Raw genomic sequence first — 115,055 nt, forward strand, 5'->3', positions numbered from 1 at the left:
ATAATTAAAGCTATCAGCACAAATAAAGTATAAAATGGAGAGCACATAATATGCTGGGATTTGTACCTTTTAAAAATCAAATATAAATTAAAATACATTCCACTGTCTGTTCTTTAAAGAATTTTGTTTTTGCAGATTTTCTTTGCAAATAAAGTTTTTAAAGTGTCTAATGTTCTACTATAGCAAATGCTGCCAAGACAGGAGCAGTCTTAAGGAGTCTTAGGAAGAGAGAGGAGTGTTGTCCATTGATACACAAAATATATCAGATTTTGGTTTAGGAACATACAAGCCCTCTGGCAAGTCAGAAGTACTAAGCCACCAATTAGTGGTTGATCTAGGACCTGAAGTTATTCAAAATACTACATTTCAATTTTTTTTTTCCATTGTGAGTTCCATCTTTTCAGGTTCCACACCTTCATGTGAATTATTTGATCAGTTCCTAGGTCTGAAAGTTTAATTTCCTTGAAATAACTTTAGAATTTTTTTTTTTCAGTTTAGGGAGTTCAGAGGATGCATCTGCCTGGTGTTACACAGACCATGATGAGGAAGCAATGCCATTGTTCAGGGCTGACTGAGGCTTCAAGGCAGAGTTAATTGTTCTGGTGCTAAGGAGGAGTTTTCATGCTCTGCCGGGAGCATTCCGCATAATTCATGACCGAATGTGATCAGTAAAAAAGCTGCTCTGAAGTGTTCACAAAACTTGGCTCGTTTTTCATGGCTTCATTGTCATTCTGCATTCTGACAGAATGCAGAAGCACCGCGTTTTATTCTTTGGAATATTTTTAGGTTTAAGTGTGGTTTAAATCCATCTGGCACCTAAACCCCATGGCAGGTCCTCAGTCACTTTCTCACCAACAGGATGGGGGAGAGAATCAGAAGGGTTTTTCCCTGTGGTCAGTTGGGGTCAGCTGTCCTGGCTGTGTCCCCTCCCAGCTTCTTGCACACCCCCAGCCTACTCACTGGTGGGGTGGTACAAGAAACACAAAAGGCCTTGGTTCTGTGCATATGCTGTTCAGCAATAAGAAAAATATATCATTAACCTTGTGTTTAGCACAAATTCCAAACCCAACCCAATATCAGCCACGGTGACGAAAGTTAACTCTACCCCAGCTAAACCCAGCACATTCCTGGCTTTATTTCCTGACATTTACATCGTGCTGAGGTCCCATACTGCTTGGTATGACCTCATTAATCACCAGCTCCTTTCCATTGTTTGATACAATTCACAGATAGCATTCCCTTAGTCTGAGGACCACCTCAGCAAAATGTCCATTGAGTTTATTTAGTCCATGACTTTGGGCTCCATCTGTTCTGGGGGTCACTTGGGACAGGGGAGATGATTTGTTGCATGGAGTAACTGGGCACCAAAGCCAGCTCAGGTCAAGTCACTGCTGCACTGAAACTGCTTCTTGTAAGGCTTCTCCTCCACTGGTTTGGGTGGTTACTGCCATGGTAATTCCTATGAGATGCAACTCAAATCATGGCTTACAGCAACAATTTAAAAGTATATCCATTACAAGCACTCTCTCATCCTTTTGGATCAGGTTTTATGGTTTAACATTGCAGTGTTATACTCATTTTCTTGTTCCTACCCTGCCTAGCAGCCAGAGGTTCCTGCTGTGGTCCACCATTAACCTCCATGGGCTGCAGAGAGACAGCATGCCTCACCATGGTCTTCACCAAAATGAGGTGCTGGGGAACCTCTTGCTTCCCCTTCTCCATCATGGGATACCACCCACAGGAGAGTCCTCCACAAACCTTTTCAGTGTGGGCCTTCGTCACAGGCTGCAACCATTCATGACCTGCCCCAGGCTGAGTCTCTTCCAAAGGGTGCAGTCTTTCAGAAACAGTGTGCAGAAGGATGGGTCCCTCACAGGTCACAAGTCCTTCCAGCAAACCTGCTCCAGGGTAGACCCCTGTCTCCCTGCATCCACAGGTCCTGCCAGGAACATGCTCCAGCATGAGCCTATTGCAGGGTCACAGCTGCTTTCAGTCATCCAGCTACTCCACCGTGGGGTCCTCCATGGACTGCAGGTGGATGGATACTTCATCCTGCATGGACCAGTCCTTCTGCTCAAGTTCACACTGGTGTTCAGCCTGTTCACACTGGGTTCAGAGCAGCACAGAAAACTGCAGCAACGCCCTGGCCAGCTGCCAGCCCCGGCACTTGGCCGTGGCTGTTTTCAAAATGCTCTCAGGCACAACACAGGCATGTGGTCAGCAGCAGAGCACTGGGGCAGGCAGCAAAGGCAACAAGTGGCCATTAATGAGAACTAGACTCTAATGTTGAGTCAGGCAAACAAGCCCCCTGGCAAGCACAGGAGCCTACTCGTTACTAGCTAAATGGCATTAGCTATAAATTTGATCAAGTGCATTGGAGTCAAATCTGTTGTTATCTTGAACCCTTTGTGCTTCATATTGGCCACCAAAAAGGACTGTTATGAAATAACCCCAGCTGTCAGCTAAGCCCCATGCAGCTATTCACTCACTTGCCTGCCAGTGGGGTTGGAAAAGTGAGAAAACTTATGGGTTGCAATAAAAACAGTTTAATAGGGAAAGCAAAAGCCACACACACAAGCAGAATAAAACCAAAGGAATTAATTCAGTGCATCCCATGGGCAGACAGGTGTTCAGCCATCTCTAGGAGAGAAGGTCTCATCACACATAATGGTGACATGGGAAGACAAACAAAATTGTTCCAAATGTCTCTCTCTTCCTCTTTCTTCCTCTCATTTTATATGCTGTTGTTCCAGCTGTGTCTCCTCCCAACCTCCTGTGCACCCCCAGTCTCCTCACCAGCATGGCAATGTCAAAACCAAAAAAGGCCTTGGCTCTGTGCAAGCTCTGCTCAGCAATAACAAAAGCAGCTCTCTTTTATCAGCCTTGTGTTCAGTACAAATCTAACACATAGTCCCACACCAACCACCGTGAAGAAAATTAACTCTATTCCAGCCAAAATTACATGATGACAAAAGACTTCTTTTTTCTTTTCTTTTCTTTTCTTTTCTTTTCTTTTCTTTTCTTTTCTTTTCTTTTCTTTTCTTTTCTTTTCTTTTCTTTTCTTTTCTTTTCTTTTCTTTTCTTTTCTTTTCTTTTCTTTTCTTTTCTTTTCTTTTCTTTTCTTTTCTTTTTTCTTTTCTTTTCTTTTCTTTTCTTTTTTTTCTTTTCTTTTTCTTTTTCTTTTTCTTTTTCCTTTCATTTTTTTTAATTAATGCTTTTTCATCAGGAACATAAGCCAGAGTAAGACTAATTTAGGATAGGAGGGTAATTTGGGAGAAAGGTATAAGGATAAGCAAGGCTTGTTTGGCTACACAGCTGCTAGGTGCAGAGTGACAGATGTAAATGAGTATGATGGAGTTCATCTGGACACTGTGTGTCCTTATCATCTTCTACATTCTCTGCCTGCTGACATCTTAATTCTTTTCTAATTGCATTGTATTTCAGAATTCTCTTGCATTCCCAGTGCTTTCTTCTCCATTTTCAAGTGAGTTGACGCCATACCAAGCAGACCCCCAGTTGCAGCTAAGGTGTGAATTATTTCACCTATTATTACTGAGTAATTGGGGACTTTTTTAATGGTAATATTCTGAGATACTCTGATCAAATCTCCAAATTTCAGGCACACATTTTAATGAGCTACTACTAGCTAGTTAGTCTATTACAAGCTAAGAATCAAGCACTAATCAAATATATGGGTCTTTGGGTTTCTTCAGAGGGTTGATACCTATTTTTAGACATCTTTCCATTCATCCATTTCCTTCAAATAGTTGCAGACTGTGGCACACAATCCAGTATGATAAAATACTCTATTTTTGATTCTAATTCTTTTTTTTTTAGGTGTCTGGGTATAAGGTGAACAAAGATTTATTTAATTTTTCTGTTTTAAGCAAGCAGTGTAATGTCTCTAAGTGAGAATAAAATGATATGTTTCACAAATAGGCCTTCTCAGTACAGGGAAGGAAAGCTCCAAGGAAGGATATGCTTCAAATGATGCCTCAGTCATTAGCAAAGTAAAATAGTCACTAACTGGTCTCTTGACATGGATCATATACATTCTTCTCTTATGAAATAAAATTACAGCTTGAGGAAAACAGGAATAGGAGAAACTGGTGAGGTTTTTATCTGTTCATTCATTGTTTAAGTAGATTACAAATAGTTATCCCTGAAGTAAGCCTGCAGATATCCCAGCCATAAGCCTCTTTGCTTGTTTCCAGGTCAATATAGAAAAGATTTGTCTTATTTCTTTGTTTTAAGCCAATATAGTCCTTACTGGTGTCAGAGTTATAATATTCTTGTTGAAGTCTCCTTCTTTGTACTTTCATAGGTAAAAGACAGCTGTAGCTTCTGTATTTAGTAACCAAATGGATTTTACATTTAGCCAGGAAAGCCATCCTGACTTGAATCAGCAACAGTGTGGTCAGCAGGAGCAGGGCAGGGATTGTCCCTCATACTAGGGACTGATGAGACCACACCTCAAATCCTGTGTCCAGTTTTGGGCTCCTCACTACAAGAACATTGAGGTGCTGGAGCACGTCCTGAGAAGGGCATTGGAGCTTGAGAAAGGTCTGGAACAGCAGTCCTATGAGGAGCAGCTGAGGGAGCTGGGGTTGTTTTAGCCTGGAGAAAAGGGAGTTACAACTGCCTGAAAGGAGATTGTATCAAGGTGGGGGTCAGCATCTTCTCCCAGGCAGCAAGTGACTGGACAAATTGGCCTCAAGTTGCCTAGAGGGGTTCAGGTTGGATATTAGGAATAAAAGTTTGACTGTGGTTAAGCATTGACATGGGCTGCCCAGGGAACTGGTAGAGTCACTGTCCCTGGGAGTGTTCCAACAGTGAGAAATGGCACTTTGTGCTGTTTTGGTGGCCATGGTGGTGTTTGGGCAAAGGTCAGACTTGATCTTGGAGGTATTTTCCAGTACTAATGATTCTGTGATTATTTATCATTGTTTTTCAGAGCCTAAACCTGAGATGTTTAGAATATACGTCTCCAAATAACTTTCAGTGTGTCAACAGTATTCTTCACTTTCAATGTTTTGAACTGCTTCAACTTCTCAAAACCTGAAAGGTTAAGATTTATGCATCCTAACTAAAAAAAGCCCAAACTTTAGCCATTTGGAATCTGATAATTTTATGATGTGTGGATTTTGAAGCAATCTTTGCTGTAGTTCAGAATAAGGGAAAAGATATCTCTCTTCATTTTCTTTTTTCCCTTAGGTACACAACCTTGCATTGGGATTGTTGTTCTCTAATATGATGTAGCAAGACAGGATCATGTTGTTTAACCTTTTGTTCTGTACATGTTCCAAAATTTAAAGATATTTTAATATTGAACCACTTTTAGTTTCCAGAGAGCTCTAAATAGCCCTTTGAGAGCTTTCATCAGATTTTATCCTAAGCCTTCTTTCCTATCCAGTGGCTGTAAATTCTGGTTTGGCAAATGATATTGATGATAACCTGAATATGATGTGGTGAGGTTGGTAAAACCTATGTGTCTCCATCTATATTCCCTTTTCTTTCTCTCCTTTTTTTTTTTTTCCTTTTTTTCTTCTTAATTGGTTTCCCCCATCCCTATTCATAGGGGAACCATGGATTCTCTCCTGTCTCACCATCTGTTTAAACTACAGCTAAGGTGATGGGTAAAGGAAGACAATGAGCAACACAGCCATTGGGGCAGTAATTCTGGCATGAGTTGTTTCCTTCCTCTTGTACCTGGTGAGGAAATGGCTAAGTGAAGCATTTGAAAGATGTCAATGTATTACTAATATCATAACTTTTGAGTGTTAAGTTATGACCTGGGCTAAGGCAGAGCTGACTCTTTCCAGTGGTGACCAGTGTAGGTGCAAGAGGCAATAACAGATGGTCCTCTCAACTTGAGCCAAAGCTTTTTCTGTGAGGCTGACCAAGGATAGGCACAGTTTGTCCGTGGTCTGTGGAGTTCCTGTTCTTGGCTGTTGTTGTGGTTTGAAAGCAAAACGAATGAGAGGCTCCATGTCAGAGATATAATTTAATAAGCAGAAAGGTAAAAAGGTAAAAATAAAATAAAATAAATACAATTACACAAAGGATCACTGACAGAGTCAGAATACAACCTGAGCAGGATGTGGAAGCAGTCCAGGTTAGTAGTTAGCAGTTCAGGAAGCTCTTCCTGAAGCAGTGATCCCATAGAAAGGTCTGGTAACTCTGCTCCTCTGGGAATCCAGTGGGTCAGGGCTGCTTGTACCGTCCCACATACCAGATTATATCCAGGTGAGAATGCTTGGCTCCTCCCCCTGGGCAGACATCTCACAATGGGATGAGGAGTTGTGAAGTGGGTCCTTGATGGCCCATTAAACAGAGATAACCCCTGGAGGGAGTTACCTGTGAGTCATGGGCCAGGCGTTGATGGGCCATTAGCAGAAGACACCCCAAAGGCAGGAGCTTGGGAAAACACTGCCCCACTTGGTTTCAACAGTTCATGAAGATGGTGATAGAATAAATACTTTGTGTACATCCTACACTGCAACCCAGGACAGCTGTATTCACAAGTCACCTGGACGTGGTCCTAGGCAGAGGGGTAGAATCCTGTAGGTGACACAGCTTGAGCAGTTGCCTTCCAGTCTCTGGGACTGTGCTGTCATTTGGTGAAAGTCCAGCAGTAAGAATCACAAACAGAAAATTTGTGACACAGAGGTGACACATGGAAAACAAAAGCTGTTTCCTCTAATACTGCTCATTCTGTTAATAAAGTAGATTTTTCCAGCTATAATGTTTTGATTTTTTAATTTTACATTCCAGTCTACTGAGTGGTCAAAATAAATATAGTCTCCATTTTGACATCACTTTTTCTCCCTTTATTTCATTATTATCAGGTACACATTTAGTCTTTTGATGAAAGGACTGCAGCTCAATATCATACTAGGAGGAAAAAACCTACCCAAATATGCATAACTCATTTCTGAAGCAACCTAGAGATCTCCTTTCATAACTGTATAAATGATGCAGGAGCAAAAAAAAAGCTGTTTTATCCAGGTGGTTCTCTTGCTTTCATGTTCTTCCTCAGAAAGTGATCAAAATACATCTTGTTGTCAATAATTTTGAAAGATGCGAAGGATACATGTTAGACTTTATAATTAACTCTGCTGTTATCATTAGTGCCTTAGAATAAGATCTTGGCTCAAGCTAGAAATTTCATTTGATAGTGTAACTTTCATTCTGCATGGAGATATTTTTGGGAAATTGTGAACATGCTCATTCCAGCCCATGACAATTATACTAATATAATAAGGACAAATGTCTCAGTATCTGAAAAGTATCTGAGTACTATTAAAGATGCATAATACTTGACTAACTTTGAATTAAAAGCATTAATACACTAAACTTAGCAGTGTAAATAGCAACTTAGAAAGCACACTAAACTTGTAGCAATGTTCTGTACTAAAATTCATTATCAAAATTTAATTCTGGTTAAATACTACAAAATACCATCCCAACAAGGAAGTTTTTGTGAACTTCATTCTAGATTGTTTCCTAAAGACATTTTTATTTCTGCAAAAAGACCCAGACTGTAAGATCAGATAGTTTGTGTCTCTCCATTGCTGCATGTTTGCTGTCCCAGCACGTCACTGTCATCTCAACAAGGCAATTGTCCTGCAAGTGCACAGAGGTCTCTGTTCCTCATGTTTATTCACCATGCTGAGTGTGAGGCCACTGAATACCCCTTTGCATATGAGCTCTTCAGACAGGCACTTCAACATGCTGATTTCTGAAAGCAGGTCTGTGTGGCTTCCTCATAAAGATGCCTCGTAGCCTCTTCCTTGCTCATACACACGTTCTGGAGGTGACCCTGCTGAAGCCTCATTTTTTGATTATGTGTTGTTACCTTTCATTCATGTCACCCCAGACCTTTGCCTGTGGAACCTGTCCACCACTCCTTCACAGGGCTACTGGAAACTCTTTCTCTCCCCATATCATTCCTGATTCCAGTCCCTTCCTACCAAGTCAGCTGGCAAATAGATCTCTGCCCCAATTAATGAGGTGCATCCCATCTCTTCTAAGTTGTCAACCTCAGGGAAGGCCCCGTGGTCACAAAAACCAAAGCTCAGTTGCCAGTGCTGGTTCTACAACCAACAACCAGCAGTATCAGTGCCCTCCTTCCTCACACCCTTTCACCCAGGAGGAAGGAAAACATCACTTGGACTTTTCTACTCACAGAACCTCTAGTAGACAAACTAATGCTTTAGAATAGCATAAATGTAATTGTCTGATTGCTTGCTAGTTTTCTCACAACAAATATTTTGAAAAGCTTTATCCTGTTTGTAATCTTGGTGCTGGCGTGTACTATTGGGTAGGGCTGCTGTGTAACACTGATTAATTTTCCAGCAAGAGTAAATACAATTTTGGTGGTTTCAAAGGTAAAATTAGCAAGTAGATCAAAGTGAGAGGATCGTGAAGTAGTCATTCAATCTAAGCACCCCTGTGCTGTGATCTGCTGACAATATGGAATTTCATTATGACTGTTATTGACTAGTACTGTTCTTAGGTACTGAGTAAACTGATCATCAATACAGTGCTTTTTATATTATAAACTTTCTTTGAAAGAGTTACCAGGAGTTTCTGCTTGCACAGGTCCCTTGCAGTGGGCACCTCTGTATCTCACCCTTCTGTTTGTTACTCTTTTGCAAGGTTTTACTACTCAGACGTATATATATGTAAGTCCAGAGAGGCAGCTTCTAAACTTCATTTTGTGCCATTCAGTTAACTGTTATTCCTCCATAAATCTGTGAAAAGCTGAAAAAAGAGTAAAGAAATTTGTATTACTAATGCAATATTTAGCAACCAGTATTAATACCAGGCAGAGTTCAGCTGCCTGCTTTGGTATTCACAAGAACCTTGGGAGGAGACAATCAATCAAATAGTGTTTAGTGAGAAACTGGGGTTCTGACATGAAAATACATTAGTATCTGGAAAGTATTGTAATATTCTATTCTTCCTCTGTGAGTAGCTTGTGTAATCTGTTTTCTGCTCTGTGGCTAACACAACACAATTATGAAGTCAATTATTCATAAAATTTTTGTTTATACAAAAAATTGAAAAGGAATGCTGATGTGAAACCAGTGTATTACTGAAAACTATTTCCATTTATGCTCTTCTTCAGGAACCAAGCATTCTGTATTAATTGTTGAAAGTTAACGTTCTGAGAAGTTTTCCTTTATTGTGAAACACATTATGTTGCTGCAAATTCTTAATTAGTATATTGGCTATTCATCATTATAAATAGATAAGATCTTAAGATTAGCCTTTTATTCTGACTATTAAAAGCCTGCCATTACTGCATGTGATTACGAGATCTGGTTCAGTTTATCTTCTGTGATGTTTTGTTTAGGCTTCTAGAGGAGAAAAAAGAAATTTCCTGCTGCACTTGAAAGTAAATTACAGGCTTTCATTTTTTGCATTGAATTAAAGCCTGCTACATTATTTGATCTAGACAATAAAGCATATGTAGCTGAACAAAACTTTGCAAACTCTGGTCGCTTAAAAAAAAGTAAATTAGTTCAGTGTGAAGTAGTCGAGGAACAAAATAAACGTTAGTCTGACACATTTTAACAATCTCTTTTGATAAGTAATAGAGAAAGTTATACTCTTAAATCACTCTGTCTTCATTTTTCAAGTCTAGAAAACAGAAGGATTGCAACTGAGAATTTGGGTATATTAAAAAAATCTTTAGGAAATGTAACAGTCAACATGAAACTGCACAGAATCTATAGGAAAGGAATAATTTTCAGTATAGTAGCTTTGCCTAAGTTCTGCCCATTATGCTGAGGAAATATAACCTTGTTGCATTCAGCAGCTGGGTCCCGACAGTATCTTTTCCCACTTGGAGGGGTTAATTAGTCTTCTTTCAGAATGCGGCCTGTTTAGCTTACATTCACATCATGCAACAAGCGCTGGCTATACAAAGCAATACCATTAACAGATGGGTGTGTCCAACTGCTTAATTAGGCAGAATAAAAAGGAGCTTGTCAAACATTCATCTGTTGTTTGTCATACACCTGACAGTCCAATTAGGCAAGGATGATGTCTTTTCTGCTGTAATATTCACTTCCTTTACTTAGATCGAGTGTCAGTGAAAAAATGGCAGAGTATTCATTTAGATTATTGTTGTGGCTTTAATCCAACAGCCAAACCCCTGCTCACTCTCTCCCACCAGCAGGGCTGGGGAGAGAATCAGAAGGGTAAAAGCTGAAGAGCTCAGGGGTTGAGATAAAAACAGTTTAAAAGGGAAAGCAGAAGCCGCACACACAAGCAGAGTAAAACATGGAATTAATTCAGTGCTTCCCATGGGCAGGCAGGTGTTCAGCCAGCTCCAGGAGAGCAGGGCTCCATCACATGTAACAGTGACTTGGGAAGACAAACACCATGGATTCAAATGTCTCTCCCTTTCTCCTTCTTCCTCTCACTTTATGCACTGAGCTGGTGCCACATGGTCTGGAACATCCCTTTGGTCAGCTGGGGTCACCTGTCCTGGCTGTGTCTCCTCCCAGGCACCCCCAGTCCCCTCACCAGTGTGGCAGCACTAAAAGCAGAAAAGGCCTTGGCTCTGTGTAAGCCCTGATCAGCAATAACAAAAACATCTCTGTGTTATCAACCCTGAGTTCAGCACAAATCCAAAACACAGCCCCCTGCCAACCACTGTGAAGAATGTTAATTTTACCCTAGCCAAAGCCAGCAGTGTGTTCTCAAGGCAATGTAAAGGAATTACACTGACTGCATCATTGACATGATGCTAGAAAAACTTCCAGTAAATAGAAAGATGCTTAAGGGTGACTGTCAAACAATATTGTATGGGACCTAGAGGGAAAAATCTGCACAGTGTACTGAACAATAATAAAATTTTGCATTTAGGATAGAGACTTAAACCAGAACAATGGAAGCAGTCCTTGCTGAACACCAGGTGCTCACCAAAACCACTTTATCACTCTAGTCCTCAGCTGGACAGGGGAGATAAAATGTAACTAAAAGCTCATTGATGGAGATAACAGCAGGGAAAGATCACTCACCAATTATCACAACAGGCAAAACAGATTCGGCTTGAGGAAAATTATTTTTATTTATTGCCGATCAGATCTGGGTAGAATAGTAAGAAATAAATGTAAATCATCAAAACACCTTCCCCTCACCCCCCACTTTCTCCCAGGCTTAACTTTATTCCTGAGTCTTTACCGCCTCCCAGCAGCACAGAGGAATTGGGAATGGGGATTGCCATTAGTTCTCCACACATGGTTTCTGTGGCTGTTTCCTTCTGGGGGTGAACTCCTCATAATCTTCCTCAACTTCTCTGTAGAAGAAGATTATCCTCCTTGCATTTCTCTGTGGGTCATTCCCATGGGCTGGACTTGTTACAACCTGCTCCAGCATGGTCCCTTACATGGGGTGCAGCCCTTCAGGACCAGGCTGCCCCAGCAGGGCTTTTCCCTGGAGTCACAAGTCCTGCCAGCAAACCTGCTCCAATCTCAGCTCAGGCATCTTCTCCTGCTCTTCCAGTGACATGCCTGCAGGTTCTCTAATGTATTCTCACTCCTTTCTTCTATGGCTGCAATTTTCTTCTGCCCAATATCTTTTTCCCCCTTCTTAGATCTGTTACCTCAGAGGCACTACCACTGTCACTGGTGGACTCAGTGCTCAGCTTTGGTCAGCAGTAGTTCCATACCCATGTAGTGCCTCTTGCTTGCTATGCCCAAACCACACCAGACAAATAAAATAACACCTCTCTCTCCTTCCTCACTTGTTCTTTCTGAGCAGCCTGTAACCACTGATGGCTGCACTCCAGCCATGGGGTTCATCTCACCAACTTTGAGAAATGACAGCTAGGTTGTAATTTTCTAGCAGCATGGGGGCTTCCAGCTCTTTCATATTTATCGTGTGGACATCTGTTTTAATTGTTAGGATTTTAATATATAAATGTAATCTGAAGTTCTATTTCTTCTTTTACTTTTGTATGCTGGTTGTTGTTGGGTGTGGGTCCTGAACTGCATCCACTGCTTAAAAGTAGAGGGCTCAGTTAACATGAAACTCTGAGAGTCTGTTGATTAATGTGAAATTAGTTTGATCAACAATTTATCAGTCTTTCTGAATATTGAGGAAGAAGAATTTAAATCAATCAGGTGTGCCATAGGCACGGTTTCTTGGAGTTTAAACCAAGAATAGTCTCAATTGGCAAGGTCCTGGCCCTATCACTTAACCTCATACCATAATTATATACTTGTTTCCTGCTTTGCAGTGGCTGCATTTGAATGCAAAGTGAACTAGAATTAGTTGGAGCTGCAGAAACCCAGCCTTAAATCAGCTTAAACTGCTGTGGAATCCAGCCTTTAGAGGAAAGTTTGCTGTTGACAGCTGATTCTATTGTCAAGCAAGGAGAACACTGAATTTATTTTTTTTTACAGTAATTAATTCCTCCTGCTATCTAGTGGTATGCCCTTCAGTTTTTGGGTTTTTTTTTTTTTTATTATGGTTTTGTCTCAAAAAAAATTGTAGAGTTTTTAGAGAAGCTTGTTATTTGGTGGTGGTGGTAGGGATTAAAGTCCAGTTTCTTCACTATCAGCATCTGAGTCTCATGAGTTAAACTGAAAAAAAACCTAATCACTTGCATAGGTCATTCTAAGTATCTATAGATTTTTAAAATATATGTATATATATATATATAAAAATCTCTTTTATTATATGCGATAAAGCTACTAATTTTTAGTGACAGTGGTTCTCAAATTGTCAAAGAGTTCTGTAGCTAATACAGATTAATAGAGACTGAGGGCAGTAAAATTTCTCACAGAACATTTGGGTTACAGACTAGTAATTTGTGTTCGTTCACTGTGATTCTTCACAAACACATACAGTCTTCTGTTTTGAAGGTACCAGGTGAAGAAGAACGTGCCTCATCTGTTTAACATTTTCACTGGTTAATCATCCACTGCTGAAAAGAAATTTAAGAAGAAAGGGAAATAAAAGGCTGATTCACAATTTTGAATTAATTTTGGTTTGTCAACAGCCAATTGTAGTGTCATTTTGGGTGTGCAAAACTGAGAAATCTGCAGCTCATGATCTATGTTTCATATGAAGGCATGTCATTCTTGGTTGTCTTTCTGATAAGTTTTCTTTGTCAGGCATTTTCCTTGATTCTTGAACCTTTTCTTAATTCTACCCAAACTTTGTTGTTCCCTTTAAACATCAGGGCCATGATCGTAGGCACTTGTCTTCCATTTATGTATTTCTAAATGGTTTTAGTGTCAAAAACGTTTCTTACTAAATGCTTTAATGCTTTCTACTGAAGAAGGTTATTTGAGTGATTTTTTCACTGGGACTCATTAGATGCTTTTCAAAATTTGGTTTTTGAGCAGAGGCCTTCACTCTGTGGCCTGCTTCAACTTTGAACGTGTAGAGATTTTGGTGTAATTAGTAAGACAGAGAAAAAATGGTTTTGAATGCTGACCACTTATTTGCAAACTGAGAGAAGATATGATGCTAATTTTTCTGAGTTATTCCTAAAGTGACAAAGCTCAGATAAGTGACACGTTTCTTCATATGCAAGCAAAGGATATTTCAAGTATAAGTAAGATAAAAATAACATAAAACTCCATTTATACAAACTCATGTGCTAGTAGGGGGGAAAAAATCTTTGGGCTCATAACAAGACTTGTATTAGCTAATTTTAAAATATTAGTAGAAATAAGGGACAAATTAGTGTGTTAATGCGGGTGGCAAAATAAAAAAACATTTGTGCACTAACTTTCTGATTTTATATTTTAATTTTATTCAGAGATCACAATGCAGACATCAGAGACTGGGGCGGATACAGGTTCGACTGTGACTTTACAGACATCTGTGGCTGGCCAGGCAGCAGTGCCCACACAGGTAGTACAGCAGGTACCAGTTCAGCAACAGGTATGTGGCTGTTAATTTTGAAAAGATTTTAAAAAATATATATTCCTAATAATAGTTCTTTGCAACATAACGAAGAGCTTGGTTTTGTGCAAGACTGCTAAAGGAACTTTTGCTCTGCTCTTATCAATTTTAGTTTGCTGGAATTAAAATAACCAGAGAAAAGCAAGCTATTTTCAGGATCTGTTCCTTAACTAGAGCACCTGACAAGCTCTGGTAGTACTCGTGCATGATTCTAGCTGTTATTTATTATATAATTCATGCAGTAGCTCACAGAAGTTTGCTTTATGTTACTGAATATTTACATTTTTTCCTTTTAATAATGCATATGTTTCTCAAATTTTTGACTATATAATTTCTTCATCTGTTTGGATGTCCAAGTAAGTGCAATACAAATGTAAATGTGAAAAGCACTGTTCTTTGCACCTATGGGCTTGACTGCCTGCAGATTATATACACAATGTCATTGAAGTTTTTGTGGTATGACAAACAATAACTCATAATGTAAATTTGCCAAGGAGGGAAGATAATTTGTGTAGCACCCAGCATAGTGCACTGTTCTGTTACATGAGGTGGTTACTCCTATGCAGCGCCCGTGAGCTTTAGAAGAAATAGAAGCAGAGGAAAATGGGGAGCTAAAAAGGAAAAGTATGGAGGTGGAAAATGGCTTTCACTCAGTGTGAAAGCCATAATGGCTGTCCAGGACTTTTCCAAGAAAACACAGAAATTAGCTGTTCATGTGATGGGTATTCTGGATGACATCTGATGTTTTTCACCAAAATCTAACTTCCCATTTTCCAAATCAGTAATATGAGAATGAGACATTTTTATTAAATAGTGCTATTCATTTCTGTGCTGGTGGAGCACTTCTCTCTAAATTAAACTCTTCTGCATTTGTTGAGTTCTTATATTTCAGTGCATTTTTATATATGTGTTTCACAGTCTCATACATTTCACTAATACTTTTTTTCTGTTGTGTAGACTCTGTTTGTAGTGCCTCATAGTTCCATTACTGTAGTATGATGCTTGAACTTTGTTAAACTTTGTAGGAGAGTTGTCTATAACTCTTTTGTAAGATTTGTGAGTGAAATACTTTTTTTCCTTTGTCAAATACAATCTGGATAATTTGTTGGATTTATATCTTCTTTCATGATGACAGATGTTTAATTCGTGTAGTTTATATTACTTATTCTTTGCTATTCCTGTATTTCACTTTTACAGATACAAGATAGCAGATGTTTAATACATGTAGTTTATACCACTTGCTCTGTACTATTCCTGTATTTCACTTTTTCAGATATAAGATGGGAGTTTGGTAGTGCTACATGGTTTCTTGTTTATATACAGTGGTGTAATATTACATACTGATTTTATGAAGTCCTGGTCTGTGTGAAGGACTGAAAACTGGTGACCTATATAAAATATAAAATCAAAAAGTTAGTGCCATATAGGATACTTCAGAGCAGTTCTAGTATTTGTATTGATTGAACTGTAAAGTCAGGTTCTATGCATTTGTGTTCCGCTCTTAGAGTAAAATGACGAATGAGCAGGACTTTGGTATTTGTAAACTTTGTTTGTACAAAGTTTCTACCTTTTTGAAACTTTCTAAGATAGAATTGACTCCTTGTTTGTTGGCTGGAGCCACCTGCTGTGGAGGGGCCTCAGGCCCAGCAGTTGAAGTCTCTGCATTGGGATTTTGTGACTGCCAGAGAGTCTCATGAATAGTCAGACTGGGAATTTTCCTTAGTGTATTTTCCCACATAAATAATGTGTTAATCTTTGTCACCAACTGTCTATATCTTTTCTAAAGTAATGCTAGTCATCCATTAATAATGTCACACTTGTGTCAAAACGTAGAAGCCAAGGATCAGACTGGTTTTTTTCCTTCTTTGATTATACCTTAATAAGAACAGCAAACAGTATTTTTTTGTTGCCCTGAGTGTGTAAAACTGTTCCTGATCATGTCTACATGCATCTATTTATACTGCTACCTCTCAGTATCACCTTGTATTGAGTACACTAGCATTATGTTGGATTGTTTTTCCCTTTGGACATAGTAAATTATACTTTTCTGACTGACTCTTAACACTGACTGTATAATCAGCATATGTTTGAGAAAAGAAATCTGAAGGATCAGGGATGGAAGATCCAACAAGAATGTTGGGATATCCAGTGCAGAGAGTATTGCAGTAATATAAACACATATGTATGGGAGATATGTGTAGGGAGAGATGATTAGATTATGGAAGTAGTGAGGAGGAAGGGAAGAGGGAAGCTGTGAATATGGTGTGCCAGCAGGAAATGTGATGAAGAATGTAGGTGGGATAGGTAATTTGAATTTCAGAGTTAAAAAAAAAAAAAAAAAAAAAAAAAAAGAAAAAAAAAAGGAATAGCAAATATAAAAACAATCACTGCATTGAGGAAATTGCAGGTATAATCTGTCCTGAGGAATTACCTGTGTATAGATTGCATTGGCCTAAAGTTAATATTGTCTCTATGTACCTTTAGTAGGAATTCTTTAGGCCAATTTGCCTAAAGAAAATTAGGAGAAAGCCATTATAATGGCTATTTTAATAAAGACATTCTTTTGATGGCAGGGGGAGGACTTACTATTTCTACACAGTCAAAGTTACCAATGTTGAAAGCTGGAAAGAATATTTTAGGCAAGAGTATATAAAATATAGTTTCTTTTTTTCTATAGTATATAATGGACATGCTTAATGATTTAGCTGTATCTAAATTACCTGTGAATATTCAAATTTTTATTATATTATCTTGTGAAAATACATTGCTAAAAACAATGGGACACTTCTGGGATTTTGTTAAATTCAAGGATATTGTAACATGAGTATACAAAACAATTTGATATAAGCTGAAACTTCCATATTATGATTTGCAGTAATTTATTAGTGCTTTCTAGTGGGTAATGCCATTTTAGATGAATTTGTTTTCAATTAATATTAAAGCAATGTATAGTATTTCATTTTTCTAGAGAAATGTCTGATTCCCATGTTTCTATTCCTGTATGTACACCATATTTAAATGACATTGCCTGAATGCATTAATTTGGGGTTGATTTCACGACATCGTATTTCTTTTATGCACACAAAATGTACTCTTTTTTTCAAACTGAAATGTTTCTGCCCTGAAGAAGCACAAGCTGAGTAAGTGGAAGGACAGACTAAGAGCCTTTTCTCTTCACCTGTGTTAGTACTCAGGCATCCTGTCTTTTGAACAACCAAGAGTAACTTTTAATATTTTCAGCTAAAACAAATCCCTGGTATTAATATGCAGCTCATAAAAGTCTCCTGTAATGCTCTGAGATAGGAACAATAAAGATACCATTTATGAAAACCTGGATTTTTCCTCTTGCAAAAGTGGCTCCAGTGGCAGCTGGTTTCATGCAGCACAGCAGAAGTCACTGTTGAGATGGGATAGAGGGGAATAAGAAGCAAAAAGTAAAAAACAGTAAGACCAAAAATGTGTGAGTGTAATTAAATTCTGTTTAAATGGCCTGAGGAATTCTCTTAGTCTTCTGTTTTCTTGAATACAGGGTTAATTTTTCATTAATATAGCATTGCTTTTTCAACAGGCAGTCTTCAGCTCAGTGCAGTGAGCTTCTAATGATGCAAAATTAAACTCACTTTTGAGTTTGTGCCATGCAATATGGAAGAATTGGAGAAATAAAACTAAAAATAAGCTATTTTATAAAAAATATATCCATGCATCTGAAGCTGGGCAAAGCATTTCTTCGTTGCCACTGAATTTGGTGGCCATCACATTCACAAGGCATTTTATCATTCATTAACTGGAGATGCAGACTTGTGCTAATCAAAATTGCTCCTAATGCAAAATCATGTTTAGCATATGAAACACATAATCATGAGCTGACATTAGCCATTATATAAATATGAATGTGCTTAGAATATTACAGCATGTGCTATTTATATGTTACTTGCCAAAAGTAATCCATACTAATGAAGGAAAAAATTATTTTTATCTCCAAGGACAGAAAATGTTGCACATCCAAGCTGTTTGCAAAGACACAGTGGATAATTATATGTTCTTTTTAAAATGGAATTTGAAACTCCTGATATATATATATATATTACTCTGTTGTTCTAGTCTTTGCTCAGTACTACTTTGAACAGAAGCACTTTTTATTAGAAATCAAAGTTCACTCTTACATTTTGATTCATGCCTCAGTGTAATTTCAACATTTCAGTATGCTTTTATGCACTTTATTTTTGTTGACAAACTTTCATAGATAAAACATAACATAGTCCCTCATTTGTTCCTCTGAGGTAGTATAATTAAGAATACAAATTTTTTTCCTTTTTTTTTTTTCTTCTTCACCTAGTAAATATAGTTATACATGTATAATGGAATGAGTTTTCATTCACCTCTTGCTGTCCTGCAACATTTCAGCTGCTTGCTTCTAATCCTATTCCAGTTTTTTATTTCAGGTTAGAGTCACTGAAGCAGGAGGACTGAAAGCTCTGTTGGACCTTATTTAAGTCAAAAATTGCTATACAAGTTTGTTAATTTTCTTTTTTTCAGCCAGACAATAATGAAAATTACACTTCCTAGTTCACCAGTCCACCCTAGAATATAGTTTTTGAACTTGCATACTGCTGCTCTTTAATAAATACTTTATTATGTTTTCTGTTTTGATCCCAGTTCAATTAATTATTGGAGTATTTTTTAATTCAGGAATTTAGGTTTAGGTCTCTGGAAAACACTGGGAGAATGGTCAACAATTTCTGCTCTGCCCCCAAAACTACAAGACTTAGCTGATACCACTTCTTTAACAGCTTAATAAAAGGTGAAAGGATAATGATAAAACAGAAGTGAAGGAAAAAACCTCTTCTCACTCATATTTTCCACAATTTTTGTTGGTTTTTGTTTCCTCAAAACCAGCTTCTCTCAAATAATTTTGTACTCATAGAGAGTAAATACACACATCTCATTTCTTTCTGTTGAAGATAAAAAAAAAATAAAAAAAATTCAACAGCACTAGATTTAATTCTCATTAAAGCATTAAAAGTGAAATAAAACAGGAAATAAAATTAGTGTTGGAAATATCACATAACAAAGATTTTCATCGTGGTGGAGGTTTCATATACAAGGCCATCCTAAAGGCTCCTTACTTATTTTATTTGTCATAGCTTGACAAGAAAAATATTTGCCTCTAACCTTCCCTACCCTAAAGTTCTTAGTACATTACAATACCTTGTAGTGACTACAACTTCCTTTGACAGGATAATGAATTTAACTGTAGCAGTACTGAGTTTCAGAGAAGCTGAAGCAAAGTAAGTTTTTTTGTAAAGTCTTTAAATTACTCTATTGGAAAAAAAAATTTCAATGGCCCTCATTTTATTGAACTTAAGTGTTAAAGGAAAAACATTTTGATTTTCAGAAGTAGGTACAATGTTTTAATAGCACTGTAGCATATCCATTCTTAAATGTTGCTATAAAAAATAAGTTACTTTTTATGCACAAACAGTCCTGAAATTTCTAGTAATACTACATATTAGGCTAGTAAAGAACCTACATAAAAATTGCTGAAAAATTAAAATTAAGCAATGATAATCTTAACTTTAACAGATTTTGGTATTTTGTTCCATGGTAAATTATTATATTTTTGTTGTTCTTTACTCCATATTAAAAGAGAAACATTTTGGATTTTTTCAGTTTCCTGTCCAGGAGACAGCAAACATTGATGTGCTGTGTACACACTTTGTCCCTGCAACATCCTCTCAGTTCTGATGGAAAGGTCTTGCACTGTGGTGAATCTGATGTTTCTGAAATGGGTAGCAGCTTGTATTCAAGAATATTGGGGGGGATATAATGCCTTGCATAGAAGGGGAACATGACCTCTCTGTTTAAATGCTGTGTTTGTACACAATGTAGAGTTCCATTTTATTCAGTATATGCAGGTTACAGGAAGAAAATCATGCCTCCTTTATTAACAGCAAAATAGTGTGGGTTATTTTAAATAGGAACTAAGCCATATATTCATTGTGTGTGAATGGGGAACAAAGTGCATTTTGGGAGCAGTTGGATGACAACGTGGAATTGATAGTGACAACAGCATCATTTCCACAGTGTTTCTCCCCAGCTGTGCTACTGAGAGAGAAAATGGGGCAGATCCATTCCATGTCAGGTGACAAGCTACTGGTTTTAAGAACAAAGCCTCTTTTCAAGATGTTTTCTGACAGCATAGGTCAAGTACATCAGTTTGGTGTTCTGTAATAGACTGATCAACAATAACTCCCCTTCTCCCATTGATTGGAGATCATAGAATTGATTCACCCAAAAGGAAGAAATGTGCCTAGAGTTAAATTTAAAAAATATCACAGTAAGTTGCATATATGTTTCACAATAAAGAGCATAAGTATTTTGGCCAATTATTTGTGAGTGTGTCATTTTGTCATAGTTTGGCTGAACTGAATATTGAGAGGTACAAATTAATAACAAGCTTACAGGTCTTTCTTACAGTGGATTTGGATCAAGCCCATTCCATGAAATTATGATTTCAATTAATTTAAGTTATGAAGTCAAAAGCGATGGGAATAGAAGTAATTTAATTTTGGAAGATGTTTGCACAATAGAGCTATTTATATTTTTTTAATTCAAAGAATTTTCTAAGGTCTTAGTAATATGCATAGTTTTGGTTAGAGTTTTTTGTGTTTACTTTGAGAACTGAACCTTTCTGTTAAATAACTAAATATTGTTAGGAGAAGAAATGTACACAGTTGCCTTCCCTTAATAATTAAGCAAACGTCTTCAAAGCATACTTTTTGAAGTTGAGAAATTGTATGTCAGGTGTATTTCTCAATGTGTGTAATGATTCATGTGGAAAATCAGAAAACTTTGGATTTTAATAGATACATTAGCCATCATGTTCTGTCTCATTGCTGTTAATGGACAGAAGCATCTGATTTTTCATCATGGTAGTATAGCTGCCTTCTAAACTTTGGCTGTTTTGTCTCTTTTTCAGAATTTTGGTTTTAATGTCAATCTAAGGGAAAGTTTATGTGAAAATCTATATTTTTGTTTCAAAGTCGAGAGTCCATATGATGAAAAAGTAGGGAATGAGCTTGTTTGTAGAACTTTTTAAAACACAACACAGGTGAAAGTATTAGATTAGGATATTTTTAAAGAGCTCTTAGAGAGGGGTTATTAAATGCATGAAACCCAGACTGATCTGGGATTATGGTGTTTGCAGTCCTAAGAACCAACTGGATTAGATTGAAGGAGCCTTATAACAATAAATATGAAAACAATTCTTGTCACATAATGTTAAATCTATTTACTAAATAAGTGCATTGATACTTCAGTGATTCAATTTCTTGGGTAAAATTGTGTCAATCTGTGAAGTCTCTGCATGTCCTTTAACATGTTTAGATTCTGGACTGCTCTTGGGCTAAAATATGGTTTCTCTGAAAGATGGAAGGTGTAAAAGGTGAAATTCTTCATCTTTACTGTGGCAGAAGACAAAAAATTGAGACTGGAGAGAAAACTCACATAACCTGAAACATTCCTATGATAGTATATGAATCAAAGTAATTGATGAGTAACTGACCTTAGCAATACATGAAGATAATCCATGCCTTACTGCCTCTTGCTGTTTAGTTCAGTGAAGTAAAACCAGACAGTGTTGGAGTTTTAATAGCTGATAATATTCTGGGAAAGAGGTTACTCAGACTGGGGGTTTTGACCACAATTGTACACCTCAAAAAAAAATCTTGTATCAGTGTAATTTAACTCCAGTTAAACGACAGCTAAAGCATCTTAATGAGAACATTTATTTCTAAACTTAGTGCAACATATTTGAGCTATGATTTTAAGGCTTGTACTATTTAGGAGTTAAATGAAATAATAAAAAATAAAAATATATCATTATAATCAGTGTAATGAAATAATACTTTCTTCTGTAGTAAATATAATTCTTCAGTTTGGTGCAAAGCAAAGTTACACTTCATCTCATCTTTGTGCTGTCCAGTTAGTTCTGTCTTTGGCACTGAAGATATTTATGCTTCATGAATGTGCATCTTCAGTGTTAGGGCTCCATTTACCAAACTTACAGCACAAATATTGTGGAGGAAGAGTAATTTTCTTTGCTAGTGCTGTGATATACCTTTAGTAATTTTGAAAACAGGAATACCCCAAATTGCTTAGAAACCACTAAGTGCACTGGAGCATTGGTACTTCTTTATGATATGCCAAACTTCTGGTTTTCTTGTTTTCAGGTACAGCAAGTACAGACTGTGCAACAGGTACAGCATGTCTACCCAGCCCAGGTGCAGTATGTGGAGGGAAGTGACACAGTCTACACTAACGGAGCTATGTAAGTTGGAAAATGGTCAGAATTTTAATGTTAATTAAAATGTGATTTTAAATGCATATTTTCAGTTAGATTCTATCAACTACCATGTATTAAATTGGAAAGAAAAAATAGTTATTTGCAGTTCTTCTAGTGTCAAAATAGTTTTTTGGCTAAAGATGTGAATTCGCACTATTTGTTTTTATTGAGGTGGAAGTTTTGTGCAAGTAGAATTCTTGTGATTGTTTTAGTTGCACCCTGTATGGCATAGTGTTGTTCGAAGAAGTATCTTCTAGTTCATGGGTATTTTCTGTCTGAAAGACATGTTGTGTAGCTTCTGTCCTCGGGACAAAAGGCAAGGCCTTCTGTCTTCTTGGTTGCAATCCTAGTGGCAAAAGATAGAAAGGTGCAGCAGCTGTAGTTACTATCTAAAGGAGGTAGTAATGTCATTCCATTCCTGGGTTTCATAAAATGAGATCAGTTTGGGGTTTTTTCCAAAGGAATGAGGAAAAGCAGAGGAAGGAAATCAGCAGTCTCATTTTGCTGTTTCTTTACTATCTTTTTTCACATGATTGTGCCTATCCTGCTTTCCTGGGCAAGCTTTTTATCATCAAGTTTTTTTGTTCAATAGACAAGCTAAGAAAGACTTAAAAAAAAAAAAAAATCTAGATTTGATCTGACCTGTGGACATTACCTAGTCTAATAGCAGGCTTGGAGCAACACCACCTTTGAAATTGGCTTGAACTTTAAAGTAAACTGTGTTGCTTGGAAAGCAGCTTCTCAACGTCATTTTTTCATTTACCATTTCTGCTTTCTGACTGGTTTTACAAAGAAATACAATTTAGAAAGCATTTTGATTGTCTGAAGGTACTTATTTATTGATGGTAATCCAAAAGCAGTTCAAAAGAATAATATTATTTGGATTCTGAGATTTAGAATGCTAACAACTGGCTGCGTTCTTTGGTCATCTCTTTTTAATTTACTTATTTTTCACATACTGTCTTCTCTGGTATTTTTTCTCACTTGTAAACCCTAAACAATGTATTTTAAATATGCATTAGGCTTCTTTATTGTACTGATATTGTCTGGGATAGATTAATTTTATTCCTAGTAAATAGTACACAGCTGTGTTTCAGACTTATGCTACAAATGGTGTTGATACTCTCTACTATGAATAAAATAACTTTACTCTGGCCAAAACCAGCACAGACCTACTGCAGCACAACATCATGGTGACCATGATAGTCTACTATTAGCTTCCAAAAGAGGTCATTCTAAATAAGCTATCTTTCAAGTTTCTCTTTTCATTCATTACTTTTAAATTCTTCTGTGTGCTGTTGGGACTTTTGGCTACATTACTGATTACAGTCCAAGGGAAAAACAGAAGCAGATGTGACTGAATGCTTGGTATGAACCTTCAGGTTTCTATTTTTTTTTGTGTTTCTATATCTGAATCCCTCTGTCAGTTGCTGCAAAATCAGTCAATAGGATATAAAAGAAGAAAGATCTTTTTAGCATGTGAGCCAAATCTAGATTATTGTTTCCTCCTACAACGAAGATTTTACCTGTGTTTTTGTGAGCAGCAATGTAGTGGACAAGCAATTTGTTGTTCAATCCTTATAGGAAGATTAACCTTTCTAAAGATTAGGATCTCTATCATTTCATTGCAGAATGGACCCAGTCTGTGTTTCTACTCAGACTTTTTAAAGATTCTGTATAGTAAAGCACATTTCCCATATGCTTTTATGCACCACATTTTGGGTAGTCTCCCTATGATTATATGTTTTTTTATATTTTGTGATAAATCAAAATCTTAATTCTAACTCAAAATCAGATATAGGATTGTTCTGCAATCTGTCAAGCAACGTTACTGCTCTAGTAATGGAATGAGAAGTCTGCAAACCACAGTTAGGGTGATGACATTAATTGATACAGGAATCTCTGGAATAAATTGTCACAGCATGCCTGATGAATGACATCACCTTCCACTCTGCTCTCATGAGACCCCACTTGGAATGCTGTGTCCAGCTCTGGGGTTCTCTGCAACTAGAAAGTTATGGATCTGTTAGAGCAGGTCCAGAGGAGGGCCACAGAGATGACCAGAGGTCTGGAGAACCTCTCTTATGAGGAGAGATGAGGACAGGCTGAGAGGCTTGGTGTGACCTTCCATTATTTAAAGAAGGCTTACGAAAAAGGTGGTGGAGAGACTTCTTACACAGGCAGATAATGATAGGCTAAAGGGGCAATGGTTTTAAACTAAAAGAGGAGAGATTTAGGTTAGATTAGATCAGATATTATGAAGAAATTCTTGGCTCAGAGGGTGGTGAGGAAGGTTGTCCAGAGAATCTCTGGGTGCCCCATCCCTGGCACTGTTCAGGACCAGGTTGGATGGAGCTTTGAGTAACCTGAACTAATGGAAGGTGTCCCTGCCTGTGGTGGGGGAAGTTGGACTAGAAGATCCTTCAGGTCCCTTCTGACCCAAACCATTCTACAATTCTGCAAAAGAATTACCCTTTATTTTAAAATACAGCACTTGAAAAGCAGCATTGATTTACATTCGTATACAATAGCAACAAAGGATGCAGTTACAATAAAATATGAGGAAGAAGTTACCAGATTCTTTACATTATAGAAGTAAGAAGTTTGTCAGGTTTCACAGCCTTTGTCAGGTGTAACTGTTGTCTTCCTATAATACAATTCTTCCCACGCATTTTATATCATGATTTGTCTGCACTTAAAAGTTATTTGGTTTTATTATACTTGGAGTCAATATAATAATACAAAGAATGTAGCCCACAACTTGTCACATATATTGTATGATACGAGAATATTTGAACTATGTTATCTGCATTTGTCTCTAGTTAACAACAGTTTTGCTTGTCAAGCATGTCACTCTATCCTGAAACAAAAGTGCATTGTTGTTTCAGTGGCATGCACAGTCTTACCTGGCTGTTCAGAATATGTTAAGACTATTACTGCAGCACTATTACTTGCTGCTAACAAGTCAATTGGTTCCACATACTACACCTGAACTTTCTTCTTACAAATTGTAAGATATGAATAAAATGTAGCCATTTACCTGGTAGTTCTGATGCTGCAAAGAGGGTTTTAATTGCTGGGAATGTGCAAGGATTGCTGTTGGATCCAAACCACATTCTTTACCAACTTGTCATACAACAATTTGTGGTGTTTATGTTGGCAAAACACACCATTTATGCAAACCTAAGAATTTACTGTTATCATTGTTGGAATCTTAATGGTTAAATAAAGTAATTATTATCAATAAAGTTGTTATCTTCCTACTAGTTACTAGTATCCATCCCTCTTTTCTCTGGCATTATGCTTTTCCTTTTATTTCCCTTATACATACTAAAGTGAATGACTCCTGTCTGAGTTACCAGAATCACAGGAATTTACCACTAACACAGGAGTTATGTGTGGACAATGTGTGATGGGTGGCTCCACTTGCAGCTATTTTTAACGTGTTCCAGCACAGTCTATTCCTCATCTCTTCTTCACTGGTTTCCATTTCCATAGTTTATCTGAATTTATGTGGTCTGTTTTTGCCTGAATAGATACTTTTTGAATACTGTTATGCCAGTAACTCAGGATCCTCCCTGCTGCAGTTTTGATCTAGGGTCACGAGTTGTTTATTGTGTACAGAAAAACTATTTGATATTAATGTCTATTAGACAGAACAATGCCTCAGCATTTTAATTATAGGTTTTATGCTGCACAATCATAGAAAGCTAAGCTAAAATGGAAACAGATTAAGTAACATTTATCTAATTGTTCAGTAATCAGAGCTGGAAAAAAACTCTAGACTGAGACAGAGAAGCTGAGACTATGACAGCCTGACAAGCCCAACTCCTGAGGTCTTGCAGAGTTAGTGTGTACTCTTTGACATGTTCCTAACAGTGCCAATACCATATTTCTTGGACTGTAGGTCTACTCTACTTAATCATAATTTCAGAAATCTGTAATTAATGTTTCCTTAGCTGTCTAAATTAAAGATCTTGGGGATAAAATTTATAGAATTTCACCTTTATTTTCATTTACTATGTTCCCCTAAGTTTGCAGAGTTTTCCCTAGCTGTGCATTGTATGTGCTTTTATTGCTTTGTTTCCATGTGGAGAATGGGCTTGGACTGAGTGTTGAAGATCTCAGGTCTTTTTTAAGGCTAATGAATGCCTCACATAATTTAATGGCTGTTTTATGTTCTGTTGTGACTGTCTCAGGGTGTATGGCCCTTCCTTTTCTTCCCTTTACTTAGGATGCATCACCTTCAGAATCTGGCTGTTATAAGGTCTTCTCCAGTATTAGACAAAGAATTCTGTTCTCTCTAGTTTCTGTGATGCTCATTATTAGCTTAAGGACCACAGAATTATCCTAAAACCTTAAAGAAGTTTGAGGATATTGTTCTGGCATGAAAGAATTTCTTGGTTTGGAGGTTTTCTGAGGTTGACCACTGATACATATTAGTCAATGGATCAGGTATTTACATAGAATCTAATCATAGGTGCAGATGGGAATAAATTATTTCCAATGTGTGCATGTGCACACTGAAAATTAAGGGAGGACAAGAACAAGAACAACTCTTGCTGTGCCATTGTTTTTATTTTTTTTCCTTTTTTCAGAATGTCAATGTCTTTGAAGAGACAAAAGTGTCTGTAAAAGTTGAGCTCTGTAACATTATATTAAAATCTGTAATGTAGGGAAACACATTGCAATTGATTTGCATGGTAATGCTGGGGCTTACTGAATATAGAAATTAATTCTTTTCTTTTTTCATGTGCAAAAAAAAAAATAATGGTTTAAACAACTTTGTATCAGAACTCCATCTCTTTTATTTCTAACATTATATTTTGTAAATCATTATAAAAGGTATGTAAGCAAGCAATGAGGCATAATATGAAATGCCTTGAATTATTGTACCTTGCAATGCTAGTCCAACTCCTGCTGGTATTGTTAATTTCTAGTGTGAGATCTTAACATCAGGCACCTGTTGTGGGCTTGTTTAATCTGAATTGAATTCACACAGGGCCTGACTTTTTGTTGCTTGCTCTGAGTAAACACAATCTAGTTTGCACAACCTTCTGGAAACTAGGATTCTGCAGCCTAACTACTTACACTTTAAATTTACTTCTGACTGATAGGCTTTCTAATGCCACATTCTAATAAGCTCCAAACTCCACGTTGTTTCAGTAATAGGAACTATCAGGTCCTGTTGCCTTCCTGCCATCCCAAGCAAGAGTTAATCATCACTGTGTTCTCATAAAGAGCAAGAAAACTTTGAGATTACTCCCTGGGCAATTTTATATACAGCTGTTAGAGGAGAGAAGAGCTTTTACAACCTTTGCAGTGGGAAGGAACTGACTATGATATGTGTCAGGCTGTTTGAGAAAGTATAATGTATTTGTGCTACAAGTGTTGTGGAAAAGTAGAAGAACACTTCCTTATTTGAAGTTACTTTTCTTTTTGCTGCAACTTTATTTTAAAGGGTCATGTTACCATGTGTGATGACCTGAAAGAATTCAAGTCTGCTTTCTGAAAACATCATTTCTCAAAACTGCTTTCCAAAATATCATCATATCCAGCTGCATTTTTAATTTCCATATTGAATAATTTTGGTTAAATTAAACGTTTTGCTAAGTTTCAATTATTATTGTATGTAATAATAACAGTTTCATCTCACTTTTAAGTACACAGTTGATCTCTGTTGTGAAAGGTTTGCTAAATCATCTCCAATGGTCAGGTATTCTGGAAAAGCCTGCTGGTTGTTGGACCAAACAGAAGAGTGTGTTTATTCTGGAGCAGACCCATGGATGTGTCCCATTGATACACTGATACAGAGTGCTATTATAAGCAGAAATAGATGCTCTGTTACAATCAGTCCTTATTTAGAGACTTTGCGTCATACAGAGGTCTACAGATGATACATGTGATATACAGATATACCTAAACAAGGTAAAAGGAAACAAATATTTCATCTCCTATTCCACACCAAGTCTGTGACTTAATTTTCTTTGAAATTTGAAGCGTTCTCCAGGATTTGCATTGCTTCCAATATTCAATTCCACTTTTGCAAGCGAGATTTGTTCTCCTTGCATCTTTTGTACAGCACATTTCTTCTAGCCATGTCTATTTTTGCTGTCAAGCAATGATTTTATCCTTTCATTACTTTCCTTACTGACAGCTGATACCAAGATTTTTCTTTCCTCTTTTGGGAGAAATTACAGTGTCAATCATTTGGTGATCATTTATTTCCATGAACTGTTTTTCCCCTGAGCCTACATCACAACAAATCTCTGCATTTGTCCTCTGCTGCATGGCATTGTTCACAGATGTGAAGATAGATGCAACATCCAGTCTGCTGGTGGTTATTGTGCTCATCACAAGATGAATGACCAAGGGACACTTAGGTTAGACATTAAAAAAAAATTTCTTTGCTACAAAGGGTGATCAAGAAGTGGAAGAGGCAGTTTGGGGAAGTGGTAGAGCCACCATCCCTGGAAATGTTCACAAAATATCTAGATGTGGCACAAGGGGAAATGATTTAGGGACGAAGATGGCAGCCTTCAGTTGATGGTTTTGGACTCGATATTTTTTTTTCTAACCTTAACTCAGCAGATCTTTCCTGTAGTTCTCAGATAAACAGTATCCCTAAGGTGTCACAAGGTATCACCACAATACCTTGAATAGAGAGAACAGATTAATCAAGACCTGCACAGTACCTCAATACATGCATAGGTTATTGCAGTGCAAAGATCAACTGATTTTAACTTCCAAAAGAAAGGTTAATGGATTAAATGTCTGTCTGTTAGAGAAAAGAACTATTTGGCTTTGTTTTCAGCAGACTGCAAGGCAACTTTTTTGGATTCGCTTCAAGGTTTTTTGCAGCTGATCTTGAGGTTTAAAATGGAAATAAAATAAAATGGAAAGTGTCTAAGTAGCTTAAACAGGGGTAAGAGGGAATAAGGTAGTTTGAGGCTTATGTAACATTTCATATTTTAAAACTTCAGTTTTGGAGATTCTGGAAGTCTCTGCTGGGGAAGGGAGAAACTGTTGTAGCCATAGTTAATAAAGCAAAATTTCTCACTTTGGTTGTTGATGAGGTACTATTATGTTCCTCAGTTATTTAGAAGTAATGCTTTTCTGAAAATAAAGAAGAAATTATAAGTTCTGGGTCTGTTGTTTACTAATTAAGTAATCTTACATAGGTTTTCATAATTAAAAAAATAACAACAGTAAATTCCCTCAACTTTTTCTCAATATTAATAAAAAAAATTTGTATAGATAAAGGGGAAGAAAAGCCTGACTTTAAGTTCTTGCATAGGTGTCTTCATCACCAGCTTACAGCATAAAACACAAATATTGTATCCACTTCTTGTGTTTCTGTACAAAAGTGTCTGGGGTTTTGTTGTTTGTTTGTTGGGGTCTTTTTAACTTGTTTAGTTACATGCTATATAAATTGGTATTGCCTGTGGATTACAAGAAATGTTACAGATTTTTATGCTTAAATAAGAAAATTAATGGTTGGGTAAACTGATTACTTGTTATCATGCTTGTCAACATACAGAGATGCAGTCTTTGAAGTAATGAATTATATTTACTTCATGATTTTGGAATATGTTGAGTTGAATATCAAATTTAGTTTGTGGGAACAAATACAAATTCAAAAATTATAAGTAGATGATAACACATGAAGAATAATTATACCAAGTAAGTAAATAAAAACATGAAACATATAAAAGGTTTCAGTAGCTGAGTAGTTTATTAGGGTGAACTGGTTAATGACATGTGAATGTTTCATACTTGATAATTATTTTTAAAATGTTATTGTTGCATTCCTTGAACTTCTTTAATCTTTGAGACCATTTTACACGTTAAAGTTCTGTTTGGTTTTATTTCTTAAATGCCATTTTTTATCATTACATGAATTCATGTCTAATTTTGAATTTGCCCTGTAAAAATAACTGCATTTCCCAAAATACCAGCAGACTCAGATCTTCAAGCTTCAATCAAGAGCTTCAGTGAATTTAAAAACAATAGACAGCAGGGTATTCTTGAACATTGGACTCTGTTAGCTGACATTTATATGAATTGCTTTTAGTTTTGCAAACTGCACATTGTGCAAAACATATAACATCCAACTAGAAATCAAAATTCTATTGTTGAGCTTAAAAAAAATGTTGATGCAGGCAGAACTTTGTAAATTACTTTGCAATATATTAATAATTGGATTAACTCTATGTGCCTGCCTTCAATTTTTGTTGTTTCTTTTTCTCTTCTTCTTGGTGTAAGACTGACAGTTTGTCTGTAATGTTCAGAGGATACTTGGCTTGTCATTGAGTTAGTTATTTAATGCTTTGCCTTCATTAACTGTTACTCCGTGAGGAGACAAGGATTGTGTGCCAATCTTTGTGATTTTAGTTTTCCGTGAATCAATTTCTAGAGTTATAACATGAAATGAAATACAAATGAAATACAAATATAATGTATTTTCCTTTTTTTTTTTTAATTTATTATTTTATTTTATTTTATTTTTCTCTCCCTGAAGCCGATCAACAACTTATCCTTACACAGAAACCCAGATGTACAGCCAGAACACTGGGGGGAACTATTTTGACACTCAAGGAAGTTCTGCACAGGTGACAACAGTGGTCTCGTCCCACAGCATGGTGGGCACTGGAGGGATTCAGATGGGCGTGACAGGAGGGCAACTCATCAGCAGCTCAGGAGGGACCTACCTGATTGGCAATTCCATGGAAAACTCTGGTCACACGGTGACTCACACAACAAGGGCCTCCCCAGCGACAGTAAGTATCTCAGACTGATACAAAACATTTGGGAATTGTCTTTAGACACTCAGATGTTCCTGCAGACTGACACAGCTCTTGTGACAGGATGCATTGTGCTGTTACCTGGTCAGAATAAGGGTCACATAGTACTTTTTGTAAGGAAAAGCACTATGTGTGTATAAGATACAGCAGAAAGGATGCTGTGAAAACTTAATTATAAAGGCATAACTTTCCCTTGACAGCTTGTGGATAATTATGTTTCAAATGTTAAATTTTAACATTTCGTAGTTTTACTGAAAATGTAAGAAAAAGGCAGGGTTGTTGAGCATAACTATAGTAGATGTAAATGTTAAATAATGTAGTATGTCATGTAATATTATATGTAAATGCTAAATAATGTAAATTATAGATCAGTATCCGTAACTTCCCTGTGTTTAAGCAGTTTGTTTGCCTGATATTAGTATAGTTTTGGTAGCTTATTTCAAAAAATTTCCAGTTGTTCAGAATACCGAGGTATTATGTTTTAACACTTCATTCTTACTTAATACATATTCTCCAAATTCTGTCCCAGATTAAAAGCTGATTGTGAGAATGTCTGACAGTGCTGTGGGAATATACATTCTGCTACAAGTGTGGTGTAGAATATTGTGGATACATAAACATGAGCATGGAAATAACTTTACCTAAGAACTTACTCAATCAGCCTATATTTCAGCTAGGAAAGTGGGTTTATACTAATCTTACCTTTGCTGCCCTAAGGAGTATTTTTACCTCATTCTTCTGAATATTTCTGGTCTGCATGTAGATATTAGGAAGTAATGGGGAAGACAATTGTGAAACATAGGGTAGCAGCAGTTAAAAAATATAGAAAAGAGATAAAGAATCTGTGAAAATACAGATTCATCAGTATTCAAAAAGGCAGTAAAGTTAAGGAACAATTTTTAGGAACTAATGTAAAAGCATTGGATAATTTAGATGATTTGAAAATTCTCTCCAATTTGAAGCTTAAGGTGATTAGTATGGATAAATACAATTTTTGGTACCGTGCAAGAAATTATTACTTTATCCAAAAAAATTGTGCAGTATTATTTCCTGAAAACAGAAATTGTGAAGAGTCATAATTCATGAGTAGTATAACTATCCCACTTGAATATGGTGGGAGCTCTCACAGCAACAAAGAATTTTATACTTGAGTTATAAAAAAGAGTGTATATTAACATTTGCCTTTATTTTGCATGACTTAATAGAAGAACAGTTTCTGAAAAAATTGTCATTCCTCTTTCAGATTTCAGATACCTGACTGTGAAAACAAGTGAAATGTTTTCACATTAAATGTATCCAGTAAACACAAATGAAGAGCAGTAGAGTTACTTTGAAGCTGAAAATCCTAGAATTACTTGAATATCAGAACTCCACGCCATATTTTGCAAATTAAAAACTGATTTGATTTTTTTTTTTCCAAAAATTAAAAGCAGAATTTTCCAATACTGAACAAAAGCTGAAGTTCATGGCTCTAGCAGCACTTTTCTCTTGCTCTGTGTGTCAATAAAATAGTTTGTTTTAGTTGCTCAGAATAAATTCTATACTGCTGTATCAATTCAAGAATAGGAAAAATACTGCTATTTAAACAACAATTATTAAATTGCGTTTTGGCACTAAAATAATTTCCTCTGTTTCTTAGGGTGTTATTTCTACTGTTTAAAATAGTTCTATAAGAGTGATACCTTAGAGTACATCAGAAATACATTTCTTGCTAAGGAAGTGATTTTAGATCATAGTTTTAGGCTAGGTGTGTTTCAGCTGAAATGTTCAAGAATTAATTGAAACACTAAAGGCTCAGTTTAAACTAACTTGAAAGCACCAAGTCTGTTTTAATTTTGCCAGGGGGCATAATTAAACTGAGTTAAACAGAGCAATGTAATACTTCAATGGGATTGCATCTTAGATAGGTAGAGCTTGTTTCACTTGTGATCCTCATTTGATCTTTAACAGAATAACTCTCTTCATTTTCCTGTAGAGAATACATTGGAGCCATCAAAATAACCTGTATCCAGACTGTTTTGGTAGAATAATATGCAGAAAATTTTTCACAATTTGAATTAGCTTGGAAAATTTTCATATAGAGGAAAAGGATATAGAAATTAATAAGAATTTATTTATATTTATATGTGGTCATCACAAGTTCTCTTTATTTTGCCATAGAGGTACTAGTTCTGTTTACTCTTTTCAGCTGATAACTTCACTTGTTTTGTCATTTATCACTGCCACTGATCAAGCCATTACATTCTGTTTTAAGCAAATTATTGTATAAATGATGTTATCTCTTTCTGATACATCTAGCTTAAGTTAAAAGAAAGAAGGAAACAAGAAAGTTTTAGGTTAGAAGTCAAATATATAAAATAGATAAATTTTATTAACTGTCCTTTAGATAAATTAAATTAAAAATCTAATTTACTCTTCAGCAGGTAAGCTATTTGTTTTATGCAGAATTCAATAAAACAGACTTCTTAACTTAAGTTTATTTTCACTTTTTTCTTTATGGTTTAATGTTATCCTGAGTTCTGCTTCAGAATTTTAATAAAGAGCTAGTATTTTGGTTGTAATATTTAATCTGTTTTAATTCTCTGTCAAACATTCATAAAAGAAAGCTCTCCTTATTAAGCTATAGCATGCAGTAGCACTGCTTTTATAACCAAAATATCAAGACTTGTGCTCTGTCAGCCAACATATATAGAGTAGTGGTTTATGTTGGTATTCATGAAGAACATTTAGCTTTTTCTTTTCCTTTTTTCATTTCCATTGATTTCACTGTTTATTCCCATTATATCCCTTGCTGGCCTATTAAACTACTTTCTCTACGTGCTAAAAAGCTTTTTTCACAAAACCAGAAAGGCATTCAGATTTTAAGAACTTCTGTATGAGATGCTCAGTAAATAAGCAGCTTTCCAAAATTATCATTTTCATGTGAGTACGTTTGTGGATTGGTCAGGAACACATTGTGATTGCATTGAAGAAGAACTGATTTAGCCTGGCTGGATGTCTATTTGAAACAAATTTGCATGTTGAAACCTGTATGAAAGAGTCATCTGTTTGGGCAGCTCTCATTAAATAAGGAACCACTACCTTTAAGGAGCTCTCCAAAAATTTGGATTGCCATGTTAATAATGAAATATAAATCACCTTCCATTTTTTTCCCCCTTATGTAAACACCTAAGGATTGCTCTTGTGATGAAAAAAAAGGTGATCTAATCACCACATTTCATAATATCACAAGGTTAAAAAATGCATACAGTTTCTGGTAATAAATGTGTTGTTATGCTTGTCAGTCATTGAGAGGCTCCCATCTATTAGTCTTGTTTTCTAACAAGCTCTACGACTGATCCTCAATTTACAGTTGTCATTCAGCAGTCATCACCAGCCATGGGAGGTCTCCACTCATGCTGTTACAAGAAATTCATCCTACTTCAGTGCAAATCTTAATCTGCATGAAAATAAAATCAAAATTAATGTGGATACGATGTATCACCACAGACTATTAGTTCTGCTAGTAAACACAGCATGCAGAAGTTGCTATTCACTTTAAAGGAGGGGATGGCACCTGCTGAAAATATGTTGTAATTATTGGAGAGAAAGCACCAACAGGAAGTAAGAAGGCACAATGTAAATACCATATTCTGATAATACAATGCTAGTGGAAGTATTAAAACTATTTCAGAAAAACAAGTAAATCTTACTTAAGGACATAAAGGTAATAATTTGGATTTAAGTTTGAGGTGAGATTTTACTTATTAATTTCTTTCTCGGTACAGAAGCTTTTTCCTCCTCCATTTCTTAACTTTTCTAGTAATTTTAATGTAGCTGAATCCATTTTAGCATAAAATAAAGCATTTCTGATCAAATCAAAGATGCACAAACTTAGGCAAAAAAGATAACTAGATCATTTTGTCTGACATCATATACAGGCAAGATATTTGCTTATCATTTCTGCAACTGGTCACAATGACTTTTTTGTGGGAAAAAAAGGTATCAGGTGGATCTTGTGCCTTGATAAATATAATAATAAAAATAATCTTGCTTTGGTTTCTGCCTCAGAGCTGTGGAGCATCATGGCTTCTCCCCTTCTCTTTAGAGAGGTTTTGGTGTAGCAATGTCATCAGAATAATTTATGTATTTCTCTGTCCCTATGAGTGCCTTGCTGCTACTCGGTAAGTCTTGCATTGAGACTATGTCATCTTCACAAGACAAGGAATGTGAGGGAAAGGGAGAATGATTCCTACTGAGGTCAGCCACACCTACCCTGACTGCATTCTGGCTTCCTCTGTCTGTGCATTCTGCTTCTCCTCTGATACAGACTGGCCTGATACAGGCTGGCTTTTAGTGTGTTTTCTGCATAAAACCCCTGTAGAAACTCTAGATTTTCCAATTTTGGCAGTTTAATGTTTATTCTGGTATTTGTTTATTAAAAAAAAAAAAAAGAGCTGTTCAAAACTCAGTTTATTACAGTTTCTGATTTTAAAAGATTTTAACAAAATTTTTTTAATCATAAGATGTCAAAAGTAGACATCTTTCAATCCATTGGAAGAATTTGTGCAAATTCTTTTTGTTTGAAAATGCATAATAAACTAGATGCCAGGAGAGTTGCCATGATGTTCTCAAAATAGTCTGGTTGTTAATGGCATAGATGCATCACCTTTCTAAAGGACTACAGGTTTTCTTTGTTTTTTGATGAATTACATATTTTTCCTAAAATAACCACTCCATCTAAGGCTGTCATGACATAAATATTTTCAGATTTGATTTTAATAGTAATCTGAATCAAATTTTCTTTTTAGTTTCTCTATTTTGGTTCTCTGGTGCAAATATTGCATTTACATCCAATAACTGATGTATTTACATGTGTTTTTCAGTGTTAGGTGGAATGTATATATTTTAAAAGTCTTTATGGCAAGCTTGACAACAGATTTTTCCATGGGATTTTTCTGTTTTGGTTTGGTTTGGTTTGGTTTGGTTTTTTGTTTTGTTTTCCAATGTGGGGAAAATGACCACAGAGAAAAATGCTTAGTCATTTCTGAGAGACATTAGGTATACAAATAACTGGATGATGTGGGGAAAAGATGGTAAATCAGTTGATTTTACCCTGTGTCTGAGAACTTATAGCAAAGAAGATAAACATAGAATCATAGATAGTTAAGGGTTGGAAGGAAGATTTAAGATCATCTATTCCAATGCCCTCTGCCACGTGCAGGGACAGCTCCCTGTAGAAAAGGCTGATCAAGTCCTTATCCATCCCCTTGAACACCCCCAGGGGTTGGGGAATCCACAACCTCCCTGGGCATCTGTTCCAGTGTCTCACCACCCTCACAGCAAAGAATTTCTTCCCAATGTCCAACCTTTGTTTCTCCCCTTTCAGTTTATACCCATCACTCCCTCTCCTATCACTGCAGTTCCTTGGGAAGAGTCCCCAGAGTCGCCTTCCCTGCAGACCTTTCAGGTGCTGGGAGTTGCTCTGAGGTCTCCACACAACCTTCTCTTCTCCAGGCAGAACAGAGCCAGCTTCCTCAGTCTGTCTTCATGAGGAGAGTGTTCCAGTCCTCTTATCACCCTCATGCCCTTCTCTGGACTTGTTCCATCCCTGTTCCTCCTGTGCTGGCTCCCCAGGTGCAGCCCTGCAGGTGGGGTCTGAGCAGAGCAGAGGGGCAGAATCTCCTCCCTTACCCAGCTGCCCATGTTCATTTGGATGCAGCCTGTGGGAGTCCAGGACATCCCCTTGGATGACCTGGGACCCAAGGAAGGGAATTTGAGCCCTGGACAGGTGGTGTGGAGATGGTCCAGCGGGTTCAGAGACCTTGGCACAGAGCCCAGGAAAACACTGGGTTTGATTTTAGTCCATGGGAGAGGCTTCCAACACTGAGAGAGGAATTGCAAACCACCAGGATGTGAAGACAGTAGTTAGGCACAGTAGAAGATGCAAAAATCAGTAGTTTTAGGGTTCATAGAGTAGAGGTAAATGGGGGGACAAAATGATGTAATTTGGGTGGTACCTCAAGTTCCTCTCCTTCTTCCTCATCCTCCATCTTTCGGGGTGGTGATGACACAAGGTAGAGTGGATTGGGTCAAAGTAGAAATGACCCCTTTTAGTGTGAGCACTAGGTATTGGTATAAAATAGTAAATAACAGACACAGTTATCTGTATAAATGTAAGGTGATGTCCCATCGGGGGCAGTCCCCTCATGTCCCAGCCACTGTCCAGACCTCGGCTGGGAGCAGAGAAAATTCTGAGATACCAGTTAATAAACAACACAAGAAACCTGGAAACAAAGCCTTGAGGACTCTGCTTTTTTCTACCTTGGAGCTTTTAGAGGGCCAAGGACTTTAAACAACCTAAATCTGGGGGGAGGAAACCCTCCCCAAGAGCAGCCCAGGACACGTTTGGCTCTCTGGGCTCTGAGTGCACACTGCCAGCTGTTGTTGAGATTTTCCTCAACCATTACCACCAAATCTTTCTCTGCAGGGTGGCTCTCACACTTCTCCACTCAACTTGTTGCCTGGGATTGCCATGATCCGAGTGTAGGACCTTGCACTTCACCTGACTGAATTTTATGAGATTTGCGTTAGCCCACCTCAAGTGTGTCAGGGTCCTTAGGACCTGGGCAGCAAAGTTACATTGGAAAATTTGGGAAGGAAAAGGTAATCGGATTTAACTCTAAGCATTTTTTTTATTTTTCAGTCTGTGACTGCCAAACAACTCCATATATTCTTTTATAATCACTAGAGAACATACTATATTCATTAGTCAGGATGCATGCCTTATGTACTTGCAGACTACTGGTGGTGTACATTTGCAGCAGGTGTTTTGACCCAGATCTGTGATGTATATTAAGCTTCCATATTTACAATTTAATCAGGGGAGTTGTCAGGAATAAAAAAAGGCATTTATTTTTTTAGGTTTTAAGGTTTATCAGCATTCTTTTAAGGTCAGCTTTATGTAAAATACTGCACTTATTTTACATCTTTTTTTTTTTTCTTCTCTTTCTGCATATTTACATTTCTTTCATTGCACAGACTTAAAAAAATATCTTTCTTCCTGTCTTCATAGTACTGTTTCAATATTTTGGGAAAAAAATGTCACTGAACCTGTTTGCAGGTGTTGCTACAGCGCTTTTATTGACAGGAATGCAAATCTCTTAGATTTAAGATTCCCGGCTGTATTGGGCTAGATTGGATTTCTCCTCATGTGGTCAATACAATTTCATTTTCAACCTTGTTTCTGGTGGGCGAGCTTGTCTGCCTAACACAACTCTCTGGCACAGGTTTCAGAAAACAGTCTGAAATACATGAATACTCTGTCCAGAAATAGAACTGAAAGCCACCATAAAGCATGTATGTTTGTGACACCCTAAAAGGGTGAAAGTGTCACCTTTTCAAAAGGCCTGTGTCCATTTATCCTGTATTTTCAGATTAGTTCTGCCTTTTTTAGGTAGGCACAATTGCCACAAGTGCCCAGGACTTAGCTAGCTGTACCAAATCAGTCTTTCTTGTATACATATGATGAATTATTAATTCCTGTATAATGGAGCATTGTGATGATTGCTGCTTTAGAATTTCACTTCCTTTAAAGCCTAAAAGGGTGAACCTTTGGAAGTGGATAAAGGGCAATGTGAATGAAAGGTGCCTGTGGAAAAAGAGACAGGAGCTATCTTTATTCAACATGTTGCAACAATATATTGAATACTAAGACACCACCTGCCTGCCCTGCTGCTGGTGGAGGGTGGTTTGCAAATGCAAACAAGATAAAGAATTGTAGGATACCCAGATTATTCACTAAACCTCAGAACACAATTTCAATTTCAATTTCTGCACATCGTTTTCTTTCTTTTGGTCTCCTCAGAGCAATTTACAATAAACGTTTTGTACTAATTGTTAAATTGTTAGTTGATCATGGAAATTTTCAGTTGAATCATATGGAAAAGCTCTGTTTCTTTCTTCTTTCTAAGAGGAAGGGAGTTTTATGCAAAGCTGGTTTGGGATAGTTGTTTGCTATGTCTCTGCTATATGCATCTTAGACTATGATGTGTAATTTGTTTATCTAGTAACATGTAATGAATACTAAGACATAACCTAGCAAAAACAGTCAATAACTTCCAAATCAGTAGATGATGTAAGGATTACATTACAGATGCATATACTGGGATCAAACTGCTGAATTTTTTAACCCCAGGAGAGTATCCTTATTCCTTAATGATTTTGTCACAGTATCAGGCATTATTTTAGCTGGCAAACAAAGCAAATTGAAGAAATTCACAATCATAGTTTTCTCATCTATAATGCTCCTAATTTGGTGACTGCCTATGTTTGTAACTGTGCAAACTGATTAGTGTTCCCACATGTAGTGTAACATTTATCATGGTTTAGTTGGAATTGGAGTGGGAGTGACAGCATACATTTCAGTTATCAGAACTCTTAAATAAAAGTTTTTAGTCTTATTAAGAGAAGAAAAAGGAGAATGTATGACTGATCACATATTCAAATAAGTGAAATTCTTCTTATTTAACATATCAGATAATTATACAGAAAATTGTGCCTGGAATCTCTCACTGCTTATTGTTAAAAATAGAAGAGTATGAGTATTCCTTTTGTATTTACACAAAATATAATTTTAAATGTTAAAATTACTTTCATCTTTCCACAGAATATCATAATAATACACAGTGTGTAGTTAGTTACTCTGTGTTTGTGCTTAAATGCTGTTTGAATAGAGACACAATGTTCAGTTTTTCTAGAGCCTAAATAAAAGTTGCTGGCCAGAATTTAGAACCTAAAAGCTTAAAGGAACAGATCCTTCATTTAAGGAACTTTTTACTCAGGTAGCCTCTATTTCCTGTACGCATGGTACTCTGTGTCACATAGAGCCTCTTGAAAACCCAAAACCTTGGGATAACAGCATGGTAGAAAATAAAATATTTCAGCTGTGGGGGACCTACAAGAATAATTTACCCCAACTGCTTCACTTCAGGGCTGACCCAAAGGTCAAACAGGTTGTTAAGGGCTCTTTCCAAATGCCTCTTACACACTGACAGGCTCAGGGCATAATCAGGCTTGACTCACCCTCTTTATAAAGAAATGTTTCCTAACAGTGAGTCTGAACCTCTCCTGGGACAGCTTTGAACCATTCCCACACATCCTATCTCTGGATCCCAGGGAGAAGAGATCAGCACCTTTCCTTTCAATTCCCCTCCTCAGGAAGCTGTAGACAGCAAGGAGGTTGTCCCTCAGCCTGCTTTTCTCCAGACTAGACAAAGCTCAAAGCCCTCAGCAGCTCCTCACAGGCTGTGGTATCCAGTCCTTCCACCAGCTGTCCTGCCCTTCTCCAGGCGCCTTCCAGGACCTTCCCATCATTCTGAAATGTTGGAGCCCAGACTTGCACCCATCAATCATGGAAGGTGCTGCCCTAATGCTGGACATGGAGGTCACCTCTTCGGACAGCTGGGGATGTCAAGTTTGGTGCACCCAGGATGGGGTTTCTTGCACCCAGGATGGGGTTTCTTGGACCCAGAATGGGGTTTGGTGCACCCAAGATGGGGTTTGGTGCATCCAGGATGGGGTTTCTTGCACCCAGGGTGGGGTTTCTTGGACCCTGGATGGGGTTTGGTGCACCTAGGATGGGGTTTGGTGCACCCAGGATGGGGTTTGGTGCCCTCCTGGCTGCCAGGGCACACTGCTGGCTGCCAACCAGCACCCCCAGAGCCCTCTCTGCAACCTCAGAGCTGCCCCTCTCCCAGGGCAGACTTGTGTCTGGCATTTCTCTGTCCCAGGTGCAGAATCTGGTATTTTGACTTGTCATTTTCAAGTCACTGGTGATTGCCCAGTGTTCCACTGTATCTAGATCCCTCTCTCTGCAAGGGCTCTTGTCCCTCAGGTGAGCCAACAGCACCTCAGTTTGATAACACCAGTTTGATAACTTATTAATGGTGTATTCAACTCCTATATACAGATTATTGATAGAAATATGAACAGAACTGGTCCTAGAATTGAGCCCAGCAGGGCACCAATAGAGTAAAACAATAAGCAGCCAATAAACAAAATATAAGCAGCCAATAAACAAAAGTTTTCAGACAGGGCAAGTGAATCGCTTAGTGTGTAAAAAAAAAATCTGTCTTCAAATCAATCATATTTTATGCTCAAAACCAGTTAAGAAGTAATTTTATAACCTATATGCAAAGAGGGTTTCTGGCATTGTAGAGACACCTGTCAGATAAAGGTGAAAGTTCATTTTATCAAAATATTATCTAAAAACGGTGAACAAAATAATTAGTAGTGGAAACAATTTCTCTTTAAGCTACCTAGTAGATTATGGTGGAGACTAATTTTAAATATAGATCCCATTTCTGCTCTTGATGAAGTAATTAACATGTTTTAGGGGTAACTAGTGTTGCTTGGCTTACGTGGTGCATTAAAAGTGAATACAGATCCTTTGCCTTCTTTAGTCATACTGATGAAATCCACTAAAAGAAACTCCAGCAACAAAATCATCCAAAAAGCCCAACAGCTATCCCCAAAATCCATGGAATCAATATGGCAGTGAGGAATCAGTGTCATCTGTAATGCCACTTTTCAAGTGAAATTAATAGATGTGCCAATATTTTTAACAGATTAGTTCCCTGAACAAAGAAGGCCAGAAGTTGCAGCACCAAAATGAGAGTGGGGCAGTGGTGGGAGTGAGCAGCAGGTGGTGAAACCCCAAAGCAGTGTGCTACATGTGAGCAAACACTCAGATTTAGGATTTAAATGTCTATACAATCTCCATTGTAGCATTTTGTTAGGAAAGGAAACCCTCTGGCTACAATATGAAGTATACTGACCTTATGGTGATCTTTTCAGCTTGTAGTTTTTATCTTGCAGCACATGCTTTTAAAATTTGATCTTTCCTGTGGGATTGAATACTTTGACCTCATGGTATTTTCCACTGAAGCAAGTCAGTGAAGAAGTCAAACTGTTAAAAGAAAGAACATTATTGCCAAGCAAGAATGTTTTCTTACATAATAATTGTATATATTTAATGATGTACCTTTTTTTAAAGACTTGCAAAGCTAATATTACACAATTTAAAGAATTTACTCCTCACAGCTAGTACATTAAAATACTTGTCAATTGCCCTGGAAAAAAAGGAGCATTTTACAGGTAAATTCAGATATCAGCTGTAGTAGTTTTCCATTTCTACTATACAGAGAGTAAATTCAGGCAATATTGATAAATTATTTCGCTAAAATTATAATTAGTACTGTGGTATTTGAAGTAGGATAGAGACAGCTCATTAAAAATGTTTACAGAGATAATTATAAGTATTTTTAAAAAGTTTAAGTGGTGGTTCCATTGCTTTCATTTTGGCCATTTATTGTAGCTAATAATTGTGTGCCTTTTCTTACTGTGCATTCCATTGTCTCTGTCATTTTCATTGTTGGTTTTTTGCTCTTCTGGCCTCCCAGATAAATTACACTTAGGTTTTCTCCTTTAATGTTGTTACCAAACTGCTCAAAATCAAAATATCCATTGTTATTTAAAAGGAAAAGAAAGAAAATGGATGTGAGAGTAACCATACATTTGCATTTGAAAAAAAAAAAATCTACTTTGTATTTTAGTTATACTGTGTTTTCTTTTCCTTTTTAAAAGCAAAATTATTGTGAACAAATCTGCTTTTCTAAAGGCTGGATCCTGCAGTCTGTGTAACTCCTGACTTTCCATTTACTTTGACAGCTGGGGATCTTCAAAGGGTGCTGGCAGGAGTAAGGGTTGATGTCCTGTCCCAGTGAAGCTAATGGTGTAAAACCTATTGAATTACTTTGGTTTGGGATTTGATTCTGTGATTTCAGATAAAGTTTTGTTTCTAATTCAATTCTTATTGCAAGCTCTGCATGTTTCTTCCTGGTCTAGCTGAAGGGAAAACATATGGAGGCCTTTCTGAAAATCGTTTAGGGATTTTTTTTTTATTTAATTTTTTTTTTGTACTTTAGTGATTATATTTTTGTTCAATCTGGGTTATTTTTATTTCAATGCAGCTCGCCAGTAATTCTACTTCTTTGAGCTCATTCTGAGCAGCTTGGAAGGTAAAATGAACTTTGCAGCTGTGATTCTGCAGTAATACACACAAGCAAAATGACTTTCTGACCCCATTGAGGAGGCTCGAGTTCACTGGGAACTCTAGAACGAGGCATTTTGATAAAATATTATGCCCTAGCCAGGAATAAAGCAGGCATTTCTGTTGATCTGTAAGGAATCTGTCAAAACTTCTCTGATCAGGCTTTTTTACTATCCCATCTTGAGTCCTTTTTTTAATGACATCTATTATCAGATTGAAATGGCGATTGAGACACTGCAAAAGTCTGATGGTCTGTCCACTCACAGAAGCTCTCTTCTCAACAGCCATGTAAGTTGTCTCTTCTTCACATACACTCTCTCTTGCTTGTTCTGCATGCTTAGCCTGCCTCTAAATGTTTGTTTTATTTTTATTATTACTTTTTTGCTCTTAATCTTCCCATCTTAGTTGCTTGTAATCTTCTACTACACCTCCCATGGCTTTATTTTGTCAGATTAAATGTCTTTATGGTATATTTGCAGAGTGTTACCTGTTTCCTATGCTCTACACCTGTGTTAGGATGAGTTAACACATTTGACTGTTTTGCGGATTACAGTGTAAATGTCAAGCTAAGGTTCAAATAATTCTAAATTAGCTGGCTTTTGGCATTTTAAATACAATTGTCTACTGTCGTAAGAACTGTTCCATATACTAATTTTGGGGCGTGTGAAGAGGAAGAGAAGAAACAAGCAGCACACTTAAATAATATATTTAGGTTATTCTTAGGTGTTTCTTCATTTATTCTGACTAGAGAGTTTGTTTTGATATTGCTTATTTAAGAATCCTAAGGATCCTTATGATGACCTGGTAAAAATTGAAAGCAGTGCCTTGATTTGAAATACACAGAAATGTCTTATTCATGTGCCTTTTACTTTGTTCTTATCCTGCAAGTCTTACAGTTAAGAACTTTTCGTAGCCAAAGCTAAAAGATATTTGGGCAAAAACATGATTTCCAAATATAGTGATAAGTTCATTATATATAATTTTAAAATAAAGGAATAAAACAAAGTTAATTTTAAACTTATTATATAAATAATATTATTACTTGTAAGTTGTTAGTCTTTCTGAATTTTTTTTCTGTTAGTACTTATGGTTTTGAATTTTGTATTTTTGCCATGTTGATTGGTTTGTACTCATATTACTTCTTTTTTTCCTTCTCAGCTTTATTTATTATATAAATTCAAATACCCTTATTGCTTTGCAGAAGAAATTGAAATTTAATTTGCAGTCTCAATGTAGAATATGAAGATAGGGATTGTCCTTTGGAAATCAAATTAAAAATGTATGCTTTAGAATGTTTGAGTTTGGATTTTTTTTTTCCTGTTGGGGACTGGTTTTGTTGAAATTAAAATTAAAAATGTTTTGTGTAGAATTTAGGCAAACTTTTTTTTTTCTCTCTTAAATCTAAAATTAGAAGAGGAAAACTGTATGATAAAAGTTACAGGAAATGATATACAGAAGGACTTTTAAATTCCACCTTACAAAATAATTATTTTGAAGATAAGCCAGTATCAAAATTATTATTTAAATAATAATAGATATTATTAAACTGACAATATCAAAATCATTGTTTAAATGTCATTTTTAACAGACTATAATAACTTTTTTTTGCCAATGTTTTAAAACTCTCTGGAAAGACTTAAAACACTGGAACTATTGTAAGTTTCTGCTTAAACCTATTCAGAAGTCCATAGTCTTTGTATAAAACCAAGAAAGATGACAAGATAAGCTGCAGTGCCTCAGTAAACTGTGTTTCACTCATTCCTAATTCCAGGCACTACTCACAGTGTCTCCCCAATAACAAGATTTGCACAGAAGATCAGAGTCTTTTCCAGCTGTGAAGACTTATTGTGGTATTTCTTGCCTGTGAACACTTTGTGAAGAATATTGTAATAGGGAATATATCTTTGTGGGGAAAGCAAAATTTAAAGCAATCCTTGTACATATTTTTGTGGCAATAAGTCTTTCCTGGTTTTGGTCATTTTGAAAGAAATTTAAAATCGAGATCAAGCCTACAGGATGTTTTGGCTGTTTTTAAAGCAGTGGTTATTGTCTTTAAACTTCAGGAAAGTGTATAGGAACTGTAGATGTACACTTTGTCTCTTTAAACTGTTCTTGAATTTGCCTTCTAGTGGTTTGGTTTGCCATTTATTAAAATAATTGGCATAATAGATTTTAAAATAGAATTTTAAAATGTGTTTTTAATAAACTTATACACTTTGCAGGTGATTAATTTGTGGCAATATTTTAGTTCAGGTTTTATATTTTCAATCTTTGATACCTCACTGAGGTTTTGTAGGATTTTTTTTCCTAAATACATGAGTTCTCATTTTAAGGAGTTTCTCCTCTGTTTTCTTTTGTTTCTTGATGTACTTCTGCATGGGATCAACTTATTCAGCTAATTGATAGTTGAGTGTTTTATAAACATTGCAGCTTAATTGAAGTCACATTAAATTTAACAATTCTAGCTCTGTAAATATTTTATATCTTTCCCCATCTTAACAATACATTCTGGTCAGTCCTACAAATTTATAAGCCAGGGCTCAAACCTGAGTAGTTTTAGAATTGTATTTCAGCTTGGTAGAAAAATGTTTGGGTTCTTTAAAAAGTTTTTTACAATAATGTTTGGATTCAATTTTCTCTTAAAATCATGAATTAACGGCACTTTTTCTTTCAGGCTATAATCTATCAAGTAAGGATTTCAAGCCCTTGCTACTAAGTAACTCCTTCCAAGAGAAAAAAATTCTTATATTGCACTTAACTTTTTTTTTTTTTTTTTTTTTTTTTTTTTTGTGTTGAATAATGCAAGTTATGTTTGAAATAACATCTGTTAGAAATTCGTATAATTAATGAAGTGCACTCGAAGTGATTAATAATAGATTAGAAACCATCTGGAGGAAAATGTCTTTAATGCTACATACAGAACTTAATTAGAAAATAATTATTTTTTGTTTGTCAGTCTTTTGGGATTGACAGAGTTTTTCCCCCTGGGGAAAGCAGAAGTACTTCACGTTCTGTATGGTTCTGATTCAATTCTAGATGTAATAATATATGACAAATGTTATATAAACGTATTAATAAAAACAGAGATGTAATAACAGATTTTCAATTTGGATAGATTGCAACTGTTGAAAGTTGTAATTACCTTTGCTTTTAAGCCAAGGCAGGCTTATGTCGGATTACTAGTGAAATAAGTTTAATACATTCACACAAAAGTCAAATGTTTACAATTATACCTTCTCTTCAGCTTTATTTCAAAATGACAGACCCTCAGTTTGGGAGCACTTGTGTATGTTGCTACATATAAAACAATGATATAGTGATGATTAACTGTACTTCTTCATTTTCTTTGTTTGAAATGCAAAATTGCCTGCAAACCAAGCTAAAAATTTAATGTCTTGGAAGCATTTGCATCTTCTTTCTGTATTTTTCTAGAGCTTAGAAAATTCTAGGGATCCGTGACAAGTACTGGGAAAAATAAGGAACATGTTGACTTATCAAAAAATTAAACAATTAAATTTAATGTATTTTTGGACTATATTGGCTTTGATACATTTTGTCATTTTCCTTTAATATTAAATCTAGGAGTATTAAATTGTCCTTTTATCTTTTTTGGTTTTTTTGTATATTAGTAACAGCTAGAGTTGTTTCACAAGTGTGCTGTACTTAGAACATGCAGTGATGTTACATAAAATCTCTCCTTGCATGTTTCTAATTATCTCCCACAACTTCATGAAAAGATTACTGTTTTTCTGAGAAACTCATTCTGTTTCTTTTGAAAGTCAGAAGGGTTTGTATCCCTAATGATTCATAGATCCAGTTATTTTCAATGTTACCTAGGTAGCTCTTTGACTTTTATGCAGTAGCTTTTTTCTTACCTGTATCTTAATGTTTTTTTAATAACAAAGAGAAAGAGTATCATATTCCAGGTTTACAAATACATTAACTACATATTGTGTCCAAGGGGTTTTTGTTTTTCTGCAATTTATGTATGTTACATTCATGATTACTTTATTTCTTTGTGGCACTAACAATTTGTCTCCAAAGCATAGATACCTTTACCAGGTACTGATGTGTGGTACTGAATCAAAAATATTTTAAGAAAAAGGACACTTTCCTGAGGTCACAAGTGCAATGAGTTCTGCTATTTCCTGGTAATTCTGAAGATACTAAAGCATTATTTTTTAACTAATATTTAAACACACTCTGAGGAAGTAATTTTTTTAATAGACCTGAAGAGTGGTTCCGACTGTCAGATGTTAATCCTGTATGGCTACAATATTTTTGATGAGGTATGTAATAGGGTGTTTTTTTCTGTTTTGTATGTGATGCAGCTTCAGTGGCTTTTAGACAACTATGAAACTGCAGAGGGAGTGAGCCTTCCAAGAAGTACCCTGTACAACCATTACTTACGACACTGTCAGGAGCACAAGTTGGATCCAGTCAATGCTGCCTCCTTTGGGAAACTCATAAGGTCAATCTTCATGGGGCTACGGACCAGAAGACTTGGAACTAGGTTTGTGCAATTGAAATCCTGAATTGTAATGAAAAATGAAGGTAATAATTATGAATAAGAAGCTTGTCTGCCAGGGAAATGAGTACATAAGACCTGTGTTAAAATATTAGTGTTTTCTGTCAGTTCTGTTTCTTCATGTTGAAGTTTTATGTTTTTTTCAAGATGATATTTTAGTTTTATGTCTTTTCTCTTGATAGTTTATGTGTTTATATTTTGTTAACTACACTTCAGATTTTTATCATTACAAACAAAACATAACTTGCCTTTTAGAAATATTGTTTTCCCATAACTAGATAAATTGTATTTATTTGCATTTTATTTTTCTTACTCAAGTGGAGTGCAAGTTAATATGCTGATAACATTTGTTTAAGAGAGTGAATTAATTTCCCAAAGGTAGTAAAATGATACTCATGTAAAACAGATATGACAGGACAGCCTGACCTGATTTGTGTGTGTTATTTTCCAGTCCATGTAAATTGTAAAAGTAAATGTAATGTAAATACGAAGAACCAGTATTACTGCTCTTTTAATTCTTGTTCTTCCGTGAAGGGGGAACTCCAAATATCATTATTATGGGATTCGTGTCAAGCCAGACTCTCCTCTTAATCGACTACAAGAGGACATGCAATATATGGCCATGAGACAACAGCCCATGCAGCAGAAACAGAGGTAAAGTGTGAAAAACAACTATTCACCACTATTCCTAATTCATCAGGTCTTAATTTTCCTTACATGGACAAGTGGGAATGCCTGTTCAGCTTTTCTGCTGTGAAAATAAAAGTGTGCTGAATACCCAGTTGATGTCAATGATGTCAGACACGGGTCAATGTGAAAGAATATTTACATAGAAATTGTCAAAAGTTTGCAGAAAATAGATAGTAATAAAATGACCTATAAAATAAACAGATTCTTCTTAATGATACTGAATTCTTGTCCCACAAGCTGAATAAAAGGAGTAAGAGCTTTAATTACAAACATTCCTGTTTCTTTTCACTGCTGTATCATTTTATGTTCACACTTCTTATCAGAGAACTTAACTATTAAGTTTCTTGCTATTTATTTCCTCTCCCTGTTAAGAATTAATGTGACCACAATGATTTGCCTCAAAGTACATGAAAGTATGTTCCCGTAGAGTCTGTTGTTCCTGAGGAACCTGTGAAAGCTCCAAATTAGTTGAAAGCAGTGGCACAGGCCTGTACTGGTGGGGGAAGAACGTGTGAATATGCATATTAAAAATGAGAAAAAAATGAAAATCAGTATATTTCTTTGAAATTAAATTTGATTTTACTGGTTTCACTAGCCACCCATATTACCCTAAAGTAAAATACATTAGATGCATGATTTCATGACACTCATAGATAGAATAGCACCATATCAAGAAAGTCACCTTTAGAATCCTTAGTTCTCAAAAAAAAATTCAATTGAATTAACAGTTCAATATAGTGTACCAAGCATATTTTGCGTCCTTGTACACAACTGAGATATGGAAAACACAACTTCAAACTTTAACTTCAAAGATTACTTTGATCTGAAATGATTTTACTGTAATTTCCAGACAGTAAATATTAGTTACTAAATGGAAGCTCATGGTCTTAACTATCTTTTGCTGAGCAGAATACAGGAGCATGAGATATCTCATAATAATATGTAGAAAATTCTTGTTATAAAAGCCATGGCAGGATTATATAGCAAGGCATGATGATAGATATTTACAAAGTCTCCCAGCAAGGTTATTTTACTCACTTAATGTAATTCACTTAAATATTTTATTTACTTGCATTCAAAATTACATATGTGCACCAAAAATATGCCACAATGGTCTAACTAGAACTATTTCTGGAAAAAATTATGCCAGTCAGCTAAACATTGCCACATCCCTTGGCTTCTTTGTGATTCACAATGAAAAAGCCATTTTGGAATTTCATTATATAGCTGTTAGGACTGGATATTTCTTTTTGTATTATTTGCTTGATTATTTTATTTAACACCACTGTATGTCTTACATAGTTCCCTTATTTTCCTTACCTAGGTATGTTTGGCATAATTTTCTTATCCTCATGTCAGTTCCTTGATCATATCTGAACAAAATCACACAAATGGCACTGTGTGCAGTCGGTGCCCACTCCTCCTGTGCCCCATGTTTTGCACACATGTACTTGCACCAACATGCACCCAATTCAGGCTCAATTCACACCAATCCTAAACTCTGCTGGGAGAATCTGCAAAGGTGTTGATGAGGGGTGGGAACTGCAAGGTACCATTATGCACAATAGGTAGTTGTTACATGAAAAAAAACTGTGCTACAGGAGGTTTTGTGGTTAAGTTCAGTGTTTCATGTATGGCTGTGTGTGTTCCTATCATTGTTATCCAGGTGTACTGAAAAATTCTAGCAGGGTTTATTAAGAGAGAACTGAAAGACTGAATGTTGTAGTTTTCACTATTATGGTAATATTGCTCTTTTGTCAGCTTATTTATGTTTCTAGTGGTTCTTTTGTCTTTTAAATCAGTGGTAAATTGCAGTCAATATACTTTTTTTCTGGGTAGTCATACCAATTCTGCCATCTCCATCAGACACATGTAATTGAACAAACACTTCTAATCCTCTTCAGCAAAGGCTGTAGACTGAATGTATGCCACACATAATTTTTCTGCATTCCTTTTCTTGTTGTGGGAACCATGCACCTTTTATATTTGCATAACTTCAATATCCCAAAGTGCTCGTGTTGAAGACTTCATTATCCTCAGACAGTAATGTTGTTTCTTCTTAAAAGTAATGAAACATTACCTTTATATCACAAATTGATGTCAAGCTGTGTGGAAAGGAAAGGATTTGATTTTTTTTTGGTAAAAAATTTGCCAGTGTTTGTTTAGCTGTTACTAAGCTAAACTCTACCAGAAATTGGGAGTGCTGGTGGAATACCACCTTTGTGAATTCTGTAATGCATTGTTAACACTAAAGCTTCCCTTAGTGGTTTTTTTTTTCTTCTATTATTTACAAAGTAAGTAAGAATCTCTTAAATTCTTTTATCACTTGTCCTGAAAATTTTTATTTTGAGATGGAAAAAAAATCAAACCCTGTGTTCCATTTATGAAGAAGTAAACAGGAAGAATAATTTTGTACTTGATGTTTTTGCAGGTATAAGCCTATGCAGAAAGTGGATGGAGTTGCAGATGGCTTCACAGGAAGTGGTCAACAGACAGGCACATCTGTTGAACAAACTGTAATTGCCCAAAGTCAACATCATCAACAGTTTCTAGGTATGGAAGCAGGTTTTATGCTGCTATATAAATAAATAAGATGAACTTTGTTATCACAGTCAGTATCAATCCAGACAAGTACAATAGTTGCTTCTGCCCCCTCTAAAACCCTGATTCTCAACAGAACAAAAAGGCACTTAAATTACACGTGAGCTTTATGTGATATTTAACAGGCATCATGTAAATATAAAATGAAAAATAGGATGAGATATACTTCGTATTACATAAATGAAATGGCTTTGCATAATTATATTAAATGTGCCTATTGAAATTCCTGCTGTGAAAGTTGTTTCCTTCATGTGGAGTACAGTGCATTTTATTTCATGGAAGTTTGGGTAGGAGGATGGCATTGCAGTGCCATGCAGGTTACCCACCCCTGGCCCTTTTGAAAGGGTGTTCTAGTGTTGTAAGTGGAAAGAGGGAAATTATTTCAACTGAAACCCTAAAGGTCATTTTCAACAATACGCAAATTGGGGATTTGTTGATCCAGTTAAGTATGTATTCCAGTCATAGAAACAAATTGCAATTTAGTTAATTGTTTATGTAAAAGGAGTCCTTGGCTGTGCTGATAGGGTGTGCTGTTAGTGATAGGCTTATTTGGATTTTCGGACACCAAATCCTTCAGCCTGATTTTGCTTTTACTAAAACCACTGGGAGCATAAGGGTAGCATTAAAATGTTTTGGATCTTCTTTCCCAGGTACCTTTCAGTTCATAATTTTTATCTTACCAGCCTCCCTCTCAGAAACAGTTGTGGCAAATAGTAAAAGCACACATTGGTTCTACTTGAAAGTCTAGTAAATGTCAAGTGAAGATGTATATGGAGTTTATTAAGCCCCATCACACCTGGCTGCATAGAAACTCTTCAGGTGAACAAAAAAAATTATTCAAGGATTAGTCTCTCTTGCACTGACTCTAGATATTTTCTTGCATCCTGTAATAGTCTGAAAAAGCATATGTCAGCTTTTCTATATAAGTATACTATGTACAAAATAGCATTTAAATGTATTCAAGTATAATTTTGGGTTTCTTTTTACTAAAAATTATTCATATATTTAGTATTTTGGCATACAACAGGTCTTGAATACTTTCCTGTTTGTGTTTGAATATTATGACCGTTTGGAATTTATTTATTTATTTATTTGTATAATCCTTTTTTTTTTTTTAACCATACTGTAACTGGCACCTCTGTCATTATGTTGTCATGACAACAGATGCATCTCGAGTCCTGCCAGAGTTTGGAGAAGTTGAAATATCTTCTCTGCCAGATGGTACTACCTTTGAGGACATCAAATCACTACAGAGTCTTTATCGAGAGCACTGTGAGGTATTTCCTATGAAACCATTTATTTTTGAAAGTTCATGAGTTTTCCTGAAGGCCAGTACAGGAGAATAGAGCCAAATATATTGCAGCCATGACAGTGGCATGTGAATTTCCCCAGGATGTTTTACTTATCTCATTGAAAAGGACAGCAAAAAGAGTTTTCTGGAGGATCCCCTTTACAGGGAAGGAGTAATATGTCATAGATACTGAGCATGAAATGTTGATTCAGAATGTTAGACTTTAGATTGTGCATGCAGATCTTTGATTTAGTTAATAGGAAATTAACTAATTTAATTTAGATTAGATTATAATTTAATTACCTTTTACATTAAAAGCAGTAACTTTTTTCTCCTAACAAAGAAACACTGAGACATTTAAGCCAAATTTGATACTGAGCACTATGTCTTTTAAAATTATTTTTGAAGGTGCTTCCAACTTATAAACCATTATGAAAAGGAGCAACATGTCAGGTTTACTTTCTTATATGGAGTAACAATGAATATTTTCTGTGCTTAAATTCCTCTGATATGTTTAGATAGTCCACACTAGTCCCTGGAGGCTTCCATGCAAGCCTTGTGCAAGTCTCTGTGCACAACACTTTAAGTGCTGGATAATTTATGGATATCAAAGGTATTAAAACAGATACCATTTATAACTTGAGAAATGCACAGTTTGCCTTGGTTCCACTGTGTGATGAAGGAAAAGAGCTGTAGATCTAGTTGGAGCTGGGAGAGGAGGGATTCTGGCTAAAAGATAATATGGTTTTATGTTTTATTTTCTCAGGCAATACTGGATGTGGTTGTTAATCTTCAATTCAGCCTGATAGAAAAATTGTGGCAAACTTTCTGGCGCTACTCTCCTTCTGCTCCACCTGATGGCACTCCTGTTAATGAACCAAGGTTTGTTTGATGTCTCTCAGGATAATCTAAGTGTGAAATCAAAAGAAAATCATACTAGTTTTAACTTAACATTTTTTCCTCCTAAGATTATTTTCCAAATTAGATTTATGTTACCTGTTAGTTTTGTATAGCCTGGGTGTGTGCCAAAGGGCAGTTGTGTCATCCACGGGGTATTTTGCATGGACAACTACAGGGAAGGTGTCTCTTCCCAATATTTGACTCACTTCTTTTAAGACAAAAGGATCATTCGTATGTCTGCACTCTTTATGAGCTGTAGGAGAATTATGGGGACTCTTTTTTTAAATCTATTTCCATGTGAGACAACGTGTAAATAAGTTATATTGGGTACAGCTGAGACATCTAGGATGCCTGCATAAAAAAGTACATTTTAACACCCAGGTTTTTACCTGCTGTAAATCATGGAATCTTAGGAACTTGAGGTCAGAAAAGTCAAATTCAACTGTTAACTTAGCACTGCCATGTTAGCTGCTAAAAAATGCCCCTAGGTGCCATAAGTGCATTATCATTTATTAATTTGCTACATTTTTTTTTTTAACACCAGCAATCTGAGTGAAATAGAAAGTCGACTTCCTAAAGCAAAGCTGATTACTCTGTGCAAGAATGAGTCTATTCTGAAATGGATGTGTAACTGTGACCATGTGATGTACCAGGCTTTGGTGGAGATTCTCATTCCTGACGTCCTTAGACCTATTCCTAGTAAGTTCAACACCTGAAACATTTTTTAAGGATTTTTCTGCAAGCATGTGTATATTGGAGGTGTACTTGTGCCTCACAGAGCAGCTTAAGAAAAATGTTTTAAAGTTATAAAACACTGTGTATAATTTATCCTTAGTTTTGTTGTGTAAGGAGTTGTGCTGGGAAATGCCTCAAATTCTAAAGGCTGGTAGATCTAGTTTTAAATACAATTTCATATTAAATGTACTTCTTTCTCTACATCTGTTACATCCTCAGGTAAAAATGTTTTCCTTTTACCCTGGCTCCAGGATGCCTGGGAGAAAGAAGTCCTGTGGCAATGTGCACTTTTGTCAGTCAATCCTTCCACTAAATTCAGTAATTTTCGGTTCAAACATCACATATTAATCTTTGATTAGTCTGGAAGAGAACGGTGATCTTTGTGATTCTGTGTTTGGAGAGGTGGTCCTTTGTCCCTGACTGCTGAAATCAATTCTAATAACTGTTAAGGCAATGAAAAATTCCTAGTCCAATTTATTTCTCCAATCTACTGTTTTCCTGTCCTACATCCTGCATGAAAGAGTGAGTAATTGTCTAGTTATACCACCATTACCTGGAGCAAAGCTTTCTTCTCAAATTTAATTTTACCAGAATCTGTCATTGCTCTAGCAGTTTATTTTTATGGGTATCTTTGGTAAAAAACAAATTTACGTGAAGAAAGTTGTACTCCTTCATGAAGTATTTATTGTCTCATATATACCGTCCTAAATATTGTAAATAAATCATCTTAACAACCCACAAAATCCTCATAATTCTTATGAGAATTACAGTATTCACTTTAAAAAGTTGGATTTATTTTTTTTTTTAATTAGGGTCGTAAATAATTTTGCAGGTAACAAAGTTACATTGTCATGCTGTGAGCACCCTCCTCTTCTATAGTGACTCAGCAGTAATAAGCACTCAGTAAGAATATTTGGTGGTAGTGCCTTGCAAAAAATTTTATTGACTTCCTGCTTGCCAGTGGAATAAAATCAAGTTTTAGCAAATTATGTATAATACAAAAAAAAAAAAAAAAAAAAAAAAAAAAGAAACCGTAAATGTATAAAATATTAAGGTTTGCCATTTACAGTGCAAATTTTAGGGGTTTTTTTTAAGGAATGAGTAAGTTCTTAGTAGCAATTGACTTAATTTGTGCATTTACATAGCAGAATAAAGAAAAAATGTTTTCTCAAATATATGGAATTACTGACAACTATTACTTGTGTAAATTATTTTGCATTGGTTCATTTTTAAGGTTTTACTTCTCTAACGACAATACCATTAGGTAGGATTTTAGAGTAATATAGTGTATCACAAACCATTAAGTAATAATAAACCCCCCCACAAATTCAATTATAACATTTAATAGGTTGAATGAAAACTCTCACTTGCAAAAGCAAGTTAATTTCTGAATAAAAAGGTGGTGCAGACAGAGTTTTTCATCAAACCTGATCCTCTCCTATTCAGTTGCTTTTCCTGCAAAGCCTGGCAGTCTCTAGAGGTGTTTAATTGACCTCATGCTGTTTTCCTGCCTTGCCAATAAGATGCATTAGGCATTGCCAGTGCAGGATTTCAGGAAAATGGGATTTTATTGAAAAAAAATAATATCGGTTAATCAATTAATATCAGTTACTAGATGCATCATATCCTTTTCATGCTATTTCCTTCTTTCTAGAATTACCAGTCATGTTTGAATAATTGATACCTACTGTGTTTGATATTCCTGTTTTTGGGATGGTTATCAGACTGCTGGATTCAAACACATCATCTGATCCCAGGACAAATTCATCCCAAGATATTCCCATCTCCTTTTTGTGAGCAGTCCAGTGGTTTTCTGCTCAGAATTGCACTCACTGAGCTACCTTTGGAAGACAGTTGACATATTTTCTTACTTTATCCTTTAGGACCAGCTAATTAAATTTATTTAATTAAATAAAATTAATTTTTTTAGCAGCTTTCCTGTAATGATGGGCCATCTAAATTTCTTCTTCAGTGTTAGATGGTTAAAACTTTATGGTTTTTAAACTCCTGCTTTTGGATGAAAGCATCTCCAGTCATTACAAGACACTGAGATAATGGCTTATGGTTGAATATAACAAAAATGCAGCTGAAGGGTGAAGCACACAAATTCGTCATCCTCTCTGGGAAAAGAGCAGAAAAGAGCAATTTGTAGGAAAGTTTGGACTCTGTAGAGGAGCTGGGACTGAGCTTCATTATAGTCATGTTCATGACTTTTTTAATAAATGGGATGATAGCAGCAGCTGCTGCTCAAAATAGGGAAAAATGTTAATTTGAAAGGGCCTTGAAGAAAGCATAATTTTTCCAAGGATTTTTTTTTTGTTTGTTTGTTTATTTAGATCTTCAGTGTTTTTTTCTTTTAGGCAAATCCTATTGTTGATACGTATTACTGGAGTAGAAAAAAAAAAGACTGTTAAGGAAAAAAATTGTTTTATTTTTAACCTCTGTATTAAATTTGTCAGCTGAAATATTTCGCACCCATAGAAGGAGTGAAGAATTGCTGTGTATAAAACAACAAAATTCCTTTTCCTAAGAAAAGTGAAATGCTGTCCATTGGAGTCAGGAATAAAGCCTATAATTATCTATTGTCCTTGGCAATAGACAAGAGCTGTTATGTTTTAGAATGGACATCCTGCATCTTCACACATGGCAGAATGGACAATAACAAATTTGCTTGTGAGTTTGTTTCCATGACAGGTGGAGAATTTGTTCAATATTTGTGCAATATATTGCACGATTCCAGACAGACAAAATATTAAAAGTACTGGAAAGACTGTAAAGCTCAGTTTTGTACAAGTCAGAGTGGTTTTGGTTCAGAAATTGAGCTTTTTAGATGCTTATGCAAATCAAACTTTGAGTAACTGCCATTGCCACATCATTTAGTGTGGGACTGGTAACACTTAATGATTTAGGCCATTTACTCTGCACCATGCTTATCATGCAAAAAGATTCTTTGAAAGGGTTCAGATGAGCTTAAAAGTTCAAGGATGGTTACTTATGGTTGTGGTAATGGCTAGATGTATACTTAAGGATATGAGAAAAATTCTGTATTTAATGTATTCCAAAGCTCATTAGCAATTCATGATGGTACAATACTGATGCCTGATTAGCTACTTCAGCTATTTTATTTCTTCAGAACTTAGAATTCCTTTTATTTTTTTCATTTTTCATTCTAGTTGAAGGCCTTCCTTAAGGCCTGAGCTGTTTTTCCATATTTATTTTTAAAGAAGATCAGCATTGCAGTGATACAAATAATTTTGTAACCTATATATATATTTGCGTAAAAAAAAGTAATGAAAATGCTATAAGTGAAAAAGCAGTAATTTTTTTCTTAAGTGTCCAAGTACCATTCATACAGTATTTACATTATTACTTATTTTATATTTATATATTTATATTTACTCATTATATCTTGTCTGGTAGGTAAGAGTATGTGAGTGAATACATAGTCAATTAGTAAGTGCACAGAAATAATTTACAAAGCAGCACAAGTGAGCCAGGGGATTGACAGGATTGAAGAAAAAAGCTTGTTCTTCATGTGTGAACCTTAAAGAAGAAAAAACCCTGATAGCATAAGAGGGCTCAGCTAACACAGGTACTTTGTAAGATCAAGCTGTGGTCATTTGAATAATTTCACTTTCTGTCAGTGAAACACACTCCTTTACTCTTTAAAACTGAATTAAGCAGCACTATGACAGTCTAAGATTATTTTGGACTTATTTGAGGAAACTGCAGTACTCCTATAAGTGGATTTTTCCCCAGACTTTTGGGTTTTAAAGATGGTGCTTAGGTAAAATGGAAAGCTGAAAGTTTGTGATGGAAAATTCCATCACAACTGCTGCAATTAGTCTCGTTCTTTTATAGGAGTGCCCCAAACAATACTACAAACTTCTTTGGAAGATTGCTTATTAAAACAAAACTAAAATAATCATTATTGTGTAATCTTTATCTCAGTTAGGCATTTTGAACCTAAACTAGACTTGTCTGGTAAGCAAATGCAGCAGACCTGAAAGTTGAGTACAAGAGTTCTGAGGATGCAAAACATTTCCAGGGAGGTGCACTGCTTTCTTTTCATTCTGTTTTTATTCTCCAATGCACAGGTGCCTTGACCCAAGCCATTCGCAATTTTGCAAAAAGCCTTGAAGGTTGGCTTTCAAATGCCATGAACAATATTCCACAGAGGATGATACAAACCAAGGTAGATGAAACTTGAAGTACTATTCTTGCAGTGGCAAACCAAGTGGGCAATAACATCTAAAAGGAGAAGCATTTTAACTTTAATGCTAAATTTCATGTTTAGTATCAAATAATGGGAGAGGAAGTAATATTATTTGATCTGTTACATATGAGGACTCATTAATATACACTATCAAAATGAAAGTCAAGACTCAATCTGTAGAATTAATCTGCGAAGTAAAACATTTAAAAATAAATAATTTAAAATAATTTTAAAATAAACATTTAAAAATAATAAATCTCATTGTAGGTTGCCGCTGTAAGTGCCTTTGCCCAGACTCTGCGAAGATACACATCTCTTAATCACCTGGCTCAAGCAGCTCGTGCTGTGCTTCAAAATACTTCTCAAATCAACCAGATGCTCAATGATCTCAACCGTGTTGATTTTGCCAATGTTCAGGTAAAATTCAGCTTTGAATGGCAGGGGGGTTTTAAGTGTTATTTCCTCTGTGATTTTGGACATTATTGTCAGGCGTCATTTTCTGTCTAGAAAGTCAAGTGCTAATATTTTGCTCATTCATAAACATAGTGACTCAATCCAAATGTGACAGCAGATGCTTTAGGGAGGTAAGAGCTCAGAACTATTACCTGTTTCCATTTGCTCTCTTGAAATGCACGTATTCTTCCAACTTATTATGCAAATTTAGAGCAAATACTTTCTTAGAACGGGTATCATGCATTGTGTCTTAGTAAGAGCAAAATTGATATTTTAGGATTAGATCTCAATAGTGTATCTTCTCTTAAATATCTCTTAAAATTATTACTTGCATAGCATTTTCAGCAGCAACTGTCTCCATTGTTTAAAACTCCATATATTAGTATGTTTTTCCTATGTGCTGCTGCCTAAATTTACAAAATCTCCTGAATAATGGATTAGATTAGTAAGGTTAGAACCTATAGAACATAAACTCATGTTTTTACTAAGCTTAATTTCTCTACAGATTTTTTTGCTTGTCTGAGGAAAAATACTTTTGTCCTTTTGGCCAGTAAAGTGAAAGGTTCCTGGTAGTTCTCTGTTTCTCTTCATTGTGAACGAGGGTTTAATGTATTTGTTAACACACTTAACAGAAGTCTAAGATAGAATATATTAAGTACAGTAATATGTTCACATGGATACAGAGTCTGTGAATGAGATGTTAACTTGGCACATCACAACTGGAGTTTAAATGGAAATGGCTTGCACTTAGTGAGCTGTCATTTTTTTCTCATTTTCTGAATTGAACAGTTAGCTTTATTTAAACTTGGTAATGCTGACTAAATTGCTGATTACTGTGTGCATGGTGTGTTTCTCCACTTGTGTGCAGTTTATGTTGTCTTTAAGTAATGTGTAATCTATCACTGGGTCTAGAGTCAGCAAACAGTCCTTGTTTGCATACAAACTTTCTTTTATAAGATGATGTAACAGGATTTGTCTTTAAGCTTAACTTCTTCAGAACAAAAGGAATGTCACACTTTATTTCTCATTGCTTCTTTGATTACTTTAGTCCCCTGCATTTGACTCTTTTTCCTTCTTGCCCTGCCTGAAATCCCAGAAAAAATTACAAGATACAAGTATTTCAGTAGAAAAATTACAGAAGTAGAAGCTTTTTGCCTTTTTTCACAAATGAATGTGGGAAACGGGAAACTTTAATTGTTAACATTGCTTGTTCTAATTTCTTAATTTGATGTCTGTTACTTTATGCTATGCTTTTGCCACCTATTTGTTTTCAGCCAAATTACAGCAAATGTAAAATAAAAACCAGTTCTTAGTTTGTCTAGTAAATGGGTCCAGTCTTTTCCATCCATTGAGCAGCTTTAACCTTTGAGATACAATTGCAATTGTGTGTTTTGGCTTATGCACTGTGAATTGAAGAGCTGCCATGTGCTGTAACAGGAGCAGGCTTCCTGGGTGTGCCAGTGTGATGACAACATGGTTCAGAGACTCGAGACAGATTTCAAGATGACTCTTCAACAGCAGAGCACTCTGGAGCAGTGGGCTGCCTGGCTTGATAATGTAATGATGCAAGCATTGAAACCCTATGAAGGAAGACCCAGCTTTCCTAAAGCAGCACGGCAATTTCTGTTGAAATGGTCTTTCTACAGGTAGTGTTTAATAGATTTTAAAGCATTCTAACTGTTCTGTTAATTGCTGAATTGTGCATTGTGCTGAAGTTGGAAAATCTGATATCAAACAGTGGCTTGGTGCATCATGAAGGCCTTGGGGTTTTTTTCAGAGGACAACTGTTATCAACCTTGTACTCAGGACTATCAGCAAATGGACAGGGACTTAAATGACCCTTGTTTATTGTTTTAAAGGCCATCTGAAAATTAATACAGGTGTAATTTTGTCCGGAGTTTGAAACATAATATGAATTGTTTTGGTTAAAAAACTGCGCAGTTATTAAGTCACTGTTTTTAGTATTACCTATTAAAACATTGTAGCATCAATGTTTATTAGATAAGAAAGGCAGAAACTGTTTTTAATTTATGAAAAGAACATTAAGAGAAGCATTCCATGTTAGTTGCTTATTGAAACAGTTATCAGAGTAAACCTTGTTCTTTGAACCTGACTGTAGCAACTGCTTGCTGAAGATATGAAGATAAAATATATAATATGTACACTTGTGTGTACAAGTCTAGCATTTTTGAATTTAAGGTTTCAAAGCTTTTTAAATTCTGGCAAATAAAAGTGTTGCCCTGGAAAGATTGACACAACAGACACTATTTAAGCAGTAGTTTCTTTAAAATCAAATTATTTTCTTACCACTTTAGTTGTTTATGTTTTCAACAAAGTTTCTTTCAAGTCAAGTTTTATACTTGCTCAATTAGTGGTAGTTATGCATAGGTCAATACCAAAACCAAACCAGTTTGGTTATTTTTTATGTGGTGTCCAACAGTACCTTGAGAGAAAGGAAAGAAGCAAATGATTCCCCTTTCCTGCTCATCCCTTTAAATCAGACACTTGAGGATAACATTGCTTTCGAGAATATTGGTTTTTTGAGGTGAAATGTCTTGTCTGCGTGGATAAATGTTAAAATGGCTGTGGCATACAATACATAAACATCTATATATGTTTTATTTTCAACTAGCTCAATGGTGATTCGGGATTTAACCTTGCGCAGTGCCGCTAGCTTTGGCTCTTTTCACCTGATCCGCTTGCTTTACGATGAATACATGTTTTACTTAGTAGAGCATCGTGTTGCTCAGGCAACAGGAGAGACACCTATTGCAGTTATGGGAGAGGTAAGATAATATGTAAGAGACTAAACTGGTAGATTTAGCGATGAGCTGGAGAAAGTGGGGGTTTTTTTGCACATTTTTAAGCGTGTGTGTAGAGTGGTGAGATGTTCTGCAGTGTTACAGCAGGCTGAGTAACAAATACATGAACTAGCTTCAAACTTGTCTCACTGGTTCATTGTTAGAGTACTAAAATCACATTGGATTCTTCAAATAAATTATTTCTAAGTGAATTGGCTCTTTTACGGATCTGCATACAGATTCATGTGCACGGTTTGAAAAAATTTGATTGACCTAAAAGCATTTTCCTCTGTTTAAAACCCAAATATTTTATGTGAAAACAGAAAAGAGCAGAGTAATAGGAGAATGTTACTTCTGTGGATCTGTTTACATGCATTTGCACAAATAATTCCCGCACAAATGTATAACCTCTTTGACATAAGAAGGCTGGTTTACATGCAGAATTTTGGCTTGTTTCTGTTCACATACCAGCACAGACATACATAGAGGTTTGCAACACATTTTATTTTCTTACAGTTGTTTTCAAAGACTGTTTAAAAAGCAGATGTGGAGTCTCAATTCATAACTCTTTTTTTATACTCAGCTATGGCATCTGCAAGGCAAAGTTTCTCTTATACCTCTTTTTTTCAGTAGTACATCTGACCTTTTATTTTGAGTGAGACAGTAAGGAAAGCATGAATGGTTCCCAAAGAATAATGCTTCAAAGGTGTGCTGGAAAATGGATATATTTGAAAATATGCTAAATTATTAATAGGACAGATTTGTTACATTTTTACACTTGCAAGTCACTTTTATCATATTCTCTGTTACCTATAAATTACAGGTAATTTTGCTAGTTGAGTTGTCATTCTTCCAAGATATATTGATATACAAGATATATTGATAGACTTACTAAATATTATAAAGATATTATATACTCTCAAGATAAGTTGGAAAATGTCTCAGCTTGCTTTGTCAAATTATTTTATATCATGTGTCATGAGGTGTTTCAGAAAAATAATATTTTTACTTAGTAGAAAGACCCACCATCAGTATACATGCTCTTACATTTGCAGAAAGTACTACACAAATATGCAGTCACTGCATTTTTCTTGTCATGGCAGACTTTGTATGTTAGACATAAATGTAGCATAGGGACTTGTAAAAAGTTTATGAGACTGAAGATGGAAATACTTTGAGGAAGTAAGTATTGCAAAATTTCTGGAGGTGAGGGGTAGAATAGAAGTAATGCATGAAATGCCTGTCTTCTCATGTTTCTGTGTATTCAATGGCTGAAATAAAATGAGGAAGATTACAGTCCAACAAGCACTGTAAAACAGTATATAATGGTTGCAGCTGAGAAAAGCACTCTCCTACTTCTCCCTTCCTCTTCTTCCACCCTTGGGCACAGGTATTGGCAAAATTCTGGAAAAGACTGGTATCATCATTTGTGGTTAGAAATATATCTATCTAAACAATGTGCTTTTCATCTGATACCCATTGGTAGCATTTTACTCTTCCAAATTTCACACAAGAGAAATGGAAGAAGGAAAGGGAAGAAGGTTTCTAACTTATACGCATCTTCTATTGAAAGATCTGGATTTTGATGTAAATCAGTTATCAGGTTATAAACCTTCCTCAGCAGTGCCTTTCATTTGCCTTACAGGTAGATTAACAACACTATGACATACTTCATTTTTGTTCCAGCATAATTAAAATGGTGCCTGGGAAATTTTAAAGACAGTTTTTTGTTATATTATTGGCAGTTCAGAATGAATATCCAGTATAATTTATGGCTTTATAAAACACAGAAATAGCTCACTTCAAATAACAAAGACCCTGAGGAAGCAATCTTTAAAAAAGGTTGTACTTCTCCATTCTAATTTTTAAGGGTTTACTTAGTGATAATTGTCTTAATAAGCATAAGACTGAAATGGAATGGGAAATTACTCTGCTGTGCATGTGGCTGCAGCTAAGATCATGCATTTGAATGAATGCAACCATAAAACCAGTGGAGCACAGATTTCCTACATCATAGGTATTCTAAGTCCACATTTGCTTAAGACTGTGTCCATTTTTTTATTGTTTATTTTACAGTTTGGTGATTTAAATGCTGTGTCCCCTGGAAATATGGATAAAGGTAAGCATTTTAGTATCTCCAGGGTATAGTTCTGTGTAGAGCTAATGTGTCTCTAGGCAAAATAAATCCTTGTGTTTTAAAAACACAGTCAAACAGAATTTAGAGCTGTATCATCCTTTAAAGTACATGTGTATGCTGTATGGATACATTGATATAATAGAATAGCTATGTATGTAATATGCCACATGTAATAATGACTGGAATATTGTAGGTTTGTTTTATAGCAAGAGTATTTTAAAAATGTTTATTATTGTCACAATATTCCAATTTTTATGCAATTTTTTTATATCTAATAGGGTGGAGGAGGGTAACAGCTGTGGAAAGAAAGACAAGAGTATGCTTACGGATATTTAACTGTAGTAAATGTTTTGCTAAGTCAAGAAGCAGAGTTGTTCACAAGTAGTCAGGAAGGAATTAGTTCCTTACATTCTCTTCATGCCCTGTTTTGACATGCATCCTTATACTGACCACTTGAGTGATTTGGGGTGACCTCAGAACACTCAACTAGTGAGTGCAAGAATGTTTGCCAAAATTTAGGGTCAAGTGACCACAACTCTACTCACCTCAGTTTCCTTGTCGGTACCTAAAAGTAACAACTCTTGTTCATCATGTTTTGGAAATGAGGCATTTTCCAATACATAGTTAAAAATTGTTTGTTAGACCTCTTGAGATTGCAGTTGTTTTTTCCCCACATCAAAATGTGTAGCTGAAGTGATCAAACCTGAATCTGTTTACCTTTTTGAGATAACAGTTGACTCCTTTCCATTAAAATTTTAATTTTCAGTTTGTGCTTTATCAGATTGTTCCCGTGTATTTCAGCTATTGCTTGCAAAATAAAGAGTTTTGTGTTAGAAACTTCTCTACTTTGTGGTAGTCACATGCTGGTTTGTTTGTGCAGATGAGGGCAGCGAAGTTGAGAGTGAAATAGACGAAGAGCTGGATGAAAGTGGAGAGCCACAAGCTAAGAGGGAGAAAACTGAGCTAAACCAGGCATTCCAGGTGGGCTGCATGCAGCCAGTGCTCGAGAGTGGAGTACAGCAGAACCTCCTGAACCCAATCCATAATGAGCACATTGTTGCAACTACTCAGACTATCAGACAATGCAGTGCTACTGGAAATACATATACTGCAGTCTAATGTGAAACCTCCCCTGGCCTCCAACACACATTGCATTAGCTGTTTAGTTTTAACATGAAAAAGGAAAAAAAAAAAAAGAAAAAAAAAGAGAATTAAGTCCGAAGGTTGACTGTTGTCAAATGTAACTGTTCTGATCATTATTTTGTTGGAGTTGTTAAATGAAATGAGTGTACGTATTTTGCCAGGCCTGCATAGGAACGAAAAGATTTTTGTAAACGGAATCATTTCACTTTGGCCACTCAATATGAAGAGGTTTCTTTGTATCAAATGCAAGGAAGATTTTTTTGCGAAGTTTAATGTCAATGTTTTGTCCTCGTATAATAATTTAATTTTTTTTTTCATAGTTTAAAAAATATTTTAATGTTAATTATTAGTCATGATGCTGATTTCATATAGATAGGTTTTTAAATTAGATGCACTTCTGTGAAATATCAAAAGAACTATTTTCTTTGATTTACACTGGAGGCATACTTATTTGACAGCAGATGTATCAAATTTGTTATTAAAGGTGCTTTTCATCGTACTACGAGAAGACACTATTTTGATAAAATTGTGAGTATTCAGGGGGATTTTTTTGTAATAATGCTGGAGGGTTGAGAAGATCTCCTAGTTTCTTCCTGTGAGGAAGAAGCTGTTTAAATGATGGAATTGTATTAGAATGTGGTAATCTGTATGGCATAAATGTACCTAATTATCTGAACATGATGTAAACAATGCAAGCTTCATTTAAAATCAACAGTTTCAGATATTATTTGCATACCAGTTCCTCTGTTTTGAAGACTACTGATTCTATATGTGAGGCCACTGAACAGATGCTTTTGATTGTTCAGTGGCACTGTAGTTGTTAGAAACTGAAGCTAAAATGGAAGTGACTTGATTATTGTTAATTTTAAGTGTATGTGCTACTTATGCTGAACTGGACATACAGGAAAACATTCCATTTGGATGACTTTCTTCTATTCCAGGTCTTTTCCTACTAGTGGTTCAATCTGCTGCTCTTAGAAAAGATGATTTATAGAATGCAAGGAATGTAGCAACCTGCATCATTTTCCTTTCAAAAAACATTTCCTTGTTGTTAAAGTGGATTTAAATTTTTACAAAAAATTAGACAAGGCAGTGTAACTGGCACACCTCACTTGTACTTATTCCCAATTGTGTAGAATTTGAATAGGTGGCTAGATGGACCATTGCCATTTAAGAATGTACATCAGGGATCATTGTACCTCGGCTATTACATGGTGCCTTAAACAGAACTGAAGCTAAGACTTAGTACTTTTTGTTATTCTTAACTCTTAAATTCATTCAACAAGGTGTGCCTGTCATTTTCAAATTCCCTAAGAAGTAAGGACAGGTTACACAGCCTTCAAAAGTATAAAAGGATTTTTTTATTATTAGATGATTTTAATATCCCTCTTAGAATGACAATAGACCTATTTTTTCTCGTTTCTAGCTGGATTTCACTTTAATAGAAATAAAATTTGCTTGGGAATTTGGAAAGCAAAACTAGCTTTAATACCAACTTCAAATGTCAAAATAGATTGACCATAGTCCCAAGCGTGATTATATATTTTCTAAACCCTTGCCTACTTTTAATTTTAGAAACTAAAAAGAAATAAATGAGCAGGTACATAATGCAGTGCATGTTTTCAATTTCTATATTTTGTGGTGTATCAGCCAGATATAACATTTTAATGGTTAAATAATACCAGTTTATAGAGACCATATTAATTGACATCAAAGAACTCAAGTTTTACTTCACAGACATTTCATCATGCAGACACATGAATTTGCTACACTAAAGTAGTGGAATTAAATAAGGAAAAAAAAAAAAGCCAAAAAGTGAATGAGAACACAAAAAGATTAACTTTACAGTAAAGACTGTAATAATTAGGATTGTTTTATTCTGGTTTATCTAGTGTGTCTGAAAATGACTTTAAAGTCATATATACCAAATGGGAGAAGAGCATGTAAAATGGAAGTGTATTTATAGCAAACAAGTTTGTTGCTAGAGTTTACATATGCTCCAAATACAGCTGCACATAAACTAAAATGTCCTAACATTGGTGCACAAAAATAAATTTTAATCCCTTTGCAGAATTGTGAACCCATCCAGCTCATTCTGTGTAGGCATAATTCCTACTAATGTCAGTAGATGGCTTTTGCCTCAGTAAAAAGTAAAAGTGAGGTTTATATTCATTATTTCTAAACTCATAAATGCACTGAATCTCATTATAGATTTTGTTGTCACATATATCGCTCAGTGTGTCCTGATTTTTCTTTAGAAATCAGCACATCTGTACCCTTCACCAAAAATGCTAAAACTAAGCTGTGATAAATATTTACTCCCCTTCATTGTGCATTATAAGATGTTTACAAGTAAAATAAAGTGAAATAATTCAACTTTTTTTTTTCATTTTCAGCTTTGTTTTAATACTGTAGTAATTGTTTTAAATTTTGTGTTTGTTTGTGTTTTCTTATTTTTATTCTTTCTTGGTTTAATGTTGAATTTGTTGTTGCTGAGAAAAGAGTACAATTGTAAAAGGTAAATCTAGCTTGCTGAATATGGTGGGACTTGAGTATCTTTCATTATTTAGCTCTCCACTCCACTCAGTTGTTAACTGTCATAAAGTGAAAAATAAAAATCCGAGTACAAAAAATGGAATGCATTTCACAGCTTCTAAAAACAATCAATTACCGAGACAAATTGGAACTTTCACAGGCTCAGAAAACTGACTGGAGTCTGTATTCTTATGCTTGAATTCTAAAGATTTTACGAGATATTTTTTAGAGCAACAATCTTACTGTGTTGTAAACTTATGAGATTTGAGGGGGTCTTTCGTTTTGATTTTTTTACTGACATTTCAATCAAACTCTTAGATAAAACGTTTTGCACACTCTTACTGTTTGATAGCTGGGTTTTTGGTAGTGGTTGAAGTGGAGAATTGCAGATACCTCAGTGTGTATTCTGTAAGGTGGGGCTGCAGTGCCACACCAGCTCTGAGCTCTGCTGTCAGTGCTCTGCAGAGGTGTGTAGCCCACAGGGTAGACATTATGAGAGTTGACATGATTTGTGTGTTTTATCTAATCTTGAAGTGGAAGAATCCAGAATAATTATTTTAGAAGCGTTTCCCCCATTAGCACAAAATAGCACAGTGAGCAGTGTGGGGGGAAGAGGTTTGTTGGACTACCTTTTCAAAGCACAGGGCCCAATTTTCAAAAGTTTTCTGTTTGTTAAAGTGTTTTGTTACATTTTCATCTTTCTTGTGCTGAATTGGTTTTAAAACTTTTTTTTTCTTTTTTTTTCAGTTTTTTTTCTGCTTGTACTGTAGCATGCTCTAAGCACCTTCATTTTTTAAAAGTTCCATAAAAATTTGGAAAATAGATGTTTAAATTATTTGCCTATAGAATGATGATTTACAGCATTACTGCCTTTAGTTCAAGAAAAAAGGAAATAATGTTCTGTCATTCAGGACTGCATAGGTCTATATACAAATTTAATTTAAAGCGAGGTATTTTTAAATATCTGAAACACTTTTTGTTTTATCTTGTTTTGCCTAGGAGAAATGATCTGATATCTTTATCATTCTCATCATTGACATCTGCACTGTTTAGGAAAAAAAAAACATGTTAGAGATGCACTGCAATCCAATTTAATTCACAATGCTTTTACAAAACAAAAACAACCACTGAGAGCCATAAATGTGCTGACAAAAACCCCAGATTTATTAGTAATATAACTATACCACAATAATTTCAGAGTTTAAAATACAAATTTGAGAGAGCAAGATGAATTTCTGAAAATTGGGCCCTTGTCACACTAACAGGACATGCTCTTTGTATACAGTTTAAAGCAAATTGATAAATGGAATTCTAGTATCTCTGCTAATTTGTTTGGTGATTTAACACTGACAATAAAAACTGGAATAGAAGCATAAACACAGTGCTTAGTTCTAGTATTAGGAAATTAATTTGATATAATTAATGCCTTGCATTAACCCTTTGAGCATTGTAAGTAACATGATGGGAACAAAGATTTTTAGATAATTTAACTTAGTCCACTGAGCATATACTTTGAAATAGCTTATAGTGTTGTAATTTTTTTTTTAACTATGTCTAAAGTAAATACTTGCATACAATATGGGGATTTTTTGTATTAATAGGGGGCTAAGTAGATGTAGGCAAAATATTCATTGCCATTGATATGTACTGTGTAATATAAAACAGTACTTCAGCTCCCTAGTTTTCGTAACTGCATATATATACAAAGAAAATCAAACATGATTCTACAGATAGGAAGTTGTCTACTTTAAGATGCCTTTAGAAGATAAAGGTTTAGAAAATATATTCAGCTATTTTGAAAATTTCCTGAGATAGATTAGTATTGGAATACTCTGGTACTGTAAAAGAGAAATCTTTAGGATTAAAAGAAGGTTTAGTAATAATAAATTTTGCAGAATATTTGATGTGTTTGCATTGAAATTTTTGGCAGTGTTTGTGAGAAGCAGGAACAAAAAGTGCACAATTATGTTAATATTCCTTTTAAAACTCAGTCACTGCAATAATGACTAGCTAGAAGATGAAGGTATTTTATTAAATTTCACATACAAGGGTGCAGTTTGGATGGCCCTTATTGAATGTCAGAATTTTAAAAGCAACCTAGAAATTGCACGAGCAAATATTTTTCAAAGCCCCTTTGTTCTTAAAATTACTGCTTACAGGAACGAGGGAACAAGTTGTAGCAGCAAGTAAAGGTTCTTTTAACTTAGAGATACTGATGCCACCTTACTAAGTGAGAATACAGTACATTTTCTACTGGTTTCTTGCAATATCAGTCAGCAAACACTAAAGCAGCTGTACTTATTTAAGTCTAGCTGAGGGCGAAGAGAAAGGGTATCATTTAAAGTTATTTAAGGGAATTACGTCAGTAGTATAGTGCAAGTAAGTTGTAAACATTTTTAGTCAGTTAATGCAAATTAATGCATAATTAATTAACATAAATGCAATACTCAAAGGGTTTTAATTTAACAACTTTTTTTATTCATAATTTACTGTAAATGCTTCTGAGTTTGCATGCCTTGATCATTGCTGCTAGTGATTTTATGTGCCAGTAGACCTGAGTTTAATTTACCAGTTTAACTAAGAAATAGTAAAAGCCACTTACAAAGTGACTGCCTAGTGTTTGTTTGAAGTAAAATATGCCTTAGTTTGAAAACGATCATTTTAACTCTTGTTTTATTCTGATTTTTTTTCTCTCCTTTTCCTGTTGAAAAAAAAATAAATTGGCATTTTGGGATTGGAAGCCCTGAGTAGTTAAATATTTGGTAAGAATTGTTCTTGGAGATTGCTCATTAAGGCTGAAATTCACTGTAGAAAACAAGGCCCAGAAAAAAGCCTGTGGGCATCAAATGAGCCTCACTTAACACTAATTCAGGAAGATGTTCTTTGTATGTTCTTAAGCACTTTCTTGGTTATGGTGCAAACATCTTACAGGAATTTTCAGTTCTAGATTAATTTTACTCTGAAATAATAAATGTCATTTGAAGAGGAATTCAGACTTCAGAGGAAGAACCTTGAATGGATTGGTTTTTAACAGGAACTCAGTTCAATTCTTTTCGACTCACTGATACCAGCAAAAGCTTTTTAAACAAAGAATATTTAATGGGTTCCCCAAGTAAAGTTTCCTTCCATACAATATTAAAGTGACTGCCTTGTATTTAAACATTAAATACCCATCTTAAAGTAACCCAGTTAAGCAATTTAAAATATGTTGGGAAAATACCACTTTGTACCAAAGCAAGTTGCCCATTTCCACTCATACCCACTGAAAATTTGGTTTTACAGTTAATAACCAATGAGGCTGTTAAAGAAACTTTGAGTGCCTTTCAAAAACTTGGAAAATTGTGCCTGAGGTGGTAAACTTTAATTAGGTTAATTCTAGAGCTACCAATCAGTAATTTTATCATCACTCAGGGCTTTCTTACCTTCTAGGAAACTTCCCTTGTTGCATTTATTTTATACTGTATTTTTTTTAAGTGCCATCATTTAAATTTCACTTAGTAAGTGGCAGATTACATTATCCAGTCCCACAGCACAGAAACATCATAACACTAGGACATATTCAAACTCTTTATTTTCCAGTTGACTGAATATATTATGTAAATGAGGTAAGCAACTTTTTGTAGATTGTATGTGTGAGATAATGTAATGTTCTTTTCCAGTTTTTGGGCTACCGTTGAATATACTTTTTAATTATTTAAAGAAGACATCTTTACAGAATAACGTGATGGTTTTTTTTGTATAATGTATTTGATTTTGTAAATACGTATTTCCTGATGTGATTTTTGTGACAAATGCTAAATCTTTTAGTATATAATGTCCTCTCAAAACTGGCAGGAGCTAAATAATAGTTTGTTGGCAATTTGTATTGTGTACTGTACAATAACTGGGGACCTTTTATAATTATAAAAATATATATTAACTTTTAGTGTGTTGTATAAAAAAATGACTGGAACATACTAAAGACAGTAGGATTTTTCTGAATATTTCAGACTTGAACTCAGGCTAGCTTTCTTGTGTTTTTCAAAACAAAATTGTGTCTTGTCTTTTAAAATCAATAAATTTGTTTTCTTGTTACAAACATATCTGAATGGCGTCAGTTTTTATATAGCTAGATATTTTGGACTGTTGTACTGTTGATTTTGAGAGAAAAATTATTGCACTTACTCCTTTGAAATAGACCACATTTTTTTTTTTTTATTTAACAACAGCAGAACTAAGTAAGAAGTGCATGTCAAATGGCAAAAAACCCAAGTATTTTGAATCACAAAATTGCTAGGGTTGGAATGAACCTCTGAAGATCATCCAATCCAGCCCACCCTGCCAAGGCAGGGTCACTTAGGAAGTGTCACCTCAACTGAGTTGCTGTGATATTCCCATAAATAGAGACTGTAATGTACTTATTCATTTCACTGTTAACAGTAATTCCCCATTACAGATTTATGTAGTTAGCAGCTAACATTGAGAGGCATGCAGACTTTGGCCTCCACTAATTAGTGGTGTCAGTTTGGTACCAGCAGAACCTACTTCTGCAATTTTTACTGTAAATAACCTGCAATATGCTAGTGTCTTAGATGTTTTGACAATTTCACAAAGCCTAATCTTACCAGTTCACAAATTCTATGGGTCTCTATTATGTGTTGCAGGCACTATATGTGTTTCATATTATATTTCATATAAAGAAATGCTGAATTTTATTGTAATGGGGAAGACCCACCAAGTAATAGATGCCAGAACATCGAAGTAACAATTGGATACCAAGATTAAAACAGGTATTTCACACAAAACTGTGGTAAAGGTAGAAGAGTTGCAACCCTAGAGCTTACTTTCCTCAGGATGTTCAGCCATAAATTATAGTCCACTTTAATTTCAAATAAAGAACAAAAGCTTAGTACAGTACAGTATTGGTCCCTGCATTGCATCTTATCTTACAATACTACAGCTACAGCAGGGACCACTTGCAACTAAAGAGTTGGAGAATTGTCAAGGTTGGAAAAAACTTCCATGATCACCCAGTCCAGCTGTTCCCTCAGCACTACCCCTGTCACCCATAAAGCTCCAAACCACATCACCAGACCCAGATGCCTCTTGAACACCTCCAGGGACAGTCTACAGTCCACCATCTCTTGTGGGCAAACTGTTCCAATCTCTGACCACCCTAACAGGAAAAAAAAATTCTGGTGTCAGAATTTCCTCTATCTCAGCTTCAGGTCATTTCCTCCTGGCCTCTCACTGCAAGCACAACAGAAGAGATCAACCTTCACCTCACAGCAGCCTCCCTTCAGGCAGCTGTAGAGAGCAATGAGGGGCATCCTGAGCCTCCTCAATACTAAACAAACCCAACTCTCAACAAGTGTTCCTCATATGTTCTAGAGCTTTCATGAGCTGTGTTGCCCTTCTCTGGACACACTCCAGCATTGCAATGTTCTTCTTGGAGTGAGGGGCCCAGAACTGAACACAGGATTTGAGGTGTGGCCTCACCAGTGCCCAGCACAGGGGGACAATCCCTGCCCTGCTCCTGCTGCCCACACCATTGCTGCTACAGCCCAGGATGCCATTGGCCTTCTTGGCCACCTGGGCACTGCTGGCTCCTGGTCAGTCACTGTCACCAGCACCCCCAGGGCCTTTTCCTGTGGGCAGCTTTCCAGCCCCTCTGCCCCAGCCTGTGGCACTCCTGGGCTTGTTGTGAGCCAAGGGCAGGACCCAGCCCTGGGCCTTGTTGAACCTCCCACCATTGGCCTCAGCCCATGATCCAGCCTGTGCAGATCCCTCTGCAGAGCCTTCCTGCCCTCCAGCACATCAACACTCCCACCCAGCTTGGTGTCACCTATAAAGTGACTGAGGGGACACTCAATCCCCCCATCCAGGTCATTGATGAAGATATTGAACAGGACTGGCCCCAGTACTGAGCCCTGGGGAACACCATTGCTGACTGGCCACCAGCTTGATTTAGTTCCATTCCCCACCACTCTCTGGGCTCAGCCATCCTGGTAGATTTTTACCCATGGAAGAGTCCACTCATCCAAGCCATAAGCAGTTTTTCTAGGAGGATTCTGTGGGAGATGGTGTCAAATGCTTTTACTCAAGTCTAGATAGACAGCATAGGCAGCTATTAAGCAGGTCACTGTCATAGAAGGAGGTCAGGTTGGTCAAGCAGAACCTGCCTTTTGTAAATCCATGTTTTCTGGGCTTGATCCCTTGGTTGCCCTGCACATGCCATGTAATGGGCTTCCATAGACTGAGGTAACTGAGGTAAGACTGACAGTGGCAGCCCTGTAGTTCCCAGGATCATCCTTCCAATCCTTCTTACAGATGGGCATTACATTTGCTAATTTCTAGTCTCCTGAAACTTTTACAGTAACCAGGACTGCTGGTAGATGATTGAGAGTGGCTTGGCAAGTTGTTTTACCAGTTCCCTCATTACTCTGGGGTGGATCTCACTGGTACCCATAGACTTGTGTCTAATTGGCACAGCAGGACACTGACCATTTCCTTCTGGATTATGGGACTTCACTCATCTTCCCATCACCAATTTCCAGCTCTGGTAATTTCTCAAGCTGGGTATCCCAAGGACAAGAGGGAATGATATTAAAGACCAAGGCAAAAGAAGGCATTAAATACTTCTGCCTTTTCCTCATGCCCCGTCACTCACCACACTACCCTCTGCATTCCACATTTGAAGATAATCCTTGACCCTCTACAAAATTTTTTTGCTGTCTTAAATCAAGTTCTAGTATGGCCCTCTAATCTTCTCCCTACATGATCTTGCAACATCCTTACAGTCTTCTTAATTTATTTGACCCTCCTTCTAGAGATGATAGATTCTCTTTTTTTCCCCAAGTTCTCTTTAACCAGGCTGGTCTTTTTTTCTGGTGGCTTGTCTTTCTAGACAAGGAGACAGCCTGATTCTGAATATTTAATAATTCCTTTTTAAAGCACATCCAGCCTTCCTGGGCTCCTTCATCCTTCAGGACTGACTGCAAAGAGACTCTGTCAATCAATGTCCTAAACAGGCCGAAGTCTGCTAGATGGAAGTCCAAGGTGGAAATTCTGCTGGTGCTTCTCTTTAATCCACCCAGTACTGAAAATTCTGATATTTCATGGTCTTTCTGCCCAAGACAACCACCAACCACCACATCACCCACAAGCCCTGCTTTGTTTGTTGTCATGGTTTAAGCCCAGCCAAGCCCCAGGCAGCTATTTGCTCACTCCCCCACCAGTGGGATCAGAGAGAGAATTGGAAGGGTAAATGCCAGAAAACTTGTGGGCTGAAATTAAGACAGTTAAATAGGGAAAGCAAAAGCCATGCACACAATCCAAGCAGAATCACTTACATTTTAAGCCATGATGCCACATGGTCTGGAATATCCCTATGGTCAGCTGGGGTCACCTGTCCTGGCTGTGTCTCCCACCAGGCACCCCCAGTCCCCTCCCCAGTGTGAAGCAGAAAAGGCCTTGGCTCTGTGCAAGCCATGCTCAGCAGTGACAAAAACATCTCTGTGTTATCAACCCTGTGTTCAGAACAAATCCAAGCCACAGCCCCGTGCCAGCCATTATGAAGAAAGTTAACTCTACTCCTGCTAAAATGAGCACATACACAAAAAACCAGATCTAGCAGGACATCTCCTCTGGTAGGCTCTTTCACCAGCTGTGTCAAGAAGTTATCTCCCACACACTCCAAGAATCCCCTGGTCTGCTTCCTCTCTGCTGTGTTCTATTTCTAGCAGACATTTGGCAAGCTTAACTCATGCACACATAAAAGGGCAACCATGAGACTTCTGCCAACCTCATCTGCCTGTTCATCCTGGTTGGGTGGTCTGGAACAGACTCCCACCATGACATTCACTGCTGATCTTCCCCTTGTCTTACCATAGGCACTCAGCCTTGTCATCTTCATCATAATCATCAATTTCAGCACAATCAAATCACTCCCTAAGAGTGCTACCCCATGCTAGTCTATGTTTACAGAATACTCCTAATTGGTTTGCTAATTGAGATGAGGCTTCATTTTCTAGGAGGTGCCTTGCTGAGACTAAATAGGTTTTTGTGTGACATACATGGGAAAATAATCTGCAGAGGGACATCGTCCCTAGAGGGATCACACACCAACCAACTCTTGATAGAGCCAACATCCCACATTGCTCAGCTCTTTTGCACTGACAGTGCTACCAGGAATACCCTGCAAAATTCAACCTCTGTTGCTGTTCATATTAATGGAACTGATTTTATTATGAAGGTTTTGTTCACAGTAACACAGATCCAAGTCTCTAAGTGTGAAGTACATAGGAGAAACTTGAAAATAACGGGTATTGTAAGAAAACAGAAGTGTAAGAAAGGTAATAAATTATTTCTATTACTTCTGTAAGGTAATTTTTTGCACAATGTTATTGTCAAATAAGTAAGGCCAATAAGTAAGATACATTCTACATTGAGCTATTTTAAGTGTATTTAATTTGACTTACCTAAAGCATTCACTTTAATTATGTAAAATCACATAGAGCTTGCAGCAATCCAGTGAGTGTCAGTTGTTTAATTCTGTATCAAGGTCTATGCCAAAAACCACATGAAATATAAGCCAGTTATTTTTTCCACAAAAGCATCTGACCAAGGCAAGGAAGGAGAAGAAGAAACCTTGATCTATTTTTGACACTGTTAACAGGATGCTAGAGAGAGTTTTTATTCTGACTTGGTTCTGCTGGTATCATTCAAAATTTTGCTAAATTCCACTGGACGTGAACTTCCTAATACATTAACTAACCTATCATGTAGGACTTTCCCATTCAAAAACCAAAACAACCCCTTCTTGACTGAAATGTCAAGAAAAATGTCTAGTAAATGTCTAGAAATGTCTAGTAAAAGTAACTCTGTTGTAGGCATTTGCCACAGACACACTGTACACAAGATCTGCTGCTGCTTTTGAGATCAGAGTTCATGACAGATGTAGTTGGTCAGTACTTATTTGGTAACCTACTTGTCAGTAAAACAGACATATTTTCAGGGATCTAAATGGGAGAGATATTAAAAAACTGCTGTCTCAATGCTCTGCAGCTGATGTTACCTTTCCCCACAATAAATGGTGTCCTGGCACACTGTCAGAAACAGCTGAAAAAGCTGCAATAGCAACATGTTGAAGTTAGGATCACAAATTGTGTTGTTGCAATACAGGCACTGAATTTACTGGTCCATGTGAGTGACAAGGTGACTGTTGCTCAGAACAGCAGCAATCACTTCATCAGTTTATTTCCCTGGTCTTCAATGGTTTCCAATGCCAAATAAAAAGTTAGACTTCCCTTCTTCCTCCAGTTTCACCAAAAAAAAAGTCAAACAGCCAAAATCAAAAGGGACAATAATTAAAATTGCAAGAAAATGAGACAGTCCTAATCATCACCACATATATGACCACATTCCCTTCCTGTGAGCTTCTTGGTGGACTATTCTGTGTGTCTTTGGGAAGCATAACTCTTCTGTGTGCACACTTCACCTCCTTCCACTTACTATGGCAAATTCAAATCCATGCTTTACTACATCATCAAGCAGACAAAAAAAAAGTCTCGGTTTTGGCTGTTTCTGCTTACAAACTTGCCAGAAAAACAACAATATCTATTCTGAATAATGGTTTTTTTTTTTTTTCTTTTTTTTTTTTTCCTGTTAAAAAGAACTTAGTTGATTTAAGTTTCCTTAAAGTGTGGGAGGACTTTTTGTTAAAAATAAAAAAGTGGTCAAATAGGTAATCTGTTATAGACAAATCCTGTTGTGATGCCTGAAGGGGAAAGAACAAGTCTCATTTAACCCCACCAGATCTGATACCTTTAAACCCACTAAGTAGGACTGTAACTGCAGTTGCTCTCGACTTTAAAAGCAATGGGGCTCTGCAGAGACAACAGCCCAGCTGGGAAAGATTGTGACATTCAAACCCAATCCTGTGTTACAGCACAGGATATGCCAGTGGAACAAATGCTGGTTGATCTCTTCTAGCCTTCAAAAGCAGCAGCTTAATGATTATGTTTAATAGAACATATTGCTGCACTTCTAGACTTACTTTTGGGTTTTAGTATAAAATATTTGATTTAGCAAGAGATATGGAAAACCCAGTCTTTATAGCACTAGTGATTAATTCCTTGGTAGCATTAATTTGATACTACAGATATTGTTGACCTTGTTGATGGCCAATGAAAGACAAAACTGAATGAAAAAAGGTTATCCTATTACTTCCACAGATCAGTTTTGAAACCAAAATGGTGAACACACAATGAAGCATTCACAGCAAGGTAGCAGTTTCAGACGAGCAACATCTTGTATAGTGTTTAGAGTCAAATTTTGATGGAATTCACCATATGAGGTATATGGTAGTGACTTGTTTGAGCAATAATCCTTGATGTTGTTTCCTCACATTCTTGAATAACACCATAGTATAGACTGATGAAAATCTGGAGAGGAAAATTATCAGAAATTACAAAGGCAGAACATAACTTATCACTTGGGGGTGGTTTATTTGTTTGTTTTGTTTCTAGAGTTTTTTTGGGGTTGTTGGTTTTTTGTTTGTTTATTTGTTTTTTGATGATTCACCTAACAATTCAACAATGTGCATTAAAGAATAAAAGGAATGATCAATTTTTTTTGTCTTCAGTAGTCCAAGTTCACACTAGCTGTTGTTGTTCAGACTTTCAGGAATACATGTGAATTTTTTCAGACACAATGGCCTCTTATTTGATTTGATAATTAAAACTATTTTATGCCTTCAGGAAACACATTTGCCCAGTGTATGTTTCATAAATGGCTGCAATACAGAAATTATCTTAGAACTCTTCCCTGCATGTCCCCATTTCCCACTTCCTCCCTCAAAAACACACATATTTGGTTCAGGAAGCAAGCTTGGTATCTAACACTCTTGCAGCTGAAAACTGGTGTACTGGAGCCACACGCATGCAGCTGCTCAGTGGTTTACTGGTGGTGCCTGAAGTTGGAACCAAGGCTGCAAGTTGAAGCTGAGGCAGTAAAAGCAACAGCCACTCCCTAAAGTTGGCCTCTTCTGTGAGACACTGTTTATCTTTTATGTGCATGAGAAGATGCTGAGGACTAAGTGGTCAGTGTCACACTCCTGCTGAGGTGAGGCAGCCATCCAGTAAAGATCCTGGTAGAAAAAAGATACTCTTCTGTCTCCTTGTATGTGTGAATAAACTTACCCCTCCAAACTAGCTTTGCCACAGTCTTTTTCAGAGCATTGTGAGCAACATCTTGCTTGTTGGTCCACTTTATTACCAGGTTCTCACATTTAGGAGAGGTAAAATCTGTCTGCATGGCACTTTCCTGCTTATCCACTAGACTTCTACAACTCTTAGCTGGCATTTGCCCTGTATTTCAGCTACCTGTAAATACCTTCTTCTGTGCTAAACAAATGCAGTGTTGCCTTACTTGTATTTATTCAACCTTTTGGTGCAATAATGAATTTGACAGCCCAGAAATCGCAGTTATTTGGACTTAATGTTAATTAAGGGGCTGTGGAATTGGCTTTGGGTGCAAGTAATCCTGCTGAGTGCTGAAGCACTGACTGTGTGCAGAGCACCTGATGGCACACGCAGACAACTGTTCCTCCTTCATACAGGGGTAACACCAAATTCCCTCACAGAACACTCAAAAAGTTTTTGTTATAGGTGAACCCTCTCAGTCATTAGTGCAAACAGAGGTTCAGCAACGTCTGTGCCACTTCTGTACATTTTGTGGCTAAAGAAGCTCAGAAGAACAATTCTCTGATGAACAGTTCTCTGTGTAGCTGGAGATCGTCACTTTGTACCATCACACGGCCCTTTGAATGCAGTCAGGGAGAGTAAATCTCCCTTTCCAGACAGAATAGCCCATGTAGCCGTTTGGATCCAGAGATTACTGACATGCATGCTACAAAATGTCTGGAAATTCAGTGAGCTGAGGCCAACTTAAAACTCACATGGTACTTTTAAACCCAAGAGCACTTCTCAAATATCGATTAATTAACCTTCCTAGTGTGTTCTTGACACAGAAGCGTGGATATGAAATTAATTAACAGGGGTTTGGTTGTTGATTTTTGGGTTTGGTGGGGGTTTTTGTTTGGTTGGTTGTTGTTGGTGGGGTTTTTTTTTTTTTTTTGGTTTGTTTTGTTTTGTTTTTTGTTTTTTGTTTTGTTTTGTTTTGTTTTGTTTTGTTTTGTTCCTTTTACCACGACGGGTAACACCCACCGGGGGTGGCACTACCTATTCCCAACAAAAACCAGGCAATCCAGGAAAAACTTTTACAGCAAAACAGCGACACCCACTGCTGGACATCACAGTTGCCTCCTCATTAAAACAGCAAAGGGAGAAACGCCAGGGAAGGGGAAGCTGAACTCCCAAGGAGTTCCCGAACCTTCTTCCTGCATCGCTGCCTCGAACCTCAGGTTCTGGTCCTGTCACAGGGCTGTCCCCAAGCGCTGTGGTCACTCAGCAGGGACGGAGCGGGGAAGGGTCTCACGGTGCCACCGCCTCCTCGTGTCCCCTGGGCGCGGCGACACGGGCTGGGGACGGGCGGGGTCACGGCCGCGCTGTCCCCGCAGCTGCAGCCTTGGAGGGTGAGGAGGCTCCGCGCTAGGGAGGAGCTGCCGGCGGGGCTGCCAGCCTTGATTAGAACGCCCTGCAGCTGGAGAGAGGGGGACGCGGACGTGACTGTGACACTCGGGTAGGTACCGAAGCCCCTCGGCTTTTTCTGCTCTGCATCCCGCTCAGCCGGGAAGCAGCTGGTCCCTAAGGACACTGGGCACTTGTTGCTGCGGCTCACGGGCTGTCAGCACTGCTCGCAGCCCCGGTACGATGCGAGAGGCTCCCGCTGCCTTCCCGCGCCTTCCCCCCGTGCCGGCGATGGCCGTGAACTGGGGCCGGGGGCGCCGGGGCCGCGTCTCTCCCGGGGTGCGGTGGCCTGGACTCGGCAGGGGCAGCCCTGCCCAGGCCAGCGTCACTCCAGCCCTTGGAATACGTGGCTGTGCGAGGCGTTTTCCTCGGTGCAGACGTCGGTGCTGCTGGCGAAGATCCAGCTGGAATTCCGGCGGAGGGTCAGGCCGGCAGCCGCTGGGAGCGATGCCCCGACACGGCTGCCCCGGCTACCAGCGAGCCCAGCAGCGGGGAAGCGCTTCTCGGCTGTCGGGAGCTGCTCCGCGGGGGAAAGGTACAGACTGGCGTGTAAGGATCGTTTCTCCTCCCTGTTCTTGAGTTTGTAACTTAAGGCAGGAGTGGTCAGAAGAGGTCTTTTCCCCCTTACCTGAAGAACAAGGTCTTTTCTTGCTATGGGAGCCAAATGGGAGCCAAAACAACCAGCTGGAAGGGAAGGAAGTAATGGAAGCCAATCTATAGTTGTATGAACATAACTACGTTTGGTTTTCTGCTGGTGTTGCTAGTTGGACTGCTGTGCTGAGACAGCAGCAGAGCACAGCAGTGCCTGGGGATGCATTGTGCTGCTTAGCCCTGAAGTAATTCTCTCTGGCTCTGCCATTTGTAGGCAGACTGCCTGCCTTAAGATGCACTTAAGTGATGTCTCTATGGACACCTTTACTGACCTTCGTGAAAGCAATCTTTTTTTTCAAATTCATGTCTTTACAGGATAGTAGCACAGCTGAAATTTTAAAATAAAACCAGCTGCTTGAATCTAGGTGGGGGGAAGATGGTGAAAAAAAATCCACCTGAAATTGATATATGTGTAGAAAGTAGTTAGTGAGGTGGATGAATGAGACCAGTCTGGAGCTGTTCTAGACACGCAGTGCTTGTCGTGGCTGTGGCTTTTCAAAATGGATCTCAGTAAGTTCTGAAAAGATTGATGGAATGGGTGTTTTATAGTTGTGCTTGGGTTTTGATCAGCAATGTAAATGAATTAGTATTGGTACTAGCATATGGACTTGTGTTTTCAGTCATCTGACATGTCATTTAAGAAGGCACGAGTGACGTAAACTGACCACTAATCACAGCAGAAACAGCTTCTGTCTTGCACTGCATTACTTAAAAGTCTGATCTGCAGTTACTGTTGTCTTGGTGTTTCCTTTTATACCCACATTTTTGCATGTGAAAGACCTGCTGGAAGCAGAGAAAAATTCAAAGTTAACAATTTCTTGGTTTGGGGATTTTTTTATATTCATGGAAGGGCTCACATAGGACATGACTGAAAACTTTGATGCTAATAGTGTGGGAATATTGAGATTTTTGTGTCCAGCAACACTGGGCTTTAGTTAATTAAGCCACACTTGAAAGGTTTTGGATGAGGGTGCATCGGTGTGTCATTGTTGTTAAAGAGAGGAATACTGATAACCTGTTTTGAGGTGCAGGCTGTCTTCTTTTTTCTTTTCCTTTCATAAGAAGATGTTCAAGTTATGCCCTGTCAGACTCTATGGGTAATAAAAAACGTTTTAATGGTAACTGGTAGTTCAGCAACTTGATGCTTGAATATTTTGTGTGTTAGGTAAGAGAAGTCTGCGACTAGCTAGATGGTACAGCTTATTATTAGTACTGCTAATTCTGTGTGTTTTTCTAGCACTAATATCTGCTTATTAGAATGATCTTATTGATATTTGTATTTTCTCATCTAAGATGGACAATTTTGCTGTGAAAAGTAAAACTCCTTTTACAAATGTTGGGCAGAATTGATCATACTCTAGTGCCTTATGTTGTTGGTGGTAAGATATATGTTATTTAAGCAAAAAAAGGAATTTACATAATTTGAAATCTTAACTTTTTTCCTCCTCCCTGCTTCACATTGAAGTGATAAAAATTACTTTATTTTCAAACCTCCTACCTAAATCGATGTCCCCAAACTACATATTGGGTAAGTCTGGAAAAAAAATTAATAGTTGGACTCAATGATCTTAGAGATCTTTTCCAACCTAAATGATTTTGTCATTTAAGTAACAAAAAAACCCAACAAAATGAAAAACTTCTATATTTCAGAACCATCTACTTTCTTTATCAATAAGAGAATATTTTTGGAAAATATTTTTATAGAGAACTTTTCATGTGTATTTTATGTGTATTTTCAAGTGATAAAAGACTCCTGGTCAAAAATTAATCCCATTTCAGATCCATCAAGTCTGGATGCTGTTACAGCACTCAGCTCATCTGTAGTTTTTGTACTTCATGTATCACTGCTGCATTTTGTCTTAATCTTTTGTGCTATTGTCTGTAATTTAATAATAGTAATTAAATATAGAGCTAACTAGGAATGTAGACACATTGCATTGCATGATGTAGAGTATACAGTTTATTACTGGCACTCAGAGTGATTTTAAAGTCTAACAAGTGAGTGTGTTGTACTGTGGGTGATTGGCTGCTGGACTTTGTGCTCCTTACCTGCAGTTGTTGGTAAGAATTCTTCCAGCTCAGGCCTTAAACTCTTACCCTTCATGTGGGTGCCTGCTGGGCCAATACAGGGTCTACAGTCAAGGGATAAAAGTACAACCACTCTGATACCCAGAAAGGAACACTGAAGCAATAGAATTTCTCCTTAAGTGGAAAACTGGCTCCTGCAAAACCTGGGAAAAAATGCAAGATGTTAAAACAAGGAAAAAAAGCAGCACTATGCTTTATCAGACAATGGACCTGTTTAAGGTGTGGGACAATAGAAAGCAAGAATCTCCACAATGCAGTGTTCATATAAGTGGAGAAAGAAGAAACACTGGACTTTCTCAAGTGCAGGTGCCACAGGCAGCAGGTGAGTTACCTCTGAGTGTGGTGCAGAGGGAACCAGCTCTGAGCTGGAGCTGCCAGTGGTTTTGGAGGAGCATCCCTCAGGAAGATTGTGGTGAGCTGTGAACCCAAGGAGAGCTGCAGACTCTTGTGCCTCCTGAGGCCTCTTGTGGAGGAGAGGCATTGTCAATATGGATCAGATTTTGGTCCAAATCCCTGTCTGGGGCAGTTCATCACTGCTGATTTGGAAATTAAAATATAATCTGCAAAGCACCTCTTGAAAGGTCGGCAGCTTCTCCTAAGAGGACTCTGACCTTCAGTCAAAACATTTTAATGGGTGCTGAACAGAAGAAATCCTGTGCATTGCTTTGGGGTGTGATACTAAAAACATAATTTATAGCTGGTTTATGGAATGATCATAACAGAATTACAAAAGTTCTGGTAAAAACAATGGGAACTCCACAGAAAAAAGCAGAAGATTGTTGTCTGGGGAGTGTTCCCAGAAGGCCGAGAGAAAATCCAAGGCTGTAACCTCCTTGGATCTAAGGAAGTTTAAGAGCAGATAGCAGAGTGTCCTAAGATGCAAATATAAGTAGTGTGTGGCTTCTCCAGGGCTGCTAGACCTCTTGGATTCCCTATCCTGTGTGTAAACTGGTATGTTAACAGATCTCACTGATCTTAAACTGAGACCGGTGAAGTTATTGAAAGGTTCAGACTTGGGCACAGCAGCTCTAATTCAGTTATACTGTTGCTTAATTGCTCTGAAAGACCATTAGCTACAGTTTGTCTGAAGTATTTTTTTTCTACCATATCTGACAAAAGAAGCTTGCTTGAATACTCTTACAAACATACTATAGAATCCTTGGAATCTTGTAGTGGTTTTGGTTTCTTCTGTTGATTAATTACTGTTGATTAATTTTTTTGTCCCTTAAAAGTATCAAGGATATAAACACAGACAAGATTTAAACTTCTAAAGAAAAAAACACATCCAGCTTTGCTGTACTTAGCAGAAATAGATAATATTGTGCTCAGTTACAGCAATTTTAATATGAAACAAAGTTTAGATCTGTTGAAGCTGAAAAGAACTAACAGCAAACAGCTGCAGAACCCATGTATTTCTGAATTAAATGCAAATTCTGGACAAAAGCCTATTATTACACCAGCTCTTCACTCATTATTTGTTTAGCCTGAGGTTATTAGGAAAGACAATATCCCTGATACCTTTTTAAGAAAGGCTTATTAGCTGATACTAGTAGTTTGGAGGGAGGGAGTGAGTGAGTGAGTGGGAAAAGAAAGTAGTATTTTTCTGATTCAGCAGATATTTTGACAAAATTCAACAGCAGCTTAAAAGAAAATGTAACTTTTCTCTCTAGTTATATATAGAGTAAACTCTCCAATGTCTGGATCAGCTGCTTTTGCAAACTGTCTTTTTATTTAAAGGACATGGATAGGATGGTCAAGATGAACCTAGAAGAGTAGCCCTTATTTTTGTTTTGAAAAATGAGCAAACAGTCTCTTTTGAATCCTGGTTTTTTTTCTTTCCCCTCACCTTCCATGTAACAGTGTCTCCAGTAGTCTTGTTAGTTGTAAATGACAGGCTTAAAAACTGGGAGGGTGGCAGATTAGTTTCTCTCTATCTGTTTACAGTTTGAAAAAGGTTAGAAAATCTGTAATAAATTTGTGGTTTGATCCTTATATGTGTTAGGTCAAGTCAGGACAGGGAATAAAATCTGGGCATTATATATACAGGAAAGACTATGTTATTTAGATTGTTGGTGTCTTCATTTATGGAAGGCCATGAATTTTGTAAGCATTAGTAAAATTAGTGAAAGGCCATGGGAAAGTCTGTATCTTATCACATTTTATATTATTACTTGTATTTCTTTAAGATCCTTCACATCTCCCTATATTTATTTAAGGTCCTTCACATCTTCCTTGAGAGATGCCTCTCTGAGCTTTATAATTTTGAATGAGCCAGGCAAAAATCCTCATCCTACAAAAATGTGTGCTAATAATTTTTCTGCTGTGATTTATTGAAGCCATTGAGTCCAGTCGGCACATATCTGGAAGGTGTATGGGTGGTATTACACCTGTGTGTATTTATAGGATTAGGTTCTTTTTTGTTGAAAGCAAATTGCAGCTCTTTAATACAGATGTCTGGAAATCAAACCATCTGTGCTGAGGTTAGGGTGATCTGATCATTTCAGTCTTGCTGTTGCTGTTGTTATGGGTGAAATCTGAAGAATCAGAACTCATCACAACTTTTTCTTCACTGTTTTATAGCAGCTCATTCTCTTTAAGTCTCATTCACATAAAACTATAGTTGAAATGTAATGATATTCTCAGAAGGATGTGGACATAGATTTAGCAAAAATAAAGTAAAAATAAATTTCTCTTTAGAAAAGGAGTGTGGCCTTCTCTTTCTGCAAATCTGGTAACTTCACACCAGTCATGTGTGGTGCTTGGAGGTGTCATGCCATGAAAGATTTTTTTTGTATAAAGAAGGAGGTGCACTGACTCATTAAATGTCAAGGTGAGTAGACAAGAACAGCGTAAAATGAATTTTCAAATAGCAGTATGAGGTTTTGCAGGAGTTATAACTGGATACAATAAAGTGGTGAATAGCTTCTGGTTGTTGTTGGAGCAGTTTTAGGTTACATCAGGCTTCAGAGGTCTTTCAATATTAAAAATTCACTGAAAGGGCTACATTTCCAATTTTACCAAGAAGCAAGCAGGGCAAGTGAGTATACTGCTGCATGGCAAATGAGTTATTCAAAACAGAAGAAAAGGAAAAATCCTGCTCTAAATCACACTAGAACAATCAGTGAAAGATAAAGGCCCTGTTGCAGCACCACAAGGAAGCATTTCTAGTGCATGTAGTTGGAACAGGTGGCACTTGAAATTAATAATTTCAATAAAATAATAAAAAATTAATAATTGTTGACAGTAGAAACTGCTGTCCCCCACCTTCAGAAATGTATTTTCTGGTGTTCAATGAAGCATTGCTAACTGTACAATGAAACAGATGCTCCCAATGGAAAAAGTATCACGAATCATCTCATTAATTGGTCTCTTCTCTTATTGTGGCCTGGAAAAAAAAAAAAAAAGTTTTTTAAAAACAGATACTGGTCACCAAAGCAGCTAGATGGAATTCTGCTTGTTTCTTTTCTATTCAAGTGTCAGATGCTTGAGTCTTTTGGGCTATTTCTAGTTCTTCCAAAACTTTCTTTCAGGTAAATGATTACCCCTTATCACAGACAGTGTGTCATTTGCCTTTTGATCTAGCAGGGAATATATTTTTTTGCTTTGCTTTTAAAGTGGGCCTGATGATACCACTTTAGTATGAAACTTCAGTCTGGTTATCTGGAGATTTTTTAACTGCCTGTGGAAAACTGTGGGCACTTGCAGGTTTTGAAGAAAAGCAGTATTGATGAGGAACAGAGCATGCATTAATGTGCAATTTGAGAGGGAATTTATGAGGAATCAAGGAGATGGCACTGTGGCAAGACATCCCCCTACCACAAAAGATCAGCTGGTGCAATAGCTCTGAATTCTCTCCCACACATGACCGTGATGAGATAACCCAGACCAGTTCTCTGACCTGTAAGTCATCACTTCCTAGTGAGTTACTTCTCTCTGTGCCACCAGGGGTACAACTCCCAAGAAAACAAAAGATATGGGGAGATCAGCTGTAAATTCCTGACTGAGAGACACTACTTTACAAACTATAAAAGCTACACAAACTTTCATGGAGGCAGAAACCTCCTACACACAGCCTGGAAACGTGTGGGATTTCTCACGCAGAGTTTGGACACAAATTTGGCGGATACTTTCCTGGGAATGGAGTGACAGAATTCCATGTGTACTCCATCACCAGTTCGGTGGTAAGTTACATTGTATCCTAATCTATACTATTTCTTCGCTAGCTGTAAATATAGGTACCTTTATCACGCACTGTATTCTATCTACTACTAGTTCTTTCTGTTTTACTCTTGTGTAGTAAGTAGTCTGTTTAAAGTCTTATGTCTGCTAATTTTGTTAATTCAATAAATAATTCATCTTGTAATAGACCTAATCGACCATTATTCAGAACTCATGAGTGAGAGCAATCTGGGGGCAGGCTGCCTCAGAGCCACTCCCAGAAATCTGCAGCAAAGTCAGGACTTGCCCAAGCACTCCCCCTCTCATTCGTAACAGGCAGCAGGACTGTGGCAGTGCTGAATTAATAGTGAATGTGGTGTCTCAGTAGCTCACACATTTGGAAGCACTGAGGCTACTCATAAAGCAGCATAGTAAGAACAGTATGAAAGTACTGGTGTTTAATTGCTTTAAACAAGGAAGTATCTTAAGGATGTAAAAACAGTCAGTGCTGACATCTGAGGAGGATTTAATTTCTCACAGCAAACAGCAATCTGGATTGACAAATTCATCCTCTGTATTCAGCTCAAGTACTTAACTCAGGAACACTGAAAGCTTCTGGGGAGCCTTTGCTTTTGACAATGGCAGTCACTGGTCCTTAGATGTGCAGAGCTGGCACTGCCTGGCAGAGCCCTGCAAGGACAACAGAGGTGTTTAGGGAGCATCACACTGCACAACAGCTCTGGCAGCATCTTGGCTTTGTCACTGTGCTTTGCTGTCCTTACCACAGGCACTGACCTGATAAGAGACAAAGAATGACAAAGATACAGGAGAGATAAGGAACTCCACTCTTGCAATTTTATACCAACATTTCCAGTACAGATGAACCTGTCAATTTCTCTCCATAAGGCAGTGTTCTCGGAAAATTTGGACCTGATAAGGCTGAGCAGGGGCCAGAAGAGATGTGGGAGGTGCACAGGGAGAGCAGCAGGGTGGGCAGCAGCTCCTGCATGTGCTCTGAGTATGGACTGGGCTAACTGTGCCAAGACCTCACTGCAAGGCTTCTGAGTCACCACATCTTGCAATCATGATGGAAGTTAGATAGATCAAAGCCTTATCTAGATCCTCTAGATTCCTCTAGGCATTACCATGACCTCTTAAAGTTTGTTGGTATCGTATCTTTATGGTATCATCATTTTATCTCATCTAGAGCAAATGTGGCTAACCACAAAGATTTTCAGAGTGGAAGTCCTTCATGGAAGTAAGGGATTTTCAGACTTTTGCGGAATCCTGAAATGTAGGCTCTGTCTGGTGTGGCAGCAAGAAAATATTTATCTTGTGCAATCTCGTAACAATATCTTCTCTTTCTGTACTTAACTGCCTTGATAAATAAGAAAATGCCACCACCCCTGTCTTATAGAAGAAAATGATGGATGGCACAGCTATGACTTACTAGTCTTTATAATAAGAAGGTTGGTTTTGGAGACCCTTCTGCCACTAGACCAGTGACTCTGATTTTGCTTGTGAAATGACAAAGAAAGGGCAGCAGGGCACTGAGGAAGAAAGAACTGTTGAAAGGCTGTGAAATATGATATAAGTAAAGTTAATCTGATTTCAGAATTCCAGACATCTGTTCTGATTCTGCAGCTTTCGTTGAGGTAATAAATGACCCCCACAAATAAATCTAAATATAGCTACACCACAGGAATATGCAATCAGTTTTCAAGCTTTTGCCTGAGTAAACAGCAATTTGTTTGAGACAGTTTGCAAATCAGGGATTTTTGATTAGCTGCTAGGAAAAAGTCTCAGACATTGCTTCCAGACTATTGCATTGGATGCTTCAATGCATTTAAAAATATGAATTTGTGCCTGAGCAGGCAGAGCTTGCTCGGTTCACTTATTTAAGAAAGCATTTTGCTAAAGATAAAAAGCCCCTGATATGTGAGAACTCCAGCATGACAAAATAGTGTTTTGTGACCTCTGACAATTTGTTGGGCCTATTTCTTACAGAGCAGGTTGAACCTCTCTCTTTGATCAGCTTCACAGAGGTCACTGGCTGGACTCTGAATTGCAGGCATCTATGTGATGTGACTTAGGGAGAAGACAGCAAAGCTGAATCTCTGCTGGTCCAGTGCCAGACCACTTGCTATGTAACCCAAGAGCAACTATTTCTAGTAAAATTTAATTGCCAGAGCTAGTCTTGGCTGCTACTGCACTTCACTCCTGCCAGCTGCAGAGCCACTGTACTTCCTGCTCCACATGTGCAGGCAAAATCATCATACACAGCTGGCCCAGCATCAGCCTGTGACTTTATTCAGCCTCCTCCCTCTCTCTCTCTGGCTGCAACCTTGACTGAAGTCAGCAGTCAGTAGTGTTTTTTCAGGTTTGTCTGATTTTCCTGCTGTGAATCCAACGTTTAGTTTTTTTCAGGGCAAGAGTGAAAGTGCTGGCCCAGGCAGACTGTGTGGTAAGTATTGTTCTGTAAGCTTTAATCACACAGCCAGCATAAGTATCCATAGCTAATGTTAAATGGAGGAGACAGCCACAATATTTGCAGGTGACAGAGTGCTATCCACCACTCATGCTGTTTTGCATACAGACCTCTTTTTCTGGAAAAGCAACCTATTTGCAATAGTGATCCCAAAGTCTATACAATACTGCACCAAAAGATTAATCCCTTTACTCTTCAGTAGCTTCTTGGCTGGATAATCTGGTTCTATTGAATTTCAGCCAGAGATTGCCCACATATTACAAGACTGTTTCTCTTTTGACAAATAATGGCTGAGCTGTCTCTCCCTCATGTACTGCTGATTGAAAACCAGTCTCTTTCATACTCCATATTATAGAAGAAATTTGCCTTCAATCCCAAAATGAGTCAGCATGCATGCATGCAGAAAAACCCCAAAAAACAACTACAAAAGAAAAACATGTAAGGACCTTCTGGAGGATCAAGGCATAGAAATGGATTCTGATTATCAACCCACAGCAATTGCATTAAAATGTGAGTCTATGAGCCTTTCTTCAGCATTTCATAATTGTGGGTCCTGAGTAATTTTTGATAGATAAATATACAGCACCTAGCAAGCAGGTACCACATGGTAACAGGGGCAGTTAGTCATCCATATCCACTCCAGCAACTGTGATGCATTTTTTTAGCATAACTGTGCCCAGGACACTGCAACCAGCTTGTTTTATGTTTCACCACTTCCCTTTCACATTCTGAGTCAAGAGCATAAGTGTCTTGGAGGCTTTTGCAGAAGTGCCGTACTCCATTTTTAGGGTAACTACATCACTCCTATTCCCTTTGTTCTGCCATGGAACATTCCATGTTTAGAACATTCCAACACTGGGGGTTTTTTCCTGCTGCTAGTGAAGACCTGCAGTCACTGGCCTGAGCTGCTCATTATGGGTTCCCAAGACAGAGGCGATGCTCTGATGCACGTGGCATAGGTGACCTTTGGGTCTGAGGAGTGGTTGATGCTCTGTGCTACCACTGACCCAGCCCAGTGCATCTCTGGAGTGAGCACAGCCAGTCTGCCACGCCTATGGCCCATGAGATGCGCTTCCATATGGGCAGGGACGTCCTCTCACTGTCACCATGGTTGTTTTCCATGTCCCGTCAGCTCTGAACCCCTTTCCACCCAGACCTTCCATCGACCCTGTGTTACCCCCTCAGCCGGGTCACCCACATGAACAATGGGAGCTGCTGGTGGCACTGTCCTCCTCAGGGATATCAGGTCTGAAGGGGCTGGGGAGCTGCTGAAGAGACTGGGGGCGGAGGGGGCTGTGGGCAGCTGAGGGGATGGTGGGGCTGAGGGGGCTGGGGGGGCTGAGGGGATGGTGGGGATGAAGGGTCGAGGTAGCTGAGGGGGATGGCAGAGGCTAGAAGGCTGAGGGGTGTCAGGGGCAGAGGATATTTAGAGTGTGGCCTGGGGACACTGAGGAAACTGACGATGTGAATACTCCAAAAGCATATTGTTTGCAGCACCTCAGTTGTGATGAGAAACGGAGACCCATTGCTTAAAGTTTCATAAACCATAAAAAACTTTTCTTACTAAAAGAAGTAGAGTTGCTAAACCAAGACAGCAGGCCATGAGCCAACTTTTAAGTCATGGCCATGAAAGGATAAAGTGAGGTAGGGGCCGTTCCCCAGATAACCACCAAAAGACCTCCTTGAGACCAGTCCCCAAATTGTATATGCACGCCCAACTATAACGTGCACAGCTTTGTATATGCAAATAAGTTGTAAGAAAGGGGGACGAGAATTCTAGAACTGTGCTGTGCTGGTGTGTGTTAGGAGGAGTGATCCCCGGTGAACCCAGCACTGAAACAAAGTAATGCCTCCTTTCCAATATTGAAATTACAGCGTTAGAGAGTTGTTAAGAGAGTGTTAGCGAGTTTCAGTGACGCTGAGGGGGCAGTGGGGTCTGGGCTGGGGGCACTGAAGGGACCAGAGCGCTCTGAGGGGACCGCAGCGCTCTGAGGGGACTGGAGCGCTCTGAGGGCACTGAGGGGACCGGAGCGATCTGAGGGCGCCGCGGGCGCTGGGCACTGAGGAGAGCGGAGTGCTCTGAGGGGACTGGAGAGCTCTGAGGGGACCGGAGTGCTCTGAGGGCACTGAAGGGACCAGAGCGCTCTGAGGGGACCGCAGGGCTCTGAGAGGACCGGAGCGCTCTGAGGGGACCACAGCGCTCTGAGGGCGCCGCGGGCGCTGGGCACTGAGGGGACCGGGGCGCTCTGAGGGGACTGCAGGACTCTGAGGGGACCGGGGCGCTCTGAGGGGACCGGGGCGCTCTGAGAGGACCACAGGGCTCTGAGGGGACCGGGGCGCTCTGAGGGGACCAGAGGGCTCTGAGGGCTCTGAGGAGACCAGAGCGCTCTGAGGGGACTGATGGGACCGGAGCGCTCTGAGGGCTCTGAGGGCACCGCAGCGCTCCGAGGGCGCCCGCGGGGCCGGGGCTGACGGCGGCACGAGCCGCGCGTCGTGCGTCGGGCGCGTGCCGCTGCCCGGCCTCGCGGCAGGACGGCAGGCAGACAGGGGAAGGGGCGTGGCGGCGGCGCCCTCGCGCGGCGGCCGTTGGCGGGGCCGGGCCGAGGGGGGCGGGGGCGTTGGGCGCGCGCCGCCGCGTGCGGGGACAGTTTGCCGGGACAGGCCGCGATGGCGAAGCTGCCGCTGCCGGCCCCTTTCCGCCCCTCCTCCGCCGCCCTCTGGCCCCGCTCCCGCCCCGTCATCCCCCGGCCCTGCACCTTCCCCATGAAGCTGTGGCTGCTGGTCAACAGCCCGTGCGTCCGCTCGGTGCGCTGGGATGCCCGCGGCGAAGGGCTCTTCATCGACCAAGGGCTCTTCGAGCAGGAGCTGCTGGGCAGGGGGCCCAGGGCCGCCGGGGAGGAGGAGCTCTTCAAAACGAAGAACTTCGGCAGCATCGTCCGTCAGCTCAACCTGTACGGGTTCCACAAGCTGACGGTGAACCCGGCCAGCAGCAGCAGCCCGGTGGGGTCCGGGCCGATGCCGGCCACGGCGGGAGGCGACACCAGCTACGCTGATGGGCCCCTGCACCACTTCTGGAACCCGCATTTCCGCTACGACCGCCCCGACCTCCTCATCAAGATCAGGAGACTGACCAAGGCCAACAAGGAGAAGCTGGACGCTGGCCTGGAGGTGACCAGCCGCCTGCCCGACGACTTGCAGCACATTGCTGGGAGGGGACTCGCCGCTGTCGCTCACGGCCCTCGGCGGGGTCGGAAGGAACGGTGAGACAGGCGGGTCAGGGCTGGACGGGGTCGGCACGGGGGTGGCGGGGCTTAGAAAACTGGCCCTGCACTGGGGGCATGGACTTAGAAAATTGGCATTTCCCTGGGGGCGTAGACTTAGAAAATTGGCTCTTCACTGGGGGCAGGGACTTGGAAAATTGGCTCTCCACTGGGGGCATTTACTTCGAAAATTGGCATTTCACTGGGGGCATGGACTTGGAAAATTGGCTCTTCACTGAGGGTATGGACTTAGAAAAATGGGCACTGCACTTGGAGCATGGACTTTAAAAATTGGCATTTCACTGGGGACAGGGACTTAGAAAATTGGCTCGTCACTGGAGGCAGAGACTTAGAAAACTTGTTCTTCACTGGGGCATGGACTTAGAAAATTGGCTCTTCACTTGGGCAGGGGCTTAGAAAACTGGCTCTGCACTGGGGGCAGGGACTTAGTAAACTGGTACTGTACTGGGGGCATGGACTTTGAAAATTGGCTCTGTACTGGGAGCATGGACTTGGAAAATTGGCTCTTCACTGAGGGTATGGACTTAGAAAAATTGGCACTGCACTTGGGGCATGGACTTTAAAAATTGGCATTTCACTGGGGACAGGGACTTAGAAAATTGGCTCTACACTGGGGGCATTTACTTAGAAAATTGGCATTTCCCTGGGGGCAGGGACTTAGAAAATTGTCATTTCACTGGGGACAGGGACTTTAAAAATTGGCAGAAAACTGTCCTGGTCGGAGCGAGTCCTCTGCCCTTGCTGGTGGCTGCTCTTTTCACAAGGTGTAAGAAAAGAGTTTTTCGTCAGGAAGATCTGCTGCCAGGAGGCACAAGGAATGTAGTTACAGGTTGCTACGACTGTGCTGCCTATCTATAAATATGCAAATATCAATATATGTATCTGAATATCTATATACCTCTCCCTGTGTAACTCACGGGCCCTGCTTGTATTATCTCCAATGGATCACATGGTTCACATGTGTTTCATTGTGCCTGTAGACTGCCAGCAAGGATCTAAATATGCATGCCAGATTGTCCTTAGATAAAAGGTGCAACATCCATCCTTCAGTATGTTTAAAATCTCAGTAATAAAAAAAAGTTGCCAGAAAGACAAGTTCAATGTGCTTTGAAAAGGAAGAGGACAGTCAAAAGAAAATACTGCAGCAGTTCTGCTTTTTTGCATCTTGTATTTTCAGCTGTGGAAACAATATACAGCTAGAGAAGAATTGAAAGGAGAAAGGAAGACCTTGAGATCTACTTTAGGAACACACACAGATTGAGTGATTTTCAATGTACTCAAATTCAGGAAAAAGTTCATAGAGAAGTCAGTCATTATCTCAGTAAAATGATGCTTGATGCAATATGCTAAAAACTATTATTCAACACATGTCAGTTTTCTAAAATATGGATTGTTAAGTAACACTCATTCACATGAACTGAAAACATATCCCTCGATACTTTGTAAACTTCAAAACTTTCCCTACAAATAATATTTCATCAGGCTCTGTCTCTCTTTTTAGATTTTCTTTGCAATTAGCTTCTGATCTTATTTCATATCACTCACATTTCATAGCTCTTGGCAATATTGCTTTTCTGATAACACTAAGATGTGCCCACATGAGACCTGCCTTAGATATCTGAAAGACCTTTTCCAACTTTCATCCAAAGAAAAGTTCCCCAGCCCAGGGCATCAAACAATTTCCTGGGCCTTTACTGGGATGGCTGAGGGTGGGCAGGACACTGATGGTGCAGCCCAGCAGAGACTGATGTGGCATTGGTGCCCTGCATGAGCACAATGAGGGGAAACAGATGGGATAATCCAGAAGATCTTCCTGATTTTGGAATGGGAGTGAGTTCAGAGAGCCTGGAGTTTTTGTAAAGCTTGTGCAAAAGGCTGTGTCTGATTCACATAATGAAGGGAGCTGTTTCTCTGCAGACCTGGCTGTGGCCAGCACTGCCTCACTGCTCTCTGCTCCACTTGTAGACAGTTCCTACCCAAATCTTCAGTCCGTGTTGTCATCTCACTCTAAGATCATTTTATAATAGTGAAGAGCAAATAAAACCAAGAGAAATAAGACATAGAACCTCAAACCTGCAAGGCTTTTTTGGAGGTTTGAGTACAGCAGCCAAACAGGCAACTAATTCACAGCCTGAAGTGTCCTTCCACAAGTTTACTATTACAGATCACTGAGGCCTGGTGCCACCTAAGGATACCATGGTCCTGCAGATCTCACACTTGCTGTGCCATACATGGAAAGAAAAGCTGGAGAAACTTACGTAGAACTTAACAGGTTCAAGGCAGATACCATGAGAGGAGTTTCTATGGCTTTTCTGATTCTGGGGTTCAGATTAGATGATCATAAAGCTGCTTTCTGGGCTCAGTTCCCCTGAAACAGAGCCAAAAATCACACATAGGAGATCCTTTATATAAAGATTTGGAAGTCTAATTGTTGCAGCTCACAGTTCATCAATTGAGATTTACTGACTTGTTTTGGGGATATTTCCCCCAATGTCCTCATAGGGGACATAAATGAAGAACCTTTGACCAACACTCTCTCTGCATTTTACCTGGAGTGGCCATGGCAAACCCCTGCATGAAGAAGATGAATTAATGAAATTATCATGAACTACAGTTAACGTGCCCCTGACATGGTGAAGCATTTAAACTACATTCTTAAAGACATGTTCCTCTTTTGGGGGAGTCACTCAGACCTTAATTGTACTTAATGAAAACATATTTTATAAGGTAGAGAGAAAGGGAAGGAATGGGAGGGTTTCTCAATCTTTTAAAAAGCACATAGAAGAGAGATGTCTAAAGGAAAATGCAGAATGACAAATACTGCATACTTTCATCTCACCAAATACATATCATCTTAGTTTGTGCTGCAAGTGGGAACAGCAGCTGGCAAGTACAGCTGAAGGGTGTTTAGAAATAAAAACCACCAGTCTACCAGAAGATTTTAAATGTAATATCATCAATGAATCTTGGAAACCCACTGTGCTGGGGACCACTTAGAGCCACAGCAAACATCCTTGCTGTCTGCTCAGGGGGCAGGAACATCATGATATGACAACTGCCACAACAGAGTGAGCACAGCCAGTGCTGAAAGAGGGGAAAAGATAATAGCCAGACTCCAAAACACCAGAAATCTGGGAAGGAAAGCATCTTCTAAAAATTGAGGCAAATCAGGCACATACAAGAAGAAATGCTTATCAGAATTGGAAATAGATTTAAAGAGACACTGGTAGCCCTACAGTAGGCCTAGGACTGCAGCCATCCAGCAAAAGTTCTGCTCTGCCTCACTGCCTGCCAGGTGTGGTGTGCCTCTTCTCCTGAAGCTGATGTCATTGTCAGTGCTGTGACATTCCTTCATTCCCCCAGATCCCTCTAACACAGCAGAGCTGGTTACTTTGACCTGTAACCCCCTGGGGGATCAGGTTGCTTAGGGATGATGCAATGTCCCTGCTTCTTGTTCTGCCTAATGAGATGCCAGATAGTACCTCTGACTGCATATTGTGATGTGTTTATGCTGCTGCTAAGTCACCGGCGTGGCATCTGTGTGGCTAACAAGTTGTGTGTGCCACCACCCATCTGTGAAGATACCAAGAAGCAGAAGGACAATGGCTCATTCAGTGCCAAATTCAAGTTTTGTTGGCTAATTTAAATTACTTTTCTTTTAGTTTCTATACCTTCAAACTCATAACAGGAGATCTAAAAGTAGGCTGATAGATGAATGACCGGATGGATGGATGGATGGATGGATGGATGAAGGGACATGGGTGGATAGGAGAACAAATAGAATGTTTTCTCCATCCCTAACAGCATTATTCCAGCACACTAAAGTCCTGTAAAACCATACTGTACCATCTTAAGAGACTTCTGCCAAAATGCAGAGGGAAGGAAGGAAAACTGTAAGACATTAGTCTATATCTTTAAAAAAAGGGATTGTTCTTTGGTGCCATTAATTGTTGCAGTTCCGTTTATTTCTTTACAAAAAGCTGAAAATCTAGTTTTAAAAAAGGAAAATACTAGTGAGAGATTTTAAAAAGCAATTGGTGTGGCCAGAAAACTATTGCCAAACTTGCCAAGTTTAGAAAACCCAAATACCCAAGAACATAAAACATTCAGGTAATTCTTTTTTGATGAAGCAGTCACAATGTTGCCCTGGAAATGTAATTTAATCTGTATTCTGTACTTGAATTAAGACATTTAAAAACCCCAAACTGGCTAGTGTACAATATACCCTGTTTCAGGTTTTCTACCTCCCAGGAGCAAGAATGAAAAGGTAGGCAGTAAATGCTTGTAGATAAAGGAGTTGACTCTCTGGTAATCTCTGTGCAGGACATTTCCAGTGGCCGAGCTGATGTGTGGTCACATGTTCTCCCTGGAAAAGAGAGACCTCAGCTGGATGAGCAACAAGACAGAAAGACAAGGGAGGTCAGGAGGAGTTTGTCAGGCTTACAGAGGAAGAAGCAGGGACATACCTGCACACCACACTATGAAGGAGCAGAGGCAAAACTCACACCTGGGCATCTGTTACAGGCAAAGCTTCTTAGTTTAGACAAATGGCCAGCAGGGATAAGAGCAATGTGAAGAAACACCCTTAACTGCCAGAGAAGAAGTTGGTGTGTGCCCCACTTGCCAACAGTCTGCTCTGACCTCTCTGCTGCAGGTCCACTGGTCATGGGCAGACTTAGAGCAGAGATTGGTGCTTGAATGGTCTCAGTGACATTTTGGCTCTACTTGAGGTCAGTGGCCAAAATCCTACATACAAGGCTTAAAAAGGTTAATTCTCACCTTCAGCCTGTAAGGCATTTATAAATCATTTATTAAATACAGCTCTTCAAATTGTTGGACTGCTTAGTGTTTTCACTGCCATATGTGCACGACATTAATGAAAGTATGGAATCCAGCTGGTGGAAGGAATATAACTATTTTATGGTGCTCCTGATGACAAAAGGAGGATAGACTATCCCCAAGATTTGGCTGTGCCACTTGAAAATAAACAAAGCATAACTTCACTGTCCTTTTTTTTTCTGAAATGTAAATATCACAACAGCAGGTTTTGATTTTTGAAGAACACATTTGGAATTCCAGTTTGGAATTCCAAGTGTTCTTTAGCTTTAAATCAATGCTGTTTAGCATCTTGATCAATATTTCAAATAATTCTGTTGAAATAGTGGCTTTTTTTTTTATTCATTAGTATCAGCCATTGGACTGCTTAGATATTATTTCTGTTGGTGCTTTTGCTTGAGTTACGTGAATTTTCTGTAACTGCACCTGTGATACCTTACTGTAATTTAGTTAACTATTGTCTTTATTTATAAATGTTATTGCTTTTATTTATCAGCATTATGATTAGAAAAATAATGGATAAATATTCACTTAAAACTAACAGAGTAGAAACAGAAAACCATTTTTAACCACACTTCTTAATGGCTCTATAAGGGGATAAACAGTATGGCAAGTAAAGTTTAAGAGTGACATATGAGGCAAGCCATAATGTAAGACCCACTGGACATTTAATCTGTTTTACTGTAAAGATTTGATTATGTCCAGCCCCTACACTAAAATAATATAATTACAAATTGCAAAGTTAGCTTCTCAGAATTTGAAGGCATGTTGAAATTTGAAAGGCACTGAAAGTTTGCATCCAAGAAAAACACTGGAAGAAAAATCCATCTCACTGCTTAGCCTCAAGAAATCACAGCAAGGAAAACAGCTGATGGTCACCTTTGCCAGAACTGGATACAGAGTGGAGGGCAGTAGGTAACTGCCTTACTGTGGTGGAGCAGAATTTGAATGGGAAGGGACATCTCATCTCTGGGGTTTAAAGACATTTTCTGACAAGAAGAACAGAGAGCATTGGGAATCCCCAGTCTGTGTACACAGCCTGAGAATACAACACACTTTCCAGGACAAAAATTTTAATATTTTTAAAGCAACTGAAAATCAGGTCCCATAATGCAGACTGCAGTTTAAATTTACTCCATTGACTGCTGAAGCTGTTGGTTGTACAGTAACACTAGTGGGGTCCTCACCTGGAACAAAGGTCACAAAGGCTCTGAATGAACAGACAGAAAATCAAATACACCTATTAAGAGCTCTTGCTTTTTAATCAAAAGACAGAATAAGACATCATGGGTGCTGTGAGAAGCCAGTTTAGGTTTGTTATGCCTCAACAATGGATGTCAGAGGCACCTGGGGGAGAGGTTGCACATGCGCCACGTGCAGGAGGCACTGTTTTTGGGAGGACTTTGCCTGGCAACACCTCACATTTGTCAGGCAGCAGGAGACACTGAACTCTCCAGAGGGGCTTCTCCAATCACACGACACAAGGTTGAACTGGGACTATGGTCTCCTGTCAGCAGCAGGCTTTGGGAGGAGCCAGAGGAATAAACACTGCGTAACAAGAGCCCAGGGCTTTTCGAAGGTTGTTCTTTGAGTGTGGGATTTTGGCTTGGGAGTTTTTTAAGACTGTGGTTTTAAGGCTTGTTTTTTTTTTTTTGAGACTTGCTTTTCGAAACTTGCTTTTGAGTAGGGGCTTTTTGGGTCTTACGCTTTTTGCCCTGACCCCAGGCTGCCTTTTGGCTCTTGCTCGCCTCCACGTCTGTCCTGCCTCCCTGTGTCCCTGCCCAACTCCCTGCCTGCTTCGTCTCTGCGTCCCTGCCCTGGCCCCGTGTCCAACCCCCTGCCCCGGTGCAGGCGGCGGCCGAGGAGCTGCGCCTCTCTGGGAGCTGCTCGGGCTCGTTCAGACCCGGCCCGAGCACAGGCAGCACACCCCTGGCGCCTGGACAGCACTTCCCTCTCTTCCTCTCTGTCTCCTCACTCTCTGTCCCCTCTCCTCTCCCCCATTCCTTCTCAATTTGCCTTCCTCCTTTTCTGTCTCTTCTAACCCTCTTTCATTTGGGCAACTCCCTTTTCCTTTTCCTTTTTCCTTTTTCCTTCAAATGCTCCCTGATCTGGGGCTATTCCAGGTAGGCACCAGGCTGGGCTGGAAGGATGTGCAGGCTTGGGAAAAGGAAGACCAGTTGTCCTGGGAGAGGGCTGTGGTGATAACTTTTCTGTAGACCTAGAGACAACTTCAGCGGATTGTGGCTGGGACAGGGACAAGTGTTGGGCCATTGACTGCCACCTTTGTGTGGTAGAATGTCAGCAGCATGGCCCTGGATACCCCTCTCCATGACAACGGTCTTCCTGTGGATGCTGGGTTTGGTGGGACTTTGGGGACAATGACACGGCCCATTGCCTCAGACCGTGGTGTGGTGACACCCTCTCTCCATGGGACAACCAGGGTAATTACATGTTTTGAGGGGCATGGCTGGGCTCATCAGGACCCTCAGGTCTGTGACATCTCATCCTTCTCTCTGGATACCCCTCTTTGGGACTAGAGAGGGGCTCCTGAACTTTGCAGGAGCCCCAGGGCTGTGACAGCCCCCCCCTTTTGGGGGAATGGGGCTTTGTGGGACCCTCAGGGCCTTGGGACCCCAGCACTCCTGCCAACCCTGTCCTCTCAATAGGTGTGGTCATCCTGTCCCTGAAAGGGGAGCAGGTCCTTAACATGAGGGCTCCCCATCCTGTCCCAGGTGAGTGCTCTCGCAGTGCTTAATGCTTCAGTCATCCCTGGTGTGCCTGTCCTCTCCCTGCAGCTTCCTCAGCTCCCTGCTGAGTCAATGCCATTCCACGAGCTTGTCCAGCTGCCCCCAGAGACCCATTCCCTGGGTAATGGCAGCCTATTTTTCAGTGCTGGTATTTGCTTTCACTTTGGTTTGTGTCCCCAGAGAGAATCTGTCATTGGCTGAAATCACTCTGCAGCACCTGACTCCCTACCTGCTCCTTTCCCTGCACCTCCTAAACCCCAACACCCGCACCCTTCTCTATCTTGTTGCCAAGATTTCCATTCTGGAAACAGGATTAGTAAAAGTAGGAAAGATAAAATTACTGAAATTGTGTGATTGCAACTAGTACCTGTTCTGCTTCTCTAACGTCATTCCCTTTTGCTAGAAATATACAAAGATTTTATTTTAAACATTTTAATATTTATTACTATTTAGATAGGAGGAAATGTGAAATGTGTAGTCATAAAATGGCTTCTGTTGGAACAGACACATCTAGTTCCCCTCCACTTTCACTAGACCAGGTTGCTCAAAGGCTCATCCATCCTGGCCTTGAACATTTCCAGGGATGGGACATCCACAGCTCCTCTGGGCAACCTGTTCCAGTGCCTCACCACCCTCATGGTAAAGAATTTCTTCCTAACATCTAATCTAGACCTACTACTCTGTTTTAGTTTAGAGACATTTCCCCCTTGATAATATTACAAAATATCACATCTCTGTAATAAGCAAGGTTGCAGTATCACAGCTGCTGAGTTCTTAAGATCCACCACTGGCAAATTTTCAGATGACACCACGTTAGAGGGGGATATTGACCTGCTGGAGGGCAGGAGGGCTCTGCAGAAGGATCTGGACAGGCTGGATCATGGGCTGAATCCAGCAATATGAGGTTTAACAAGACCAAATGTCAGGATCTTGCACTTTGGCCACAAAAAGCCCAGGCAGTGCCACAGACTGGGGCAGAGGGGCTGGAAAGCTGCCCACAGGAAAAGGACCTGGGGGTGCTGGTGACAGTGAGTGACCAGGAGTCAGCAGTGCCCAGGTGGCCAAGAAGGCCAATGGCATCCTGGGCTGTAGCAGCAATGGTGTGGGCAGCAGGAGCAGGGCAGGGATTGTCCCCCTGTGCTGGGCACTGGTGAGGCTGCACCTCAAATCCTGTGTCCAGTTTTGGGCCCCTCAGTTTAGGAAGGACATTGAGGTGCTGGAGCATGTCCAGAGAAGGGCAACAAGGCTGGTGGAGGGTCTGTAGCACAAGTCTTATGAAAAGCATCTGAGGGAGCTGAGGTTGTTTAGGAGACTCTGGGGGACCTCATCCCTCTCTACAACTCCCTGAAGGGAAGGTGTAGCCAGGTGAGGGTTAGGCTCTTGTCCCAGGCAACCAGTGACAGGATAAGAAAACACAGTCTTATGCTGTGCCAGGAGAGGTTTAGGTTAGGGATGGAGGACATTTGGAAGAAGTTCTTCACAGAAAGGGTGATTGGGCATTGGAATGGGCTGCCCAGGGATGTGGGGGAGTCACCACCCATGGAAGTGTTTAAGGAAAGTCTGGATGTGGCACTTAGTGCCATTGTCAGTGGACAGGGGTGTTTGGTCATAGGTTGGACTCAATGACCTCAAAGGTCTTTTCCGACCTTGTAATTCTGTGATTTTGTGAAGACGGGAGTAGAAAAAATAGTCATCAGTGACCATACCTGCAACTGCTGGGCAAAGACATTCAAATTAATTATTGGACAGTAGAAAACCCCATAGGACCCTGGAATTGGTAAAGATCCATAACTAAGGAAGCAAGGTCACTGTAGTTTTAGAAAAAGAAGCTAACATGAACAGCAGGACATTTCAGAAAGGAAAATGGGTGTCAGTGCACAAATGCTAAATACACTCTTTTAGTACAAGGAACATTTGCTCCGGGATGTTTTTCATGTTATTGTCTTGTTCAATAAGACACTTTTCTTTAAGAACTATTTCATTCTTGGTTTTACTATGGATTTCTTATATCCTTACTCTATGTCTTTATTCTTAACTATTTATTTTTCTGGCTCTGTATCACCATTCACATGTCATCAGAGCACATTATTCCTCAGCCCTGCCATTTGCTACATGCCTGTACCAAAAGCACTGTAATAATACTGGTTATGCAGTGAAAGTGTATAAGAATCTCAGATTGCAAATATATCATGGCACAAAATAGTCTGATTCAAACTACTTGGTTTTTAAGCATGTTATTATCATTGTGGGTTACTGAAGGGCACAGCATGTTTTGTTTCTTTGCAGGTTTTTTTCTTTAAAACGTGGTAATTTTGTACCTGAAATTAATAATATTTTAAGTTCCAGTTCTGAGTTCTCACTGTTCACTGTTGCAAGAACAGGTAATCCATGTATTGCACTTGTCCTAGTTTTGGCTGGGACTTTATTCCCAGCAGCCAGTGCTGTGTTTTGTCCCTGCTGCTAAACATATATAACAATACCCTAGAAACAGTTCAGAGACTTGTCCAAGAGCACAGGCAAATGTAGTGTGAGAAAAAAATAATAAATCTTTCTGCAGTCATGCTCCCTTTTTAACCTTCCTTATGATTCAGGTCTGGTTGTTTAAATCAACAGTATTTAGTAGAGACCATGCTTGTAAGTAAGATTCCCTAAAGAAATAATTTTCAAAAAAAGCTCTAAAAGAACAGTGGATAAAGAAAAAATCATTACTAACACAGTGCCCAAGGGTTTAAATTACAACAGTAAAGCATGTAATTACATATTGTTCTTCATGTCCAACAGAAATTCCATTACATAAAATAAGTATATAATATAAGAAAATATACTTTAGGGAACTCATGAAAATCATTAAGCTTCAAGGAACAATCATCTCTGGCAAGTGAATGATTTCTTTGTAGTTTTAGTCTGCATTTTACTGTTTAGTATCATTTCAAAAAAGAAAAAGTTATGAAGTGTTGGCCGTTACCTCCTGTGGTAATAAGATATCCTCAAAAAGATGTGCAGGAGTGTTTGTAGCACAAAAGCAGTTCCTTAAGGAAAATGCAGTCTGGCATCACTCTTACTGCTATGGATTTTGCATTATAGAGGCATCTCAGTGATAGTGCTGGATAATGGTGGCTTATTGCTTCTCTGAATGGATTATTAGATTTATTTTTTTCTGCATGAAATTTTCCATCCTTATACTGCAGTAAAAATGTTGGAGCAATAACATCAGCCTACGTTAGGAAAACTGATTGTCATTGTGTTTTTTCACAACTCACACTGCATGTATTTATGAGACTGAAAGGAAGGTGAGAGCTGCTACAAAATGCAAGTTCTTGAAAAGGTCTTAGTCATCATTTTCCTAAAGGAATTTTCTTTCTCAGTGCATAGATCACAAATAGCAATGAAAATTCAGTGTTATTCAGCCCTGCAGTTCTTCTATTACTCCGAGTTAATATTTTACTTAAGAACCACTAGTTACGATATCATTAACATAAAAATGGCAATTTGTTACTCATTCTGCCTTTCATAACAATAACAAGGAATTCTCAACTTGGCTTACATACAATGAGACTTCTTGAGATGAATAAACTTTACCTGGCTGGTGTGACAATTCATTTTTGGGAGTAACATCAGAGGTGAGTAGTGTCTGTGGTAGCTCATAGAGCTGAACTATTTGTTAGGTATAGCTCTGCTTGCTAAAGGACAAAACTGTGTGTGTGTGTGCATTCCAAAAAGACAGTTACACCAACACAGACCCAGAGACTTACACAGTTACTGTGAACAACAAATCATGTTGACATAGACAGAGAAATGCCTTTACTGGCACTCAGGTATCCATCACCACCCCCTTCATGAACATGAGCACAGTCCAGTCATTTTCTGCCTTTCCAGGTGATCTGGATTGGATGTTTTCTACTGAAACATGAACACACCTGCACTCCCTATATTCATAGGCACAGCATGTTGCTCAAATAACAGTATAGAAATTAATTTAAATTTATCCATGTGCTGTTTGTGGCTGATGTCAAGTTCCTCACCCAGTCCTTGATGCAAAGCTTGGGGCTTTCTACAAGCCATGTGTCCTCCTGGGTCATGAAAGAGTTTACTTTTCCCTCAGTGCACTGCACACACATAGACACAGACTGATCCCCCCAACAGGCAACCTAAGACACTTTGGGCTTCATACTGGTGTTTCTAAGATCTGTAAGCCCCCCCATTGCTCTGTGACCTGTGTTCCCTTCTTCTGCTGCACCCTTGCCCTCCTCTCTGACCACAGTTTCAGTCCTTTGTACTGACTCTTTTCTATTGCACCTGATGTCTGTCCTCAGCCTAACTTTGCACGTACCAGATGTAGAAGCCCTTGCCTTGCATAGGAGACTGAATGAGACTGAAAACACCATTAACAGTGAAATCAGGCAACTTTATTTCCACAGCTAAGTCAGATTCAGGATTTGTGTGCATGCAGAGGAGAAGCATGAGCAGGATAGAGCAGGCCTTAGGCACTGAGGAGGTCTTTGGATCAGCAGGCATTGCCCCAGAAGAAAATGGTCATTGTCCACTGCAGCCTGCACTGGATCCTGTTCATCCTGCTTCTCTAGCCAGTTTTCTCTTTAGGACCTGAAGGAACTCCTGCACCTGATTAAAGAAGTCCACCAGCTTCTGGAGTGAAAATGGGCAGGAGCTAAACCTGTCCAATGGTGTTGGCATTGGCCTTGGCTTCTGAGGGGGGGTTATGGCAGTCACAGAATGTCTTGATGCCCTTCTATCTGCCTGCGGGTCTAGCTGGACCAGGATCCAGTCATAGAAGTGCTGAACGGAGGTGTAGACTCCTGGCTGGTTTGCTGTCTCACAGCCTTTTCCCCAGCTGCTCACACCAACGAGCCAGAAGAAGGCAGCATTGTTGTCTTTGCACACCAGAGGACCACCACTGTCACCCTACAAGAGAGGAATAAGGTAATGTTGGGTGCCTGCTGTCAGCACTAGGGCTGTCTCCTGCTCCCTCACAGCCCTTGACAGAGCTGTATTGCTGGTAGAGAAAGTCTCAGCTCAGATGCTGGAGCTTCCAGAACTTTGGCTGGGAGCAGGTCAAGGGGCTTGTATGGCAGAGCTGTCTCTCATCTTTGCACAGATGAGAATCCAGGATGTGCAGAGGATGGATGTTCCAGTGTCTCGACCTCTGGATTGCCAAGAGCACTATGTGCTTCCTGGCTGTAGTGCCAGGAATCTGGGACAATGGGGACACTGGACAAGGACCTACAAATGGGGAAGGGGAGGGAAACCCTAACAGGGGTGGGCAGACGGGGCTGGGAGGGTGACTGGCCGGGAAAAGCAGGCCCTGGGCTGTGTTGGGGTCGTGCTGCACAGGATGCCTGTGCTGGTGGGGTCTGAGTGGCTTCTCTCACAGTCTTCCTACCTGGCAGGGGTCAAAGCCACCCACTGGGTAACCAGCACACAGGTGTTGGGTGTGGATGGCCCCTGTGTACCAGAGGCTGCTGTTACAGAGCTGGGCATCAATGAGGTGGACCTTGGCCTCCTGTAGGACATCTCTTGGTCTTTGAACTGTGAGCACAGAAAGAAATGAGCAGACAGAAGTTCCTTGGCCATTCCCCTCCCCTGTTGGGGGGTGAAGCCCTTCCCTAGGGCTTCCCTGGGGTTCCCTAGGCAAATACCATGTTGCTCTGCTTTCCCCCTGCTGTCTGGCTTTGGGGAGTGGACCAGGACAACCTCTCCAGAGGCAAACATCCCACAGCCTGACTCTGGCTTCAGCCTCTGCTGTTGGGAAGCCCAACCCATCTCCCTGGTGTGCCAAGTTTGCCCTTAGGGCATGTGTGCTTTTTGGGAACTCACCTCCTGTAGTGGTAGAACCCCAGCCAGCAATGTAACAGCTTCTGAGCTCTGACACTTTGAGTGTGGGGTCGGGAACACACCCCAGCTGCACGTGGTGGCTGCACACGACAGGCTGGTCCAGTTTCAGCAAGGCAATGTCATTCCTGTCCTCACCAGGAGTGTAGTGCTCATGAACCCGCAGCTGCTTAACCTGGCGCACTTGCACCTCAGGGCCCAGACGAGTCAACTGGGTGGCCCCAGCCACCACCTGCCACGTGTTGCTGTTCCTAAGAAGCACATGGAGAAAAAGGTGAGAGGGAGCAGAGCCGTGTGCTGCTGCAGCACAGGAGTTCTCTGTCCTCTGCTTCGCAAGCCAGAGAGGAAAGCAATGTGTGTGACTGCTCTAGCATGACTTAGTCTTGGGGAGTGCTGACCTAGAGGATTCTAGGAAGCACTGGCCAGAGTGCAGTGTTCTCCTGAGTAGTCTCTCAGTTGGGGTCTGCAATGCCCTGGGATTGGGCTTGCTGCAGGGGAACAGAATGGGAGCAGCCCATGGTGCTGCACCTGCTGCTGTTGTGGAGATACACCCATTCCCTGCTGCTCCCTACCTGGCGTTGATGAAGCAGTGGGCAGCTGTGAGGACCCACTCAGTGCTGATGAGGGACCCTCCACAGACATGCCCTGTGCCTGGTTCCCAGGGATCCTGGATGCTGACAATCCCAGCCCAGGATCCTGGCTGGACAGGTGGGACACCGAGGATGTGCAGTTCATCATAGTCTGGATCCATGGAGTCATAGTCGTAAGCCATGGGGCCACGGGAAGCAGACATGGGCCAGAGACCACAGGTCCCTCTGGAACAGAAAGTCATTGCTGTCCCAATTGATGGCTTGCCGCTGCTGAAAGTCAGCCAACTTCTCTCCTCACACAGCATTGTTTGCATGGACAGCAGAACCAGGGAATCCCATGGGGCATGTGTCTGTCCATCCCTGCTTCTGCTTGAGCCCTGTAGACAAGTTGTGCTGCAGCCTGGGTACTGTCAAGGAACTGAAGCTCCTGCACGGGGCTCACAAAACTGTAGTGTGGCCAGAGGGGACAGCAAAAAACATTCAAATGTTGTCCAAACTCCCTCCAAGAGCCTGAGGCCACTTACCCACAGGTGTCCCATGTGCTGAGCACAGACCTGCACATCACCAATAGGATAAGGAGGCACAGCAAATTCATCACGGCCAGTGGCAGGTATCCCCTGCAGGGAATCAGGGCTCATTTTAGTGCAGCCCCCAACTAATGCCTGCAGTGCCTTTAGCCCCAGGGCTGATGTCACAGAGCAGCTGTTTCAGAGTTTTGGGTACAATGACATCAGGTGGTGAGCACTGTGGAGTCATAGAATCATAGACTGGTTTGGGTTAGAAGGGACTATAATGATTATCTAATTCCAACTCCCCTGCCTGAATACCTTACTCTAGAGCAGGATGCTCAAAACTCCATCCCACCTGACCTTGAACACCTCCAGAGACAGAACAGCTTCTTTAGACAGCCTGTGTCAGTGCCTCACCACCCATGAAAGTTCCAGGCAGGAAGGGAGGCAGAAGCTGGGACTGGACATTCCTGATAGGAATTCCCAGTGAATGCTCTGCTGGCAGGATGGTGTGTGTTACTTCAGGATGAAACTGATATTGTGCAGGCCTTGTGGCAGGCAGCAGCATTTGCCTTCCAGCACTGCCGGCTAAAAGCTCACAGGAACACACCCCATGGGGCATCACAGCCTCTTTAGAAAGTTCACTGACACCTTGCTCTCTGCATCAGTTTGCTACCAGGTCCTTCCCAAAAGACATTCAGAGAGCAGTGTGCATGTGTTTGGGTGCTGTGGATCCAATTCAATCCAATTACAGCTGTGGTGGGTGAGCAGCAAAGTGCAAGCCCAATAAACCAAGGACTCTCAAGCAGTGTCAATCTTCCTGCACAAAGCACAATGAAACACAGATGTAGCAACAATCCATGCTGGCCATGCCAGCCACAGTAACACCGTCTGGCAGACTCCATGTCCTTGTGTCTATGGCTTCTCTTGCTGTTTTGGGCCCACACTGACAAGGATGGTTTTGGCATCTGGGGTGTGTAGCCAAGGACAGGCAATTTGAAGCTATAGACAGGGTGGTCCTGCTCTCAGCCCCACATGCTAATCTCCATGGCTGTGGTAAATTCTGTACCAGTTTCATCAGTCTGGCTGCTGCAGCCTTGCTCACCTGCTGGAGTGCAGGGCAGTCAGGGTAGAAAAGCAGGAGCCAGCCACATCTGTTGAAGTTGCTGAGCAGAGTTAGTTCCCTGGAGGGAAGGAGCAGTGTCTTTCTTCTGGTGTCTTCTCACAGAACCCTCCCCTGCTGTTCTAACCCTGCCTCCCTTTACAAGACTTTGCCACTTAAACCCAATGCAAGGTTGCAGAGAAGACCCATGAGAACACAACAGGGATGGTAAAAAGGGCCTAATGATGAGAAATCCAGTCTGGTTAACTTCTCAGGGAGAAGGTGAAAGATCAGGAACAGGAGCTTGGTACTAAAGGAGACTTCAGCCTGGCAAGAAATACTTCACAAACTCTAGCTGATGTTAGGTAAGCTCAAATAGAAGGCACGATGAGGTTTGTTATTTTGAATTTTTACCAGTAGGTGAAATTATTGTTAAGGCAGCTTGTAAAAGCAAGTCAAGGACAAATAAATTTGAATCCTGCTGAGCACTGTCCTTTCTTGGGTGAATCATTTTTCTGCTGGTTTACTTTGAAGAAGAGGTTAACATTTTCCCAACTGGTCTTGAGTTTTGGAGAGTACAACCCTACTCCAGGAGATCATTCCAAAGCAGGTGGCTCAGACAACTGCAGCTTTATGATTTTGCATAAACATATCCTGATTGGCCCAGCTGTGACTATTCCAGAAGGTCTACCCAGGCAGTTCCATACTTAGCATTAGGCCATTTTGATTCCAGTCTGAGATGCAAATTCTATTGATGATGCACCACACAGATGCAAAGCACCCTAAGCCCACCCTTTGCAATCCCTCACTAAGCCTTCTGCCATAATTGGGTTCTTTGTGCAAGCACCACATGGTTGTCAAACATCTGCTTAGGAAGATTTTTGAGAAAAAATATTTTAATGGAATATATTAAAACATGGGGAATGTTCAAAAAAATCTCATTTTAGGATGATTTTTTTTCTGCTGCTCCTCAAAGTGTTGAAAGTTTGCTTCTTTAAATATTTCTGGAAGGGCCTGTATTTTACTGTTGTAAATGATACTCACATAATGTTCTGTGTATCTATTTTGACAGGAGAGACGAGAAGACATGAAAGCAAATAAAAAAGTAAAACAATACATAAAGAAGATAAAAAGGTGCGGGGGGAAAAGTGAGTAGTTCAGTTTACAAGAGAATACCAAAGGGAATTAAGGAAATGATCACTTGGAGATCAAAATATGTTAAAATCACTTCTGAAGCTTCTGAAAAGAAGAGTTGGGAAGTATAATGTTTCAAAACTGACAGAAAGAGTTTTGTGTTTAAAAATAGTATTTATTGTATTCATTAATCTCTAAAGTGTACCTAATAAGAAATAAAAATGTGTTTTATTTAATGCACATTATTTGTCTTGCTTGACTGAATTGAACTTGCTTGACTGGCAAGGATAAGAGTATGCCTTTTGTGAACTCAGCTCTCAATTTTTATGTTTTTTGCAGAAAGGTCTGCACCTCAAAATCACCAATCATCTTCCTGTCTCTGTAAGTGTCAGTGCTGTGTGAGGGGTGAGTGATCCACAGCACAGCAGGTCCTGACAGGTCCAGCTGTGTTGGTTAGCCTGGAAAAGAGGAAGCAGGGGAGACTCTACTGCTCTGTTCAACTCCCTGAAAGGAGGCTGCAGGGAACTGGGGATTGGTTTCCTCTCCCAGGTAACAAGTGGTAGGACCAAAGGAGCCTCAGGAACCCTCAGTTCAGTTACAACAGTTGAGAAAATGGCAGATTTTTAAGAACTGACTCAAACTACTTGCTGAGGAGGCCTCCATTCTGGAGTAGGCAATTGTTAATCAGCAGTTATTTCACCTGTCTACAACTCAGGAGTCCTTTATCTTAGCATTTTGAAATCTCAGTCAATTTTTCTCCCAGTAATACCTGTGTTGTCCCTTTTTTGCACTTACAGACCTTTTCAGTAAAATTACAGAAATATCTCTTGGAGGAGAAAACTAAGTATAGGACCACCTTGGTGTGTGTTATTTAAGGATGAAATTGATATTGTGAAGAATTATGTTTCACATTAAAGACAAACTTTAATTTCCTGTGGTTTCCTGATTTGTTGAAGTTGCCTCAGTGGTAAGAGGAGAGAGAAATTAGTATTCTCTGTCCTGTCATTGTGAAAGGAGGGAAACTCCCCATTTTTCTAGGTAAGACACGCTTTTGACTAAAATAAACGATTGTAGAGTGATCAGCTCTTGTAGGACAGGAAATAAAGGACACGTAATGTACAAGAACAAGTTTATTACCTTATTATTACAGTTACAGTTTATTGTATTTGTGCAGGCATTGCTATTTTGTATTAGCAGTGGCTACTTCCATGTCAAAATTCTATTTAGGCTGCATGAGAAAGAGCAAAAGAGAAAAGCTTTATACAACTTGGGCAATGATTTAGTGCTGTGACAAAATAGTTGACATTTACTTAGTTGAACTAACGTGCACTTAAATCCTTTGCTGTTTCCTGTTGTTTTGCATGACTGGAGGAATCAGCAGTATGCCAAGATGCACTTTGCTAAGTACATAAATTGGCATTGGAAATAAAGGACATTTTCTTTCTTAAATGCAGAAGAAAACAATCTACCTGCTGCAAACCATTCCAACTGAGCAGGGACCTTAATTAGGTGATTACAGAATATTTTGGAAGAAAAGCTGTTAATTACACATCAAAACAAGCAGGAGAAAGGAGCTATCAATTCTTCCAAAAGAAGGAGAAGAAGAAAAAAAAGAGGATTGATAAGTAAAACAGGCTGTGCTGTTCTAATTCTTATGCTGTATTTGACATAAAAATATGCTGGTGGAATTGATTTTTTCTTTCTTTTTTTGGAAGTACACATGGAAAACATATCAATTGTTTCCTGTTTTGTATTTTTGACTCAGACCTATATGAAAATTCCACAGTAATGCTACAAAACAAATACCCATGGAGTCTGATGAAAATTAATTAATTTTCACTGGCATATAAAAAGTGCAGCACTAAAAAATATCAATTTCCTTAGATTGACCTGTGACATCGACAGTGCCTAGCTTGCTTATGCTTTTTGTTTGGCTAATATTGGTTTCAAATCTAAAAGCCTTTTGGGAGGATAATTATGAGCAGGTTTACTGGTTTTCTGAAATCTCTGTACTTATTCTCAGCACCCATTGCTTGAGTGAGAATATTTAAAGGTGATCCAAGGCTATTTATCTACAAGCAAAATAAAATTTTGGTAACTTTTGAAGAAAAAAAAAAAAAAAAAAAAAAAAAAAAAAAAAAAAAAAAAGTGGAAATCACTTTCAGAGTGCTATCACTGATTTGTAAGAAAGCAGTCAGTAAAATGTTCAAGTTGTGTGTCACATCTAGAAATACCCTGAGTTATAAGAAGTAGTATTCTAGTTTGAAAATTGAATGTAAAGAATAACTGTATGTTTTCATAGTTGCTAGCCAATTAACCATTTTGAGCTCAATAATGTTGACTACTGTTCTTATATACATTAGCTCTTAGACTGCTTGGTTGTGAAATCCTGCCACAGCACAGTAACTGTATTTAACTGTATTTAATAGGCTCTCCTTGTGAGCCTTCATTAAGGTTTTTTAATTGGTTCTTCTCCATTCAGCCCCTGCCCTCCCACAGCAATTACCAGAACTGTGAAAGAAAAAGCAAAGGCAAAGAATACGTCCCAAAAGAAAAAAAAAAAAAAAAAAAAGCTTATTCAAGTGCAGAAGATAATTTTCAGAGCATTTGTAAGGCTTTAAAAAATTACAGGTTTTAAACTAGGACACGTTAATTCCTGTGCATGGTGGGACATTCTGCCAACACATACAGCCTGCCTCTTTCATGCCACTTCTTCAAAGTCTCCCAGATGCAAATATTTGCCTCCCTAACACATGGATGAATAGCGGGGAAGGGACAATTCTGAACATTTTTTTTCTCATTTAATACAACTCCCCACTAATTTTACAGCATAAGGCAAAAATGAAAGATTGGACTTCATTAGACAGTGAAACCTTTCACTTCTGTGAATGCAATGGCCTGAGATGTTATACTTAAGAGGAAAAGAAAGCCTCTGCCTTTGCAAAGTAAACTACAATGGATTTGGCAGCATTTTACACTTGCTTGCACAGCTGCAAATCAAGATGAAAAGACTTCCAATTCAAATGTGAAATCTTGTTTTTTTAACAAATCCAGTAATACCACAGAGGACTGATTTCCTGGCTTTATTCCAACTATATTTTTCTGACATACATTTGGCTGCGTGTTGTGCTTACACTTTCAATTTCATAAATTCTGTATTAAATACTAAAGAGCTGCTGATACTTTTTACTACAGAGTAAAATAAAAATTACATTGAAATTTATTAAGTTGACTTAGTTCAGCTAGTGCTGTAAGCTATAGAATTGTACATTTTTATTAGAAGTATTTTATTCTTTCATCCATTTATAGGTATGCATAGAACATATTATAATACAGCATCTGAAAAGAGAGGTTTTAGGGAGACCTACTAATAGACCTACTGGTGTTGAATAAAATCAGTTTGCAGAAGGAAATATTGTTCTTCCAGCTCTTTCTTTTAAATTGAGATTTAGCTTGCACTAACATTTAAGCTTGGATTGTCCTGGACTCAGTTTTATTCCTGAGAGTTCCTTTGATATGGAGAAAGAACTATTTCTTGTTTGTTTTTACTTGTTTTACAGTAGGCCCACATATGTTCAATAGTCTTACTTTTTAAAATATTGTTACCAATATTCTAGGTTATTGAACAAAACCTACATCGTATTTATGAATGTAACATGTCAGATGATCTTTGAGCAGTATGCAGCATTCATGCATACCAAACATGAAAACATTCAGCACCTGTTTCCAGGTACTTCCCTGTGTGAGGGAATAATCCTGTGGCTCGCCAGCTAAATACTGAAATTTTCTCTCAATGGACTCAGCAATTTAGTTCATTTTGAGGCATGAACTAGAGTCATCTTGCATGAACACTTTGTAAGTGTTCTGAGATTTCTCTATGCCTATTGAAGAACAAAGAACGCATTTGTAAATTTCCCCCAGCATAGCATGATATAAACCTAAAAACTATAGGATATGTGCGTCTTTTTTACCTTTTCTGTAACTCTGTGAGAAGTATTGATACTGCAAGCTATGTAAATATCTATTTGTCATTTGTGTACCCCATAGCAAATGAAGAAATCTAGAAGGCTGTAGAACAGATTTTAATGAGATCTTTTTCCACATAATGTCATCCACAAGCACATAGTGACTTTTATAGAATATGTTTCTGTGGTTCAGTGTATGCCTGATTCTGAACAAATGAGCTGGAGTCAAATCAGAAATGCAGATATCATTTTAATACCAAAAGCATAACTACAGTGTAACCTCTAGCACAATACATCAGCCTTTAGCTTTCCACATGGTGTTGGAAGGTTGGTTTGAATAAAAAGCCCCAGGAAAACAGATCTTCCTCTGAGGAAGTTACATGCTGCTCCAAATAATTAAGAAACAGCTGCATTTTCAGAGATTTTCCTCCAAGTCAATTGCCTGTGTCAGTTGCCACTTGCCTGTGGCTCTGCTGCCTCCCTTGCTGTGCTATAGTCCAGGGATTGGATGGTAACTCATAAAAATTCCAGATGCTGTCACCACCCTTCCCAAGTTAAGCTTGGCAGCAGGAGTAACTGGCACCCAGTTCCAGGCTATCTTTAGATCTCCATCTTTGGGACCCTTTTGGGCAGCAAAGTTCAGCTATGCCTACACATCAGCTGCTGGCAAAGGAAAAGAAAGGAATTTTTGTCTGTGATGAAATGGCTGGATATAGTTAGAGCAAAGTATCAACACTGCGTTACTGTTACTGAGAACAGCCTTCAGGGCATTTTCATTGACTAAAAAAGCTGTAAAAAGAGCAGGGACCAATTTAAGACCTCATGGGAGGTTTTGAGTTGTGTTAACTGAAAATCTGACTTGATTTCTATTTACTTCAGACACAACCAGGAGCCCCTGACAAACCTTCCACTGGAATTGGGGAGTCTGGGCCAGCTCTTGAGACAGAGAGCTCCAGACACCTTCCAAATCTTTAGAAAACACTGCAATTCACAGGTGCAGCCCTTACTCAACACACAAGACTCAGGACACATTTACAGGAGGTGCTGGAGCACGTTACTCCTCCTCCTCCATCCAGAACTGGCCTCAGAATTGGAAAGCAACATCAATGTGGCAGTCAAGGGACTGCAGAAAGGCAGACCTTGTGCACAAAAGGTTGCTCCTCAGTGTAAGCAGTGTTGTTGAAACTGGCCTAAAAGACAGAGCAGGAGCTGTGCTACACCCTGTTGACTTGCACCTCTGTGTCCTGTGATCTGTGCTGTGCTCCATCACACAGCAGCCCTCCAGGTTTCTCCCTCAGCTGCCCAAAAAAGGTAATATCCACACACAGTGGGTGGCTGGGAGACACAAGGAGCACTTGTGGAGTGGTAACTGACAAGTTTTACGGTGATTTTATAGGGCCCATTTGAGGTACTCCTGCCATCAGAAAATGTGTTGTAATTTGGGCTGGCCCCAGCTAGGTGTAACCATGGGTTTCCCTCATCCCTGTTCTCAGGGATGCTTGGTTCTCAGGGATTCCCAGTTCGGATACTTAGAACCATGAGAGTGTGCTCAAAGAAGCCGAAGTTGCAGTAAGAGCCTCTGCTGGGTTCACACATCTGCTGTGCTCTGCAAAGATTCCCTCTGCCTGGAACTGCTTCAGCAAACATCAGTGATGGGACCTCAGTGAAAGGAAGACCAAAGAGAACTACCTCAGTAATCAAATGTAATAATTAGCACATCTATGAGCACCTTTCCTGTTCAGGAGCCCTCACCCAACCCCCCTGGTGGGAACCAGCCCTTGCCAAAGGCCTTTCACACCACCACAGCTCTGCAAAGGGCTGTGCCA

General features: G+C 38.8%; 2 protein-coding genes across 3 annotated transcripts; one reads left to right on the plus strand and one right to left on the minus strand.

The window, feature by feature from the left end:
- Positions 1 to 13,797: 13,797 nt before the first annotated feature.
- Positions 13,798 to 64,737, plus strand: RFX3 (regulatory factor X3; the record flags this gene model as incomplete). Of its 2 annotated transcripts, XM_083884336.1 has the most annotated exons (16): positions 13,798 to 13,914; positions 22,167 to 22,264; positions 30,801 to 31,059; positions 43,388 to 43,462; positions 47,506 to 47,687; positions 48,237 to 48,356; positions 50,824 to 50,945; positions 52,158 to 52,270; positions 53,051 to 53,166; positions 53,729 to 53,883; positions 58,017 to 58,114; positions 58,403 to 58,552; positions 60,026 to 60,234; positions 61,221 to 61,374; positions 63,466 to 63,508; positions 64,407 to 64,737. In XM_083884336.1, 16 exons carry the CDS (start codon positions 13,798 to 13,800, stop codon positions 64,643 to 64,645), a joined length of 2,250 nt encoding a protein of 749 aa, XP_083740462.1. In that variant the 3' UTR covers positions 64,646 to 64,737. The 2 variants fall into 2 exon arrangements, with proteins under 2 accessions (XP_083740462.1, XP_083740463.1); XM_083884337.1 differs by lacking the exon at positions 43,388 to 43,462.
- A 39,911-nt stretch (positions 64,738 to 104,648) lies between these two features.
- Positions 104,649 to 106,722, minus strand: LOC310923245 (acrosin-like; the record flags this gene model as incomplete). The annotated part of the gene is made up of 4 exons (XM_083884443.1): positions 104,649 to 105,002; positions 105,481 to 105,626; positions 105,915 to 106,180; positions 106,502 to 106,722. 4 exons carry the CDS (start codon positions 106,720 to 106,722, stop codon positions 104,649 to 104,651), a joined length of 987 nt encoding a protein of 328 aa, XP_083740569.1.
- Positions 106,723 to 115,055: the final 8,333 nt, after the last annotated feature.

The sequence above is a fragment of the Zosterops lateralis genome, assembly GCF_965231275.1.
Source record: "Zosterops lateralis genome assembly, chromosome: Z".
NCBI classification, from domain to species: domain Eukaryota; kingdom Metazoa; phylum Chordata; class Aves; order Passeriformes; family Zosteropidae; genus Zosterops; species Zosterops lateralis.